This window comes from Pelodiscus sinensis, chromosome 16 (genome assembly GCF_052426305.1).
Source record: "Pelodiscus sinensis isolate ZL-2025 chromosome 16, ASM5242630v1, whole genome shotgun sequence".
NCBI lineage: Eukaryota > Metazoa > Chordata > Testudines > Trionychidae > Pelodiscus > Pelodiscus sinensis.
The window spans coordinates 26,347,580-26,491,758 of record NC_143067.1 but is presented as its reverse complement, the minus strand read 5'-3'; the positions used below and the strand labels follow the sequence as shown (position 1 = coordinate 26,491,758).

Genomic DNA, 144,179 nt, shown 5'->3' with positions numbered 1-144,179 from the left:
AGGCTCTGGTGCACAAAGGGAATGTGGGGAGTGTCTTTCTGCCTCTCAGTCAGGGGCTACATCAGGTTCACCAGATGAGTAGGGGACGGGGGAGGGGAGGAATTATCACTTTTGTGTGACCCCTGTCCCAGAAAAGGTTCCTTATTTAAGAAAAAGGAAAAGCTCATCTAAGAGCAGTTTGGTTTTATAATGGGTTCCTCTTGTAGCAGGAGTTTTCTGCGCCCAATAGTTAGCTGCTAAATGACTCTGTGGTTTGGGACTGCAAGAGGGCCTATCCCATACTTACCAGATGCTGGTAGCAATATGCTAGAGGGGCACCCTGAAACATACAGCAGCAGAACAAGTTCTAGTTTGTGCTTTAGATAAATGGCTATTTGTAGAGTCCTGAAAATCTGTTTATATCCATAAGTATCTGCATCCGTGGCTGTGGATGTGGATATCCGCAGCTCATTTTTGTGGATAAAGCTGCAGATACAGATTTTGTATCTGAGCAGGACTCTAGGTATTTGTATCTCAGTCAGGGGATCTGAGAACTCAAAGCCAGAGGAGCCAGTGTTTAGCTGTGAAAAGGACATCCTCCCTGACCCTTTAGGAACGAGTCAGCCTGTGGCACCTTAGAGATACAAAAATATATAGAATCATGAGCTTTTGTGGGTAAAGCCTACTTCATCAGATGATGAGTTGGAGTGAAAATAACAGAAATCAAGTTATTTATAATAGAAAAAATTGTAGGACCAGTGCTAATGAGGTTAATTTATGGAAAAGTCCCATACTTAGCTTTTTATGTTTAAAAATGAACAGGTGGATTGACCCCATCATTGGTGAACAGATGCTATTCCCAGGATGGAAACTGTAATCTAGAGCTGCCATCACGCTGCTGGCTTTTATTGAGGCATAGGGACCATCTATTAGCGTCAGGAGCTTTCAAGTTACATGCATAGCTCAGATCCCCTTGCTCACCTTGGGCAGGAATTTGCTCCTTGACAGTGTTTTTACATGGAGTCAGAGGCACACAGCTGTGCTGCCTCTGGAGCACGTCGGGGCGGGAGCAGGGATCTTCATAGTTCCACCTTGCCCCATGGGCAAGCAATCACCTGGTTATTTCTGTACCAGGGGCAGGTGACTTCCCCCTCAGCACTGACTCAGCTGGTCAGACAGGTGCATGGGGACTTAGGGAATCGAGTTGTCCTGTCCACCTTCACAGACAGGCAGGGGAGTAACTGCTCTCCCCTTGAGGTGTGATCTGTGAGGTGCACAGGAGAAGGGAATCACTTTCTTTGTATCCTGGACCCTTAACTCCATTCGTCTGAAGAAGCTCATGATACCAGCTACATGTTCTGTTAGTCTCTTTAAGGCAGGGGTCGCCAACCTTTTTAGCCACAAGATCGTTTTTTCAATTTAAGTGCAAGGTAAGATCTACGTCAAACCCAAAAACCCTTGCCCAGCTTCCTTCCCGCCCCTTCTTTGGGTATGTCTACACTACCACCCTAGTTCGAACTAGGGTGGTAGTGTAGACATACCCTTTGAGGCCCTGCCCCTGCTCCACCCCCATCGCTGAGGCCTCACCCTGCTCACTCCATTTCCCTTCCTCCCCAAATCTCGTTCACTTTCACCGGGCTGGGGTGAGGGTTGGGGTGCAGGCTCTGGTCTTGGGACAAGGGGTTTGAAGTGTAGAAGGGGAATCCCTGAAGGAAAGGAGCAAGGAGGGATTGGTTCTGGTGTGTCCTAGGAGATCAGGCATTTACCTGGGGAGTGCAGGGTTGGGGGATTGAGTCCTCCCACCACCACCACCACCCTGAGAGCAGCCAGACAGGCAACACCAGCTGCCCCAGGGATGCACCTGGCTCCTGCATTAGGAAGGCAAGATAAGGGACCCCCTGATGGTAGGGTGGATTCTGGAGTGGCCTATGGGCTCAGGCATTCCCCTGGGGAATGCAGCATGGTGGGTTCAAGTCCCACCAACCCTCAGAGCAGCAGGACAGCCAGCAGCAGAAGAGTTAAGGCAGATTCCCCATCACCTGCAAAAGCACCTGGTGTGTACCCCATCCACAACAGGCCCCAACCCCACAGCCTCCATTGGCCCCAGCACTCCACTACCCATAAACGAGAGCAGCAGGCAAGGACAGCCCATGAAGACCCCCTATACTGCAGGCAAGGACAGCCCATGAAGACCCCCTATACTGACCCTCACAGAGGCTGCAGGGACATACCAGCCACCTACAGGACCACAGCAACCATTCAGGACAATTACCCCAGACATGACAGGTTAGGCTTTTTAGAGCTCACGTCTCAAAGAATTAAATTTAAGCATAAGAGAAATGCAAGTTATGAAATACACACACTAAAAACTAAAAACAACCTACTTTGCAAGCAGTAAAAGTAGGACTAATTCCCTATGTACGTGTTGGGTCAGGACAGTGTGTGTTTGTGAGACTGACAGAGACACACACCGTGTGTGTGTGTGACAGAGATTTGCATTGCCAAGCTCCCGCCATGCCCTTCTCTCTGTGTGGAGACAGGGTACAGGAGTGGAGGGAGAAAGGACACCCTGACATAGATTCCTCCTATCCCACACCCTGCACTGTGAGCAAGGGGCAGCTCCAAGGCAGAAGGCAGGAGCAGCATGACAGTGGGTGGAAGAGCAACTGAAGTGCCAGCACTTGAGAGCTTCCTGGCCAAACCAGTCAGGATCCCCTGTCAGAGGCCCCAAGATCTACTGGTAGATCCCAATCTACTGCTCTAAGGTGCTGCAGGACTATTCATTGTTTTTCCAGTTACAGACTAACATGGCTACCCCTCTGAAATTTTGCACCTCGTTACTTTCCTGCCTAGGAATGTAAATGCAAACAGGGTCAGTACCCTGACTACTTAACCACATCTTAATTATGTCTTTAATTTTAAATACAGCCACTCCTTCTCAATCTTGATGCAACACCTGGTGGAAGCAGCCAAATTGCCATCACATCTCTCTCCACCCTATTAAAGATTTCAGTCAAAGATGAGGAAAACAACACTGTGAAAGGGGATGAGTGGAATGAGCATAAAGAATTAACGCAGCCACAGGAAATCAGAGCCATGAAATATCAAAATTCAACAAGCCATGAGCATCAGGAATGCACAGCTCACAGACCAATTCCTATCAGGTCTCACAGACAGAAAGCTCAGTTCACAAATATCTATCCAAACTTATTATAGTGTAGTGCACTCCTGGGTTGTAGAGTCAATAGCCAAGCAAACATTAAATTCTCATAGGATTGAATTCTCACTGGACTCAGGTATATTTCCTCATATCATTTTCATCCTTTCCCTCCTCCCCAAAGGCACAGCTTGGATACACTAGAAATAGGAGGAGTCTCAAACTCATATTTTCTCATTCTATAACAGACAAAATGTGACCTATGAATAAAACTGCAGCGTCAGCTCAGTATTCACATAATTATACAATAATGCCACAGTCTCTGCACATCGCTGCAGAGCAGGGACGATCATGTGTCCCCCTGTATGTTTATATGAAACATCATGGTTGTATTATCCGTACACACTGACACACACACGTAGGGCCAGAACACCTGACAACTGGTCTGATCACTCTTAGTTCTTTCACATTGATGCGAAGACTCATGTCCGTGGGTGACCACAGTCCTTGGGTTCTCAAGTTGCCTCGGTGGCAACCGATGCATCAGTCACCAGTGTTAGGGTGGGGCTCAGACTCTTTTACCCAGTGGGGGATGGATGCTACCATGTCCATACTGTGGTGGGTGGGTACATAGACCGAGGTGAGCCTGCCCTGAAGGCTTAGGTGTAGATGTGCGTATCTGATCACATGGCAGCACAATGCCATGTGCCTTAGAAGTCTGAGGCATGTCCTTGCCATTGTGACCGTGTACTGGGTGAGGGTGCCTATCAAGTCCTGAATGCTCTGGGACCTCATGTCTGGCAACGCTTTCCCTTGGGTTGAGTCTAGTGTTGCCCCTGTAAATTCTATTCTCTGCACTAGACTCAGGACTGATTTCTCCTTGTTGAGGAAGATGCCCAGGGTTCTGAACAGCTCTAACACGAGGTCTATGTGAGAAAGAAGCTGGTCTCTGGAGGTCGCTTTTAGCAGCCAGTCATCCAGATATGGAAAAACTTGGACCCCCTCTTGCTCAGGAAGGCCACTACCAATGCCATACATTCGGTAGACACTAATGAGGCAGAAGAAAGGCTAAACAGTAGCATCATAAATTGGTAGTGCTCACCTGCTATTGTGAATCTGAGGTAACGCCTGTGACATGGAAGGATCAAAATTTGGAAATATGCATCCTTCATGTCGAGGGCAGCGAACCAGTCTCCCGGATCCAAGCGAGGGATTATGATGGCCAGAGTGACCATCCTGAACTTTAGCTTCCGCATATAGCGGTTGAGGTTCCTTAGGTCCAAAATTGGTCTGAGACAGCCTTTTGCTTTTGATATGAGGAAATAGTGGGAATAGAAATACATACCCCTGACTCCCCAGGGGACCTCTTGTATTGTGCCTGCCTCAAGGAGTGACCGGACCTCCTTTTTCAGGAGATGCTCATGAGAGGAATCCCTGCACTGTTGTTCATGGTGCTGTCTAGGTGCAGATCTCTGCTGCTGAGGCTGAGGGTGGAACAGGCACTTTTGGGATGCCGGGGTATGCATCCCTAGGGATCTCATAGTCACACTGGAGTCTTTGAGGGCATGCAGCTTGGAGTCAGTCTGCGCTGAAAACAGACTATTGCCCCCAAAGAGGAGATCCTGTAGCGTGGACTGGACCTCCAGGGGGAGCCCCGAGGTCTGAAGCCATGCAGATCGGCACATAGCCACTCCAGTTGAGCATGTTTTTGCTGCTGAAACTGCCGAGTCCAGGGTCACTTGTAGGGATGTTCTGGATATGGTACTACCTTCCTCCAACAGGGCTCTGAATCCGGGTGGGCACTGTGGGTGTAACTCTGTATTTAGTGAGTGCTTCCCACACATATAAGTGTAGCAGCTAAGGATCACCTGCTGATTGGTGATCCTTAATTGTAGTCCTCCTGCAGAGTAGACTTTCCTGCCAAACAGGTCAGTTTTCTTGGCCTCCTTGGCGTTGGGGGCTGTGGCCTGCTAGCCTTGCTTCTCCCTCTCATTGACTGCTGAGACCACAATTGATGAGGGATTGGGGTGAGAGTATAAGAAGTCATACCCCTTGGAGGGAACAAAGTATCTCCTCTCCATGCCCTTGGCTGTCGGGGGAATGGAGGACAGGATCTGCCATAGGTTCATATAGTTCAACTATATGGTCTTTGTGACTGGCAGAACCACCCTGGAGGGCCCCTCCTGTGAGAGGGGTCCTCTGGTTCCTATATCTCCTCCAATGGGAGATTCATGTTCCAGGCAACCCTGCACAGTAGTTCCTGGTACACCTTATGGTCCACTGGTGTGGGGGGCAGACATGGAGGTGCCCACCACTCCCTCTGATGGCTGAGCCTGGAGTCCCTCCTCTGGCTCCACCTGATGTCCTTGCCTGGATGGTCAGTCTCAAGGCCTGGGGGGTGGGCTGTCCCCTCTTGGTGGGTGGGATACCATCACCAATGGTGCCCTCGAATGGCACCTATCCCGGGGGGAGTGGGATCTATGGCTTGTTGACACCATCGACCTTGCACCCTGAGGGTATGTCTATACTACCCTCCTAGTTCGAACTAGGAGGGTAATGTAGGCATACCGCACTTGCAAATGAAGCCCGGGATTTGAATTTCCCGGGCTTCATTTGCATAAGCGGGACGCCGCCATTTTTAAATCCCCGCTCGTTCGAACCCCGTGCCGCGCGGCTACACGCGCCACGAACTAGGTAGTTCGAACTAGGCTTCCTGGGGTAACGTGGAGTAACGGTAGTTCGAACTAGGAAGCCTAGTTCGAACTACCTAGTTCGTGCCGCGTGTAGCCGCGCGGCACGGGGTTTGAACGAGCGGGGATTTAAAAATGGCGGCGCCCCGCTTATGCAAATGAAGCCCGGGAAATTCAAATCCCGGGCTTCATTTGCAAGTGCGGTATGCCTACATTACCACCATAGTTCGAACTAGCGGGGTAGTGTAGACATACCCTGAGATTGATGATATGCAGAAGGTGTCCAGAAAAGCCATTGTGTAGGTGGTGCCACTGTTGCTGCCACTGTGCTGGCAGATCCCTTCTGCCATGACTGGAGCAGCTGTGTCAAGAACGGACTGACACCACGTCCGATTCCCACTCTGAATGAGATGAGCACGGTGGTGCTGATGATGGTGGTGCCGGCATCAGTGCCAGGACCCTCTTGGGGGATCTCAAACAGTACTGAGAGGGTCTGAAACAGGAGCAGTGCCTGAACCTGGATCTTGATCTCGACCTGGAGACTGATCTCAAGCCAAACATCAGTCGCTCAGTGCCGGCCTAGTGCTTAGCGCTGAGCTGTCGGGGGGAGCACCACGCTGGTGAAGATGGTAGGTCCAAGGAAGATGACCTGTCCTGGTACCGCTCTGTTTACTGTGGTTGACGCAGCATCACCAGCTTCCCCCTTGAACGGTGCATTTCCGGCGCTGCTGGTAGTTTTTCTGACACCCTGAACACTTCAACCTCTGAAATTTCTATAAGGTCCCTGGCCTCTTTGAAGGTGTCTGGTGTTGAGGAGGAGTTCAAGACCGGCTCATGACTCTCGGTGATGGGTCATGTGCTGAACTCAATGGTACCGGTACTGGGGCCGGACTCAACAGTATGCCTTGGGCCTCTAACGCTGGGGACTTCCTCTGTGCTTGGTCCTATCTTTGCTGAGGCTTATGGGGGGGATCTGCCCCTGTTCTTCGTCCTGCCTCACAATGCCGGTGAGGTGGAGCTGAGTCGGGCCCGCAGTTTTCGTCACCAGAGACCCTTGTCACCAGGAGTCTTTTGCCACTCTCAGCTTTTTCACGGCATCACCTATGGAGACTGGGGCAACTCCACACTGAACTGGCTCCCAGGGCCGATTTCTCAGTCAGGGGAGGGGGGGCCTTTTAGCACTGCTTCCATAAGGAGCTGCTGGAGCTTGTAATCCTGGTCCTGTCTGGTGTGGGGCTTAAAACTTCTACAGGTCTTGCACTTCTCAGTGCAGTGTTATTCCACCAGATAGTGGAGGCATGCAGTGTGTGGGTCGCTGTTGGGCATTAGGCGCTTACAGATTGCACACGGTTTACAGCCTGGGGCATTGGGCATGCCCCTGTGCACCAAGGGGCTAGAGTTCTTGGGCACTTGCCATCTATCCATTGATTCTGAAGACTCTGCTTTACACTAACGAAGATGACAATCAAAGAGCTACACTAGGGACTAGACACTTGCTAAGGCAAGAGCTAGATAGTTCCAACTTCGCCACAGATGGTAAGAAGGAACTGAGGGAGGGTAGGGCCGGCTGTGGTATAAATGCACTGATAAAGTTGCGCCACACTAGGGGTCTCCACAGCCAATGCTACGGGAGCTGTTAGGAGAAAAGTTTCTGACACTCGTGCACATGGTGCGCATATACCTGACTGGAAGCAACGAGAACAATCACTTGAAGAAGAACTTTCTAATCTTTTGGTTTAAACATGTAATCTCAGTTTAATTAAGAAAATTGCATTAGTGATTCAGAGAAATGCAGGATGACTGGAAAATCTGCAGCTTTGATTGCAACTGATCAATACGTTTCATGCCAAAGCGGTTACAAAACAAAGGCGGCTTCATGAAGTGGGCGTGAAAAATGACTGAAATCTCTCTTTAGAAATCTCTATTTACCTTTTTGAGCATGTGCTGCAAGGCATCACTCAGTTCATCCTCTTTCTGCATGATTGCATAGTCCCTGAATCCTAATTTAATGAGAATTGCACCAGGTTAACCTAAAGGCTGCAAACATTAGCCCTAGAAACTAAATTCTGGACAATATTTCATTGAAAATCCTGAGCAATATTTCCTCACAGTCTTGTTTTGGAGAGGTTTTTTAAAACCATTTTATTTTGTTTGCCAACATTTCATTTAGCAGGTTTTCAGAAGAAGAAATACCTAGTTGTGAGCCTGCTTACTGAATCTGAGCCATTACTGGGTAGCTACCTCTCAACTTTCTAAAGAATGTGGCCCATTGAGACCAGGCCAAGATGTGAACAGAGCTGACAGTGTCTGTGAATTCAGCTGTGGAAACAGGGAAGCATGGAAAAGAGCACAGGGTTCAAAACACTAAGGGCTTGTCTACACTGGCAAATTACTGTGCTGTAACTTTCTTGCTCAGGGGTGTGAAACTGCTCCCCCACTCCCCAAGGTGCAGCAAGTTACAGACTGTAAAGAACCACTGTAAACAGACTTCCAGCACTGTTAGTTCCTCTCCATGGAGAGGTGTTTAACCTAGCGTGCTATGAGAGAGCTCTCGTCCAGTACTTTTGCTGTAATCACACTGCCATGTTAAAGAGCTGGTATGACAGTGCTTTAAACTTGAACACGCAGACAAAGCCTATGTCTAGACCCGTGGTGTGCAACCCCAAGGGGGTTGGGGATGTCTTCCTGAGCGGTTGCTGCACCGCACCACGCCGCACAGCTGCCAACAATTGGGCCCAGCCTCAGCAACCTGGATCTAAGTGCCACACTGCGCAGCCGCCAATGGCCGGGCCCAGCTATGGGGGTCACGGTTGAAAAAAGGTTGCGCACCATTGGTCTAGACCACAATGTTTTATCAGAAAAAGGTAGGCAAATTGCGCTCCACAATTTGCATACTTTTTTCCAATAGTTTTGTCAGGAGAGGCTTTTCTAAAATTTGACCTGTCTATACTGGGCCAAATTTCAGAAAAACTTCCTGTTTTGGAAGAGCCCTCTTTCTTCGTGGAATGAGGAAGACAGGGCTTCCAAAAGAGCGTGTCTGCTCTTCTGCAAAAAAAAAAGCAGAAGAGCAGACACATTCCCTGGACGCGGCGGAGTTTTTCTGAGATACCTCTCTTTGAAAGGGAAGAGGTAAAAGTCTACAGGGCAGCAGAGATCAAAACACTGAGCTAAGCCCTCAGAGCAGGCAGTGTGGGATACTGGGGGAAGACAGTTCTGTTGACAAAACAAACAGCAGTGTCTATACTGGCTCTTTGTCCACAATAAAGGGAGGGGAAAAGAAAAAGTGTCTCTTAGGGGTGAAAGTTTTTTGTTATGGAACTAGGCATTTCTCCAGACACAAGTCACATTGCAGTGTGCACTGTTTTGTTGCCAAAAGGCAGTTTCTGTCTATGAAACTTGGTAGCGTGGGCATAGCCTGAATTGGCTCCAGACTGCATAAAGAGCACAGCAACCTATGTGACGTTCTTTCCCTGACTAATTCCACAGCAGCGTGCTGGGCCAATTCATGTCAGTGGAACTCGCAAGTAATGTGTCATGCACTAGCCTAGTCAAGAAGCAATGGAAGCCAGGACCTGATCTGAGGTCATGAAGCACCTCATCAGGCTTTATTTGATCACTAGCCAATAGCCCGTAATAAAATGGGATTTTCGGGTCTCTCCTCCACATCCATGTCTCTCTCTCTCTCTTCTCCTCCCCCCCCCCCCTGCCTCCTGCCTCTCTCTCCGTCTCTCTCTTTTTCTTCTCCTACCCCTCCTGCCTCTCACTTGGGGGGACTGCGGAGCCCAAACAGCCACTTGCTCCCGCGAGGCAGTCCGGCTGAGCAGCACAGAAGTCAACCGAGCGCCACCGCGGGATGCAAAGGGAGGCGGGGTGGTGACGTTCACGGCCGGGGGCGGGGCCTGGAGCTGCTGTCACGCTGCACGTCAATGCCCCGCCCCCTTTCGCCTCCCACCGTGACGCTCGGCTCACTTCTACACTACTCAGCTGGGCCAACGCGGGGGAGCAAGTGGCGCAAGTGGCCATTTGGGGTCCCTCGTGGTGGCCCGGCTGAGTGGCGCAGAAGTCAGCCTAGTGCCACGGCAGGAGGCGAAAGGGGGCGGGGCAGTGACATACACGACCAGGCCCTGTCCCCTGGCCATGTACATCACCACCCCGCCCCCCTTCGCCTCCCACCATGGCACTCGGCTGACTTCTGCGCCGCTCAGCCGGGCCGCCGTGGGGGAGCAAGTAGCACAAGTGGCCGTTTGGGCCCTGTGCTCCCCATGCAGCACTGGAATGCTGCTTGGGGACCGTGGTACCCAAACGGCAGCTTGCGCTGCTTGCTCCCCCGCGGTGGCCCAGCTTCGTGGCGCAGAAGTCAGCCGAGCACCACGGTGGGAGGCAAAGGACGTGACTGGGGCAACAGTGCCGCCGAGAGGCAACAGCCAGCATTTCAGCGTTACAGAGTCACAGACATTGGGCTACTATATATATGATATGGTAACACACTTGTGCCATGTGCTTCATAAGACAATGATTCAACTTGCTGCACTCTGTTGCACCTCAGCTGGCATGCACACATCTTAATCTGTTCCTTTATAATTCCTGCTCAATTGTCCTGAATTTTTACACAATTATTTGGTAACATCTCTCAATAGGTGGGCTACTTCTGGAACTCAGATAAACTCTGGAGCAGTGTCTGTAAAAATCAGCACAACTGGAGTCAACAGAAGTAGTAATCAACTTAATCAGAATAGGGCTTACCTGGAATTTAGATGAGGCATAGACCTTCTTGTGGCTGTCTGCACTGGGGGGAATTTCTCACTAGGTCAAGAGTGTCCAACCTGTGGTCTGGAGAGCATTTGTGGCTCTAAAATGTGGCCTTCCAAGGTGATGGTACAAGAATAAATGGTGTATTTGAGTATGAATTGAAACTCTGTCCCTGAACTGTGCACTGTGCATTCAGACACTGTTCTGTCTGACTTGGCCTCTAAACTAAAAGGCTGCATCTAGACTAGCTAGATTTTGTGCAAAAGTGGCCGCTTTTGCGCAAAATCTTGCCGCCTGTCTAGACTGGCCATGAGTATTTGTGCAAGAACACTGACCTTCTACTGTACAAAATCAGTGCTTCTTGTGCTCAGGGATAAGCCCTCTTGCGCAAGTATTCTTGTGCAAGAGGGCCAGTGTAGACAGCAACGTTAATTTCTTGCGCAAGAAAGCCCGATGGCTAAAATGGCCATTGGAGCTTTCTTGTGCAAGAGAGCATCTATACTGGCACGGATGCTTTTGTTGTGATGGCCAAATACGGAGGTGGACCTGGAAAAGCAGCAAAGGACTGTCACTAATGTCAGGTATACCAGCAGACCCCGGTGCTGGCAGCCCTGGGAATGGCTAGGTCACCTAGGCTTCCACTTACCTATAGACTTTGCAGGCCCATACATAGAAGAATGTTTCTAATCATGGTGAGTGTACAACCAAAATGGTTCAAAGTACACGCAAGGGCCTCAGTGATCCCCACTGCTCTCTGGGAGAAGCTCAAAGTACTGGCAATATTTGTCATGGACAATGGGCCAAGTTTTTTGAACATGGACTTTAAAGACTTTCAGAGCAAAAATGGGATTAGACCAGTGGTTCTCAGAGCATGGTCTATGGATAATCTTGCAAGTGGGCCACAGGCTTGAGGCTCGCCCCCTCTGCAGTGGGGATCCTGGGCTGCACTACCTGGCTTCCCCCTGCAGTGTGGGAGGCCAAGTCTCACAGGCTGGATCCGGCTCATGGGGGAGGAAGAAGCTCTGTGCGCTGCTGCTTCCCCTCCCTCCAGTTTGGGGGATCAGCAGCACAGGAAACAGCTCATCTGGAGGCTTTCCCCATCGCTCCCAGTGGTCAGAATCATGGCCAATGGGAACAGTGGGGGGTGGTGCTTGGGGGCATGGGAGGCATGGAGCCAAGTTAGTGCCCCCCATCCCCTTCATACCCAGACCTCCCCACCCCCATTCCCCTCACTCACACGTCTCTTGTTGAAAACCCAGATCCCACCCCACTTCTGCATCCTCTTTCCTTCCCAGACCTCCCACCCCACGCCTGCTCCCAACCCCCCACCCAGACCCTGCATCCCCACCTCCTCCTGCACCCATTTTGTCACCATGGGTAATGGTCCACAAAAAGGTTTGTGTTGAGCAGGATGGGCGATGGGCCAAAACATTTGACAACCACTAGATTAGACCAATGTTCCCGCTAATCTTTTCCATCCATATGCAGATTTTTTCCATCTATATGTGCAGAATAATTTTTTATGTGCACCAAGACATGTGTGAATGTACACTACAAATAGAACCAAAAAACCTAGCTGTAGGTGCTCTGCTAATCAGCTAAGTAGCATTTGAATTACTCCTGAGGGGCCGCACAAGTGCACAGTTTACAGAGAACACTGGATAAAACATAGTCAAACTTCCCTGTATTGTCCAGCTCCCAATGGTCTAGCAGAGAGAGTTCTCTGAGGCCTTTGAAAGAGGGGATGAAGATGGCTGATGGAAGCTTGGAAACTAAGCTACCTGCATTTCTTTCATTCAACTATAAGAGAGAAGAGCCTGGCCCAACTGTTAATGGGAAGGAAGATGAGGATTCATTTGGACTTAATCCAACCTCACATAGTGTTTCAGAAGGAAGATTTTGAAAAGCAAAGCCATGAAAGAGAGAGAGAGAGCTGGGCCCAAGGCCCTAGACTATAACAACACTTTCTGTACTGTCAGCTGAAGTGGATTTTGGGCACAAGCCTAGAGCAAACGGGACCCTTGGCTATTAAAGTCCACACATCATGATTATACCCAATTGTAGAGTAAAGTGCAAGCCCCAGAGTCTGCGTCCTTGGTGATGAACAAGGGCAGAAGATGAGGCCAAGAGTGGATACAGCTTTACCTGGAATGTGGGCAGGAGACTGGGGAGGAAACAGCTTGAGCCGCCATGGAAAGGTGCTATCTATGAGAGAGAGTAGAGCCCCTAGTTATTTAACAAACTATCTGGACAGCAAATTAAGCAGGGAGCGATGTAGTAGCATGGTCATCCAGGGGTTAACTGGGTAGAGCAGGGGTCTCCAACCTTTTTAATCACAAGATCACTTTTTCAATTCAAGTGCAACATAAGATCTACCTCCAACCCAAATACCCTTGCCCGACTTCCTTTCCCCCCTTCTCTGAGGTCCTGCCCCTGCTCCACCCCCACCCTGCTCATTCCATCACCCTTCCTCCCCAAATCTCATTCACTTTCACCAGGCTGGGGTAAGGGGTTGGGGCTCTGGTCTTGGGCCAAGGGGTCGGAGTGTGGAAAGGGATGCCCTGAAGGTAGGGAGGTGGGGTAGGTTCTGGAGTGGCATAGAGGCTAGGACATTTGCCTGGGGAGGGCAGGGTTGGGGAGCTTGAATCCCATCTGCACCCACCCTGGAAGCAGCCAGATAGCCAACATAGGCTGCGCCAGGGATGGAACTGGCCACTGCATTAGGAAGGCAGGATAAGGGACCTGCTGCAGGTAGGGAGGTGGAGTGCAATCTCCAGTGAACACGGGGTATCAGTCTCTGGAGCACAGGATGGTGAACTTGAGCACTCCCTGGCCCCCACTCAGGCAGGGGCCTGGATGCCAACACTAGTTGCCCCAGGGATGGAGCTGGCTCCTGGATTAGGAAGGCAGGATAAGGGACCCTCCAACAGTAGGGAGGTGGAGTGGCCTAGGGGATAGGGCCTTCACCTGGGGAGAGCTCAGGGTGGTGGGTTCAAGGAACACCCATCCTGGGAGCAAGAGGCACATCTCACCTGGCCCTAAGCTGCCGCAGTGAAAGGGAGCTGAGGTAGTTTTCCCTCCCTGGGGAAGTCTCCATACTGACCCCCCCATCTGAGAGCAATGAATCATGCACATTTTCATTTTATTAAAAAAAAAGAAAACCCTAAAAAATTACTTGAGTTAAGGAACCAAGCAATGCCAGGTAAATCTTCTAGTTTTCTATATTTTTATTTGCTATAGGATGTTTTTCTAGCAGGGACATTTGAAAAGTACTCAGAATTAATGGACTTTCTCATGTCTCTATTACTTCTGGGAATCCTTCACTTTACCGGCAACCATATTAGACACACCACCTCCTTTCTGTTTGTTGTCTGTTCTAGAAATACAGAAGATCAAGATGATTCACTTTATCACCCTCAATAATGAATTACATTTGTACTCATGTGTTAGCAAAATTTCTTAGGGCTATTTAGCATTTCATCTTTTCCAGTCAATGTTTTCTCCCGCTTTCTCATTTCAGTGAGCTTCTGGTTCTGTATGGAACATTTCATTTGACACTAACAGAAAACTTGTCTCATAAACAGACCTGCAGTATGAACACAAAGCCCTAAGGCTATCTTTAACACAGTTAATTAGATAAGACTATTGTGTTAAAATGCTCAGCTGATAAATAGAGGTGAGACAAGATAATGTCTCAGATAAATATGGCAAGCTGTTTTAAACACTTACTACTTACTATTACAGGCAGTCCCCGGGTTACGCCCGGGTTACGTACAAGATAGGGACTGTAGGTTTGTTCTTAAGTTGAATTTGTATGTAAGTCGGAACTGCTACATATTGTACCCCAGGTATCTCCGATTCAGCTGCTGCTGAAACTGACCAGCGGCTGACTACAAGAAGCCCGAGGCAGAGCTGCTTTGCCCCGGGCTTCCTGGAATCAGCCGCTGATCAGTTTCAGCAGCAGCTGACTTGGAGACATGTGGGGTAGAGCAGCTGGGGTACTGCCAGGTTGGTCCCCGCAGTGCCGAGGTGCGGCGCTGTGGGGACCAACCTGGCAGCGCCCCAGCTGCTCTGTCCCAGGCGTCCAGATTCAGCTGCTGTTGAAACTGAACAGCAGCGGCTGAATCGGACACGCCTGGGGCAGAGCAGCTGGAGTGCTGCTGGGTTGGTCTGGTAGCGCCGACCCTTGGCGCGGCAGGACCAATCCGGAAGCACCCCAGCTGCTCTACTCCAGGTGTCCCCAAGTCAGCCGCTGCTGAAACTGATCAGCAGCTGATTCCAGGAAGCCCGGGGCAGAGCAGCTCTGCCTCGGGCTTCCTGTAGTCAGCCCCTTGTCAGTTTCAGCAGCGGCTCATTTGGGGACGCCTGGGGCAGAGCAGCTGGGGTGCTGCCAGGTTGGTCCCGTCGCGCCAAGGGTCAGCGCTACCAGACCAACCCAGCAGCACTCCAGCTGCTCTACCCCAGGCATCCTGATTCAGCCGCTGCGAGAAAAGCCTGGTCTGCTGGGGGGGGGGGGCGCACTAGCTGTGCCCCCCCCCCCAGCAGACCAGGCTTTTCTTGCCGCGGAGGATGGGGGGCGGCGGGACTACAGAGCGTCTCAGCGGTCCTGCCACCCGCGTCTTCCGTGGCTTTGCTCCGCGTCTCCCTGGTCTGCTGGGGGGGCCCCCTATAGCCAGACACGAACCCCATCTTGTTTCCCTCCCCCAGAGAGCAAGAGAAAGGCAGTCAGCCTTTGATGCCCTGGGAACGCAGGTGTGCTGCCTGTCCCTGACTCTACCATAAACAGAAACCAGACAGTAAATGGGCTAGCTGACGACCCGGGGCCTCCCGTCGCCCTGATGGCTAGTACCAGTAATTGACACGCCTGCACTGTCCCAGGAGAGGAATCTTCGCCCATCACATACCAGAGGTGCCCATTGTCTGCATTTTCCCAGGTGTAAATTATGCTTTGCATCCTGCGTGGGAAACTTGGCATTCAAAGCCATTTTTCCTAATTGGCCACTTGAGACCAGGAAGAAGCCTACGTGACCCAAGGGGTATAAAGAGGGGTTTAGTAGCCCACCCCATTTGAGCTCCAATCATCTACACCTGCTGGCAGGTATTGATTGTCTCCCGAGGTCTGTGGGACGCCCAACCTCGCTCTACTTCTTCCCGAGGGATTGAGAGAAAGACGCTAGCCACACCAAGTCTGTAACGCAGGGATGAGAATATATACCTGCTATGTGTCTATTTGCATGCATTTAATAAGAGCTCAGAGAACCAAAGGAGTTTCATGGTACCTATAAGTGACTTCTTAGTGTAATTTCTGTCCTGTCCTTTGTAGTGGCTGTGTTATCTGTAACACAGCAGTAGCATTTAGCAACTAAGGGTATGTCTACACTACCCTCCTAGTTCGAACTAGGGAGGGTAATGTAGTCATACGGAGTTGCAAATGAAGCCCAGGATTTGAATTTCCTGGGCTTCATTTGCATAAAGCCGGCCGGCGCCATTTTTAAATGCCGGCTAGGTCGGACCCCGTGCCGCGCGGCTACACGCGGCACAGACTAGCTAGTTCGGATTAGGCTTCCTATCCGAACTAGCTGTACGCCTTGTGGCATAGAGGTGGGGAAGGGTAGATGTCTGTGAGTTAATAGTATTAGAGGTGATAATTGCGGAAGCTATCTTTGTAATGGCTAAGATAGTTGGAGTCTTTGTTAAGTCCCCTGCGGAGAGTGTCGAATTTTAGCATGAATGCCTGTTCAGAGGATTCCCTTTCAAGTGCAGATTTGAATGTCTTCTGAAGTAGGATGCAGGTTAGCAGGTCATTGAGACAGTGTCCTTTCTGGTTGAAATGACAAGCAACTGTTTTTTCTTTGTGATCCTGTCTAATGTCTGTTTTGTGGGCGTTGATTCTTTTATTTTTTTTAAATTGTATCCTTTGGTATATATGGTTGTGACTATTTTCTTCCACTATTTGATCTGAGGAAGTGGGTCTGGCCCACGAAAGCTCATCATCTAATAAACCATCTTGTTAGTCTTTAAAGTGCTACATAGTCCTGTATTTTGTTTCAGCTACACCAGACTAACACGGCTACATTTCTATCACTATTCTGTCTGAAAGATTTGAATGCACCACCTGGCAAAACAACCAAACCCAATCCTTTCAGGGAAATGTAATCACGCTGAGGATAAAATTAAGAACCCTTCACCCACTGATGAGCAGCTATCACACAGGAAGCCCCCTTTGAAATCAAATGTTACCAACATCCTGTTAAGTAGAACTGAATGAAATTATTCCTTAAGAAACAGGTTTTGGAGGAAAATGATCGCTCCCCACCCCCAATGAAAAATTTTGAGGAAAATGTTCATATCTTTTTTTTTTTTTAATGGTCTGGGGTGTCAGTGAAAAATTGTTGGAAAACTGAAAAGGCCCCAGAACTGGAAAACATCTGTAAAAATGTTTTTTGATATTTTTTTCACTATGTCCAACCAGCTGCATTGTTTGGGCACTGGGTTAGTAGCAAGGGAAAGAGAATGCTACAAGTCACCAACATAATTTCCTGCAACCCATAGGTTCCACTTGGAAGGCTCCCATCTAATAGGCTCAACCCTGCTAATCATTTGCATTCTGATGAAAATAACAGCCCAAGGTGGCACGGATGTAAGATCGGGGTGAAAGTTTGGCCTTGTTGACATCAATGGAAAAACTTCCATTGGTTTCACTGGGGCCAGCATATCACTTAGAGCTTTGTATGTTTAAATTATTATTTTTCTACTTAGCTTTTGTTTGGCTTTGACTTCTGTAAAAGAGAGGAGTCTATCTGACGTTACTTCTGTATTTTCTGAAGCATCTTCATAAACTATGTAGATAATGGTATAGAGAGTACTCTTATCAAGTTTGCAGCTAATACTACACTGGGAGGGTTGCCATAGAAAAACTGTCATGGCTTCTGGGCATATGAGAGACCCTATCGGAATATTTTGAAAAAATTCATTGCCTGGGTAAAAAAGGAAAACATATCTAGTGTAAGCAGCACAAGAAGGTGATGCAGGGCCTACTAGCAAGAATGAAATGTCATAAGGAAAACTGCTTTTTGGAAGAAAATTATATGGATGAAGATGTGGAAAAGGCTGAGTGGCTCAACTGGTTAGTAACTTAAATAATTTACTTTGCAATACATCATTCTTCAAGACTCTCTCCATGCTTTTTAGTAGAAGTATGATTTGACAAGTAAATTCCCAAGCTGATTACTATGTTGGATGTTGCTAGAAAAGAAGTTCACTTAGCTAATCCTTATGCCTTGTTTAATTAGTTAACTAGGTTTAAAATCTATCACTCATGTATTCACAGAATCATAGAATCACAGAATGCTAGAACTAGAAGGGACCTCGAGAGATTATCAAGTCATAAGAACATAAGAATGGCCATACTGGGTCAGACCAAAGGTCCATCTAGCCCAGTAGCCTGTCTGCCGACAGTGGCCAGCAACAAGTGCCTTAGAGGGGGTGGACCGAAGACAATGATCAAGCGATTTGTCTCGTGCCATCCATTTCCAGCCTCTGACAAACAGAGGCCAGGGACACCATTCCTACCCCCTGGCTAATAGCCTTTTGTGGACTTATCCATGAATTTATCTAGCTTCTCTTTAAACTCTTTTATAGTTCTAGCCTTCACAGCCTCCTCTGGCAAGGAGTTCCACAGGTTGACTATGCGCTGTGTGAAGAAGAACTTTTGCTTATTAGTTTTAAACCTGCTATCCATTAATTTCATTTGGGGTATGTCTAGACTACATGGCTCCATCTAAACATGTCTAGTTTATTAGACATAGGAAAATGATTGCCGCTTCATTTACATCAAAATGGCCGCCGCACTGTGCCAATCAGCTGTTTGGCGTCACAGTGCGGTAGTCTGGACGCTCTGCGGTTGACAATGGAAGCCCTTGTCGACTGATCCGTTATGCCTCGTGCCACCAAATTGCCGCTTCATTTTCCTATGTCTAGTAAACTCATTTACATGGCTCCGCCGACGGAGCCATGTAGTCTAGATATACCCTTGGTGTCCTCTAACCCTTGGTGTCCTCTAGTCCTTATATTATGGAATTAATTAATAACTTTTCTTTATTCACCCTCTCCACACCACTCATGATTTTATAGACCTCTATCATATCCCCCCTCAGTCTCCTCTGTTCCAAACTGAAACGTCCCAGTTGCTTTAGCCTTTTTTCATAAGGAACCTGTTCCAAATCCCTAATCATTTTAGTTGCCCTTTTCTGACCCTTTGCAAGGCCAAAATATCTTTTCTGAGGTGAGGAGACCATATCTGTACACAGTACTCAAGATGTGGGCGTACCATTGTTTTATACCGGGGCAGTAAGATATTCTGTGTCTTTTTTTCTATCCCTTTCTTAATAATTCCTAACATTCTATTTGCCTTTTTGACCGCCGCAGCACACTGTGTGGACATTTTAACTCCAAGATCTCTTTCCTGATTTTGTCGTAGCCAAATTAGCCCCCATCATACTATATGTATAGTTGGGATTATTTTTTCCAACGTGCATTTCTTGCCCAATCACTTAATTTTGTGAGATCTTTTTGAAGTTCTTCACAGTCTGCTTCTGTCTTGACTATCTTGAACAGTTTAGTACCATCCACAAACTTTACTACCTCACTGCTTGCCCCTTTCTCCAGATCATTTATGAATAAGTTGAATAGTATTGGTCCTAGGACTGACCCTTGGGGGACACCAATAATTATCCCTCTCCATTCTAAAAATTTACCATTTATTCCTACCCTTTGTTTCCTGTCTTTTAACCAGTTGTCAATCCATGAAAGGACCTTCCCTCTTATCCCATGGCCATGTACTTTATACAGGTCCAGTCCCCTGACCCCATGGCAGGACCAAGCACCATCTAGACCATCCCTGACAGGTGTCTGTCTAACCTGCTCTTAAATATCTCCAGTGATGGAGATTCCACAACCTCCCTACGCAATTTATTCCAGTGTTTAACCACCCTGACAGTTAGGAAGTTTTTCCTAATGTCCAACTAAAATGTCCCTTCCTGCAGTTTAAGCCCATTGCTTCTTGTCCTATCCTCAGAGGCCAAGGAGAACAATTTCCCCCCCTCCTTCCTGTGACACCCTTAAAACCACTATAATGTCCCCTCTTGGTCTTCACTTTTCCAAACTAAACAAAACCAATTCCTTCAGCTTTGCCTCACAGCTCATGTCTTCTAGACCTTTAATAATTTTTGTTGCTCTTCTCTGAACCTTCTTCAATTTCTCTACATCTTTCTTGAAATGTGGTGCCAAGAACTGGACACAATACTCCAACTGAGGCCTAATCAATGCAGAGTAGAGCATAAGAATGACTTCTTGTGTCTTGCTCACAACACTCCTGTTAATGCATCCCATTTTTTAGCAACAGTGTCACACTACTGACTCATATTTAGCTTGTGATCCACTATGACCCCTAAATCTCTTTCTGCAGTTCTCCTTCCTAGACAGTCGCTTCCCATTCTGTATGTGTGAAACTGATTGTTCCTTCCTAAGTGGAGCACTTTGCATTTCTCCTTATTAAACTTCATCCTATTTACCTCAGACCATTTCTCCAGTTTGTCTAGATCATTTAGAATTATGATCCTATCCTCCAAAACAATGGCAACCCCTCCCAACTTGGTATCATCTTCAGACTTAATAAGTGTTCTCTCTATACCATCATCTAAATTGTTGATGGAGATATTGAAGATAATCGGTCCCAAAACAGACCCCTGCAGAACACCACTTGTTATGCCCTTCCAGCATGACTGTGAACTGTTAATAACTACTCTCTGAGAACAGTTATCCAGCCAGTTATGCACCCGCCTTATAGTAGGCCCATCTAAGTTGTATTTCTGTAGTTTATTGATAAGGTCATGTAAGACCATATCAAATGCCTTACTAAAGTCTATGTATGTCATGTCCACCGCTTCTCCCTTATCCACAAGACTTGTTATCCTATCAAATAAAGCTATCAAATTGGCTATGTCTACACGTGCGGCTTCTTGCGCAAGAATGCCTGTTCTTGCGCAATAATACGCAGTGAATTCACACTGCCCACCCGCTCCTGTGCAAGATGTACAGGACCATATGGTAAGAGACAGCTTCTTGCGCAAGAGCTATGCTCTTTTCTTATAAGTGTAAGCTCTCTTGCGCAAGAGCTCTTGCCAAGACAGCTTCCATTTGTAAGAAAAGAGCGTAGCTCTTGCGCAAGAAGCACAAATGTGGATGCTCTCTTGCAGAAGAAAGCTATTTTAGCTATAGAGTTTTATTACGCAAGAATCCCTGCCGTGCATCCACACTGCCATGGGCACTCTTGTGCAAAAGCACATCTCACACATGGCAGTATGGACGTGTTCTTGCGCAGGACTCCTTGCACAAGAACCCTTGCACAAGAAGTTCTTGCGCAAGGAGCCACCAGTGTAGACATTGCCCTTGGTTTGACGTGATTTGTTCTTTATAAATCCATGCTGGCCATTATCTATCACCTTATTTTCTTCTAATCCTCTGCAGATGAATTCCTTAATTTCCTGCTCCATTATCTTTCCTGGCACAGAAGTTAAGCTGACTGGTTTGTAGTGTCCTGGGTTATTCTCATTTCCCTTTTTATAGATGGGCACTATATTTGCCCTTTTCCAATCTTCTGGAATCTCTCCCGATTTCCATGACTTTTCAAAGATGATAGCTAAAGGCTCAGATACTTCCTCTATCAGCTCCTTGAGTACTCTAGGACGAACTTCATCAGGCCCTAGTGACTTGCAGCCATCTCACTTTTCTAAGTAATTTTTAACTTGTTCTTTTTTTATTTCAACTTCTAAACCTACCCCATTCCCACTAGCATTCACTATATTAGGCATCCCGTCAGCATCAAACTTCTCGGTGAAGACTGAAACGAAGAATACAATTCAACGCAGAAAGCTGCAGTAAGAGAAATCTCCAGTTGCCAGTTGCCACTGTCATTTTCTTACTTTATATTACACTAGGGGGCGGTGCCGCTTGCTCGCTATGCTCATGAACCCCCCTGTCTCTGGGGGTAGAAAGGCTCAGCTCCCCCATCCTGGCTGCTGGAGAGGACCAGGGCCACACCAGACCCAGCCTCTCAGCTCCCCCCCAGCCTCTTGCCCCTGCTCCCCCGGTCGCAGCACCAGTCTTTTGCCCCCTCTCTGGCCACTGGAGCAGGGCTGGGGCTTAGCCAGGGTGAAGCAGGGGTGGCTACAGTGGCTCCTCACTGTGCTCTGGGGCCCCAATGCTCCAGGACCCTGCGGGGAAACCCGCCTCCACCTGGCCTGCACTCAGGCTGCCACCTGCCTGGCGCTCCAGCCTCGAACCCCCCCACCCACACAAGATTACACCGCCAATGCCGGCTTCCTGCGGGGGAGGGAGAAGAGAAGGAAACCCCAAGACTCTGCACTGGATTTGTCTTGTGGAGAAGTTCATGCACTGCTGTGGGGAGGGAGGAACGGGGTGCAGGGAAGAACCAGAGCCCAGAGCTCCATAGCTCACAGACCACCCCACTCCTTCCATCCCTACCCCCACCCCCACTCCCACCCCCTACCTCCATCCCTACACCCACCCCTCCTCCCTAATCTCTCCTTCTTCCCAACTGCCTATCCCTATCCCCTTTCCTTCCTCCATTCCTACACCCACCTATCCTTCCCTAACCCTTCCCCACACCCACACTGCCCATCGCTTCCATTCCTCTATCCACCTCGCCCTCATCATCCCCCTATCTCCACATACACTCTATCCCCCCCTCTCTCTATGCACATCCTGCCCCTTCCCGCTAATGGGCAACCTAACCAGCAAGGAAACAGCACCAGTGGGTTGGCAGATGCTCCGAATACTGCTGGACCTCCCCTTTGTGACACCTCAAGGGGCGGGAGGGATTAGCTCCCCAACTCGAGCCGTGCAGAGTTCATTGGGATGTGGGGCAGTGTTTGGGGGAAGGGGTTAACCGCTGGCCTTTGTGGCACAGAATCCGGAGGCAGGGAAGGGGGGGTTAAGGCCCAACGGGGGTGGTATCCAAAATTGCACTGTAGTGTAGATGTAGCCCAAGAGAACTCCATCTTGTGCATGTTTTCTCAAAAGACAGAAGTGCCAGGGTATGTCTACACTACAATGTTAGTTCGAACTAACAAAAGTTAGTTCGAACTAACATTCATAGGCGCTACACTAGCGCTCCGCTAGTTTGAATTTAAATCGAACTAGCTGAGCGCTTAGTTCGAACTAGGAAAACCTCATTTTACGAGGATTAACCCTAGTTCGAACTAGCTAGTTCGAATTAAGGGGTGTGTAGCCCCTTACTTCGAACTAGTGGGAGGCTAGCCCTCCCCAGCTTTCCCTGGTGGCCACTCTGGCCAACACCAGGGAAACTCGTATCCCCCCCTCCCGGCCCCGGACCTCTTAAAGGGGCACGGGCTGGCTACGGTGCCCGTGCCAGGTGCAAGCCTGCCAGCACCCAGCCAGCAGACCCTGCACCTGGCACGGCACAGAGCCACCCACCCGATGTCCCCCAGCCCACCCCCTCTTCCCGGGACCAGGCTGGCGGCTCCCGGGAGCTTGCCCGGGACCGCAAGAGGCGGGCACCTTCCTGTGCTAGTGCGGACATCGTGGACCTTGTCCACGTCCTCCGCACTAGGCACAGGAAAGTGGCCGTCTAGAGCAGGAGAGCTGCCAGCCTGGCCACCCAGGATCAGGTGTGCATGAAAATCAAGGGGGTCCACTGAGACCCCTGACCCTGAGCCCTGAGCTTACAATGGCCGTCCTGGGTCAGACCAAAGGTCCATCTAGCCCAGTAGCCTGTCTGCCGACAGCGGCCAACCCTAGGGACCCTGGAGAGGATGGACCGGAGACAGTGACCAAGCCATTTGTCTCGTGCTATCCCTCTCCAGCCTTCCACAATCCTTGGGCAGGGACACCACTCCTACCCCCTGGCTAATACCACTCCATGGACCCAACCTCCATGACTTGATCTCACTTCCCTTTAAACTCTGTTCTAGTTCTAGCCTTCACAGCCTCCTGCAGCAAGGAGTTCCACAGGTTAACTATTTGCTTTGTCAACAACAACTTGCTCTTACTAGTTTCAAGCCTGCTACCCATTCCTTTCCTTTGGTGTCCTCTAGTCCTTCTTTATGGGAACTCATGAAGAACTTTTCTGTATGCACCCTCTCCACCCAACCCCTGCTTTTAGAGACCTCTATCCTGTCCCCCCTCCGTCTCCTCTTTTCTAAGCTGAGAAGTCCCAGTCTCTGTAGCCTGTCTTCATCTGGGACCTGTTCCCAACCCCTGATCATGTTAGTTGCCCTCCCCTCTCCCAGCCTTTCTCTTCCCCTCTCCCACCTCCTTTTCCCAGTCTCCCCCAGTTTTGTTCAATAAAGACAGATTCCATTTTTGACCACAATTGTCCTTTATTTTGTACATCAAGAAAAGGGGCTAGGGAAGGGTAAGTGGAAGGAGGTGAGGGGGGAATGGGGTACGAGCCCCCGATGGGGAGGACTGGGCTGGCTCTGCGGGCTTCTGGGGGTGGAAGCTCTCCTGCAGCCCCCCAATTGCCCCGTCTCCCCAGATGGCAGCCTGCGGCAAGTGCAGCCGGGCTGATTGCCGAGTGGTGTGATGTGCCCAGTGTGGGCACTCCGGGCACTCCAAGCCAGGACTGGTTTTCAAGTGGGGCACCCCTGAGAACTGTCTGTCCGGGGTGGGGGTCGGGTCCCTTTAAGCGCAGCCCTCGGCTAGCCTGAGACAGCATCTCCACGCTCTAAGTCCTCCTCTGATGCCCTGCCGGCACAGCTTCCGGCCATCCTTAAGCCCTGTTCAGGGTCCACTCAATGTGGACATGCTAGTTCGAATTAGCAAAACGCTAATTCGAACTAGTTTTTAGTTCTAGACGCGTTAGTTCAAATTAGCTTAGTTCGAATTAACTAATTCGAACTAAGTTAGTTCGAATTAGCGCTGTAGTGTAGACGTACCCCCAGTGAGTTCAGGAGTGCTTACTCCAAAATCAAGTGCACTCTAAACATAGAGTAGCTTGATTTAAATCAATGGTTTCTTAGGGTAATTTAAATCAATCTACCCTCATCAGCAATGTGACACTGTTGAGAAAAAGCAAACATTCTGGGATGCATTAACAGGAGCATTATAAGCAAGCCATGAGAAGTATCAGAGGGGTAGCCGTGTTAGTCTGAATCTGCAAAAGCGGCGAGGAGTCCTGTGGCACATTATAGACTAACTGAAGTGTAGGAGCATAAGCTTTCGTGGGCAAAGACCCACTTCGTCAGATGCATGTCGTGCATCTGACGAAGTGGGTCTTTGCCCACGAAAGCTTATGCTCCTACACTTTAGTTAGTCTATAAGGTGCCACAAGCCATGAGAAGTTATTCTTTCACTATGCATTGATTAGGCCTCAGCTGGAGTATTGTATCTCGTTCTGGGTGAAACATTTCAGGAAAGATTTGGAGAAGGTTTAGGGAAGAGCAACAAAAATGAGTAAATGTCTAGAAAACATTGAGGGAAGACTGAAAGAACTGGGCTTGTTTAGTTTAGAAAAGGGGAGCTGAAGAGGGGACATGATAGCAGTTTTCAAGGATCTAAAAGGTTGTTACAAGGAGGAGAGAGAAAAATAGTTCTCTCAAGGGCCTTTCCAGTTCTAGTATTCTATGATTCTCTGGGAGTAGCTAAAGGATAGATGGCTGTGTCACACGGCCACATGGCTGGCTCTTAGCTGTGTAATGGGGAGGGAGGAGATATGCCTCAGCCACTGAGAAGTGCTCACTGAATGAGGGAAGATAGCAGCCCTGCCTCGTTCACTGCAGTAAAAACACTGAAGGAGACAAGGCACCTATAGTAATAATTTTGCACGTACAAATACATAGACACTTCTTGAAATCTGAGCCTATATTCTCACTCACATTATTATTTAGTGGCAATCTGGTAAGTAGGCCTGATTCTTACAGGCTTCATGCAATTCCTGTTATCATTGGTGGGAATCTGCATCGTGGGAGCTGGACTGAGCCCTGAAGCAGAAGGGGTCCTTCCATCAGACCTAAGGCCCAGGATCTCTCCTCTGTATTGTAGCAGATGCTACAGACTGTAGCAGGTGCCAGCCTGGCGCAGATTTCAAGGACCATCCTTTATATTTCCTCTGGCAGGAGGATCTCATGGAGTGGCACAATACAGAATGTCTGCATCCCATGCTATAAGATAATATGTGTGCAGTATTCTTTTGGGCCCATGATGTTAGAAATAAGGTGGGTGAGGAAATATCTTTCATTTGACCAACTTCTGTAGGTGAGAGAGACAAGTTTTGTACCTCTCACTAACAGAAGTTGGCCAAATGAATGATATTACCTCACCCACCTGGTCTCTCTAACAAGGTAATATGTAAGTTTTGCTCTATAACTGTAAAACTGCTTGCTCTGAACTTGTGAACTCAGGCAGGAGGAGTGGTTTTCCAACCTATCATGGAGGCTTATCAAATAATGATTCAAAGACTAGGCTAATAGCCCTCTCACACCCATAAAGGTGCTATGTGCAAGGAAGTTGGTCCCATCAACTTGAACTCTGGAACAAGGCAATAAAGATAACGGACATGAAAATTCTTCATCCCTTTGCTTTTTGGACTCACGGTGAAATAAAAGCAGAGATCCACAGGGTCAATCTGGCTTAGCCCTAAAAAGCATTGAGTGCTGACAGATGACTACAACTCTGCCACCTTTTTGAACCATAGACTACCTCATAATTGTGTAAATGATGCCTGCTTTAACCTGTAAATAATTCTCATTTCTTTTTCCTAATAAAGAAATTCTTAGTTAGTTACCTATCGGATTGGCTATAGGCTTTGTCTTTGGTGTGAGATCTGAGGTACAAATTTACCTGAGGGTGAATCACTGATCTCTTCTGGGAGAAGCCTGAATATTTTGTGATCTTTGGTGTAAGTGGCTATTTATCGCTTGACTATATGGCACTATAGACTGGACAACCCCATGGGACTCCAAGGTCATCTGTGACTCCATGGTAAGACTGTTATAGTGCTTCAGGAGTTCACATTTGTTACTGGGTTAGTGAAATCTAATTATAGTACATATAACCAGTGTAGGGTATCTGCCCTGCTTTATGTTAGTCTGCCCTAAAGTTGGTACTCCTAGGCATGAGACACTCCACACTAGGGGGCTACGTCTAGACTGGCATGATTTTCCGGAAATGCTTTTAACGGAAAAGTTTCTGTTAAAAGCATTTTCGGAAAAGAGCATCTAGGTTGGCACGGACGCTTTTCCGCAAAAAAGCTCCAATCGCCATTTTCGCAATAGGGGCTTTTTTACGGAAAACAAATCTGAGCTGTCTACACTGGCCCTTTTGCACAAAAGTTTTGCGCAAAAGGACTTTTGCCTGTACGGGAACAGCATAGTATTTCCGCAAGAAGCACTGATTTCTTACAGTAGGAAGTCAGTGCTTTTGTGGAAATTCAAGCGGCCAATGTAGACAGCTGGCAAGTTTTTCCGGAAAAGCGGCTGATTTTCCGGAAAAACTGGCCAGTCTAGACACAGCCGGGATGTAATAGTGTAGTTAATTAACCAATCAACTGATAAGCAAAAGACTATAGACTACATGCATTTCCCTCCCCACCCCATTTGCTAGTAAATTTTTTACCAGGCTGGCCAGCAACCTGGTTCAGTCCTGGCTTGAGTCAGGTGTAGGACCTACCCCTGCTGTGGATCTTCAATTAAATTTTGGCTACGTCTACACTGGCAGCTTCTTGCACAAGAACTGTTTTGCAGAAGAGTTCTTGCACAAAAAGTCTTCCACAAGAGCGCGTCTACACTAGCATGTGCTTTTGCACAAGAGATGTGCTTTTGCGCAAGAGCATTTATGGCAGTGTGGATGTTCTTTTGCGCAAGAAAGCTCTGATGGCCATGTTAGCCATAGGGGTTTCTTGCGCAAGAAATCCATGTTGCCTGTCTACACTGCCTTCTTGTGCAAGAGGGCTTATTCCTCGTGGGGAGAATAATAACTCTTCTGGAAGAAGCCCTGTTTTCTGACACTAGACTGTAAACTTACTTGCACAAGAATATGCGTGCAGTGCAGACACCCAGCAAGTTCTTGCGCAAGAAGCTGACAGTGTAGACGTAGCCAAAGTGTTTTAGGAGCTGGGTGGGCAGGCAGCCTGGCTCAGTTCTGGCTTGTGCTGGGTCCGGGAGCTCAGACCTCTGTCCCCAGACAGGGGCTGCTGCCACCCCACACTGCTGCCTCTTTATCAGGAAGGGGTCAGGGCTGGGTGAGGCTCAAGGTGGACCACTCGGGATTACCTGGGCAGCTCCCTACAAGGAGGGGCCTCTTTCCATCAGCCGTAGCAGCTCTGAGCTGGGGCCAGAGGTAAGGGGCTCCTCCCCACTATTCATGTGCAACAGGGAAATCTCTCCCCATTGCAGCCCTGAGTCCCTGTGCAGGGCTTAATGGGAAGCTGTGTGGTCACGTGGCCATGCAGCTTAGGGGCACTCGGGTCTTGGTCCCAGTATCAGAGGTAGATTTGAAGATAGGGTTTCAGTGGGCAAACGAATGGGGTGGTCCCCTAAGCTCTGATGAAGGGTGAGATTTGGAAAGCTGGGGCAGCTGGAACCTGGTTGAGGAGAGGGGCTGAGAGGACAGTGCACCATGGCAGATGACATCAATCAGGGAGTTGCTTCGCAATCCTTGATAAGAGGTAGCCATCATCCACTACAGACCAGTCCTACGCTGTCTGTTACCAGCTTGGGAAACTTACTTCCTGTGCACCACCAGCACAGTGAATCTAGGTTTGAGATGTACTACTGCGTTTACCTCCTCACATCTGTAAGTGCTGCCTGATCCAGCTGCTGTGCTAACACTTCCACGCTATCAGTGCTGAAACCCTGATTATTAATCCTAGCATACCCAGACAGTCATTTAATCAATGATCACCAATTAGGAATTATAAAGTTAGGCAGGCATGTAGTAATTAGCAGAGAATGTACAGAAAGGAGAGCACTTTGACGACATACTGAACACTTGTTTAATACTTTGTTACGATTGCTCTCACAGTTATTACTGGTAACATTATGGAGTATTATTGATAACCTCTGGGTGGAAACATTCATATTTTGAAACTGATGAAAAATAGGGCCACCTTTTCTGCAAACTTTACTAAATATTATTGTTACTAAGCTGTGTAATCACCACTGTGATGAATGAAAACATTAAACTGTTAACTTCCAGGTTAAACTTCGCAGGGCTAGATTTTGATTTTAGATACATCTGTGTAATATGAGCAGGCTGGGTGGGAGGTGAAGTGGCACTGTATGTGAAAGATAATGTAGAATCAAATGAAATAAAAATATTAAGTGAATAAACATGTTCAATAGAATCGCTATGGATAGTAATTCCATGCTCCAATAATAAGAAATTAGCAGTAGGGATATATTACCGACCTTCTGACCAGGACAGCGATACTGACATTGAAATGCTAAGGGAGATTAGAGAGGCTACCAAAATAAAGAATTCTATAATAATGGGGGATTTTAATTACCCCCATATTGACTGGATACATGTCACCTCAGGAAGAGAAGCGGAGGTAAAATTTCTCAATGGCTTAAATGACTGCTTCTTGGAGCAGCTGGTGCAGGAACCCACAGGGGGAGAGGCAATTCTCGATTTAGTCCTGAGTGGAGTGCAGGATCAGGTCCAGGATATAACCGTTACAGGACCGCTTGGGAATAGTGACCATAATATAATAACATTCAACATTCCTGTGGTGGGAAGACCACCTCAGCAGTCCAGCACCCTAGCATTTAATTTAAAAAAGGGGGTATGTCTACACTACAAAGTTAATTCGAACTAACAAAAGTTAGTTCGAATTAACTTTGATAGGCGCTACACATACAAACTGCTAGTTTGAATTTAATTCAAACTAGCGGAGCGCTTAATTCGAACTAGGTAAACCTCATTCTACGAGGACTAAGCCTAGTTCGAATTAAGCAGTTCGAATTAAAGGCTGTGTAGCCACTTAATTCGAACTAGTGGGAGCTAGCCCTCCCCAGCTTTCCCTGGTGGCCACTCTGGCCAACACCAGGGAAACTCGTCTGCCCCCCTCCCGGCCCCGGAGCCCTTAAAGGGGCACGGGCTGGCTACGGTGCCCGTGCCAGGTGCAAGCCTGCCAGCACCCAGCCAGCAGACCCTGCACCTGGCACGGCACAGCACGAGCCAGCCACCCGCTGCCACCCAGCCCTCCGCCTCTTCCCGGGACCAGGCTGGAGGCTCCCAGGAGCCTGCCCGGGTCCGCAAGAGGCGGGCACCCACCTAGTCTAGTGCGGACATCGTGGACCTCATCCACGACCTCCGCACTAGGCACAGGAAAGTGGCCGTCTAGGGCAGGAGAGCTGCCAGCCTGGCCACCCAGGAGCAGGTTTGCATGAAAATCAGGGTGGTCCAGTGAGACCCCAGACCCTGAGCCCTGAGCTTAGAATGTCCGTACTGGGTCAGACCAAAGGTCCATCTAGCCCAGTAGCTTGTCTGCCAACAGCGGCCAACACTAGGGACCCTGGAGGGGATGGACCAAAACAATGACCAAGCCATTTGTCTTGTGCCATCCATCTCCAGCCTTCCACAAACAGAGGCCAGGGACACCATTTCTACCCCCTGGCTAATACCACTCCATGGACCCAGCCTCCATGAATTTATCTAACTTCTCTTTAAACTCTGTTCTAGTTCTAGCCTTCACAGCCTCCTGCAGCAAGGAGTTCCACAGGTTGACTATTTGCTTTGTGAAGAAGAACTTTCTGTTATTAGTTTGAAGCCTGCTACCCATTCCTTTCATTTGGTGTCCTCTAGTCCTTCTATTATGGTGTCCTCTAGTCTTTCTATTATGTGGACAAAAGTCAACATAGTTTCTGTAAAGGGAAATCCTGTCTTACTAATCTGTTAGAGTTATTTGAAGGGGTTAACAAACAGGTGGACAAGGGGGAACCAGTAGATATAGTATACTTGGATCTTCAGAAAGCCTTTGACAAGGTCCCTCACCAATGGCTCTTGCGTAAATTACATGGCCATGGGATAAGAGGGAAGGTCCTTTCTTGGATTGAGAACTGGTTAAAAGACAGGAAACAAAGGGTAGGAATAAATGGTAAATTTTCAGATTGGAGAGGGGTAACTAGTAACTAGTGGTGTACCCGAAGGGTCAGTCCTGGGACCAATCCTTTTCAACTTATTCATAAATGATCTCGAGAAAGAGGTAAGCAGTAAGGTAGTAAAGTTTGCAGATGATACAAAACTGTTTAGGATAGTCCAGACAGAAGCAGACTGTGAGGGACTCCAAGAGGATCTTAACAAACTGAGTTATTGGGCAACAAAATGGCAAATGAAATTTAATGTGGATAAGTGTAAAGTAATGCACATCGGGAAAAATAACCCCAACTATACGTACAGTATGATGGGGGCTAATTTGGCTACGACAAATCAGGAAAGAGATCTTGGAGTTATCGTGGACAGTTCTCTGAAAACTTCCACACAGTGTGCAGCGGCGGTCAAAAAGGCAAATAGGATGCTAGGAATTATTAGGAAAAGGATAGAAAATAAGACCCAGAATATCTTACTGCCCCTGTATAAAGCTATGGTACGCCCACATCTTGAATACTGTGTACAGATGTGGTCTCCTCACCTCAAAAAAGATATTTTGGCCTTGGAAAGGGTTCAGAAAAGGGCAACTAAAATGATTAGGGATTTGGAATGGGTGCCATATGAGGAGAGGTTAAAGAGACTGGGACTTTTCAGTTTAGAAAAGAGGAGACTGAGGGGGGATATGATAGAGGTATATAAAATCATGAGCGGTGTGCAGAGGGCCGATAAAGAAAAGTTATTTATTAGTTCCCTAAATAGAAGAACTAGAGGACACCAAATGAAATTAATGGGGAGCAGGTTTAAAACTAATAAAAGAAAGTTCTTCTTCACAAAGCATGTAGTCAACCTGTGGAACTCCTTGCCAGAGGAGGCTGTGAAGGCTAGGACTATAATAGAGTTTAAAGAGAAGCTAGCTAATTTCATGGAGGTTAGGTCCATAAAAGGCTATTAGCCAGGGGATAAAATGGTGTCATTGGCCTCTGATTGTCCGAGGCTGGAGAGGGATGGCAGGAGACAAATCGCTTGATCATTGTCTTCGGTCCACCCTCTCTGGGGCACCTGGTGCTGGCCACTGTCAGTAGACAGGATACTGGGCTAGATGGACCTTTGGTCTGACCCAGTACGGCCGTTGTTATGTTCTTATGTAATATGAGGTGTGTAAGGTGCACTGTCCATGCAGAGCACTGTGACTCAGTGCTACAATTCATACCCTGTCAGGGCTTCTCTACTGACACAAGATGTACTGACACCACTGCATTGATATAATTGTGCTGTTATAGTTATGTTCTCCATTTAGATACTCTTATCCTGATATAAAAGCACCCTTTCTGGGATGGCTTTGGAAGTGGCATGAACAGAAAACAAAAAAGAAAAAAATTCAAGTCACAATCCTTACAAGGTGCAATGGTGCCATTTAAAATCTCAAAGCAATGTTAAAGTCAAATCATAATGTGACCCTCAAGGGGACTTTTGATCACCTCACGGCACCCCAAGAAGTCTGTGATCTCACTCCAGTGATTATTAGTTTTTTTGTACTTACAACCATAGCACATAGGTGTATCATTAAGAAACCCACTAACCACCTGTGCAACTTGCAACAGGAGGCATGAACAGCACTATTATGACCATCCTCAAGCAGAACTGGCAACCCAGCCAATGCTGGGAGAGTATTGAGACCCCAAACAGAGCCAAATGAGTCAAGTAACCCCAACTCAAAAGCATGCCGACACATTACACAAGGCTGCATGCACGTGACAAAGCATCACTTGAGTCCCTGTGCTCACCTCTGGAGAACTCAGTTATGAGTTAATAAGCTCCAGTGGCTGCCCTTAGAGGCTGTGTGTAGCAATTTGGCAAAGGAGCTGGGAGACAGACTGATAGGTTCTAGACCTGACTGGTTGTATGCTTTTGCCTAAGGCTGCTCTGTTCCTTAGTTAGTTCATTTGTAAAATGGGCATAAGTATAATAAAAATCAGCTAACTGACAGTGGGAGCTTTGTGAAAATTAATTATCGATTTCTTCAGTGGAACGACTTACATGAGTAAATTCATGAATGTGAATTAAGGTGACACATTCAGTCCCAGTGTATTCTGAGATCTGTGAGACAGACATGATGGAATGCAAACAAACATTCTGTTCCTCTGCCATTTTTCTACGCATTAATGATTGTTGTTTTTTAAGTTGCAGTCACATGACTGTTAGGGACTGTAGGGCCCCATACTGAGGTATTATTGCTACAGGTTTATTATTTATTATTATTCTGAACTCTTCACAGCTTGATCAGTCAGGAGGGATTGCTAGAGAACAGTGATCAGAGATGCCATCATTGTTTTCTTACAAGTCATCGACGAAAGATGCTTTGACTAACCCAGGGTCAAACCTGGAGCTGATTCTCACTCTCCTGAAGGTTTTAATCATGACACTTTTGTTTTCCTACATCAGTTTCACAGTTTGAGAGAGAACAACCTACTTAAAGGAAAAACAGCATTAAGATTATAACGGGAAAGTAACACTGATGCTTTCATAAGAGAAAGGCACTTTCATAGAGATAGTGAAATGAACAAGTGACTCTTTTATAGATCCTCTCTCACAGCATATGTGCACCCATTTGTTTCAAGTGAGTCATAGAATAAGTTGTGTGCTTCTTGCCTCCCACCAATCTTCCTTGTAAGATGTGAGGCCATGGATCAGTTGAAAAAATGGAAACATTCTTGGAATCCCAAGTCAGAACTAATTTTAATTTTACCACAGCTAGCTAGCTAGATAGATTAGATAATTTGTGTTATCAAAGCACGCAGGAGCCCTGCTTACAGACCACAACCCATTGTGCGAGGTGCGGTACAAACACAGAACAAATGGACAGTCCCATATTCATTAGGCAGGTTAAAAAGAGAAGTTGTACAAGTTTAGCTTATCAGTTAATACCTGATCCTGCAACCACTTGTGCATGTATGTAACTTCAGACGAACAGGCGAATATTTGCAGGATCCGAACATACGTAGCAATCATGGATATCTGTCTAAGAACCTATCTAAGAACTGATCTGCACTGCGAATTATGGCACAGCACACCAAGCTGTGAATCGACTCACACTAGACTGGCATGCAGCCATGTCCTGGAAGGCAGCTAAATGTACCACAGCTTCAATATTCAGTGTGCGTCACTGCAGGACTTTCCCTGCACTCCTGCAGTGTCCATGTGGGCCTGCAGTGGACTGTTCTATTTCTGATCTTTACAAATTGCTTGAACTGAAGTCTACCTCCTGCCTTTGAGTCTGACACAGCATTACAAAGGATCAATCAAGGGCAATCCCCACCCCTAGGATACTAGTTGTCTCACTTTTAGGCGTGAACACTGAGACCAGTTTATGAGTCACCACTCCTCTGAGACCTCCTGTCCTGAATGACCTAGCTCTGTAAGGGACAGTACAGAAAGATCCCCATTGGAATTGGTGCCCATAAAGCAGAGATGCAGAAAGCCCCCTACTAGCTCCTTGTCATACTCCTCCTTCAGGGTGATGATCGATGGCCCTTGTGGGAGCCTGTGGTAGAGCACATCATGTGGACTAAGACCAAGTCATCTTTGCAGCAGTGCTGTCTCCAGCAGCTCGCCATGCTTCCTCTCCTGCAGGGAGTTGTGGTCCCTGGGTTCTAACAGGATGTGGTTCTTCTGTACAGCCTTGGCATCATGTTTGTTCAGACACAGAGCGACCTCACAAGTCAGAAAGGTTTTTGCTGCTCTTTGAGGCTGCTCCAGGCAGCAATCACAGGGGATCATCTTCTCCTTCCCCTGCTTTCCCATGGAAGAGGTGGCCAGGAACCTCTCCCTTGTGCTGCTGAGCTGGAAGCTCTTATACAGCTTCAGAAAGGGCCCCAGATGGACTCTGCAGATAAGGCAGGAGTAGGTGGCCTTGGCTTGCTGCTGGGCACCCTGGGTTTTTTGAATGCACTCCTTGCAGAAGCTGTGATGGCAGCTCAGGGAGACAGAGTTACTGTAGAAGACCAGACAGATTGGGCATTTGAGCTCATCTGCCAGATCAGCAGGTGCTTGGGAATTCTTCCTCTGCCTCTGCCATGGCTTCAGAGACAGCACACTAGTCAGCCTGCAAGAATTGAAACTAATCAGGAAGCTTCTGGGTGTAGGGCCAAGTTACCAACTACAGACTCATGCAGACAGGAAGACAAGAGCAAAACCAGCCCAAAGTCTGTAAGGACCTCCCCTCTACCCTTACAGGCCATCCAAAGCAACCTGCCCTCTGAGCTCTGTGTTCTCTGGCTCCTGCTCCTCCCCCAAGCAAACACATTGGCCTTTTTCTTTATGTCAGTTGTGCTGTTTTATTGTCTCTCTCTGACACTGCTGAATGTGACTAACAGGGCTGATGGGACGTGGAGGTATAAGTGAGGTGTGTTTGAAAACACACACAGCAGAAGTCTTCATTGTGCAAAGAGAAAAGCAGACTAAAAATAACCTGCACTAGAGGAAGAGTAACTTTTCCCGAGCGAGGCCTGGCTGGCCTGAGCATGCAATGTTCTTTATTTCATTTAGCCCAAAGTTATAGTGGGAGAAGTTTAGGTTGGCTATTAGGAAAAACTATTTCACTAGGCAGGTGGGAAAGTACTGGGATGGGTTACCTATGGAGGTGGTGGAATCTCCATCCCTAGAGGTTTTTAAGTCTCAGCTTGACAAAGCTCTGGCTGGGATGATTTAGTTGGGATTGGTTGGTTTTACTTTGGGCAGGTGGCTGGACTTGATCTCCTCAGGTCTCTTTCAGCCCTATGATTCTTGTCTTTCTGCATGCAAGACTGCAGGGAAAATGAGAGGGCTGAGGAGATAAAAGAAGAGCTCCTTCACAAGTCTATTGAGGCAGCTCTCCAGTGCCCAGCCATGGGTCACATGTGGCCCTTCAGGATTCTATGTGTGGCCCACAATAATTTAAAATTAACCATTCTTCTACAAAGGAATTTTATCACTCAATTACAGATGGAGACTGCTAAACTGGAATTCGTTTACAAATTTGACACTCACAACTTGGGCTTGAACACAGATATTAACTGGTTAACATACTACAAAGACAATTTCCCCTGCCTTTGATATTCACATTTACACATCAAAAGCTATGAATGGGATATATCCAGCCTGACTCAGCATCATTAACATAGGTCCTACAATTAACAGGTAACTATTTTTTGCTGTTCTATATAGTCTGGATTCTGTAATTTCCACTCAAACTCATCTGGTTAAGTGGATTTTACCCACAAAAACTTATGCTATAATATTTGTAAGTCTTTAAGGTGCCACAGGATTGCTGGTGGTTTCTAAACAGTTGAGTTCACGCACTGTTGAAAAACCCAGAAAAGATGTGAGAAACCATGTAGAGATGGAAAAGCTTTTAGTATTGATCGGGGGCCAAACCAGGGGCCCTGCTAAACAGCTGATCGGTAGCCAACCCCCATGGACACACTGTGGCTGGAGGTGGTTGATCAATTCCTATTTTTCCCTTGGGATGCTTAAGTGTGTGCATATGATGCCAGCCCTCTTGGTCCAAAAGAACATCAGCTATCCAGAAGGTCCAGTTGCTTGCTCACACTGTTGCAGAGGAAGGCTTATGAGCAGGCCTGCCCTGAGAAGTTTTGGTGTCCTATACAGCCTCTTATGGGACAGGGGTTTTCTTCACAGAGATAACTGCATTGAAGGCAGCATGGGCAGGCCCAGTGCTGCAGGCCTGAAAGTAGAGCAACACCATACACTCATGGGAGTCAGGAAGACTCCACAGCATACATGCAGGCCAGGTGCTTATGTAACTGCCACTATATGGATTTGAACTTGGGACCCTGGGAGCTTAGTATAAGAGCATCTATACCTTGAGCTACTAAGCCAGCTAGCTCTCAGCTTAAGCTGTAGGGCTCTCTTGTTCTTATCTCTTGCTGTAAGTGGTCTAAGTGCCAGTGCATGGGACAGAGAACCACACTAGGAATGTGGGTTACACTTAGTCATAAAGGGTCTGATCCTGACCTCACACTGGTTCCAGCTGCATTGACTTCACGGGGCTACTCCTGGTTCACAGTGCTGTGAGTGTGTAGAAAATGAGGTTAATGTGAATATTAAATATTGCATAAGCTCCAGGTATTTCCCATTCTTATTGTGACATTTCCCTTTCCCCTCTATTAGTGCAAAAACACATGCACCGGCTGGAGTCTTTGTTGGGAGGGGGTTATTCTCTATCCTGTTACTGGCATGTTCAACTGTTTCTTACGAAATCATAGATAATCTCGTGGTAGTGAAATGTGTTCATGTGACATCCTGACCAATCAAAGCCCATGGAACAAGCAGCTGCAGGGCATCTGTGCTGTGAACGCTGCCAAGGTGTCTTAAACCAGTAAAAGGCCACACTCAGATCTAGCATGGCTTATTTTGATGTAGCTTAAAGCAGCAAATAAAATAGATTCAGCTAATCTGAAATAAGCAACTCTTACACAGTGGCTTGCCCTGGTTCATAACTAAATTAGTTTAAACTCCCACTTTAAAGGAGTGCAACAAAAGGTAATAAGCCACAAAAATCAGTCGACTCCACAAAGAACCACTCCTGGCAGAATATACAATTCCTTCCAATGGCAAAACCAAGTGAAAGGAATTATCTGTATCACTTACTTTAACTGCAAATACTCAAATCCTAAAATGAGTGGATGGCCATGGGAAAAACCTATTTGTGGAAGGACATATATTTTGCTTTGTACTCATTGAAAGCCTCAGAGTGGAGGAAAGCATTTCTTTGCCACAGAAGCTACCTACTTCCTAAACATGTATAAATGTGTTTGTACTAATAAATTGAAGCATTATCACCAAAGAGATTTTCTTTACTTTATAGTGTATTTGTTATAGTTTATTTATAGGCAGATCACTTCACTATTTACAGTACATGAGCGTAGAGATTCTACAGTCTTTGTGATGTAAACAAGTAACTCCACAGCAGGGGGAGTCTGGAAAAAGAAGCCAGTTCTGAAGTATTTACACAATTTAAAATAGAACTTTTATACCCACCAGATAGATATAGATAATACATTGAGCGATTTGGTTAAATTATCTATGAAACTATAGAATCTGACAATGTAAAAATACAAGAAAACGTTCTCTCGTTTAGACAGTTAAATCACACTAGAAATAAATCTCTTTTTAAAAACAATAATAAAGGAAAGGCATAAGAATTCATGCCATCTTTAAGGTTAAAGTATATTATATAAATAAGGACACAACGGAACATAACTGGGAGAGAAATTAAGTGAAATATAAAAAACCTCTACCAATTTAAAACAAAAAAAAATGCAGCCAACTAAAAATTTGATTCCTAATCACAAAGGGATCAATTCTGCTTTCTACTTACTCTAAGAGTAAGGCATTATTTACTCAGTATGAGCAAGGATGGCAGAACTGAACCCTTAGAGTTATTAGCAGTGTCCTTTAAAAAAAAAAGTAGAATTTAAGCTTTTATTATAAACAACAAAGGAGATGTGCCCCTTTTTAGGTGAAATTCTTACACCTTTCTCAAGAAATGCATCAATTTAATCTTTCTCTCGCTCACACATACACACACATACATCCACCCAATTATTAAATTAACTTTGTTCAGTTCTCGGATAAATAATGCCCCTTGCAGCACCACCTGGTGTATTACAAGTAGACTTTCTAAGCCACACCTGATTACAGAATCTACATAGGAAGAGCAATGGAAACCCAAAAGCTTTATTTGGTTCTGTATTACTCAAGATTGTCAAGGATGGACTATCATGTCAAGAACAAAGGGATTTAAAGGCTCAGCTACAGAGAATGATATATTAAGAATTCAACAGATTTCCAAAAAGAAAATTAATGCAGCCCTTCCCCCTCCACATACATACACACACACACACACACACACACACACACACACTCACACAAAAATAAAGCTGGTCCTGTAAATCATCTTTACGTGGGCCAGTACAGAAATCTAATGCTAACACTGCAACCTAAGGATCTGAGCTGTGGCTTTGTGCAGGTAATACAGCTCAAAGTTGCACTTAGAAGGAACTGGGGATAAATATTTTCCATGGGCACTATCAGCTCTAAAACCCTGCATTCCCCAGCTGTCCCTCACCAGTCCAGACATTCAGAAACAATCATCAGTTTGAGGACTCATGGGAATACATTAGATTTTGCCAGAGAACTGCATCCCATGCAAAACAATGAGATGTAATGGGTCAATGGATGAAGACAGGTGACATGGGCTTTATCATTTACTCTTCAAATCAGGTTTTGTGCCGTATAGCAAAAGGAAACCATCAAGGGATTTTTCTTTGTGTGTACATATATATACATCTATATGTATCTATAATTAAAAAAATAAATGCCCCTTGCTGATTACCTATTATAACACACCATTTTTACTCCCATCCTAATCCAGAAACTAAATTCTTTCCTTATATAAATCCCTGCTTGCCTCAGAGCTGCATGGCTTCTTCCGCTTGTTGGCAATATGGCTAGCATTATTGCTGGCACTGTAGTTATTACTGGGTTTGTGGGGAGAGATACATAGACCCTGAAACGTGGGTTAAAGTGGGAGAATATCCTTTTAAAATGCGGGACTGTGCCCAGAGCAGGTTGGGCACTGCCAGGGAGGAGTCCCTTCCTTGGCTGGTGTGCACTGTACCACTCTGTACAGGAGGAGGGGCACCGGTGAATGCGCCCTCACCTCCCTGCTATGACTCTGCTCAGGAGAATGTTGTCAGACCCCCAGGGACACTCTCCCTCTCCATTCAGAGCAGGCTCCATGGGACTTAAAGCTGTTCCCTTCTGACTGCCGTTTGCCTCCTCTCAAGGGGACAACACGTTCTCAGAATAACCCTTGCCCAAATGTAGGACCCAGTCCCTTCAAGCTAAAGAGGTTCCCTCAAATCTGGGTGACTTCAGCACCTCTCTGGACTGAGCCTGGATCTGCAGCATACTAGGAATCAAACTCCACTCTTCGACTGTGGCTGGGCTCTGCCCTCCCAAGGCCAGGAAAGGATCCACACTCCATTGGCAGTCATTCCCAGCCAGTGCTCTGTGCCATGTGACTCCTCCCCTAGAGTCTCCTGCTGCAGATTGTAGCACTGCAAGCCAAGGGGGACTTAAAAAATCCCCTAAGCTGAGAGGCTATAATTTTTGCACGAGATCTAGCATGAGTGACATAAACAAAGTGAATATTCATGGCTTTGCATCTCAGGATGAACACCCAGCCCCTGGCAGCTACTAAGAGAAGCCACAGGTACAGGTCTGAGTTAACCAGCATAAGCTGCATACATTCCAAACCACAGCCCCCTCCGGCTTTACATTCAGCATCACTGGATTCACTGTGTATGTGTACACTGTGTACAGTGGCACCAACAGGAGCTCATTGCCCAGCCTCGGTCTTAACCATAGGTGTGTGCGTTTGTGCACCTGAGTGCATATTGCATAAGTCCTGGAGATGTTTCTTGCAAAAATAGTTTATAGGCTTCAGGCAACATGAAGATCACTTATTGCATCTCTTCCTATCCTAGGATTGCAGTACTGATTGGCTCTGTGCATCATGGGAGCTTCCTTGCTCTTCAAGAGTATTATCTCACTTGATATGCTGAAATTCCGTAATTGTCATCGGCCAATGGCCAACACGGGAACTCCAGTCTCATCAAAGCAATATGAGGTTTAAAACTGGGTGTACTGAAATCAAAGTTTGTGAAACAAGCGAGGGCCCAGGAAGTTCTTAGAACATTCAACCCTTTCACATTCTTAACGTTTGATGCATTTTCCATCTCTGACCAAAGCCAGCATTGGGAGCTTTGATCCATCCTTGTTTTGAGCAAGGAGATGGAAGAATTACACTTACTGGTTTTGATTAATCATTTTCTGAAAAACATCAGCACAGCACAGGACAGTACTACCCACCCTAAATGTGTCGCTATATACAGTCTACAGTAAGCTCTATAGCAATCACATGTAAACATCATTGTTGTGAGGAAATACTAGGACAGAAAAAGGCAAAGCTACAATGAGGCGATTGCCAATAGCAGACGCTCAGTCTAGGCCAGAGTTACTTGTGTAATTTAGATTGGGATGAGGAGCAGAGGAGAAGCTCATGACCCTATTTTACAGTAGGGACACAATTAAGTAACTACTCTTGAACAAGATGAAATTGCGTAAGGAATATATCATGTAAGTGCTCAGCAATGTACCCATTAATGAAGGTTTTGGGAAGTGTAGTTCAATTCACTGGTAGCTCATAGGTAATTACCATGTAACTGAAAGTTTTTAGAACCCTGAGCTCCACATGAGAAAACAACTAATCAAATAATAGTCTGGTGACACAGAGCCAAATTCCAGCACCCTTCCCTCTTTGGATAGTTCCTCACATCACAAGTGGTACTGCTGATGTCTATGCAGCATGGTACAATTCATCATGAATTAGGATCTTAGAATCCAGTCCTGTGTGATGACTGAGTTTTTGGTTATGCATATCCTGTATAAGGAAGTAACACCATTACAATATGTTAGTGCCATGTACTAGGGGAGACCGTAAGGGAATCTAATTCTATTGGCAGAATTTAAGGCTATTATTCTATCTACAGGGGATGGCTCAATCCCTGTGGTCTCACCATGTGTGAAAAACAAACTGAAAACATGGGGGCAGTTTGTGACGTCAGCCGGGTTGTTTGGTCCCCACTGTTAAACACTGTCTCTTCACTGTTTTTTCCTCTGAGTGCCCAGTTTCTCCCCTGCCCAGACGTGGAATGGCTTTCAAGTTTGCAGGTCCATTCTATGGTGCTGCTGTTGGCCATACCAATTGTGCGCCTTAAACCCAGCACCTCTGACTGTCTTTGCAAGGAGCCTGTGTTTGGGGCTTTCTGGGGACCAGCACGAGACAGGCCAGAGTTAGTGCTGCTCAGCCAGCACTGAGGTGACAGCAACAGGCAATGCTCACAGCAGGGCTGCAGTGTCTCCACAGTGTCTCCAGGAGCTTGGCCTGCGGAAATGGAGAGAGACATTGATAGCCACAAGGGGCCAATAGGGAGATCGGGTTTGCTAACTACCTAGTGGGACTGGGTAGGTCTATGGCTTATCAGACACCACTCAAAGGCAGGGCGGCACACTGCATGGGGCACAGGTGTTCAATTTAGCTGCCAGTCTGAGTGAAAGGGGAATTTTCTCACCCAGTTCCCCTGCACATTGTGGAAGCAGCTATGCACGATGCACCTAGCAAGTGACTTTGCTCCAGCTGAGCCAGCCAGCGGAGGGAGAGCCTAGCAGTATCACACAGAAGTTAAGTGGAGATGTGACCCTCAGGTACTGCAGGACCAGTGTGCCCGATGTGTATCGGGACGAACCCTTGGCATGCTCCTTCGGAAGATGGCTCTTCTTGGTCTTTTAGCGCTCACTCTTCCAGGCTCTCAGGCTGGACAGTAGCTTCACTGAATGGTGCCTGATTCTACTGCCAACAGGGCCTGCAGAGATTAACTCCCACAGTGCCTAATTTGATAGTTTTCTAATGCTACACCCTTTCCCTGATCCCACAGTACTGCACCACTGTACCACAGTGCCATTTCCAAACCAGCCAGGGCCAAGCCATCACGTTCCAGCATGTTCAGCCTCAGGCAGCTCGAGATTGAGAGCTGAAGGCCCAGGACTTCCAGCCACACAAGCAGGAAGAATGGCTTTTACAAGTGCCAAACACTAACCCTGTCCTGTTCCAGTTCTTCTGGACTGGCTCACTTCACAGCTGAGGAGGCCAACTCTGGTGCAGTGCTTAATCCAAGGTGCCCCCTCAGACTGACCCCCATCTGCTGAGTGGCTAATGCCTCATTACAGTGCATAGTTAAAAATCAAGGAAGCGATACAATAAATCTGAATTACAGTACATCTGAGCCATAAATACATTTTAAGTATATACTTTTTTCTTCTATTAAAAATTAGTTTATAATCCTGATTCTATTCACAATTAACAGTTTTATCATCACGCACTACAGACAAAAAATGTTATGGTGAACACAGCTGCACCTCCACTACTGGAGCGTGGGTGGATGGTGGGGAACCCAGGGAAGGTGGAAGGAGGGAATTGAAGGCTTACAGGGTCACTCCAAAACAACCAGTCAGAAGCAAGGATACTAACGTGTGGCAGTGGAACATCAACACCATGGGGACTCACAGACAGAAGCAGCTTTGTTCAATGTAAACATCAATTTAAAGGGACAGCAGTCTATCTCTCTCGCGCTTTTTTCATATACTTAATCATTTCTTTGAAAACGTAAACATATTGGAAGTGCCTTGACTGAGGTATTGAGGTGTTCCTCCAAGGTTAAGGCTGTTATCGATGCAGGCTTCGCTGGGCCTCCTGCAGCAAGCTGTCAAAATCCATGGTCTCATACTTGCTTTTCAAGGGAGCCGGGGATGACTCCTCCGTATTGGAATCTGTTAAAGGCAGAGACAGAGTATGAGCTAGTCAGGGGTGCAGGACATCAGCTAGGACTGCAAAACACTGAATCCTGCTTCTCTTTGAAGAACTGTGTAGCCACTTAATAGTACTTAAAACTTACAAAGCACTTCACATAGGTGAATAATTAATCGGCACTCTCCCCTGTAAGGCAGGTACTTCCCCATTTAACAAATGGGGAAACTGAGGCATGGAGCAGCTAAGATAAGACTAATGGGGAGAAGCAACAGATGAGGCTGGAGCAGAGCTGTTCTGATGCACTGTCACTGGTGGCAAGAAAAGGAACTGAGGGTAGTGGGAGCACACAGCGCCCCTTATACCACATCAGAGAGGTGCCACTGCAAGGTCTGTGAAAGGCACTCCCCTATGGGTTCCCTAGGAGCACTCACACCTACTGTGGACTGGACATGAGCAAGCACTCGAAGAAATACCTCTGTCCCCCAGAACTCCTGCCTCACTTGGTACAGAAAGAAGGTGTGCAGTGAATGAGGTCGGGGACTGAAGGAAGAAACTGGATGTTTTTATGATTAAAGCAGATTAATGCTGACCTAGAACTGGATTGTATCCCTGCCTCTGCCACAGCAATCCTGTGTGACCTGAGCTAGTCACGCACATCCAGATTTTTACAAATAGCTACTCTGTTTTCCTCATTTTCTGGGGGCATTTCTGCGGAACCCAAGACCAGCTGGGGAGTCCCCAGCTGACCCTGGGTTCTGGGGAAATGCTGGTGGCACCTGCAGTCATCTAGGGAGTTCCCATCTGATCCCGGGCTCCGCACGGCATTTCAAACTAGCTGCACAACATGGAGCCCAAAGTCAGCTTTTGCTTTGAAATACACAAGAGCCCCTTCTTGTACATTTCAAAGATGGCACGCTCGCGTGCAGCCCGGAGCCAGCAGGACTTCCCGCTGCCCTGGGCTGCATGTGGTGTTCCACATTCCACCTTTGAAATGTACAAGAGACCCAGTGGGGGCTCTTGTACATTTCACAGGAGGAATGCAGATATGCCTATCAACTAGTCGAGTAGTCAATGGAAATTCCATCAACTACTCAACTAGTAAATTAACTGCAATTTAACATCCGTAGCCTGGAGCTCTGTAGCATTCGGCAGGAGCAGCTGGAGTGTGGATTGTGCAGAACCTTGTCTCCTCTGCTCTGAAGACTGAGCACATCCTACTGGCTAGCGCAGGAGAGGTGTGCTTGCAGCCCTGCACTTTCCTTGTTGCTCCCTGATGTTCAGTTATTACCCATTGCTGCTGCACCTCCCAGCTGTAGCAATTAAGCCACTCCCCTATGGCACATTATTAGAAGAAATTCCTGTTAAGGAGCAGCCTGACGGGGACAATGAATCCAGATCCAAGTGTTTCATGGACAAGGCAGGTGTCTCCTGGCTGACTTTACTGTGGGACACTGAGCTGACAAGCTACAATGCCCCATTTGAGAGGTCTGGGCCTCAGCATACACAGAGGGCCATAAAACTCTCTAGCTAGGTCCCCACAGTCCGAAATAACATAGTTCATGCCCATGCTACAGGAAGTTATTTCGACATGTCGAAATGTCAAGCTGGAGGGCTTCTTACTCTGACTCCTGTAATCCCCATTGGACGAGGAGTAAGGGAAGCCAGAGGAAGAGTGCTCTACCTCAGACTCGCTGCTGTGTAGACAGCGCCAAAAGCCGAAATGAGTTACTGAGATTTAAGCGATGCAATCGATGTAGCTCAAGTTGTGTAGCCTATTTCGGCTTTCGCCCTGCTGTGTAGACGTGCCCTCTCTGCCCTCAGGAAATGGGAGCCTGGCTCATCAGTGGGGCCTGCCTGTTCTCTCACCCAAGTCAGTGTATCTGGTCCACACGTTGCCACCATAGCTCAGCTGGAACGAGGGCTCATTCCTCTTCCTCAGTGAGGCGCCGTTCTTCAGCGATAAGGCGGCGTGCTCCGAACACTGGTAGGTGATGAAGCCGTATTTATCCCCCCTGGGCAGCCAAAGAGAAGAGTCAGAGGTGATTAAGCAGGGAGATGGACATGATGAGTCTTATCTCCTAAGGGGTACCTCAGTTCTACTGGCTCCACATCCCCACAGGGAATTTACAGACAGCTCTGCTTACCCCTGTGTGCACTGGGATGTGATGTATGCCCAGGGGATTGGGCTGTTTCGAGGCCATCCCCATTCTTCCCTCTCAAAGATGAGGATGAGTCAGCTGGACGAGCACCCTACATCTGAGAGGTTCGAAGAGCATTCCTGCTGCTTTGCCTGGCATAGGCCTGCAAGAAGCTAAACTACAAAGCTGGTTCTCAACACACCTGTTATTCCTGGTCAGAACCCGACACTCGACGATCTCCCCAAACACTTCAAAGCGTTTCTTCAGTTCGCTGGAGCTCATGCTGCTGGAAAGGTTTCTGATGTGCACCACCCGGCCTTCGCTCTGCACAAGCACAACCAACACAACTCAGATTCACCGCTTACCAGGCCACCCTGACGCTCCCTGGCCCTACTCCCAGGGACCCCCACATCTCTGAGTCCAGGTAAAGCTAAGACCTGACCCCTCTGCATAAAAAGCCCTTTGAGGAGCCTCAAACAGCTGATCTCTTTTCATCCACATTTTCTTTCTTTTTGCCTTCTACTGCATCCCTTTGCGGCTTTCTCCGTGGGGCAGTGTAACCGTGGGAACGTTACTGAGCATTCCTCTCTGTGGAACTCAGCTCGTGTTGAGGAAAAAATGCCAGAGATGTGTGTGAGTGACATGATGCGTGGGGGTGTCCAAGGCAATGCAGAAGAGCAACAAATTACCACCATTACAGGCACCTATGTGTAGCTGTGAGGCTCAGCTCATTCTCGTCGCAATTCTACGCTCCCAGCCCTAACTGCTAATTCTCAGGACACCGAAGCCCTGGACATAGGATGCCCTGAATTCCTCCAGTGCCAGGGCTACTGTATATTGCCAATGTCAACTGCTTCCTCTTTATCTGTGCCCCATGCCCTTGTTTAAAATTGGTCCCCTACCCAGCAATACTACAGCCAGGGCCAGAAAGGAGACAGTGGAGGAGTCTACTGGAGTGGGAGATTAATTGAGGGGCTATGAATTGCCCAAGACTTGAATGGCTTTCAGCATGAAGATGCTCCTCTCTCACGGAAAGCCCCGCTGCCTCCACCTTCCTCAGCACGGCACCCAGCCTGCCACTTACAATGGCCTTGTCCCGTCTCTTCTCAGTCTGGTCCCGGCTGGCGTCTCCCCCTTGGCACTGCTTGCTGTACTCGCATCTGTGTGTAAGCAAGCACCAGGCGTTTAGTGCCCAGCAGGGTTCCACCCTGCGGGGGGAGCTGTGCCAGTTCAAGGGGAACGGCGGCACAAGCAAGTTGACAGTGTCTGGCAAGTTTTTTTTTAAATCCCCTGCAGAGCTGACTCGGTGTGCAGACCCTCTAGAGAAGAGCCTGGTTCCCAGATCAAATCAAGCCTCCCTGGGCTTGGCTCGGGACGTAAGCTGCAAGGGAAATCACTCTGCACAGATACTTGATGTGGCTCACTAGCTCCTACTACCTCCGTGTAGCTCTCCCCTTGCCAAGGAGCTCCTGGCTCCTCCCCAATTCTGGCTGTGACCTTCCTTTTTGTACCACCCCAGAAACCCAGCATCAGCCAGGTCAAGCCTTGTCTGACTGACCCACATCAAGCATCCACTAGTGTATTATCACCATTGGTGCGTTATCATTTACTTTAAGGAACGAAAACAAACTGTGTTGGACTCAGAAATAAAGACGATTTCATCAGAACTCCCTGTTGGGCTGGACTGTGGGACGGGCCTCGGATCAGTACATGTGTGCCATGCGTGGACTAGGTGCTCTGCATGCTCGGGCTCTGTGGAAGTGTTCAGTCATAATTCTGCCCCGTAGGGTGGTCAGGGATGAAGCCAGAAGCTTAAGCCCTGTGTGATCTTTGGGGTTGAATGCTTGGATGTACCTTGGGGAGTAGGGGGAACCTCCTCAGCTTCACTTTGGGGTCCTTGTGTTTGGAACCCTGACAGGAGAATATTACCTGGCATGTCTAGTGCCTGCTCTTTGGTATCTCACAGTGCTTCTGAGAAGAAAACAAACGTATCCTCATGTGACAGATGGAGAAAATGAGGCACAGAGATGGAAAAGTGACTCGCTCAAGAGCACACAAGGAGCTGGTGGCAGAGCTAAGGCTTGTGCTCTATTCACCTGTCTCTCTTATACCCCTAGTATAAATCCCCAAGAACGTCTTTTGCTTGAGATGTGCTTGCAGGCTGGGACTCACAAGATCCACCCCTCCCCACCTGGCAGCCACTCTACTATACCTGAAAGTCCGTCTGTTTGCTGGAGACCTGGACCTGCAGCATGAAGACCCAGAGCTGGATCTACTCCGGGAACAGTGGTGCAAACTGGACCTGGCAAGTGGGTTCCTGCGCAAGCACAGCTTGGACTCCAACGGACTCTCGCAATGTTCTTCCTCTTCCTCCTCTTCCTCCTCCGCAGGGGAGCTGCTCTCACTGCAGCTGTCTTCAAAGACAATGTCGTATTCAGGGGTCTTGCAGAAGCCTGTGTCCTCATCTTCAAGGGTGCAGTCCAGGAAGCCGAAGTGCTTAGTTAAACTGGCTCTGATCTCCTGGTCTCTGAGCTGCTTGCTGCACTCCTTCCACGGAGCCTCACCCTTCCCCTCCTTAGTGGCCTGGCCCAACTCCTGATAGTGTGCGTCTGGCACTCTTCTCTTGTGCTCACCCTCCACATGGCTCTGGGGCTCCCAGGATTTCAGCACTTTCCCCTGGAGCATGGCCTCAGGTTTCAGCACCTGGCAGTAGTCATGGTCCCCAAAAGAGCGAGAAAAGGGCCGCTTCAGCACCCCCTGCTGCTCCGAGGGGGAAGGGCGCACGGTCGCTCGGCTCAAATGAGCGTAAAGCTCTGTTCGCTCTGGGTGCTTCTTCGTGAGTTTCCGGGAGGCAGTCACATCGACTGCCACTGCTAAGGTTCTTGGACCTGGAGTGGAAGGGGTGATGGTGGCTTCTTCCTTCACTGACCCATGGGGAATGTCCGGCTTATACAGGTCCTCCTCAGCAGGCTTGTATGGCGGAGTGGTAGGTGGTGTGAGACCTTGACCCCCCCCCAACAAACCACAAATGTGAAACTTTTTGAGAAGAGCTTTCCCCCTCAGGCAATACCATAACTGGCCATGGCACAAGGAGCTAAGTCTGGGTGACTCTCTCGGGAGACATTTACTCTGTAGCAAGGGGCTCCCTGCTAATTACTGCTAGCCTCCTGTCTTCAGAAGGGGGTCATTGCAACACCAAAGTGGTTGGCAGCTAGGGGAGTCTATGGGATCTCCCTCCTGCAACCTCCTCAAAACACAGTGGTGAGAAAGGCCTTTAACTGGATTGTCAGAGGAATTGGGCACTCGTGCCAAATGAGGTTAGCAGGCATTCTGCACCTCTGAAAATTAGCCCATGCATTTGTTCCAGTGTATGCATGGCCTGTACTGGTTGTGCATCAGTTCATTTAGATAACTAAGCAGATTTGGACCTGGACAATGCTTGGAAGGGAAAGCTCCCTTGCAAATGCCCGCAACAGCAGACAAGTTGTGAGTCTGGCTATTGCAGTTTTTGGAGCAATGATCTGAGGCCTGCTTAAGGCAGCTGCCCCCACTAAAGCCAATGGAAACACTCCTATTAACAGGAACTTTATCCTTGGGATTCTGACCACATTCAAGTGGAGGATGTAGAGTTTGGCACCTTGTATTTTCCTTCATTTCAGTTCAATACAGGATTCCTCCTCACTGCCTGGCTGAAATTGTTGCTGTGTGCCACTCCACAGCTACTATGTTCCACCCCAGAGATCTATGAATCAGTTGTATCTGAATTTTTACTGGTAAAATCCATTATATTTACTTTGTTTAAATAATTCCTCCAACAAGGAGGGCTACCACCACGTCTAGAAGCAGGTAGCACCAGACTATCCCACCCTGAATTTTTGTTATTTTTTCCCTCATCTCCCAATGTACCCTGAGAGAGTCGAGACAACAAAGGAAGGCTTACCTGCAGTCCCACATAGCTCCACAGTCAGCGCCTGCTCGAAGTTCCGCTTCCCAAATGGAGGATCACTGGAGAGAAGAAGAAAATTAGAGGAAGGGGGAGGTGTTTATATGAACATCAGAGACTGAGAAAGAGCAGCACAGAGACCCCAGCCAAAGGGGGAACAGGAAGAAGAGACCTAACCCATATGGGATGCCTGTTCTGTCCCTCTCCAACTCTTTGCGGCCTCAGGGTGAACACATAATGCAGCGGGGGAGGGCAAAATCCAAGCCTCTGAAGCATTTCCATTTTCCTTCCCAGCTGAGACAGAAGAACAGGTAGCTAGAGAGACACTCCAGCAAAAATGTTTCCCAACCAGCCAGAGCTACAAGTCCTTATATCAAAGAAAAGGACCCAGAGGGGAGATACCCCTTCTACGTTCGCTCCACCATATGGCACTTTTATGGCCTTCAGCAGAGAAATCCATTGGCATAACCTGCCCTGAATCTGAGGACCTGAAGCCATGCTATCGCTTGCACTTAGGAACCCAGTCCAGGACATTACATTTCAAACTCATCTTCTCCCTGCTGCACGTCCTCTTCACCTGATTGGTCAAAGCTCTGTAATTTAGTCTGGCTGGCTACAATTTTGAAATTTAAAATGCATGTCCATACAGGCAACGCTACAGGCCATTTTGCAGACATGCTGGCCCCGACTGTTACTGCTAGGAAGTATTTTGTTTTACACTTACGTTTGTGCCAAGGACAGTGTGAGACACGTGGGTGTTTCTGAAAGATACAGAGAGAAGCAGAATTACTGAACAGGCTGCATTCCCGTCACACTGATTGATTGTATCACACCCAGGAAAAGGAGGCAGCATGGGCTAGCAGATTAGGTAGGGGCTTGGATGCCAGGAGCTCTGAGCTCTAGACCTAGCATGGTTACCTGGACCTAGTGTGGCCTGAGGAAGTGACTTTGCCTCTCTGATTTGCATTCCTTATCTACCAAATGGGCAACGCATTGTGAGGGCTAATTACACAATGTTTATAAATCTCTTTCCCCATGCCCATGCTAAGATGCTGCTAATAACAGTGCTACAAGGGGCTCCAGGGGGAGGTCTGGCCTGCTCTGCTCCTGAGCTGAAGGGCTAGTATTCTATGGAAAGGGTGGCGGGGAGAAATCCTTCACCGATGGTTTTGCTGAGATTCACTCAGCAGAGAGCAGCTTTGGATGAACACATGCTGCCTGGCACTCATCTGGGCTTTCCATCCATAGAGCAAAAGGTACTTTGCAAAGGAAGATCTAGGTTCTTAACTCCATGTTAAAGATGGGGCAACTGAGGCACAAAGAAGGGCAGCAACTTCCCCAAGGTCACATTGATTCACTGACAGAGCTGGTCTCTAGCCCTGCCCAGTAGACTATGCACCCCACAAGCCACACAGAAAAGGCCCTACAGCACTGCAAAAATTTGGCATTTGCTTCATTGGCTATGGGGTCCGCAGTGCTCGGCCATTTACAGGCACATGCACAAAGGCTTCCTATGTCAGCCAGGCACTGCTACAAGTGACTCTCAGCCCAGCCAGTGCACAGGTCTGGCAGAAAGGGCTAGTGCCTAACACACAGCATGCCAGTTCAGCCTATGCTAAGCCCCCATGCACTGACAGCCTGAGAAGAACGGAGCCAGCAGCAGCTCCTTTGGACATTAGTTTTGTCACTTCCAGGTAAGTGCTGGCGTTAATTTGCCTCTAGTCCCCTGCAGCCCCTCCTCCCTTACCTGTTTCATGCAATGGGGTGTAGTGCCGGCTCTCATCCACCTCACATCCTCCCCCCTCATCTGGGCTCCCCAGCAAAGGGGTCTGGGTCTCTGTTGGGTGGTTCTGGCATCCGCTGTCCCTCTCGTCTGTGCCGCCCACCTCCACAACTGCTGCAGGCTCTTCTGTGTCAAAGTTCTCCAGGTCTGGGTACAACGCTGGCTCCCTGGAGGCGAGAGCATCCTTCACCGGGCTCTCTGCTGCCTCCCCTGGGGCAGACGGCTCTGGGGGAGGCTCGTCAAGAAAGGACAGCCAGTGGCTGAGCTCAGGGTTGAGTCTCTTGGAGCGCCGGACAGCATAAATAGCGCACTCCTGCTTCCGTCCCGCTTTTCCCACGGCTTGCTGAGCGGAGAGAGCTGCATGCTTCCCAGTGGCGTCCTCTGGGCTGCTGGTCTCTCTCTTGGCTTCAGACTCAGCCTTGGGGCTTTGCCTGAGCTCCGCTTTCTCCAGAGGCATATTGGCTCTGGCCTTACATCCCCCAGGAGAACTCTCAGCCTCCTGAGTAGATGCTCCTTGGGACTTGGAGCTATGAGGCCTAACCAAGGAAGCATACACGGGCTTGGCCAATCTGTACGGCTTGCTCACATCACACAGCAGGTCCCGGGCCAGTAGCTCCTTCAGGATGGAGAACTCGGGCCAAGTGGCTCTAGGCTTCTTGCCGCCAGCTGCTGTTTGCCAGGTGCAGGATGTCCGGCTCTCCAGGGGCAGTGTCTGTGAAGGATAGTCTGGCTTTGCTCTCTTGTATGGGCTGTTACAGTGCTGGTGCTTCACATCGGCAGGGTCTCTGAGAGGCAGCTTCCGTGGAGGAAGGCAGTAAGTATGCATGTAGCGGATGAGCTTCACCACTGTGTGCATGGCCTTCTCGCTGGCCAAATGATCACTGGTACCATCGTTGGAGGAGGAGGGAGGCGTGACTGGGGCCTCATTGGAGCTCAGTGAGTCTTCGCTCGAGTCGCTGTCATCTCCACTGTGTGCAGCGTGACTCAGAGGGGGGTGGCTGCTGCCGCTGACTTGGTGCCCGTCTGGGGGCCAGGTGGCTTTGGTCTGTGGGCAGCATGCAGTGGAGGTGAGGTGCTTGTGCAGCTCTGTGCAGCTCCGACTCTGAGCCTGGAGACAGCTCAGCTTTCTGTCCTGGGGACCCTCTGCCTTCAGAGACAGACAGAAGAGACACACCTCAGTAAGAACAGACTCAGGCCCCAAAATGAGCTTCACCAAGATTCCCCACCTGCCGAAATACACTGCAGGAGCAACAAACCCACCAGGGACACATGCACTAGGTCAGGTGATTTCACTGAACAATGCTACAGGGGAAACAGACCCTGGGCCCATTCCTCACCCAGGCAGTAAGGGAGTGGTCCTCTATGAGGAGCAGGGTCTGCTTCTGAGCCCTTGGTGTGATGAGGCACGTTGCACTGCCTGGTTGGATGGACAGAGCAGTTGCTTCACTGGACATTTTCAGAACCCGTCTAGCACAGCGAGACAGAAGGCCCTTGCTAACAGCCCAGGCAGCCAGCCTTGGCGCTCAGCAAAGTCTCCGCTGCACAGGCTGGAGCAAGTTCCCATGTTCCCAGTCTTAGAACGTATACAACATTTATTAGGACATTATGAACAATTATAAATATTTAACCTGCGGCGTCCCTATGATAATCCAAGGGCTGAGGCTCCCTGGCGCTCTGTGTATTATCCTTGCTCTAAATGCAGTTTGCAATGACTTCCCCTCCCCCTCCTCTGCACACACCCAGTCATGCCCTGCCATCAGGCAGGCTCCACTCTGCTGGATTCACAAAGCCACTTTGAAACAAGGCAGGCCCATATGCGAGGGGGTGTGTGTGCGCACGAAGGGTGCGAAAGCACCTCTTGGTCCCCCAAGTAAGCATGCTCCAGCTGGCATGGGGAAGGCAGGAGTGGCACTCGGTCCAAGCCTCCCTCTCCCGTGCTCTGACCAGCTGGGGGGAGGCTGGGGCTGATTTCCCCACTTACTTGGAGGACCATGGAGGGGTGCATTCACACTCTGTCAGTCCACATTTACAAAAAAAGCACTCCCCTCCCAAAATTCCTGTGTATGGGCCTGCAAGGGCTTAGGATTCGTTAAAACTTAAGATTTAGTGAGAACAACTTTCCAGGCCCCTCAGAGCATGGTACGTGCAAAGATACTAATGCAGGCTCAGTCGTCTCTGCGCTACCTAAAATCAGCAAAGAATGCAATGTTACACGGTTTGTTTGAGAGGAGTGAAGCAGTTTACTGAGATCTGTCCTAATGACCGCTATGCCCTAGAAATGTCCACTTCATCATAGCCAGCTGAGTGGGCCAAATCACAGCTCTGTACATCTCAATGCAGACATGCAAACTTTCAATAGCCGTGGTTCCTGCATCTACTGCCTGGATCTACCACAGCCAGGTCTGATCCCTGGGTGGGGCTAGGCAGCACACCCAGGGCCTTCTCCTAGTGCTGCTCTTTAGGGAGAACGGATGAAGACTGCTTTCCTTCTTCGAAACATACAGGGATGATGAGCAGACTCTGACTGATGCCTGAGGAATGAGGAGCACAGGCTGGAAACAGATGAAGAAACAGCCTTGGCCAATGAGGAGAAGTCTTAGCTACAGCGGGGAGGTGTGATTCTCAGCCCCAACATAGACTTACACTAGCTCTGCTCAAACTAGTGCACTACAAATAGCGGCACTGACATTGTGAGACCAGCGGCAGCAGATTAACTGCCTGAAACTTAACCTCGCCCCCTACCCCCCGATTCTGAGCTCCAGCAGCTAGCCTGAGCCACCCCTCACACTGCAATCCCCACACTGCTGCATGTACCATGCTAGCACAAGCCAAGCCAGTACAAGTCTGACTGCCCATATGGGGAACACACCTCCCAGCTGCCATGCTTTGATCTCAATTCATAATGCTCACTCACAGGGAGAGGGATAGCTCAGTGGTTTGAGCATTGGCCTACTAAACCCAAGATTGTGAGTTCAATCCTTGTGGAGGCCATTTAGGGATCTGGGGCAAAAGTTTGTCAGAGATGGTACTTGGTCCTGCTGTGAAGGCAGGGGACTGGACTCAACAACCTTTCAAGGTCCCTTCTATCTCTAGGAGACAGGCAATCACCATTAATTTATGAAGTCCTGCCCAGCCTGTACACTGCTGGCTTGTATTCAGCCAGAGAACTGGGGTGCTTTAATGCAATAGAATGCACCCCTATATTCACACCCTCAATGAATTCTGTCAGACACTACTGTAATGGTCTTTGTACAAAATATGTCTTGTACAAAGGTATCTAGGTATCATTTGAAAACTGGTAATTTGCTAGTCAGTAATATCAGGGTAAAATATGTGTAGCAAATATACGTGAAGTTACACGTTCTCCTGAACGGCACATATTCAAACCCATGGAGCCCTGATTAGGCAAAACTTGCCACGCAAGCCTATCTGAAACAAAGCAGTGTGCATGTATCTCAATTTACAAAGTCTCAGAAGGGTAGCTGCATTAGTCTGCATCTGCAAAAACAAGGAATCCTGTGGAACCTTACAGGCTAACAGATTTATTAGGGCATAAGCTTTCATGGGTAAAACCCACTTCATTGGGTGAACTGGAGTGGAAGTTACAGAAACAGAAGTGTGCGCATGCGTGCGTGCATATATACACACTTAAGCTTCCTTGTATCTTTCTCTCTATATACATTTTTTTCCTGTGAAATGACAAGAAATCACATCACTCTGCATTGCCCTGCCCCCAAGTCTCTGCAGAGTCAGAAGGGGTGGCCATGGCTGGGGTTTCCCCTGGCCCCTCCTGGGGGGCACCTTGGGCTCCCCACTGGCCCCAGCTCCCCTGCAAGAGGCCCGGGGGCAGTGGTGGCAGCCTGCCTACAGCCCTGCTTCTACCTCCTGAGCCCTGATGCTCCACGACCCAGTGGCCTTAGGCTGCCACCTGCCTGCCACTCTAACCTCATGCCCCACCCCCAAGATTATAGCACCTGCCCTGAGTGCCTGTGGGAGGCAGGTGGGCGGAGGAAAGCCCCCAGGCTCTGTGCCAGATCCAGCTTGTGAGGAAGCATGTGCACTACTCCTTCCCTTCCCCATAGCAGCACATGCGCTTTCCCACAAGCTGTATCAACAAGGAGCCTGGGGGCTTTCTCCTCCTCTTCCTGCAGGCAGCCAGTGCTGGTGCTATAATCTTGTGGGGGCAGGGGGCAAGGCTGGAACGGCAGGCAGGCAGCGGCCCAAGGCAGGCAGCGGTTCCCTGCTAGGTCACGGAGCAATGGGGCCCCGGACCTGGAGGTAGAAGCAGGGCTGGAAGCAGGTTCCCCATTGGAGCAACATGCAGCATGAAATAAAGCAAGTGCCCCCGTGCCTCTCATGGCCAGACCCTGCACTTCCAGTGCCTCACCCACTCCCTCCCCCGCCATACCCATAGCCTTCTCCTGGCCATCCCCGGCCGCTGGGAACAGAGCAGGACCTGGCAAGGCCTCAGCTGGGGGAGGGGGGGGGGTTGCCAGGTGTCTAGTTTTGAACCAGACAGTCCAGTATTTGAGCTTTCTGTTCAGGAAGCAAACTGATAAAATATAAATGTCCAGTATTTTCTAAATAAGATGTAATGTAGATTGTGATGTAATATCAAATACGTCTGGTATTTTTGTTGAAACCATCTGTCAACCCTGGGGGCGGGAGGCAGGGTTAGGCAGCGGTCCGGAGGGGGAGGGGGCGGGGAGGAGGAGGAGGAGCCCGGGCTGGCCTTTTAAGCTGGCTCCCCGCCGCACTAGCTCCTGCTTCCCCATCTACTTGCTGCCTGATACAGAGGCAGCAAGGAGGGGATGCAAGCAGTCAACAAGGTTAACTGATAAGCCTAAGCTTATTGGTTAATCTTCTCAACGACTGTTCATTGACATCCCTACTTCCGGTTAGTATGCCTCTCTATGACAAGGGGGCTCCATCTTCAGAGCCCTTCTGTGCTTGACTTTTCCATTTGTGCTTCCAACAGAGGTGCCCATCACTGTCACGGTGTCTCTGCGATCTTAACAGACTGAGTATCTGGCTTCAAAATTTGTTTATTCAAGCTGCCCAAGAGGCTGCAAAAGGAACTGCCTTTTGGTTGCAACAGACTTGGGCTCAATTTGCATCAGCTACCTACAGAGCCTATATCCCGAACCATTTAAGCTCTCCAGATTTCCCGTACCCTGCAGCAGGGGTAGGGTGGCAGCTGAATCCCAAAGGCTCCTGAGGGGTCTGTAGCATCTCTTATGACTGACTCAGCTCAACTGCAGGACAAGAGAGTGACTTAGCTCAACAAAGTCTTCAGTGGAGCTGCAGCTGTGTCAGTCTCAGGATGGGACACAAAGTGGGCGAGGTAGTATCTTCTAATGCAGAGGCAGAGCTCTGTGAGGCTCAAAAGCATCTCTCTCACCTACCGCTGTTGGTCTGATAAAAGTTTTTCCCCACTCCTCCTTGTCTCTCTGAGCCCCAGTAACATGTTCACATGTTGCTCTGGTTGGGCCTCTGAGTAGTCATTTCTTACCCTTCAATCGTGTCACAGGAAACAGTGTGGGTACTATGGAAATCTATTAGATAGGCCTGCTAGATAGGCAGGTTATATAGAGGCAGTTACATGGATTCCATCAGACACAGCTGATCTCTCTCTAGCCCATGTCTGTGGCAATATCAGTGCTTTCTTTTTAGAACAGCCTTTCCTCCATTGCAGCTGGTATGAAACCATGCTCCCCCGCTCCCATCCCCTGTCAGAATGTCGTGCCTTTCCCAGGCAATCTAAGTCTGCATATCTAATGCACTGCACAATTTCCATTATTCCCGTGGAAAATCTTTGATGGTGACTTGTGTTGGATTTCAGGGGATTAGCGTGAATGACTGGCTTGGGCTCTGCAATTTTGCACACAGCTCTCCCCAGGCTAAGTCAACTCAAGCAAGTTCTACTATAATTTATTGGGAAGGGGGACATTATAAATCCTAACTCCAAGGAACTGACTTCACCCTCAGCCCCCCTGAAGACAAACTGCTCCAAATGCACAGATAGGATAGTGAGAATCTCCCTAGGACTCCTTGGGGGTTTGACAGACTACCAAAGCAGCCTATTTCCCCATGCCACAGCACTTCCCCTTCCGATTATGTTAGGCCAAGTCTGTTTTCTGCCAGCTTCATCCCCAGAACTCATCCACCCCCAGTAGCTTCACTTAGTGGCTGTTTATGTCCCAATGGAACCATCATTTGGCTGGCTGTTTTTCTGAATGCTGTTCTTGAGGTTGGACACAAGGAAATGGGCAGGCAAGGGCCTCCTTAGCATTCCCTGCTGGGTTGGGGCCACGGCACCTAGGATGGGAAATACCTTTGTGTAGGGTCGCTGGGGTCTGGATTTTGGGGGCCCCTGGCGCCGTGCATTCCCTTCTCTCTGAGCCTCACAGCTTGGAGGCACAGGGGACGGAGAAAGAAGCAACTTCTTCAGCTAAAAAAGAGAAATGTTGAGAAAAAGAATGGGAATTCCAGTGTGAACAGTGACCTAGCACGTGCTAGCCTCTACTGCCCACCTGTGAGACGGGTTCACAGATCTCCCATCACTGAAGTCAAGAGCTACAAACTCTTGGCTCTGTCCTGGGCTGTCAGCTGTAAGGATCATGAATCAACCAGGGAAAAATTTCACTCCTCTCTGCAAGCTACTTGCCTGCAGATAAAGAATGTTCTAGCCTGTGGGTGGGGCAGTTATAATGCATCACTTAGCACTCCAGTGCTTCATGTCTTCGAAACACTTTACAAGCACTGACGTCACTCCTTGGAACACTCCTGTAGCTATGCAAGATGGGGAAAAGGATACCTAGAGATGAATTTGCTGCCCCACACCACACACCATGACATCTCCTATTAAAGTAACTAGGATTGCCACGGCATTAAAATAACCCCCCAAATCAGTTTTGTCCTTATCAGATGGCAATTTCAGTTCTACATATGCATGTGAGTTGAGCAGCTCACACCAGTCCCTGTGCAAGGATTATTTGGCAGGAAGGCTCCAAAGGGGCTTGGATTAATCAATTAGCTTGCAAAGTGTTTTGAAGATATAAAGCTCTGTGTAAGTGCCAAGTATTTACTGGGACTCCCACACACAAGGACCCTGTAATCCCATCAAGAAGGTCTGGTGACAACAGCTGGGCTGGAATTTCCATAGGTTACACAGTCTCAAGGCATATTCATCTCCAATCACAGGCTTAGTATATTTTTTAAAAAAATTAAACATGCCACAATCCATACGCATCACGCTGGTGCTGAAGCCTGGATCAATAGCAAGGCGACTGCTTAGGCGCTGTGGTAACATACAAAGTGCAATAGCTCAGGCTTGATCTTCAAAGATGGTAGCCTGCAAGTTGAGATACCCCCCTTTAAGTCCAGATCCACAACAATGGTTATTGAAGTGGGAAGTTCATATAACAGGGCTTCTGTGATCTCTGTGGGGTTCTGCAGTGAAATTTTAACAGGGGTGCCCAGTGGCTTAATTGTGCACTTCCCATTTATAATAAGTACAAGTGCTTTCCCCCTGCAACGTATACATCCGATATATTCACATACACATGGAGGGCATGTCTACACTCCTGTTATTTCGAAATAACAAGGTGAGCATCCACACAGCAAGCCTGTTATTTCAAAATAATTTAAAAATAATGCGCTTGTTATCTCAAAATAATTGATATTTCGAAACAGGGTTAGTGTGGATGCTCAGCTTCTGTTATTTCAAAATAACTACTCTCTCGAGTCATTCAAAGGAATTACTCCCCAGTGCTTCCTGGGGTTCTAAGCCTTGGTAGTGAGTCCACATTAAGGCAGCCTGCCTCGGACTAATTTCTAGGCTTCCCTGTAGTGTGGACACACTATTTTGAAATAGTTCTTTTGGGAGTTATTTGGAAATAACTTCTTTTGAAATAACCTGATATAGTGTAGACATAGCCTGTGTGTGATATATACACCCACACACATGCACTTTGTTGTGAAGTGGAAATGCACACTTTCACCACTAGATGCCGCAATGCACTTTTATAAACCATGCCTTTCAGTCTACAGGGCAGAGAGGTGGTAGTGGTGGGGTGTCGTCTCTCCTCATGGAAGGATCGATCTAGCTGGTGAATGAGCTACAGGTGCAGCTCCATTATAGGGATGCGCTTTAGCCCAGCAAACTTCGTACCACCTGGTAGGAATGCAGTGGCCCTACTGCTCGGGCAGGAGGCGGAGATAGAATTGGAACCCAGTACCTCACAAAGCCAAAGAGAGGCTTCACTCAGGGCAGGGACATCCAAGGGCTCACCTAATGGGCATGGGGTCTGTGGGCTATGTGGTTCCCAGGCCAAGCTCAGAACACATGCTGCTCTGGGTGGGAGAGAAAAGAGGAGTTGCTCTTTTTGTGGGGAGAACTGAAGGGGTGATAACAGCTACATGCCTCTTCCCCACTCTCTCGCAGGTAACTAACTAGGTGGAAGATTCTCCAACTGAGGCCACAGACGAGGGGCAAGGGCTAGGGTTACAACCAAGCTGGGTCTCCAGCACAAGACTAAAGGAAGCTGAGGAGCAGTGGCCCCTGAACTCACAGCCAGAAAATGAAAGAGAAAGGCCAATCCCCTGGGTGGAGATTAGGGCATCAGGGAAAACGGCTGTGTGTTGCCCCCAAGTGCTCTGATGAGAGGTAGCTGAATGATGGGAAGCTCTGGGGTAGGGAGAGAAAACAGAAATGGGCCACAACTTGAGACCCCCTTAGCCCAGCTGTGCTGGGGCTCAGATAAAGTGAAGCCCCAGGACAAATCCTCCCTGGGTTGAGGGGGCTGGAAAATAGGTTATGCCCCATCTCTGCTCACATCCAGTGCCCTCTGCTCAAGCAGCAATGAGCTTGTTCCCATGAGGATGGCGATGGAGGTGACAGCAATGGCATGGCACATGTATACGTATACAATACAGGTATATGCTTTGTATCGACCGGTAAGAGTTTTAAGCCTATAATGAAAAGATTCAGACCTTTGCTTCCTATCATACCCATGCAGTCGGCTTATCAGAGGTTCATCCAAATCCACCTTAAACAGTAGGAAGTGAGTTCTTACTAGAGACAGCTCATCAACCTCGGGGGCCAAAGGCGGCCCCCCCGGGGTGGGGGCGACTGGTTTGGGGGAGGGGGCTGGCGAGGCACAGATGTGGTTGGGCACGTCCCTTTCTTCCATAGCTCGGAAGGCAGCCAGGCCCATGTCATCTTCCTGTATTTCATCCAGTGTTTCGGTGAGGGCTGCCAGCAGCGCTTCATTCTCACTGTCTATTATCTGAAAAAGAGATTTGCACAGGGCAGTGAGAGCCAGACACATTCCCATCACAGGCTACCTCTGGGGGGCGTGACTGCAGCTCCCACAGGCTGTTCTGCCATATCATTTGAAAGGGCCTGATTCTTCCATCACCAATGCCAGTTTTGCATCTGTCCTACTCTACTGCTTTCAATGGGACAGTTCCCAATTTCCCAAGTCCCAAGAGCAGCTTCAATCTGGTCCATTTCATGCACATTTATTGTTCCCTTCCAATTCCCAGCAAGATCCCAAGATTGGTCGCGTAGGTCCCAATGTAGGGGCCTACAGTAGCCAGTTGGAGACAGCCTGATCTACTCAGTCATCCAGGAACAGATCTCCAAAAATGAAAGCTGTTTTATGAGTTTACTCGGGCTTGGTGCATGGAAAGCTCATTCCTTCAACAGACTGACTGCATTCTTTTTGGATTCACTGCCAAACATCTGTGAACAGACATCTCTCTCTACCATGGGTGGGGAGGGGGTGCGAGGCTTAAATTGCAAGGCCTTAGCTGCATCCTTCTGAATCACACTTGCACAACAGTGTCTTGAAAAAAACAAACTATACACCATCCAACCCAATCCCTCCTTTACATTAGCAGCTGCTGAAGTGGATTCTCAGCAGCAGCTTCCTCTCTAACTTCCATCCTTCCTGTTTTGGGCGTTATTTCAGACATATCGGAAAACAGGGAAGGACACCCAGTGATGTGTTCCTTTCCCCAACTTGTGGGCAGCTGGCATGAAACTGTGGCTGCAATTTCCACCTGACTCATTCTCTTGCCTCGTGAGACTCACTAGAGCTCAGAGGGGTAGGGAGGAGAAATGGGAATGTGCAGCAACGTGAGGGAAGGAGGATATACAGGGATTAGGCTTCAGGCTGTCGAACTGAAGGGAGTCTGTGGGGTCAGGCTCCAGGCTACCTGACACTAGGGATGTCAGCATGTAGATGACTACACGATTAACTGATAAGCCTGGGTTTATCGGTTAATCCTGTCAACTACATGCACTTCTCCCACCACTGGCTACCTCTGATCAGAGGCAGCAAGGGGGGTGGGGGGGAGAACCGGTGCCTTTGGGGAGGTGGCTTTTAAGCTGGCTCCCGATGGACACTGGATCCTGCAGAGCTGCACCTGCCAACCCCACCTCCACGTTGCTGCCTGTGATAGAGAGGCAGCAAGGCAGAGGGCAGGGGGGGAGGCAGTAGCTGGAACTTGTGGGAAGCCAGCTTTCATGCTCATACACGTATCAGCTAATGCAGTGCCTACTGCTTCCGCGCGTGGGGGGGGGGTATGCCGGAGTCGATACACGTGGAGAGCTGGCTTTTAAGGCTCCGCGGAGCCTTCTTACTCTCCGCCCCACCCCACCTCAACATTTTGCCATAGGCAGCAATTGGGGGAGGGGGTGTATAGGCAGGAGCCAGTGCTTGAGGGCAGTTGGCTTAAAATTCCCCTCCCATACCCCTCCAAGCACCAGCATCTGCCTGCATCCCCCAGAGGCAGCCCCGTGGGATGGGAGGACAGGGGAGGCTGCTCCATGGGATGCCAGTGCAGTCTCTGTCTGTGGGGAACATAAAAAAGTTTTTCCTGCCGGGCGACAGAATGACGTCATCACGCTCTCTCAGCAAGGCAAAGTAGCCAGAGAGAGGGAGTAGGCGAGTGCAGCAAGGAGAGGGCGCAGCCCTCTAGTTATTTTTTAAATTAATAATTTTTAAACCACTCGCATGCTTTTGGCTCTTGCTTCCTGATTTTTGATTGCCTGGGGGTGGCCATACGTGGGCTGAGTTGAGGTGGCACTGTCACATGTCATGATACTGTCACACTGCATGCTGCTGTTTTGAAGAAAGAGATGTCGTCACTGACTGTAGGAAAGCTAGGAGGAAAAGTCTATTAAATGCTGACCTGATCAGCATAGGAGACCTGAGAAGGTCGAAGGCTTTTCCATCACAGCTTTGCTGATACACCTCAGCCCTGATCTACAACACTCACCTGCTATCCCAGACCTGAACTCCCACACTCAGTTCTGCAGATACACCTCAATCCCAACCTACAGCCACTACCCTCTAATGATTCCCATCTGATCGTGCCCCTGCCGTGCTGTAACTACCAGCATTTTAATGTTATGCCAAAGGCCAAAATTGGGGCAAAACCTCATCCTGGTGGACTTAAGAAAAGGAATAACTGCAGTGCCCTGAATTCATTTCTTTGGGAAGATTCATTTCTATGGGATTATTTACCGTAGCATTCCTGACATAAGTCATTTGCAGTAATAAGTAGACGACTGCAGCCCTGCATGTAGCACAGAGAGAATGAGATCTAAAAAGAGGGCCAAATGCACGTTAGCACTTGCTAATGAAAATTAAAATAGTCTTCTTCAAGCCCCTAACCCTGTTAGATGTTTCTACAGCAAGGCCCAGGGAAAACGCATCCGGATGCTCCATTTTTGGCTTGATTTATTCTCCTCTCATTATTGGTCTGCAGCTGCTGTGCACAGGAGTCATTGGGATGCATTTCACCATGTCCTGCTCACTGCTAAAAGGCCTGTCTCTTATAATTTCTGTTCTGTTTATCTTTTCCCCAGGAAGTTCAGTGGAAAATATGCATCTTGTGATGAAGGTCTGTCAGCTGTACTGGAGCCTTTTCAAGCACAGCAGCAGCACAATGTAAAGGCCAGAACGTTAGTATTGTTATGGTTAAGTTAGAAAATATTGGGGCTTTTTAAAAGTCTCCAAAAACTGTAACCAGTGCCAAGATCCACAACTGGCTGGGAACGGGCAGCAGTGCGCTGGACTCCAACATAGGCCCTTCACAATAGGGGGAGAAGAAGGATCACAGTCTTCTCTCCATGTGCAACCATCACCTACTGGAAAGGGGACATTTCGTTCCTAGTCCAGAGGGGATGGGGCATGTCAAGGCCACAGATACAAGACAAGGATGGCCCAGTGATTAGGGCATTAGTCTGGGACTTGGAAACCCCAAGTTTATTCCCTGCTCAGTCACAGACTCCATGGTTGACCTTGGGCACATCCCTCAGTCTCTTTGTGCCTCAGTTCTTCCCCTGTACAATGGAGAGAATAGCTCTGCCCTAAATCACAGGGGCTTTGGGAGGCACCTCAGGCTCTTGGGTAATGGGGGCCATATGAGTATCTTAGCGATCTATCTGGACAGACAGAAGGAAGGAGACCTGCTGTCCACTTCTGCCTTTCCCCCACATTGCTTGTAACCTCCCATCGTGTTTCTCCTAGACTGCCTAAAGGTGCTGCTTGTTGTGAGGCCGGATGCTTCTCGGAGACACAGCCAGTGCGTCCAAAGAGCTCCCAATCCCTCTCCAGCTACACACCGGATCCAACCAATGGGCCAGCCGGTCTCTTGTCCCACCTCCAGCACTGGCTATCGCTGATGCTTCAGAGAAAGGGTCATTACTCCATGCAGTGCTGTGATTCCTTCGCACTCTAGTGTGGGTGACTTGAGTTTTGAGTTCCTTTTGTTACCACAGCACTGACTTAAAATGTCAGTGCTGATGCCAAAACAAGCCATTGTTTTTATCCAGCAATTAACTCTCTGGCTTTCTGAGACTCTCACGTGCAAACTCCCTGCTAGTTGAAGAGTTGGTGCTTTTAAAACTCACTTGTCTTAAAAGCATCAACTCTATTTTTTCTTATTACTACGCAAGCCAGTATGTACTAGAGATTTCAATGTATAGCTGACTATATGGTTATCCGATAATCCTAAGCTTATCGGTTAATCTTGTCGACTACACGCATTCTCTCCCCCTCCCCGCACCTGCTCCCCCAGAGGCAGCAAGAGCTAGTGCTTTGGGGAGCTGGTTTAAAAGCTGATTTCCCCCCAGCACCAGGCCCACAGTGCCAAATACCCTCCTCCCCACACAGCTGCCTCCATCAGAAGCAGCAGGCAGGGGGCAGGGAAGGCTTCCATGAAGCAGCCTCTTTCTACGGAGGCTCTGAGCTCCCTGCAGGCTGAGGGTGCTTGCCTCCTAGGAAGGAAGCACAATGCTAAAGCTGAGCACTAACACTACATTTCCTGACCACAGACATCAAAACCTTTTGGATGGGAAACCATCTTCATCATCCCCATGTTACAACTGGGGAGATGCTGCTGACCTGGGTCATGTAGGAAGCCAGCAGAAGAACTGGGCTGTACAGCCAAGTCTCCTGACTCCCAGTCCTGTGTCCCATCCATTCACTGCCACTTTGTCTCCTGATTGCACCATGGTGGCCTGGAGTCTGGACGGACGGGGGGTGAGGGGACCGAGGGGGAACTAACATTCAGTGTGTGACCCATGAATGGGCTGTGTGGATCCCCCCTTCCAATTTGCTCATCTGACATCCTGGAGCACTTCCTCCCAAATGCAGGCCAGCTATTAGCATGATGCTCGCATGTCTATTTAGAGCGCAATTCAATGAGAGGGAGTCTCTGCTATAAATAAACGTGTGCGCAGAGATGCAGAGGTGATGCTGAAGCTGGAGAGTCAGATAAAAGGGAAGCTGTTTTCTGCACGCTGGAAATTAGCATTCCTGTGCCACACTGCTCCATGCTGCTGCTGAGCCTCTTAGAAACCACAGCCGCCCCAGCACAATCTGTCAGACCTAAAATCAAACAGGATGCACTAGGCACTATCCTGTAATTTCCTTTTAATAATACATCACAGGATGAGCTCAGCAGCCCTCTTCTATTCTTCCACCTCCTCATTACAGCCTTACTCCACTTGCCCCATTTAGAAATGGAGCACAAATTAAGGGAGCACTAATCAGCTGGAGAAGAGATATTAATAGCCTGGACCCCACTCTCCCTCCTCAGCCCACCACCTCTCCTCTGCTTCCCCAGGCTGATCTAGGTGAAGGAAGGAGATGAGGTGAGGTTACTTGAGGAGAAGCCCACAGAAGGCCCCTGTCCTGAGGCTCAGCTGCAGAGCTGCCTTGGCTTCTGCTCCCGAGTGCCGGGCAGTGACTCTCTGTGTTTGTGTAAGGCAGTGTGTGCACATGGCTGTGTGCCCCACTCTTCCTGTGCTGGCTCCCCATGCGGCAGGTTGTGCGGGGTGCTGAAGTCCAGTACAGCAGTCTCCTGCTCTGCACTGTTCTTAACGTGCAGGGGCAGTCCAGGCAGCTCAGGAAGCAGGAAAGTTGTTTTCAGTGACCCTGCCCCTCAGCCCTCTGCAGCAAATGGGGGCTTCCGTAGATCATACAATCCTAGGGCTGGAAGAGACCTCAGGAGGTCATCGAGTCCAGCCCCCTGCTAAAAGCAGGACCAACCACAACTAAATCATCCCAGCCAGGGATTTGTCAAGCCGAGACTTAAAAAAAAGTTTCCACTGATGTTGGTGGGAACTGGATAAAGTCCATAACCAATGGTCAGGAGAGAGAAACCCCAGATTGCTCTGCAGTCTCTGCTGCACTTCTTTAGCTGGGGTTGGGGACAACATAGCATTCCCTCACCCTCCCCAGACACGGCTACTTTCTCATTCCATGGGCTGGAGGGACATCAGTGCCCTGTAGCTATAGGAAGAGTATGGGGGCGGGGGAGGAGGAGAAAGAGAGAAACCTGGGAAGGAAGATTTGCCCCAGAGTGATAATGCTGCTTGGTGGCCTTTGTCCTGGGCCAAGGAGCTGAGTGACAGATGGTACCTGAAGGAGCTCAGAGTCGTCTGTGCTGTACTGGCTAGACTCGGTCTCGGAGCGCTCAGCGCACCACTGCAGCTCACTGAAGCAGCTGGCAGAGTCAAAGTCACTGGCATCCAGTGGAGACAGGTCAATCTCAGGGAAATCGGAGTAGAAGTGCTCCTCGCTGCCACCGGACACCTCGTACTGTGAAGAGATGAGACAGGTTTAGCTGGGCATCTTCTTCTCTACCCACCAGCATCAGACGCGCCTGAAGCAGCCCTCATGTCATGGAACGCCTGTCTCTTACACAGGGGTCAGGCTGCATCCGACCCAGGGCGCCCAAACTTTGTCTGACCACGGTCTGCCTTTGCAACTGTCCACAAGCCCAAAGACCAAACCCTGTCTTCCTAAAATGAGATTTCAACAGACTTCAGCTTGGATGCAGAGATGTGGCCTGCAGAGATTTCACCTCCCAGCCTGCAATATTCCATCTCTATTCAAGTGGCTGGGATAAAGACTGAGCTGGGAGCTATAGTATTAATATGATACCCCCAATATTAAAGTTGAGAGCAGCAGAGGGAAGCATTACTGAATATCCTGGGTCAGATTGACCCCAGGGACAGCTTTCTGGCATATGGCCCAGTTTGAAGCAATTACACTGGAGTAAGATCTAAGAGGGGATTCTCTTCATTGTGAACTTTGCCAGTCAACTGGCTGTGCCCACATCATTTCAAGTTCACATGAGGAATGTCAGAAACACTCTTGCAGGGCAGCTAATTCAAAAACTGCCTCAAAACTGTGCTCCAATATTTACGCGCAGGTTGTGCCAGTGTCACAACAGGGTGCCTTTGCAAGGGAGTATCGTGGTCTCCTCTAGCAATCACAAGCTCAAAACCATATTGGGCGCTGGCAAAGCAGCAGTTTGTGTTCTTCAGAGTAACTTAAGCCACTGAAGCCCTTGGTGACATACCGCAGACATCCAGGTCTTATCCTACTGCCCTGATAAGTCAGCAACTAGGGAGGAGAGCAAAAGGCTTACAGGGCACATACAACAGCCCGGCACTGGGAAAGATTTGGGTGGACAGTTTCACAGTGAGACAAGCCTGCTTTTCCATATTCCTAGTCCATCTTCCTGCCTGCCCCTCTCCCTCCCCCCACTCGTCCTTGACTCAAACTCTGTAACCCCAGCCATCATCGTTTCACCCCCAAATTATTCAACCTTCAGTAACAATCCTGTAGACTCAATTTCACAGTCCCCCTGCAGTTAAGTCACTGAGGAAGGCAACATAGACTCTTAATTGCCTCTCTCTCTTTCCATTGTGTCCAACCCAGCGCGTGCACACTCTCTCAAAAAACCTAGTGCAGAGACGAATCAATTCCTGGCGCACACAGGCCAATCTAAGCTCTAGGAACAGAGCTAAAAATATCCATTTAATCATGAAAAGCAGCTGAGACCTGCCCCGTTTCCACCTCCTTCCCGATGGCTGCTTGCTGCAAAGCCACACGGCTTTCGGAGGGGCAGAACGTAGGACTGTTATAAACCAGCACAAGTGGCCAAGAGAACGGTCCCACTGACATTATGCCAGTGCCCTGCCAAGCAGAGATGGTGGGTATGTGGAAGGCATTCGCTGGGGGTTGGGAAAGAATGTTTAAAGCAAAAAGTGGCCCAGTCAAATGTTAACTTGAAAATATGCCATGTTGTATGGGTGTCTCAGTCAATGTGCCCCAGTTATTGAGGGGAAAGAGGAATCTTCTCACTACTGACCCTCTTCTGTTCCAGCTGCACCCCACTTCCCACCCTGCACCAGACAGGGTCTTATGCCCTGCACAGAAACCTGCCTGGCTAATGCAGGGTATTTGAAATTAGTACTTTGTTTGACAACCCTGAAAGCTGAAGGCCTCACCTCTGTACAAGGAGTAGGCACAGCCCCATAGAGGAAGCCTGAGCTTCCCACACACCAGTACTACCTATTGCAAATGGAGTCTCCCCCTGCACTTGGGTGAGTATCCATCAGACTCGAGGCCTATTCATACTATGATTCTGACTCTGCTTAAGTCAGTGGCCCATCTCCCAATGACTTCAATGGAGCAGGCTCTCAGTCCTTCCCTTCTGTGCTAGGGGCACCAGCTCCTGTCATGCTGTTTACCGCAAGTCATTAGTTGGTAATAATTTCTGCCTGCCTGTACCAATGGCCAAGGAAGAATTTAAACCTAGACATGAAAGGTAGGACACAATTCTTGCTGATATTGGTTAATCAGTGGGTGTTTACTGATGCAAAGTGAAGCAAGTTTGTTTATACAGTGAGTGAGTGCATTTCAGATCAGACAAATGTTTGAGCATCTGAGAAGCCGTGGAGAGAGAAAAACATCCCAGGCACTGCCTTGAAATGCCCTAAATAATCTTTTCATGATTCAGCAAATGGAAGCAAAATTGACTTCACAAGAAATGGGAGAGAGCGCGTCACTATTTTGTTAATTGGGATAATCTGGGTTTACTGATCCAGTTCCTGAGGCGGGGGAATGGGACTGTGTGTCCTGTCTGTATTTTCCAGCTTGGTTGAGGACACTGTGTTCCATAAGCACTGAAGGGTTAAGCCCTTCCAGCTTCCTTTTCTTTTTATCAATACCTCCCCAGGGGCTTGCAAGGTGGAGCAGCTACCAGGAGCATACTCAGTGGATTTCATGTAGTTGGGCACCAGGGCCATGAACAGACACAGACCCCAACTGCGCACTATAGCAAGGCTATAAGTACCTTCACACAGCAGCCCTTGTTCTGTTCAACACAGGGCAAAATTCTACCAAGCAACAGAGAAATCAGTTTCAAACAATCAATGCCTCTGAAAGTACTTTCCCCATCACCTGTCCTTCTGGCAAGACTGTCTCTGTATGGTAGGGAGCACCCTCGTGCCAAAGGATCCCGGGTTGTTGTTTTTTTACAGCTGCAGGGCCAAGCCCCCTTGCCTGGCTACCCCAATGGAGTCAATGAGCCAATGATTCAAACAAGTAAGGCAAACAGGATTGGGCCCATTGTGACACCTCTAGAATGCACCATCACATCAACAGAGTCCATCAAACGCCAGAAACAAACTGCCTAAGAGTGGAAAGGAGAAATGCTGACCAACCACACCAGAGCAAACCCATTCTGAGCTGCAGGATCTTTAAAGTTCATGCAGGCCGGCCAGAGCCTTGACTTTCAACTCCTTTCCCCACAGGCCTACCACACTAGAAACTGCCCACATTCATTTAGAAGGACAAAGGTCTAGGCCAGTAGTCACCAGCCGATCAGGATCTACGGGTAGATCTGACAGGTGATCCTGACTGGTTTGGCTGGGAGGCTCTCAAGTGCTGGCACTTCAGTTGCCCCTCCACCCCCTGTCATGCTGCTCCTGCCCAAAGCTTCAGAGCTGCCCCCTGGAGCCTCCTGCTTGTTGTGCAGGGCAAGGTTGTCACGCTGCCCCCCTCCTCTGTACCCCATCTTCAGAGTGAGGGGGCGGGGCCTCGGTAAAAGGGTACAGCAGGGGTATTTGGGTTTGAGGTAGAACCTGGACTGACAAATTCAAAAAGTGATCTTGTGCTTAAAAGGGTTGGAGACCACTGGTCTAGGCAAACCCCTGGGTCCAGGGAAGCAGAGGGTTTCAAACCAGAAGGAGCTTCAGATTTCCCTTAATCCAACCTCTTACCAGGGACACAGTTTCCTGCCTCTGCCCTCCCACTTCCTGCATCTGCTCTAGGATAGCTCTGGAGCAGTAGTGCCCTTTGGGCCTTCAGATTCCCCCCCATTACTAGTTATGGTGCAGGTTCCTTCTATGTTTCTTGTTTCTGCCCCCAGAAAATGTCTGTTTCCTAAAACTGCTGACTCCCTCCAACCCCCAAATCTTCCCATGGGAACAGAGGCAACCGTTTTTATTTTTAGAAACCCCCTTTTTGGATACATTATCCATTTAAAAAGCAAAACACTCAGATTCTCCTGTTCCCTTTGATATGCCACCAGGAAAAAAAACCCATGGTGTTGAGAACATAAGGAGCAGCTGACACCTGCACTTGGGACATCTTTTGATCATCTCTACAGATGCGACACGTACCCATCGCCAACAGAGCTGTGTAAAAATAAATTCCTGCAACCTGATGCCTCCTTGGAGTGCTGAGCTGCCTGGCTGGCAGTGGGTTGTGGGGCCAGGGAAGAGAATGCAAGCAGTGTCTCGGTACTGCCATGCTGCTTGACTTGAGTCCCATTCCAAGGGGCTGGCTAGCACAGAGTGATGGGAACCACAACTTCATAAGCAGCTCAGGCTGGAAGTGCCCAAAAGTCATCCTGGTGCGTAGAGGGCCCCATACATGACAAGTGGGAAGGGCCTTAATTCATTTCCTAGCAGACACAGGGCATAAACCACTACCACAGCCAGCTCCTTCACTGGCAACCTTAACAGGGGAGCCAAGGACTGAATGCACTCATTGCTGTGGCAACCTGTTATCCAGGTCCCCTTTGAGGTTTGGTAGAAAGAAGATGACACTGCCAGTGTGAGATCAGCTCCGACAATGGCGGATATGTCTCCAGGGGATGGATCAATCCCAGCACTCTTGCCTAGGACAAAGTTCACTTGAGCAATGAGAAAAGAATCCCATTTTGGCTGCTTGCCATGGAGAAACAGAACAGAGGCACTTAGCAGGAAGGCAGGTGATAGTATTTTCAATTCTTCCCTTCCCCTCACCCTAGTCAGGGGGAAGGGAAATGGAAGGTAGGACATGGCTATGCTGGGTCTGGTGCCCATGGGAGACTGGATCTGGGCTGGTCTAGCTTTCCCTTTTCCCACTCAGTGCCCTTCCCGCTGGCTTGGGGGAAGGAATAAACTCTGGTCTAATTTCACTCAGGAGTTTATAGGGAAAACAGCCGTTGGTTCTTGGCATGTCGCCAGCAAACACCAACAGGGAGAGACTTGAAAATTCTGAGCCATCCATCAGTCCAGACACATGGTTCACATGCATCAGAGCGCAGCAAAGTTCAGAGTCTTGGCCAAAGGATTTGAGAAACAACCAATCCCCCCTCTATATCCACAGAGGAAATCCATTTGATTTCAGTGGGACTGGGAATCAGGGCAGTGTCCCCACACCACAGTGGAATTCACTTCATTTTGGAAAGGACTCCAGATTCTCATAACCCACTGAGAATAGGTGTAACTTCTGGCAGGCTATTTGCAGCACTGTGTAGGAACCATGAGAGAAATAACCACATGACCACAAAGATAGGGAGGTGAAGGCATAAGCAAAACTTTGAGGGTAACTCAGAAATATCTATATTCATGTTTCTGTTTCTCACCTAATGGAGGGATTTTGAAGTGGGATGATGGGATTTGTGCTTGTCAAATTCAAAATCCTACATAATGACCCTAGCCATGACCGCCTGGCATGTGAGTAACAAGGCTACTGAAGAGCACCCACTAGCCTGTCCAGAATATCAGACACAATTTCAGTGGCTCACATGACAGTGACTTTAAGATGGCTTCCATAGTTTTCCTAAAATCGTGAGTTTCCTGCATGCTCCTTTCTGGGAGAAGAGATCTGAATTATTGACTGAAGTAGGACAAAAGCTGCCAATCGACGGATGTACGTTACGAAGAGCTTTAGGGTGGCTAGAGCACTGAAACTATTATTAATTCACTGTTAAGCACTGGGAGCAGCTCCCTGCTGTGAGGTGCTTATAACTGAAATAGAACACACTGGCAGACTCAGAGGCAGTCTCTGTCCTAGAGCATTTTGTATTTGTTTTTTAATTCTCATCCAGGGTTCAAATATTCACAGGGCAGGAAGTGTTTTCCCTAAGGTTCCACAGACTGAGGTGGGTTCTGGGGAAGGGTTTGAAAAGCAGGAGTGTCTCTTCTGTGCATGACCATGCAGAGTGCCCACACTTCCTTTGAGTCTGTGATGTACAAGCTGCCCAGGGCTTAGCCGGAATTACCTTTACAGAGAGATGAACAAGGCTCATGCATCAAAATCCAAGAGAGCCAGTTCTAGAACTAAAGAGGTGAAAGTTCAGTGCATTCTCAGAAGGGATTCTTTCCATCATTCACAAGGGCCAAATAAAGAACATGGGCTAGATTCCCAGCTGGTATAAACTGACAGCTCCACTCAAACCAAAGGAGGAGATGGCCCTTACTTTTACCTACTGTGTAATCTCTCTCTCTGCGTGATTCCCTCCTCCTCTCCTCTGCCACCCCAATATGCACTCGGTGCAGAGTCTGGTCAAGAGCTGTCTAAAAAACTAGGCGGTGCCAGCTGTCCTGTTGGCTTCCTCGATGCAAGACAGAAGGACAAGCTAGTGGTAAGGTTAGTGGCCTGCCTGACAGTGCTCACTAGCACAGCCTGCCAGCAATCTTGAGTGCTGTTGAAGAAAAAAAAACAATACTGGACGTAATTGCTGCGGGCTGTTCCAATGGAGATGGTAGGGCTGGTAAAGGCAGCCTGGGCTGCTCGGACATGCCAATTTCCTTGATTGCTGAATTCTTTGGTTTGTAGCAGAGATGCTCCATTTACCAGGGCTATGTCTCAAGAAGTCCCTGATGCAGCAGAGCTTTGACCAGAACTCTAATCTGGATGCATGGGGAAGAGAAAGTCTCAGTTCTCTTCACCAGCCTGGAAGGGAACACTTATCTGGAAAGATGATGTCTCTGAACATCCTTCTTCTAGAGCTCTCTAGCCCATGCAGGAGGCCTTCTCTCAAAAGCTACGTGAAATGTTTCCCTGAGACCAATTGCAATTCAAATATTGGATTAACAAGGCAGGGAATCTTTCCCCTTTTTTCAAAACTGCATGTGAACTTTGGCTGTACACATGAGACAGCTCCACAAAGGCCTCACTCTTACTCGGACTGTGGCAGGCTTCAGGCCTACATCCAGGGCATTGAATATATTGGCTCCTTCAAACCAGGTTGGATGAGCAAGAAAAATTGGTTCTGCAGCCTCCTCACAACAGCTCAGGAGGTATCCTCTCTTAGAAGCATGGAGCCTAACTCATTTCTACCCCACCAGCCAGCTCCAGGGAACAGTGCTCAGAGGGCACAAATGGGACTTCGCCTGCAAGGCTCAGGATTGGACCATGGGGGGAGGCAGCAGAGAGTTAAGCCATCTGGAAGCAAACCACACACACCCTGCAGACTTCAGGACAAGCCTTGTGGGCTGTGCTTTTTTGTCTTCCTAACGCAGGCTACAGAAGAAAAGCTTTTTTAACCCGGCATCTTTCCAAGATAATAGCTGCACTCAGGCCCACGTCTGTAATCTGTGCACTTTCTTGGAAAGAAACACAATTCCTGTACTATTTCTACATGGTCTCTGAAGAATTGTAACTCTGTTACCACGTGGGCAGCTAAAATAGTGCCGGCCAGCATTTCAGGAGCACCAAGCCAGCTTCTCTACCTGCCACTGGAACCCACTGGGCAATCAAAGTTAATGCTTACCTGAGCTTTTAGTCTCTGAAAATGCTTACTACCAGGAAAAATGCCTTCCTCTCAGGGTGAGATATACAGAACATCCATGAGGAAAGCTGAATCTAGTGGATTATTATCTACACTGCACTGAAGAACCCAGTGGAACGAGGCACATGTAGATCCTGTCTACACTGGGATTTTCTGCTCCCATGTAGCTAGTCCAGTGTCAATACACTGCATAAGTCACACTGCACACTAGTGTAGTGGGTCTGTTATTCTCAATATCATTAGAATTACCCTGGTGTGAATTTTTCTAGCCCAGTAACTCCTAGTTCCAGCACCTTAAGTCAGGGCAAAGTACTTTGCAGTGAAGCTCAAAGTACCCTGGATAAGCACATGCAAATTGCATCATGTTTAGCGAGGCTGCAAAAGTTTAAGCTTCTAAAGTCTGCTGCTGCTAAAATGCTGCTGGACTGACTGTAACAGCTTCTCAATAACTTAATCCTGTTTAAGCCTCGAAGGTCAGATTTACATTGTCATTTGCATAAATGTCCCCAGGATGCTTTGCAATAGGCTTGTCATTCAAATGCTGCTTTACGGCTCTCTAGGCTGAACAAGAAAGAAAAGTGACAATACCCCCAGAGAAGCCAGAGGAAACAGCAACTCTAGCCAGAAACAAGCAACCATTTAGTCATAAAGAGCCACAGCTTCTGCAGTGACTCATCCATCCCCATACAGAGCAGTCCTCTCACAACTAAGCGCCTACTCAAAGCATTAAAAGAGAAATATATATTAGCACTGAGGAGAGCACCCCATATTAGCCAGTAATATTTTTGGTTGGGTCCCAAACCAACACAGGGTAAGAAAATCCACTGACCATGCAGGGTTCCTTCCAGAGAAGCACTCTGAGCTCAAGAGCTGGAGATAGCATGGAAAAGGTAGCACATGTAGGTCCAGGTGAATGTCTGTGTGAACGGCAGAGGAGCATTGCCCCCCGCTCTGGGTTGGTTCTAAAACTGACTGAAAATCCTTGCGTGGGGGTTTTGGTGAGCGCCGTCTGGGCTTACCAGGAAAATCCGTAATTACTGACAGTTTGAAATGCGGATTACGGACATCCAGGGAGACAGACACAGAGATTGTTTCGCTCTGGTGAACTTCTGACCTAGCTGTCGGGATGAGCTCTTGTGCAGTGTTTCTGGCCCACATACCTGATTCCAAGAGGTGCTGCTTAGCAGCCCGCTGGCCGAGACCTTCCAAGGGGCTGCTCTGCTGAAGGGTCTTGCTTTCTAGAACTAGCTGTGTAGCCCTGGTGAAGCATGTAAGGGGTGACTGGAGTGTGGGGCTAGTACCTATGTAGGTCTGATTTGTGCGTGCAGCTGCAGAAGGTTGTGTACACGAGGAGTGTGCTGAATCTGGAAACGGGGTACTTCTATAGACACCAGGTGCCAATCTCAGCTCTGGAGCAAGCATACCCAGTTTCCACTCCAGTAAAAGTGAGTCTACATTCCACCAGGGCTGAACTTGGCCCAATTAGCCTGTACTCCAGAGAGGTTATATTTGAAGCTCAAGTTCCCTGGGCCAGCAGGGACTGGAAGCTGTGCAGAACTAGCCAGCACAGCCCAGCATCTTGTGTCACTCCCGAGCAGCCACCTCTTCCTGGTGCTCAGAGCAGCATTCCCAGAGTAATGTCAGAGCTGCATCTGTCCTCTTCTCAGCCACTGCAGCTTAAGTCCAGGAGTGTCAGGGAAAGGCTAACGGCACCTGAAACAGCCCCACCACTTCAGAGCTGAACCAAGAGGTGCTGACGGAGCCTATGGCTTTTGCACCTCTGAAATGTGCAGCATCCCAAGCTAGGAACTGAATAGGCCAGGTCTCATTGCAGCCGTGTTATAAAAGATCAAAGAGAGGAAGAAATCATGCCACACCCCTACAGATTAGGGATATTAAATATTGGTTAATTGAATAGTCGAGTAACCTCATGAATTTTTATCAATTACTCAACTATTCTCTAGTCCCCGGGGGCGGGGCTGACAGCCAGTGCAATCCGGCCCCACTCCCAAGGAGTTCCCTGACACTCCGCACTGCAGCCTCTGTATTATCAGAGGCAGCAGCGTGGCATACCAGGCAGGAGCTGGTCCACAAGGGGGGCCAGTTTAAAAACCAGCTACCCTCATGGACCAGCTACCTGTAGTCCCAGTGCTGCTGCCTCTCATACAGGGGTGGCAAAAGCCTCTGTGCAGGGGGAGGAGGGCAGGGTTTGAGCTCCGGGACCCAGCATGAGTGAGAACTGAGACAGGCTGCCTGCCTGACTACCTCCTAATAACACTTTAAATGCAGAGCCGCAGCAGGGGTAGGTCCCTTACCTGTCATGAGCCATGACTGAGACATGCTGCTAGCCAGCCTACTAAAAAATGTACCGGTGGGGGGGCAGAATGCATGGAGTCTATAGCATTAACCTATAAGCCATAGCTTATCAGTTAATCGGTTAGCAGACTACACTATTACATCCCTACTACAGACAGAAGAGCAATCATTACTATCCTTTTCTGTCTGAGGCTTTCCCACCCTGATGGCTGGTGCGTTCACAAGAAGAAAGTTTGCAAACCCCTCCTAATCCAGGGGAGTTCCTCTGAGAGAAGCAACCTCAGCTTTATCTAACTGAAGGCCCCTTGCACACATCCTACACTTGCCAGCCCCCATCATCCACTCCAAGGAAAAGTTGCTGTCAGCAGAACCTTGCCGAGCTCCCGTGTACTACGGGAACCTTCAGCCAGCCTGTTATCAGCCTCCCCAAATGGGATTCAGGTCCCGGGCTATCACTTGGCCAAGGACACAGCTGTTCCACCTGTGCCCACCCCCTACTTGAGTCAAAATAGGCAGTGGGGGAGAGCAGTGACTGGTGCAGGGCAGCCCTGGAGATTGAAAAGTTATAAATACATGTAAATACAGAGAGAAGGCACCCAGCCAGGGCCATGAAGGTCACTGTGGCATGTGGCAGCAGAGAAGCCCTACAATGGCATTTGACAAAATGTCACTCCAAATAGGTAGCCGTGGTGTTGGATTGTGTCTTTTGTCAGGCTGCCCCTCTAGACGGCGGGTTATTTTTAGCCAAAGCCTCAAACACCAACAGCAGCCTGGGGAGGTGGCAAGAGGAGCTGGAGACCCAGCCTGTGCCACTTGTAAATTTAAATATCTGACTCCGGAGAAGGAGGCTGCAGGAATGCTGCCCTACTGGGCTCCAGAAAGGAGAGAGCGTGGAGAGAGCCCCCTACTAAGGGCTTCTGCTGTGCTCCTCTCCTGGCAGAATGCAAACCTGCCAACCAGAGACTGGGCCAGGAACCCCCAGAGGGTTTTGATCTATAAATGTGAGCGGCCAGTAAGCAGGAAGCTCTCTCATTAGACCTGCACTATGTTCCCCATTCCCCTTTCCCACCCCCCCCCCCCCACCCCCCGCCCAGGCAGGGACATGAAAGGAGAGGCTAAAAGCAATCCAACTAGTGGTGCAGGAAGCATAGTGTGAAACAGGATGCTGTCTCCCACACACGCCTGGATCTTCTTGTCCTTAAGCTAATAAGGAAAGAGCAGCCAGAATTCCCAGCTTCCTGCATCTGAATAAAGGGATGTCCATGATCTGATTCAGGGGAGGGATGGGGCCTTTGTACTTGTACTGTGCTTTTAATTAAATAATAACTTTTAAAGATTCAACATTGCTTGCCAAGAAAAATATAACAGCATTGTGTAGGACCTACACAAATAAATGTTAATGCTTTACCCTTCTTAGTGCTTTCCTTCTGAGAATCTCAAATGTCATTGCTCTTATTTGAGCTATCATAGCAGCCAGGAGCCTAAACATGGACCAGCCCCCTCTGTACAGAAGCAGAACATAGACCTCCTACCTGTTGTTCCTCCTGCAAGTTCGAATTAGGGCTTTAATTCGAACTACCAGGTCCCTGCCGCGTGTAGCCGTGGGCAGTTAGTCCGGACTAGTGAAATTTCAAAGTGGCGGCCGGACGGGAACATGCAAATAAAGCCTGGGATATTTAAATCCTGGGCTTCATTTGCAACTTCGAATGCCTACATTAGCCTCTCTAGTTCGAACTAGGGGGCTAGTGTACACATACCCTAAGATTATCTGTGTTTTACAGGTGGGGAAAATGAGGCTACGGTTGCCAGGTGTCTGGTTTTCGCCCGGACAGTCTGGTAATTACGTCTTTTGTCCGGTAAAAAACAAAAACAAAAAACCCCAGAAGATACCGGACATGTAAAGTGTCTTGTATTTTCTGTTTCTCTCAGACAGAATGCCAGCAAGGACATTTTTCCCTGCTGTGTCTGGCAGGGGAATTTAAAGGCACAGCGACCTTCTTTTTTCTCAACAAGTTTGGTCCCCCTGTTTTTGCTCAACTAATTTTTTTCCCTGCCAGTTTCAGGATTTTTTGTGAAAGTATCTGGCAACCCTAAATGAGGCACAGAATGACCTGATGTCTCAAAATGGATCAGTGTCAAAGGTGGGAACAGATGTCAGATTTCCTGACTCCCAGCCCTGTGCTGTAGCCCATAGTACAACTCCCATAAACACATACAATATCCTTGTGTCCTTTGCCTTATAGAGAAAAGGACAGCACTGAAAAGTACCACAAGATATGAGCAATGGAAAATATTAAACATTAACTTAACCTGCAAAGTACTTTTTTATAGTTTTATCTTTGATCTGAAGGAAGATGGAAGTAATTGCACTAAAGCATCCCCGAGTCACACCATACATCTCAGAATGAAAAAAAAAAAGTGGCTTAAAATACTGGTAAAACATGCTGATAAACAAGGGTGAAGCAGATCATTTCTAAACAAAGGTGTGCTGAGTTTGAGAAGGGTTGAAGGAAAGTATATTGTCATAGTCCAATTTTATTACTATATACATTTCAACTTCCATTTATTCATATTTTTCCAAGCAATACCATCCATTGTTTCGCTGTGTTAATAATGAAATGCACTGTCAATGAGATGAGGTATATTAAGGGGTGTTAATGGATAACTGTTTAAATCAAGAGTGAGGAACCTTTTTTGGGTTGGTGGCTACTGACCCACAGGAAAAAAAAAATCCGTCAGAGGCTGTACACAAGTGAGACGCAAAAAAACCCATTTCCCTCATTACCCTTGCACATCAAAGCCTTGGGGGTTCCTGGCTAGTAGATTTTGTGTGCTCCAGCTCTGCGGGGGGATGGCGGGGAGGCTGGATCACCAGCACAGGTACCTCAATGCTGAGGGAGTAGGGGGAGCCCTGATCCTCGAGGGCCAGATTCCAGGTGAGCCAGGGGCCACAAGTTCCCACCCCTGTTTAAATTAGGATTGCTAGATGGTTGAAACAAAAATACCAAACACCGCCCCCACAAAAGACAAAACAAAAACACCACCAGGAAAAAATTCTGTCGAAGGGGAAAAAACGGGGGGGGGGGGGGGGAAGGGAGACCAAAGTTGTTAAGGGGGAAAAAAAAAAAAGGACAAAAAAGGACTCCAAGGACTTAAGACAAAAAAAATAAAAATAAAACAGCATTAAAACAGCATGTCCCCTTTAAGAGTGAGTGCAGGGAACAGGGGAGCGATTGAGCACTAAGACCCAGGGGAAGCATTGCTTCCCCTGGGTCTTTTGGCTAGCAGCCATTTTGTGCCGGCAGCCTTGGGGAACCAGGTAAGCATGGGGGCTGGGGGTGCTGGGAGCCTAGGGGGGCAGAGCTTGGGGCGGGGAGGTGTCCAGTATTCTCATTTTTTTTACCAGACAGGAGCAGAAAATACCGGACTGTCCGGGTGACACCTGGCAACCCTAGCAACTTTAAATGGTTATCTGCTGAGCATCACCCTTAATATGTGATGCTTATTGGGTGATGGTTAACGGGTACCTGAGGAGCAGCCCCTTCCTGTGGCCCTGCCATGGGAAGAGGGTTGCTCCAGCCCTGCCAGGCTCCCCTCCCCCCGTGGGGCTGCCAGCTCCCAGACCACACAGGCTGGGAGCTGGCAGTCCCCGTGCGGGGTCCAGGAGCCATGGCAGCAGTGGCAGCCCCCACAGGAGGGAGAGGGAGAGAAGCTGCAGCAGCAGCCCCCTGTGAGGGGGCCGGGAACCACCACAGCAGCCCCCCGTGGGAGGGGGAGACTGGGAGCAACAGAACTGGAGCAGCCCTTGCCTGAGCTCTAGTCCGACGCTAGCAGGTGGGCCCCCCCCCACACACCGCTTTAATTGGTTAAATGCAGTGCCAACTGCATTTAATATCCCTAATATTTATTGAGCACCTTTCATTCCCTATTGCTTTACAAACTTAAACCAATATACCAATTAGACTATGTATGGGGCTTCATTCACCCAGTTCTGAAGTGCAGCCACTTCTCCAGTGGAACGTGGCAGCTGCTTAACAGCACGTGGCAACGCTGCACAACATGTTTAGACAGAGAAAAGAGGATCCTTCACCCGCTGAAGTTGCAGGAGTGAGTCAGGCAACACACAACTGTAAAAAGGACACTTCCTAAGCAGGAGATATAGAAAGTGGACCTCTTGCTTTTGCTGGCCAACTTGCCGTTGGCTCTGCCCTGATTTCCCTGGGATGCACAGCACTGAGGGAACAGGCTGTACAGGAGAGTGAGCACATTCAAATAAATACAATGCACTAACAAAGCCGGGGCAAGTATACCAGGAAGACAAAAGACCAACAGCTTTCCCCTGAGGTCCTGGGCCTTCCACTAGGAACGAGCTTGGCTTAAAAAGTCATCCTGTGTAGCCAGTGTATCTAGCCTATGTGGGCAAACACAACAACAATAGTCTGCCACAGGGGTGGGCAATAATTTTGGGACCACGTCACAAATTTCAGAAGTGGCTGCAGGCCAACCCAGAAGGGGCGGAGTTGAGAACTTCTCTGGTGGGTACGGTGACCTTATTTTCTGAACCAGCTGCAGCTAGTAAGAACAGTATAATTTAAATTATAAAATCGATTAAGCATTTTAACTCTCTCATGTTAGTTTATCAAACTTCATTTTAAATCAAGTAAAATATTATGTCCAACAAAATGTTTCAATTATTTTTTTTTATTTATGGCAGGGGTGGGGAATCCTTTTTGGGTCCTGGGTCACTGACCCACAAAAAAATAATCTGGAGACCACACAAGTGAGAAGCAAAAAAAAAACTCCTCTAAACCCCCAACGCTCACTGATGCGGTGAGGAGAAGGGCAGGGGGAAACTGAAGTTCAGGACTTCCCAGATTTACTTCTCTGGGGTTCTGGAATTAGTGCATTTTATGGACCTCCTTAAGCTCTGGGGTAGGGACAAAAATTAGGGGTACAGTGTGCAAGACAGGGCTCCCAGTAGGTAGGATAGAGATGGGGTGTAGGATCTGGGAGGTAGCTGGGGTTCAGTCTGGGAGTAGGGTATCTGGCCACATGGAGAGAGCAGGAACATGGGAGGGTTCAGTGTGTGGCCAGGAGAGAGGGTACAAAAACAAGGAAGGTGTCGGAGCAAGCTGGGGGTGCTTGGTCTTGGGGGGAGGGAAGTGACGGAATTGGGGTGGTGGGTCTGGACATGAGGGAGAACCTTACCTGGCTTCGTGCTCCCTTGCAGCAATGGCTGCAGCCACGCTGTCCTGGCCGCCATGGAGGGAGGCCCCACTTCCTCAGCCACGTGGTCCCGGAGGCCAGAGACATCGCTGCTGTGGCCACGCGATCCAGTGCTGGCCCCGAGGAGCACAGCCACAGGCTGCCTCGGAGGTGCAGCTACCGTGGCCACATGGCCCAGGACCAGCCCCGGAGACACCACTGCTGTGGCTATGCATCTCGGGGCCACCTCAGAGGCACCACAGCTTGTGGCCACCCCAGAGGTGCCACTGCTGTGGCTATGTGGCTTGGGGCTGCTCCTAGAGGCACCGTGGCAGCAGCGCTTCCAGCCTCTGGGGCCAGCCCCAGACTGCGTGGCCACAGAAGCGGCACCTCCCAGGCCGGCCCTGTTGAAGAGCCTCAGCCCCAGCACTGCCTCCAATCCAGGGGCAACGTAGAGCATGGAGGGGTGGGGCTGAGCCCCTTCTCATCCTCCTCCCCTGGTCCTGTAATTAGAAGGTGGGGCCTGTAATTGCCTCCTGGGCCAGATCAAAGCTGGCCGGATCTCACTCACTGAGAGGCTTTTGCCCATCCCGGCCTAGCACCACAGAAAAACAGCAACACGTTCAGTCCTAGGTGCAACAAGAGTGATAAAGACAGAGAGGGGTCTCTGTCACACACACACACATACACACACACCCTATTCCTCAGGCAGGATGCAACCTGTGATTGCAATCCCACCACAGCTGGCACAGCTCCACTGGTCAGAGAGCCCATCTCACCCATACTGACAAAAATGCAAAGCAAAGGGGGCCAATCCTGAAATCAAATTGCTGAGATTCTCAGACATGCCTCTGAGCCCTACTGGTATTTTCTAATAAATCCCTTGCTATCAGCCACACAGACGAAAGCAGGATAAATACACAGCAATAACAGGAACTATGTGCTGGGCAAGGCACAAAAATGTGAGTGGGAATTGGAATCTCAAAGAGGAGCAAGTTGGCTCAGGCAGCTGTAGCAACAACAGCTTGTGGGTGTGAGAGAGTAAGGAGAGATGATGTGGGTAGGGCTGGAAAATAACCAGGGGTGGTCAGGGGAATCTGTCCCACACAGGAGCTCTTTCCTACCCACTAGGCTTGACTGTCACCAGGATAAATTTTCAGGAGCTAAGGACAGAGATCTCAGCCACGAGCCCACAGCTGCAGAATCTAGCCCTGGAAACAGAGCTGAGATGGAGAGCCAACTCTTCAGTTCCAGTGCAAGATGCGTGCCTTGCATAGCCTTTTACCAGTAAGAATGCAGAGACTGTCCAAGGCTGAGACACGCCGGGGAGAAAGGAGGGATGGAAGAAGTCACCTGCACATATTGGGCTTTGTGTTTTGGTACACAGAAGCTCTGAATGAATGATTTCTGTAGAGTCCTGAGAATAAGGCAAAACCCAATTAATGCCAACCAGTATCTAGCTGGAGTCAAGTTTGCATAAACACAGAGGAAGGCCCTTGGAATCCAGCCTATTTTGACCTGGATCTTTTAACTGAAGACACATCTGATGCCATTGCTGCTGCTGCCCTGTGCCATGAGGGGCGTGAACAGCCTAGCAAGGCTTTCCACCCTTACAGCTTCCTCACAGTGACTCAGGAGCAGGGCTTCCTGCTCCATGGGTGAGCCTATTGGGTAGGCAAATCCCCTTGTGACCACCCCAGAGGCTGGAAGCCAGGAATCCCATGCTACAGAGCCAGATTAAGACCAATGAGCCAAAGCTTCTGCCCATCCCTTGCCTATAACTTTCACAACTGGCCCTCCCGTGATGGGCCAGAGGACAGTCCTCTGTATTCTTGAGGCATCTAGGAGGTTCCACAGCCCTTGTAAAATCAGCAGCTCCTCTCTGAGCAGGAACTGTCCACCTGATCCTTTTGGCTAACAGCACCATTCCTGCAATCGGTTCTCTGAGAGGAATAAGCCAGAGATGTCACCATGCTGGGGTGTCAGGCCCCAGCACCCTCTCATGCTGGGCCCCCCCTTCTGCTCCAAAGATGGGAGGATGCTGGGCCTATTTTCTCAAGACAGCTCCTTCCCAGGCAGCAGCCTGAGTTCTTTCCTGCACCTGCGTGAGTCATGGACGATTCCACCTCAATTCACTGATCCAGCCCGCACATCTGGAAAGCTGCAGGGAAAGCTCTGGCTGGAGCTAAGGATGTTATAACTAGCGGTTAATTGTCTAGTTGAGTAGTCGATGGAATTTCCATCGACTGCTCAACTAGTCGATAGGCACGTCCGCATTCCTTCTTTGAAATGTACAAGAGCCCCCACAGGGACTCTTGCATTTTTCAAAGGAGGACTGTGGAACTCCACGTGCAGCCTGGGGCCAGTGGGACGTCCCACTGACTCTGGACTACACACAGGCGTGCCAGCCCCAGGGGGACTCTTGTGCATTTCAAAGCAGCAGCACAGCATGGAACCCAGGGTCAGTGGCGAACTCAGAGTCCCCCGCTGTCCCTGGGCTCCATGCTGCGCTGCCACTTTGAAATGCCACACAGAGCTGGGGACTCCCCAGCTGATCCCAGGCTCCAGCGCAGCATTTCAGCAGAACCTGGATCAGCTGGGGAGTCCCCAGCTGACCCCAAGTTCCATTCCCCAGAACCTGGGGTCAGCTGGGGACTCCCCAGTTGATCCCGGGCTCCATGCGCGCAGCACCGCACAGCGGATCCTGGGCTCAGCTGTGTGGCACTACCCCCTTTGAATGCCACCTCGGTATTTCAAAGCAGCAGCGCCTCACAGCTAATCTCGAGCTCAGCTGTGCAGAGCTGCCACTTTCAAGTACCCCCTCTTCCCGCACCTTTGCTGCCTTTATCTGCCTCTGACTATCCAATGAGCATTTGCTTGTTGGACAGTCAACTAGTCTTTAACATCCCTAGCTGGAGCAGCACCAGACTGGAGGGGAATAAAACCAAACAAGGCAATGAAGCATGAGTCCTCAGCCAGAGCTGGGAGAGCTACATCTCTGCAGCACTGCCGAAAGCAGGGAGCGGAGTCTGACTAGCTCCACAGATGAGGGGGGCAAATATCTGACTCATTCAGAAGCTGACTATTAGCCAGGCCGGTTGGTCACAGAAATTCCCCCACTCGGGTACCTCCCTTGTTCTGAAAGGAACAAATGACTGAGAAATATTTTAAGATCTTCCTCATCTGACTATCTTGGAGCAAATGGCCATATGATGTAGTGGGTGGAGAAGGGCGACTGGGCGCAGTGCAAGGAGAAATCTGCAGCATCACTCTAGCTCAGGGCTGGGCAAAATACAGCCTGTGGGCCCTTCCAAGCCACCAGACTCAAGCCATGGATGCAGTGGGGAGTCTCAGGCAGGCTACTTGCCTGACCTGCCCCCTTTCCTCCCCACCACTCAGAAAAGAGGCTGCGGGACTGTTTGTCTTTGAACAACTGTTGTGAGCCTAGGAGGGCGGAGAGGCTTTGTATGCTGCCCCCACCCCCAGCACAAAGCCATTGGCTGCTTTCTGGCCAATAGGAGCTGCCTGTTAAACAGGCAGCAAAGCACTCCTCCTTTCAGGGTCCCAGATATTCACCGACCCACATGGCCACCACAGCTGGTGTGGGGGTGGGGTAGGGAGGAAGCCTTCCTGAGAAATCTGCTGGGCTGCTGGCCAGGAGTCGCCTAGGTAAGTCTCCTGGCCACAGCTGGGCTCTGGCACCCCAGTACCTCCCTCTCACAATGCTCTGCCCCTCCCACTCCTGCTCCCTACCCCACATAATCCAAACCCTCTGCCTCCCCTCAAGACCTTGCACTCCAATTCCCAACCCCAGGTCACAACCTCCTCCTACCTAGATCACAACTCAAACTCCTGCACCTCCTCCTGCACCCTAGTCCCCTACCTCAGGTCAGAACTGCCTCCTTCACCAAAATTCCCTCCCAGACCCCATATCCCCTCCTCCATCCCAATCCCTTACCATAAGCTCCTTTCTGCACTCAACCTCCATCCCAGATCCCGCACCTCTTCCATGAAGATCATGGAAGAGTGCAACCCTTGACCACTTTCCAAATTCTTGGAGTGACCCCCATGATCGAAAATTACTGCCCACTTTCTGCTTCCATAGTGGGCTTTGGTCATTGGATCCCTGCTTTCAAACAATCTTCTCCCACGTGGCACTGGGGCTCGCTGTCCTGCCAGCAGTCTGCAGGCCCCTCAGTGACTGTGGAGATCCTGAGAGCAGCTGTATTGTCACCCAGGGCCCTGTCTACCATGAGGAAGTTTAGCAAAAAATCTCTCTCCTCTTCCCCCCACACTGCTCATACCAGTTCAGCGGCAGTGTTGAGAGCTCTAGAATACAGGTCTCTGACACTGTAACCCTGTAATGCTGCTCCCAGCTGACCTAAGCAATGGTGTATAAAATGATGACAGAAGGCAGCGGACCCTCCACACTATGGCACCTAACACCACTACCCGAGGAAGAGCTGAATCAGAGCGAGTGTTTGTGGAAAATGGGTGAAGTTTCCCTACAGTGTGTGGTTAGAAGACACCACTTATTGCACCCGCAGATTTTCAGTGAGGCTCCCCCTGTCCCACCAGTGAGTGAACATAGCCTCTCACCCCAAGGACGTTGCAGTAACAAGGAGGGATGAGTGGAGGGTGATCTTTCCCCCCATTATTGGTGTGGTTGGGCAATTCCTCTGACTTTGAAGAAATGCCTAAGGTCCTGGGTGAGGAGCCAGGAAATACCGAAATGTGAATGTCACGGGGATTCAGATTCCCAAGTATACAACATGTGTGTGTGTCTCTGCCAGGATCATAATCATGTCTTATCACGCCATATGAATTCCCTATAAATCCCATGCCAAAGAGAGTCTGAGAAGGCTGTGCATGCAATGCCAGTTGTTTTGTATCCTGTCCAGCTTCTCACTCCAGCAGGTGTTCTAGAAAAAAAGGGGAGGGGGGAGAACTAGAGATGTGGGATTCCTGACATCTCCACCTTTGACTGAGATATGAAAGGAGAGTGCAGAAAAGCCAGCACCCCTTACATGTTATTTATATACAGGGCTCCTCTGGTTTGGGAAATGTAACACAGGACTTTGTGGGTAACATCCCAATCACGGGGCATACCGGTTCAGCACACAACCCTAATACTCTGTTCATTACAACCATAGGGAAAGGTTAACATTTTCCATTGCATTTTCTTGGATTTTTTCCATATATAGAACAGTTTCTATATTGGCAGACCAGCAGCACATATGGGGAGACTAGGTTGAGAACAGTTTGCAAACCCAGACCCTTTCCATGTGTCTGATGTAGTGGCAGATAAGCCACCTGCAGCTGTACAACAAAAGCTGTACTATCACTTTGTTTGGTCTATGGTTCATAATCTCTTGGATTCCATTAACTTCCCAAAGCAGCCTGCACCTTCTCAAATGTTGACTTCCCTTAAACCCAACCAGGACATTTAAACTGTGCTCTCCCCTAGCCTGCTTCCCTCCGGAAGCACTTGCAGTACATGTACTGGGAAGTTTGATGATAGCTAAGGCAGAGAAGAGAATCTCTCCTGGTTGCCTGTGTCATCCTTAGGTTTCTAAAGTCCCCTCATTGCGCTGAAGAAAATACAGAACCCTGTATTCACAGGGGCCTTGTCTACACCCCCAAGTTTTGTCCACAAACTTATGCTGACACCCAAATATTGACAAAACAAAACTCACCCGAGGGTGTTCACACTTGCTCTCTGTCAACAGATCATATCCACACTAGGGGCACCATCAGCGACGATGCAAGCAAAGCATTGTGGGAAGGCAGAGCTGATCCCTGCACATCTTGGGCTCCTAAAGGACCTGCAGCAAGGGATCGAGCCCCCCTGCACTCACCAGGGACAGAGGGAGACCTGGCCCCAGTCCGCTCCACTCCACCAGCTCCCAGCTGCATCACTCAGCTTCTTGCCACCAGTGTGTGGTGGGGGGCGGGATCCCTTACCCCCAATCCCTTTCTCTGAGCGACACAGCTGGGAGCCTGCTGAGCAGAGCAGCCTGGGGCTGGGTCGCTCCGCTTCCCAACTGTAACTAGTGAGTGCAGGGGTGGCCCTGATCCCTATCACTTGCTCTAGGAATCCAGTTAGTCCCTCGATCCATGTCGCTCAGGGGAAGAGGGCTTGGTGGAAAGGGTGGAACCGTCCCCTGCACTCAATGGTGGCAGTGGAGGAGGGAAGTGGAGCAATGCAGCTGGGAGCCGGGGGAGTGGAGTGGGCTGGGTCCAGGCTGCTCCGTTTCCTGCTGCTGCCACTGGTGAGTGCAGGAGAGCACCAGGTGCCATGCTAATCCCCATGCCATGTCACTAAGGGGAGGAGGAAGGAGGGGTAGGGGAAGAGGCGGAAACAGGGTAGAGCTGGGGCAGGGAGTTGGGGAAAGGGACAGGATGGGAGTGGGGAAAGATGACGCAGGGTGAAGTCTGGGGAGGAGTGGGGAGGTTGTGCTGGGTCCTGAAGCTCACTCAGCTGCCCAATACTTTCCAGAGCTTTGACAGGGGAGGGGCACATGTATGCAGGGCTGCAGAGATCAAACACTGAGCAGAGCAATCAGGGCAGGCACTGTGACAACAAGCAGCAGTGTCTACCCTGGCTCTTTGTCTGCAGTGAAGGGAGAGGAAAAGAAAAGTACCTGTCATTGGGATGGAAGTTCAAACTGGGCGTTTTTCCGAACAAAAGTCGCATTTCAGTGTGTGGGCTCTCACGCTTTTGTTTTCAAAAGGCAGCTTTGGTGACAAAACTTGGTAGTGCATACAAGGGTGTCATGGCCCGCGACGTGAGGAGATGGAGCGCCGTCTCCTTCGTGCTCATTGGGACAAGCACAGAGATGGGAGAAGGTTCACACTCAAGAAAGCACAAAGAAGATCTTAGCATCTTTTGTCCTTGGTAGCATTAGTGTGACCTCCAACGGGATGAAAACCCGAATGCACCTGGTGATAAGTACACACAGGCCCATTTGGTGTTCCTTGCAGCTGCAGTGCAAAGCAGTGAGTGCAAAGTTCAGAGAGGAATTCCTAGCGTATTTGCAGTTGAATGTGATCCTCTCTGGGGGATGGGCAATCTGGCCAGGTTCTGGCTAGCTGCACCAGGCACCAGCCCTGACAGACCTAAATCCAGCCAATTTCTAACTTTGTCTTCTCTTCTCCCCTTTCTCCAAGGGTAGGAGGGAGCTGGAATCTGGCCACACCCCCCAGGAAAAAATATACAAATGCCAAAACCTGGAAACAGAAACTTTTGGAAGTGAGGAAAGAGAAAAATTGTGAGCAGCTGAATGAACCCGAGCAACAAAGCTCCCAATTGCCCCACTGCTCCCTCCAAGCTCCATTCCCTGGATCAGCCCTGCTGGGCAGCACTACAGAAACCAACCCACCCCCCTTCAGGGCAGCCCTGCCTGCAATGTGCCAGTGTCCCTGCTCCCTCATCTCCCCTGGTACTTAAGTCCACTGTTTCATTTTTGTCTTTCCCATCCTAGAGTGAGGCCTGGCTTCATACCCTGGAAGGGGAAAGGCCACAGGCAGAGAGGGGCTGGTGGCAGCCAGCCCTCAGACTTGCAAAGAGCACCAGCAGCAATTTAAAGGGCCCAGGACTCTGGCTACTGCCACTGCTGCAGTAGCAGCAGCCTGAAGCCCAACACCCCAATGAATTACTTGGTCCTGGGGCAATTGCTCCCTTTGCCCCTTCCTCCCATCAGTGGTCTGACCCCTGCTATTACATCGATAGAATGAGGCAGAAAGGAAATGGAAGAAAGAGACGTTTTCCCCTTATTCTCTGTACACGCAAGACCCCTTTATTAGGCTACTGAACGACATTCGCTGCAATCAGCATTGCAGGCTCCAGTACTGCTCCACATAGCCCCAGCCAACTCCACGAGGGGCTGCAGCCTTTGAGCAGGAGCCCACCCACCAAGGCTGAGAAGACGCAGTTGCACAAGGTAGGCGGCCGGGAGAAGGAGCCACGTGGTGACACCTTTGCTGAGAGTATAATGCAGAGAACACACTGTCTCTGAGCTGGCTTGTTCTTCCAGCTGCACAATGGGAGCGCTCGGTTCCACCCACGCTGCACAGGCACAGGTCCCCTGGGGGCTTGTCCGTCACTGCCACGGGAGAACAGAGCGCTTGTCCAGGAAGGGCTGAGCCAGCCTCTCCAACACACATGCCAGGGCCCAGAAGCTGGCAGTGCTTTCTACTCTCATGCTCTGAAACACGCTCCACTCCGCTCGCTGTTCCCCTCCCCATGTTCCTCCTGATCAGCTCTCGGGCAGTGCAACAAGTAAAGCCGGTATTGTTCAAAGACAAATGACAAAGGCAGGCCAGCGTGCCAGAACTCCTGAGAAGGCACTGCACCCACCCCCACTGCCAGGTATGTGGCTCTGGAGAACCCTCTGCTGTGCAGAGCTCCCATGTTAAAGGGTATCATTAGGGACAGAGTCACAAGATGTCTCGCAATTAAAGGCTACTACACTAATACAAGTGAGGGCTAAGCGGCAAGGGGAACACACTGGCATCTTTTTGTACACTTCCACTCCCCATCCCATCTCTCCCTGCAGATAGAGCCTGTGTGGATACAGCATTTTGTATCTGCACCCGCATCTCCATCCACAAAAATGAGCCACGGATGTCCACATCCACAGATGTGGATACCCCTAGATATAACGCAGTTATCCGTAAATGTGCAGAGTTCTATATACAAAATTTGTATCCGCACCCACATCTGTATCCGTAAAATGAGCTGCGGATATCCGCATCCATATCTATAGATGCAGATATCCACCTTATATCTGTGGGTATCCATGGATTTGCAGGGCTCTTTCTGAAGGGCATTCCTATAGAGGCCTATTCATTAGTAGGGACCTAAATAAAGCCCTGCCCATGCCACCCCCATTTTTTACTGAGATATACTTAGGCAGTATTTCCTGGATGACCAACTGCTAAGGACAACACTGCCCCAGTGAAAACATGGTACCATACTGGGAGCTGCCTGCTGTCAGCTCCAGCGCTCTACTCCATGTAAGGCCAGGGGCAAACTCCTCTCTCTGAGCTAACAGCTCAGGTGACTTTCCCCTGCAAGGAGCCTCTGCCTTGGCAGCAGTCTTACACTAAGGTATCAATACACAACATCCTGAGGGCAGACAGTGCGACTGTTGCTTCGCTCTGCAGCTCCCAGTGCAAGGAATCTGGGTATCAGACACTCTTTCAATCAAAGCTGCAGCCTCCCTTGTTTCTCCCTTTGGTTTCCCTCATTAGCTCGGCACTGCAGTCTTTCTTATTAAATTAGTGTCCATCTTCTGCAAAGCCCCTGAAGATGTTGTGGCACAAGCAGATGTGTGACCAGCCACAGCCAGAGCACTTACTGCTCCACTCTGCTCCAGCATGAATACACAGAATCTCTGGGAAACAGGACCAAGGGGTGCTGTAAGCAACAGACAATGCCAAGATCAGAGTCTTTTCTAAGCCCTGACCAAGAAGTGGGAGTACACTAGAATTAGCTACTGAGACTAGGGAGGTTAAATATCGGTTAATTGAGTAGTTGATTAACCTCACATTCTTATCGGTTACTCAACTATTCCATAGTCCTCCGGGGTAGGGCCAGCAGCCAGTGTGTCCGGCCTCACTCCTGAAGAGTCCCCTGCCATTCTGCGCTGCTGCTTCTGTATCAGAGGCAGCAGCATGGAGCAACAGGCAGCCGGTCTGCTGGGGGGGCAGGTTTTTAAACTGGCTCCCCTTATGGACCTGCTCCCACTTGGCACCCTGTGCTGCTGCCTCTGATATGGTAGCAGCAAACCCTGTCCGGCATGAGCAGGACCTGAGCCAGGCTGCCTGCCTGCCCAGCTCCTAATACACTTTAAATGCAGATCCGCAGCAGGAGTAGGTCCCAGAGCCAGCGCAAGCTGGGACTGAGCTGGGCTGCTGGCCGGCTGCTAAATAATTTACTGGCAAGGTGGGGGAAATGCGTGTAGTCTGTAGCATTAACCGATAAGCTTTTCCTTATCAGTTAATCCACTATACTATTACATCCCTAACTGTGACGCAGCCACTGAGATTCATAGCACCTATTCCTAGGCCCCTTAAGTTTGAGTCTACACCATTCTCCGTGGTAGCTACGTAGCAGTGCCACTATCTTCTACTGTCCCCATTCACACCTGTCCACACTGCATAGCTCTGGCTACAGAGCAAAGGGAACAACACATGCTGTGGTTAGAATTTTTTTACTATTAAAAGCAGTGCAGTGACATGATAGGGCCAATCAAAAGTCAGGGAATCAGCAGCTCACCTTAGGGGTCAAGCCAGAAGTATGCCCATCCTGCTACACACCCAGCACAAAGGCCTATGCTGAAGGCAGAAGACCAGGCATTAACTTTCCTCTACTGTGGCAAGTGGCAAGTTCCCAAACCAATGATCATGTCTGGCTGGGCTCCAAAGGTGCTGGAGGAATGAAAGGGTAGATTTAGCTAGGAGTTTAAGGAGATTCTTCTGGTCTGTTTACATATCAACATTCTTCTCATTCCCTCCATTTACCTGGATGATTATATGTGGTAAAACCTTTTATTTGCCCTTTAATTCCCAGGACTTCAGTGACTAGCACCACAGGCAGGATAACAAATGCACAGTGCTAGGAAGGCAGTGGGGAAAGCAAATGTTGGCTAGAACTCTGCAGCTACGTATTCTGGGCCAAGCCTTGGGAGAAGTAGTCTGCACAACACCTAAAGCGGCGAGGAGTCCTGTGGCACCTTATAGACTAACCGAAGTGTTGGAGCATAAGCTTTCGTGGGCAAAGACCCACTTTATCAGATGCATGTCATGCATCTGACGAAGTGGGTCTTTGCCCACAAAAGCTTATGCTCCAACACTTCAGTTAGTCTATAAGGTGCCACAGGACTCCTCGCCGCTTTTGCAGATTCAGACCAACACGGCTACCCCTCTGATACTTTCATAACACCTAGGGATCGGTGGCTTTGGCCATTAGTCCAGCTGCTCGTGCTACCGGTACGGTTACAGGACTAATCCTTGGAGGGGGATCCAGGAATCTCTGAATGCTCTGGGATCCTGTACTCTTCCTACCCCACTGACACCAACTCACAGATGGAAAATCACTATCAGGATCAAATGTTCATTCATGTATTATTATTCTATGTAAAATGAGACACACGTGCCCACAGACCTCTTCTCCATTCAAAATTACTTTCCTGCAGCAATCCTTGTAACCCTGAAAGCAAACACATGCCCCAAGCCCTAAGATCCCAAAAGGGAAGAAATCTAAGATGAAGACCTGCTAGTTGTGTTCAAGGCTGTTTGTTTTTGTTGCAACTCCCCAGATGAGGTATACTGGCAACAGGCAAGAGCATAGTACAGAAATGTGTCATTTAAAGAGGCACGTGGTTCTGGGGAGTGACAAGACCCTCCTTCCTAGAGGTTGCTACAAGATGGGAGGTATACAGTCAGTAACTACTACTGAGTTAGACTCTACAAAACATAAGAATGGCCATACTGGGTCAGACCAAAGGTCCATCTAGCCCAGTATCCTGTCTTCCCACATCGCTAATATCAGATCCTTCAGAGAGAATGAACAGAACAGGTAATCACTGAGTGATCCATCCGTGCCAGTAGTGTACAACACTTCCAGAAAACACAAAATGGGGTGAGCCATAGTCGTACTGAACTGTGTTTCTATGCACTGAGTGCAAACATACTTTGCAAAGTAGAAATCCTGTGGGAAATGAGCCTGGAACACAGTACATGTGACTTAAAGCACTAACACAGCTGGATGTTAACTAACAGGTAAATATGTAACAGCTGGAATTTTACACTCTTACATGGGGGGGGGGGGGAGAGGCAGAAGCCGGTACTCATGGGGAACTGGCTCCCCGTGAGCACCAGCTCCCGCCTTGCCCCTCCCTTCTTGTCTCTGATAAAGAGACAGCAGCACACGGGGCAGGTGGCTCCACAAAAGCCGGCATGCACAGAGAGCCAGCTTAAAAGCCGTACTGGCTCCCTGCCTGCCCCCCCACACCCGCCCAGGCTGCTGCCTCTTTGGGAGGCAGCAAGGGGAGGGAGGAAGGAGGGTGGCTAGGTGGGAGCCAATATGCGTGGGGAGCTTATTTAAAGCCGGCTTCTTGTGCGTACCGTCTCCTGCCTGTTTCCTTCATCCTCGGCGCTGCTTCCTCTCTACCAGAGGCAGCAGCGCGGTTTGGGGGGGGGGGGGGGGGAGGGAAGTGGCTCTGACTCCCCATGAGTACTGGCTTCTACCTGCCTCCTGGCTCGCCACAAGCACTGACTCCCTCGGAGCCACTCCCCTCCCCCCTTCCGCACACACACTGCTGCCTCTTGGCTCCTTTATCCATACTGGCACAAACCTAAAACCTGTCCTGGAGCCACGGACTCCAAAGAAGCTTCAATCCAGATCCAGTCTTTGCAGCATGGGCACATACATCTCTGGTTCCAGTGAACTGGAAGTGAAGCCCCAGCCCAGTGTAAAGGCCAGGCAGCAGGGCCTGCACTGGAGGAATACAGTTCCTGGCAGACCTGAGCATCTCGGCCTGCACTAGAAGAGGTTAAGGTGGCTGTTCAGCTTGCCACCTTCAAGAACTTTGAAAGGCATCAGGGAAAGCTGGCTGCGTCACGTGAGCAGCTCCGGTTACCCAGGACCCAATCGTGCAGCCTTGCTTTTATCAGCTCCATCTCCTGGCTCAAAGGAAGCCATCAGTCTCTCTCCACTACCTCCGCGTTCTGTGTCAGGGGGCGGCTGGACGCCGAAGGCAGCTGGGTGCCCTTGAACAGGCAGTTTCACTTCCAATGTCACCTTGGAGAGAAATGCTGCAGTGCAAACTTTGGAGGGGGGAGGGAGAGGGAGTAAGGAGGAGAGAAAGGGAGCTCTGTGCTCTGCTCCCAGCTTTGCTCAGAGAAAGCAAGAGTGACAGGAACATTGATCAGGCCCGGCCACCATTCAGGGACATGCTGGCAGGACCATCTGTGGCTCCCCCCTCTCCCATTCCCCGCCTCCAGGCGAGCAATGCAGGTGGAGAACATATTGAACTCAGAGGCTGTGGATTCAAGTGCCAAACCATATAAGGCATGTGCCCAGTGGTGACCCAGCCAGCAGCCAAATCTGGGGCCATACATTCTGATCTTGGATGCACAGCCCCGTCCATCGGAAAACTCCCACTGCAGCATGTGGGAAGCCAGCACATTTCTCCAGTGATGTAGCAGCACCTACCCCAGACACCTGGGCTTAGGATCAGGGCCCAAAGTTCTGAAATTCTGTTTCAAATCACAGACAACCTGGAGGATCTGCACTCTCACTATTACTAGGAGCTGGAGAAATTATACTGTATTTACTGTGAACAGAGGCCAGTGCAACTGTGCACATTTGTTAGCTTCCGCCTTTCCCTGAGTTACTTCCCTGAGTTACAATCCTCTCCTGAATTGGTCACTCCTCAGATAACCAGGCTCTTCCTCTTCCCACCCCTGGATGCTGCTGTCCTGAATGCTGAACAGTCCCTGCAGATCCTCCTCCCGTATCATTGCCCGGGCTTCCCTACTTTCCCAGAAAAAACTGGTCTGGTAGCACCTTATAGACTAACAAAACATACAGATGGTATCATGAGCTTTCATGGGCACAGCCCACTTCTTCAGATGACCGGAGTTTTGCGTTTAGGATGCGCAGACCCAAAATAAATAGGGGAAAAGGGAAGGGAAGCAGGAAACAAGGAGCAGAGGTTATGAAAATATCAAAGGGAAAAACAGGAAGGCAGAACAGGCAATCAGTAAGCACCTGAAGCAGGGGCGGCCCATGCATACAGGCAGACTTGGCAGTCGCCTAGGGCACCACATTAAATGGGGCACCCAATGATGACACACTGCCGTTGAAGGCTTTGGATGCAGGGGCGCCGATCATGCATTCTGCCTAGGGCACCAGTTGCCAGCAGCTTGTCTCAGGCTGCCCTTGACCTGAAGATTGGATAGTTAAAACAAAGCAGATAAGGATCAAAGGCAATAGATAGGAAGGGTACTAACCCAAGAATCTACACAAAGAGCTGTTTGCACCTTCATTGAATGTTAGGTTGGTAATGTCCCTCATCCCTGATACATCTTTATGCTTGGACAGAGCCATGTGGCATGTATTGGCTGGAAACCACGGTTCCACAGTTTCTCTCCATTAAGAATGTTAAGAGGAGGGGTATCTGGCTAGTTGCATAGTCGATACGATTTGTATAAATTACACCATTAGTTGATAAGGGAAGGCGCTCAGTCCCAGTTTGTCCTGGGCCCAGGAGCTACCCCTACTGGAGCTCTGCAGTTTAACTGTAGTAAGAGCAAGCCCGGCTCTTACTACATTTAAAATGCAGAGCCGTAGCGGGTGTAGCTTCTGGACCCACCATGAGCCAGGTATGCTCAGTCCTGGTTCATGTCGGGTCCAGCAGCCCGTCTGCGGGGGATTCCAGCTCCCTGCAGGGACCCCTGTGGACAGGGGCAGCTCTGCGAGATGCAGATAGAGGCAGCAGCACGGGGGGAGGTGGGGAGGCGGCACCATGGAGACGCTGATAGAGGCAGCAAAGGGAGGAGGGAAATGCAAGTAGTTGGCTCGACTACCTGATAAGCCTGGGCTTATCGGGCAGTCAACTACTTGCTTACATCCCTACTCTCCAGAGCTATGAAGATGCTCTCTCTGCAACACTCATTGTGATGTCAGTAGCAGCTTGGTGCTCCATGACAGCACTCTGCTTTCTGCAAGGTATTACGAAAGGTAGGAGACACCGAGTGAGGCAACTGAAAACCAGCCCTGTCAGCAGGTTTCTCAGACCTTGAGGTGTCCTCAAGCATTACGGTATTGATGATGCCAGCAATGTGCCACCAAGGGTGATTGGAGGAAAGACCGTGCTGCTGTGCATGAACAGCTGATAGTGAAGTGGCCCTCACACTGCTGCTAGCTGCGGACACAGATTCATGTGCCATAGAAATAGGGAGGAGCATTAAGGGGCCTTTTAGCTCCTGAGAGGACAGATGGCTGCATTGGGATGTTCACTCCACAACACCACAAGACAGCAGCACCCAAAACAACTGCTCTGCAAGGTGCAGGGGTTCTCAACTCACTGACTGCATTGCTGAGGACCCAGTTCACGTCTGTGTTTAGATTGCTAGCAAAACATGTGCAGTGAACTAGTCAAAGACCATAGAGAACTCTTGGGTACATCACCAAATGGCTGGGAAATTAACTATTGGATAGCTGCTCTGGAGAGGTTCAAGCCCAGAATAATGGAACATGGTGCATTCGTAGAGCGGAGGTGAGGATGAAAACAAATAGCAAGAAGTGCTGTTGCTCCACACTGAGGGACCTCAGCAGAGCTGTGTGGGAGAAGCACAGAACTGGACTAGTCATGAGTACCTCGCATCAGGACTAAGCCCCACTGGCAGAGCTTTATGAGAACATCCGCTTTATAAGGACATTGCAGTAAGGCAATGCTGTTGTGTTGAGATTTCCAAAGGAGTGCACAGGCCAACTGGAAAAACCTCTGCACTGCTTCGAAAAATCTCAGGGCTAGTCTACATTATGAAGGCTTTGCTGGTACAACTTCACCATCAAAGCTCCCTCCAGGAGAAGCAGTGTATAACAGCAAAAGATGTTTTTTGGTACACTCTTAACAGATAGAGCTATGCTGGCAAAACACCATAATTTAGACCCAGACTCAAGCTTGGCCTTTAAAAGCTGATGCAGATTGTTAACAGAATGATGATGTGGGGAGAAGAGAAACGGGTTTATATCTGGACACTGTGTGTTCTAAATGACCCAGGTCAGGATGCAAAGTAGTAATTGGACATTAAAGGAGGGTCCACCCATTGTGCATCCCTAGGAACATCTAACAGCACGACCCTAGAATCTTGTGCCACCAGAGCCTCTGAGGAGAGCTGGCAATATTTTAAAGAAACCCTATTGAAGGCACAGTAACAAACCATCCCAATACACAGCAAGAAAAGCAAATATGGTAGGAGACCAGCACACACTACAGAAAGGATATGGACATATTGGAGAGGGTCCAGAGGAGGGCATCCATAATGATGAGGGGGCTGGAACACACGACCTCCAAGGAGAGGCTGAGGGATTTGGGCTTATTTAGTTTGCAGAAGAGAAGAGTCAGGGAGGATTTGATAGCAGCCTTCAACTTCCTGAAGGGAGGTTCCAGAGAGGATGGAGAGAGGTTGTTCTCAGTAGTGACGGATGGCAGAACAAGGAGCAATGGTCTCAAGTTACAATGGGGGAGGTCTAAGTTGGATATTAGGAAAAACTAGTTCACTAGCAGAGTGGGGAAGCACTGGAATGAGTTGCTTAGGGAGGAGGTGGAATCTCCATCCACAGAGGTTTTTAAGTCCCATCCTGACAAAGTCCTGGCTGGGATGATTTAGTTGGGATTAGTCCTGCTTTGGTCAAGGGGGTGCACTCGATGACCTTCTGAGGTCTCTTCCAGCCTTGGGACTGTTCTAATTGTAACCGGAATGACTCAATTGGAGAAGACCTGCAGTGCTGGCTGTAAACAGGAGACATGGGGGTTCACAGCTGAGTGCTCCTTGCCATGAATTACCCCTCTCCAACCTCTATCTGCCTGGTAGCACAGACTGCAGGGCAGTTTGCAAGAAGTGCCTGGGTTAGCAGAACCCTCTATGGTCCTGGCTACACAAAGGACATTTTGCCAAAACATCCCCTTGTTACTTACCGCAGTTTATTGTTAGCCACTCAGGGGATGTGGGCTGCTGCCAGCATTGTAAGCTCCCTATGGAATAAATAAAGCCCTATGCTGTTACTTGACACAGTGCAGAAATGGCAACAGAAGCCCACGGTAGCAAGAGGTGCTGCACCCATGGTAGTAATGGAGGGAAATGGCTTTTTGTCTACTGTAGAATTTCCCCAATGCTGAACTCACAGAGCGTGCTCAAGGCTCTGGGTGGCAGCAATGTAGGCATTCATGCAGCCTTTTGTAAGAGGAATAGAAATCAATCGGCAAGGGCGGTGGTGGAGGGAGGGGAGGAGGATTCCCGCCTGGCTGAGTTACTGAACGTGCCAGGAAAGCAGGATGACCACCAGGCGAGTGTGACACAGAAGATGGATCTGTCCCAGGAACATGTTTCTTTGCTACTCAACTTCCTTGCAAGTAAATGAGGCCTTTGCCAAACCAAATGGGCTCCTGGCCACCTCACCCGTACCCTCCCAGAGCTCCTTGGAGCTCATCCTGTTCTGACTGTCCTTGACTGAACAATAAACCCTAGATGTTGTATTTTTTTTCCAGCTGGTGCTGGATCTCCCATAAAAGCCTTCAACAAAGGTGGTACTGAGAGAGAGAGAGAGAGAGAGAGAGGCATCAGCAGGAAGCCAAGGAAACCTGCTTGTGTGGTGTAGTAAATCTGCTGGCAACAATGTGACGCTCCTCCAGACTGCACCTCTAAATATAGCATCCTCATTTATTACTGAATCTCCTGCTCTATTCAATACAAGCAGAGCCAGGGTGCCTGTGACAACACCTTCCCTGCCCTCCGCCAGCCCTTGGCCAGTGGGAGCAACGAGCCACGTGCACAGGGACAGGCGCTGACACGCTGCATTACTCTCTGGCAGTCTCACTGAGGACAGAGCTGCTACTTCAGGAATACAAAACCCACCAAAAGAAGGCAGTGGTGTGTGTCTGGCCCCAGCATCCTGCTTCGGCTACAGCATTACAGCACAGTGCTGCCCGCACAAATCAAAGGCCCCAGTCTCAAAGAGCCACTAACTACACACCAACAATTTTCATTTACACATCCAACTGTAAGACAGTCCTCTTCAGATTGGAGGTCTCTGCAGAGGGCTCAGATACTCTGTGCACAGTATGCAATCAGCCAGGCAGACTGGTGTGTGCAAACTTGTGCTGGGCCTTAAAAGTATCTGTAAGCCTGTATATTTGGAGGCACATCAAAAATGGGTCCCGGCAAAGAAAAAAAAAATCAATGTGTGTAGCTATGGAGAGATCTGATTGGTTTCTCGCTTTCATTTAATATGTCAGAATGGTATGAAAAGCCATGCAAGCACCAGGGCTTTCTGAGATTTGCAGTCTGTATTTAACACCACCCAAATCTGTGCATGGTTAGAACCTGCTGTATGTTAACCACCGGACAATTGTTAACTGATCTAAACTAACTGGAAATAGCAAGGAACAAGTGTTTCAGCAGCAGTGTGTACTAGCGGCTAGACGGGCAGGCAGTCCAGCTCAGTTCTGGCTCACACTGGGTCCGGGAGCCCGACCCCGCGGACAGTGGCTACTGCCAACCCCCGCTGCTGCCTGCGTATCAGAGGCAGCAGCATGGAGTGACATGTGGACCAGCTCAGAGGCAGCAGCGCAGAGTGGTTGAGGGCTCCTCAGGAGTGGGACATTGGCACTTTGGCTACCGGCCCCACCCATGGGTACTATAGAATAGTCAAGTAACCAATAAGAATTCATGAGATTACTCTACCATTCAATTAACCAATATTTAACATCTCTAATTCATCAGTATAAAAGTAAACAGTGGGCAGCATTGGGATTAGTCATAGCCAAATGGGGAAAATACCATCTATTGGTTCTGCATTCTGGGGTCCTCACTGCTCTGAGCAAGCAACACAAAGCATAAAATCTTAAATATGATCCCACTTATGACAGATTAAGGCAATAAAAAAACCGTACTGGGGGAACACAGCTGTGCTCCCATCCTCTCCCCCCCCCCGGTGACAAATGAGGTTTTACCAGTGTAGATGGAAACACCAGATTCATAGCGTAGACTAAAAGCTCACTCTGGGATAAAACTTTCTTTGGCCCTGCCCAGAACTGCAGTTATGATCCACTTTTGGCCACAAGTGAATTAAATTGCCATGCTTACACCCAGGTACTAAACACGGTTGTTTGGACTTGCAGCATTCTAAAGAGGGCCCCAGAATTGCAGATTTAACCCTAATCCTTCTGCGTAGTCTCTCTTCCAACAGAACGAACCCCATCTCCATATCAGATCAGCACTTGGCTATTTACCACGTAAGAGGCACTGGAATTAGCAAGGAAAGGGGTTTTCCTCTACAGTTTGTGAGAACAGAGCAGCTACAGACCAAGAGAGACAGTTTTATGTTGTTTTCTGATGATGAGGTTTGGCACGTTGGTACATTTCACAATCCAAAAAGCCAGGATGCCAGGGGTCAATCTGGTGGAATTAACTGTCTCTCTGGGATGCAGGGCTAGGAATAGTTTGTGCCAAATGCCGAGGATTGCTCAGGTCACACAATAATTTTGTTACTACATCACAGATTCCACAGTGGTAGAGAAAATTATAACTGAATTTTTAAAGGGAATCCCTTCCTGGGTTTCCTTTCATCGTGACACTCACAATCTCTGAGTTTATTTTTGCCTACTGGATGCCCAAGACCCAAGGCAAGTGCTGAGGGGAAGGCAGAAGGATGAAATTCTGGAATTTGACAGTGAGCTGTACGTACACACACACACACACAGACACACACACTGCCAGACCTGTGCTGCTGCTGAAGGAAAAGAGGAAAAGAGTGGTCTGAGGCACTCATGCTATAGACATGGGATCTGGAGGGTGTGGGAGACCCAGGCCTGGGAACAGAAAAAGATGTCCTGCACTGGGCTAGGAATGAGCTTCACTATTGATTTGTAAACTAACACATAGAAGATTGGAAATAAATACAGATGGGTAATTACACTAATCATTCGTTCCAGTGAGACCCCCCTGGAGCATACCATGTGGCTCAATCACACCTGGTAAAGGAGCAAAGCTGCCTCCCTGACATCCACAGGTATATCTATGCTGCAAAAAACAGTGCGTCTTAACTCTGCTTAGCTAACTTAGGTTAAAATAGGAGTGGAGATGGAGCAACTCAGCTTCTAACTAGGGATGCTAGTGGCTACCCAGTTAACTGATAAGCAGTCACTTATCGGTTAACGGTCCCAGTTAACCACAACAACCCCCGTCCCCACTCATGCACGCTCTGCATTTAAAACTCAGACCAACAGTTTGGCTTAGTCCCAGCCTCCTGGTCCAAGTTTTAAATGAAAAGCACCCACCTGCCACTCCACGCTGCTGTGTCTGCAGAGCAGCCTTTGTTCGCGGGAAGCTCGGGACCCCGTGAACAGGGGCCACTGCCATCCCGTGCTGATGCCTCTGATAGGCAACAGTGCGCGGTAGCAGGGGACTCCCCAAGAGTGGGGCTGGAAGCACACTGGCTGCTAGCCCTGGCCAGGTGCAGCAGGCACCAAGTAACCATGTAACTGCTAAGAATTGTAGTGGTTACATGATTATTAAAATATCTGATTTCTAACATTCCTACTTCTAACCCAGGTTAGCAGCTCAAGATCAAACTTATAGGACAGCCTAGGGGTTTAACTGGAGACAGAAACTAACCTGAATTAAAGCCAAGCTGTCTTCACTTCTGTTTTAAGTGTGTTTTTTTTCCCTGTGTTAACAATACCCTAAAGTGCCAAACCCATCTGACTCACACACTCCCCCTGCCCTGCCCTGCCCTGCTCCATTCCCCCCTCCTTCCAGACATGAAAAGCCCATTTGGGCACACTGGAAATGGGCAGTGTCCTCCCAAGCACCAATCAGGAAACAGAAGGATTCCTGCTCAGACTCACTGCAAGCAAGTTCAAAGCAGCAGAAACCACTACCCTGCTGCACTGCAGAGGTTCATGATACTCAGAACACCTAAAACCCAGCAACAGCAGGTGAGACAAGTTATTGCTGCATCCCACACTTAACAGCAAGCAAGCCAAACACACGGAAAGGTCGTGCCTTCCACCCCTGGGAAGACACAGCCCTGAAAGAGGAAACAGACAGCAATCTGCCATCCTCCTGGGAGCCACAAATGAGATGGCACAAAGCCAGGTTACAGGAGTTCACCGCGACAGCAAACAAGAGTCAGGTGGGTTCTGCAGAGCCCATCCAGGTGGGGTTGCCAGCAGTGGGCACAATGGGTTAACGCAAATATCATCCTCTAAACATGCTGCATAAAGGCCTTTCCCATCAAATATGCTCTGGTGTAGAGTCCTTTCCTGCTGAAGTGGGTGCCCGTTAGCTCAGCTGGAGGCACATTCCACATTACAGCCAGTCCCAAACCCTGGGAGGGAGGGAGGCTGTTCCATGCGCACTCTCCTCCCCCAAGAGCAACAAGCCAGGAAGGAGAAACAATGTACTGAAGAAGAGTCCAATCTCTGCGCTTGGGCAACATCATCTTTACAACAGCTCAGGTTGCTAGGGAGAGGAGCCTCCCTCAAGTAACCTGGGGGAATTCCCAGGCCAGGAATGTGCTTGTCTGACTCCAGAAGTGATGAGCCTGTGGAGGAAGGAGGAGGGTGGGGAAATTTGCATATAACTGGCTTGCCCTCAAGAGGCAGGCTCTTTGCCAACTGCCCACGCACCTCTCCCTGGGGAACAGATCTGCAGCACCCAAGGCTCTCCTCATACAGCTCTGCCAATGCCCCTCACTCCTGACCTGTGGCACCCCTCCTAATACATGATTCTTCTCACCCCCACCTCTGCCACTCTGCCTGGCTCCTAACCTGCACCATGTCCTGCTGTTCAATCCCTAGCCTCCAGCTCTGCTTGTGTGTCTTAGTCACAACCCATGATCCAGATCCCAATGCTGCTCTGCTGATTAACAGAGCACCTACAGCTAGGTTTTTTGTTTCTACTGGCGGTGCACAGTCACACATGCCACAGAGCACATAGAAAAACGTATTCCACACATGGATGGAAAAGATTAGAGGGAACATCAGTCACGACTCACAGCCCCCTCCTACCTCTCTTCTAGCGTCTTGCAGGTGAATGTACGCATCTCCCCTGCTGAGGGCAGCGGAGGGGTGGTCTCACATCACTTACTGACATTCTGGAAGAGGCTGCATTGAAATCACGCCCTTTGGAGACAAAGACAGCAAGAATACATGGAGGTGGCGACTGAACATCCCCTGGAAACTTCCAATAGGGATCACATCTGAGAATCTAAGGTGACCCTGCCCCGTGTGGGCCCAGGGCCAGGCTGTACTTGTCTACACCTGCCTCTCAGCAATGGCAGGTTGTCTGATGGGGCCTTTACCAGAGGGTCCCTCAGCTCTCTGTGTTTGAGAGGGAAAGGAGGAAAAGACAGGGAGTTTTCTTGCTATCACTGACCAAATCTGTTCTAACACTAAAAGGGGCTGCTCTGCCTCTCGCTGTGGGTAAAATTAAAGGCAGCTCCTAGTCCCAAGTGTAATTCTAGCCCTGCCCTCTCCTGTAGCCACAGAAGGGTCTCTAGATCAGTGGTTCCCAGTCTTTTCCAGATGGAGACCAATTTTGACAATTCAGGAAGACTTGGAGACCCAGGGCAATTCAAAAACTGTGTGAATGGCTCCTTAAGAGCCACAGTCCAGACCCATAGGTTGGGAAACCCTGCTCTAGATTTTATCAGCCCAGTCACTGTCTCTCTTCTAAGGTAGCTGAGCCAGAAAGGAGCCCCACTGTCACCTGAGTGACTAGAAGAAAGGCAGAGGAGAGCATTGTGGAGAAGCAAACCAGGGGCCATTTTACACCTCACTTCTAATCCAGCAGGATACCACAGTGACACCCTTTATCCTGGGGGTCCTTCCTCAGCTAGCTGTAGTGGTGCCTGAGACTCCAGGCCTGAGGGCATAAGTTACGTGCCATTGTCAGTCACACAATCACCACTAGGCCTCAGCAGCTTGGGTGGAGCTTTAGGCAGTACCGTCCTGCCTATACAACCAGGAAGTCAAGAGAGTAAAGTCCTAGCAGCTGCAGTGTGAGCCCATCACACAGACAGAGCCAAAGCTGTGGAAAGCAGTGGGCTGTGATGATGGGAGGTGCTGCTGAGCGGAGCAGGAGGATCTAGGTTGCAGGTGCTGAGCTGTATATCTGGAACCCTGTCAAAGCACAGGGGATCATTCGGGCATCCCCGGGATCATGAGAAATACAACTGACTACAGATCATGCCATGAAACTGCTCTCACCCACAACTGCTTCCAGCCAGTTCCTAGTGTAAGCAGGTAATCCTTGGTGGAGAGAGCGCACTGAAAACCAGGGCATGGCAGCTCTCCTCAGAAGTAAGAGAAATGCAAGGTGGTGGGTTTGAGTCCCGTTCCCACCCCCCTGCTGCCAACACCAGGTCCACAGGGATTAGGAAGGCAGGATAAGGGATACCCAGAAGTTAGGGTGGTGGGATGGGTTCTGGAGTGGCCTAGTGAATAGGACATTTGCCTGTGGAGCACAGAATGGTCAGTTTAAGTCCCCTGATTGAATGCTATGGCCTTGACCATCCCAGCATCCCATGCACCCACCTACACCAATCTACACCAATAGGAGATCTCAGTACTCTGAGGGAGACACCCAGCATCCCACAGGGTGGGCCCACAGAGGGACTGTATACTCTGAACCCTGCCCAAGCCCCACAACCTGTTCCCCTTGCAGTGCTGTCTATTGATCATCACCACAATGTGCATGGAGAGTGCGAAGGAAATTCTCCATTTTGGTCACAATGTGACTGAATGTCATTACGGTTCTACCTTGCCCGTAGCCCTCTGTGCTAGCACTCACCAAGTTCTCACCCTCTAGGTGTCCATAATTTGGCTTCTCACATATGGTTTGTCCTTCATAGTTTCCCATAGGATAATTTAGGACTCTTTGCCAGATACCCTACAACATGGAGTGACATTCTTAAAAATCTTCAGGAGGTAGCCAGGTTAATCTGTACAGGATAAACTTAAAAAACAACAAATAGTCTGGTAGCACTTTAAAGACTAACCAAACATGTAGATGGTATCATGAGCTTTCGTGGGCACAGCCCACTTCTTCAGATAACCCACGAAAGCTCATGATTTATTCTTGAAAAAGTTTATTCTTAAAAATGGCCTTCGTGCCACATGTGATCTGGGAGAAGATGATCTGGGCCTTTGTGCTCACAGAGTAAAGGACCCTGGGTTCACATTCTTCCTGAGCCATGTAGCACCTTGGCCAGGTTAGCTGAACCATTTCCAGCTTGGTCACTTCAACTGATGGGTGAAAACAAGGAACATGCCTCTGGGCTACAGCTCAGCTTTGGAAGCCTGGATAGAAGAGGCTCTGTTGGATGTTTAAAATAAGCATTCCCTTTGCTCTTGGCATGCAGTCCCATTGACTCAGGGCCTTGGAGGATTGGAATGCCAGACACCCTGCCTCCTAATGCCAGTGCTTTGAGAATGTTGGTTCACTTTGGGGCACCTGCTATATGGGAGGTCCAAGTGACCCTGGGCTCCAACTGGCTGGTAGACTCCAGCAGTGCTGCTATTCCATAGTAACATCTCTACTCAGAATATTCCTGCTTTGTGACTGTCAGGCCAGCCAAGAGGAATGTCCCCCCAATCGTTGCATCCAACCAATGGGTCAAAGCCAAAGGTGCACAGGAGAAGGTGATAAACAATTCATCACCTGCACTAAAATATCTAGTCCCAAAACACATTCACCTGCAAAAAACAACACACCTGTCCAATGTTTTGGAATATTAACATTCCATACACACACCTGATCTATTAAAAACAGGGAGAGATTTTACTCCAATTATTAAACCACTAGAAACAATATATTACAGGTGTTGGAATGATGCTCACATTGTAATAGGGTAACACCCTGTTAAGTGGAAACCTCTGATGTGTATATGTCTAGATAAACAAAAACTCACTGTTGCAATAATTATTTTATTTGTGATATATTACATGGCATGGATTTGTAAGCTTGTTAAGACTTCCTACATATATAAACAAACATTTAGAAGATGATATATCCGAGTCCAGAGATATACATTGAAGAGCAATTCCTACACCACTGAGACGCCCTGAATCCCAACACCTACACTAAAGCTGCAAACCAGCTGGCAAGCCCTTGTTGTTTGTAAAATGCCAATAACAACTTCAGTGCTGCACAAGGCAGTAACAAAGAAGCTGACAGTCAGGCACAGTACTGTTCTCTCAGAGGTAAGGTTTAGCACGTCACTGGTACTATGGAAGTAGCCCAATGCCATGGGAGGGCTTGGCAAGCATTATTTTCCATGGTGAGAAACAGCTCCACAGCAGTGCCTCAGAGCCTGTCCGGACAGCGATCCCCCCTTCTAAGCTTTATATCAAGCATTCTTCTGTTATTCATTGTGCCAATAAATGCAGTCTCAGGGGTCTGTAGCAATGTCTGTGCTGCAGCACAGGAGGGACAATGAAGCTACCTGATGCAGAGTGTTCTCTCTCTACAATGCACTAGTGCAGGGGCCATGTTCCAGCCACGCAGGGGGCAAAGGTAACTGCACCCACAAGAAGTCTGACTCACAGTGTCTCCTCCAGGGGTTAAGTCAATTAACTGCAATGCCCAGGGCTGTGAATTTCACACCTCATGTGTCCCTTAGGTCACTCAAAGCTAAAGAGAGTGGGAGAAAAGGTGGCTCTAAGCCAGCTGTGCGCAACCGTGGGTCGTGAACCCCTTGGAGGTCGCGGCTGTCTTCCGGCACGGGGCAGGGGGAGGCGGGAGGGGGTGTCACAGTGCTGGACCAGCCACTGTTTTTTTCCCAGCTCGGCGTACACTCAGTGGGGGGAGCAACATTTAAAAGGCCTGTACTTTTGGGGGGGGGCGCTCTACCAAAATTTTCCCTGGGGTCCTCCCACTGGGAAAAAGGTTGCGCACCATTGCTCTAAGCTACATTCTGTCCACTGATCAGAGATGGGAGCCATTCAGGCCCTTGGATAATGTCTGCAGTTGTACCCTAAGAGCTATTGTACCAACCAAGGATAGTCTGTCCTGCCCCCTCTAGCACGCCCTACCCCAAGGATTCCCCTCATCTCAGTCCTAGGGAAACCCTTAGCTGGGCCTCCGTAGGCCAGTTCCTGGCTGCTTTGCAGCTCTCCTTCAGTGTTCAGGCTGAAGTGATGCCCCTCTCTGCTCTGTGTCTGTCAGCATCCAGGGCTGTGCAACCAGTCCCTAGGACCCCACACATATATGATGCCAGTCTGCTCCCAACAGTCTCCTTGGAGGTCAACTGGATGCAGAATTCTGCTTCCCTTTCTGGCCTATACTGTTGCGTAGTGTTGCTATTCACTGTTTTACAGATGCCACACCACCACTGAGGCGGCTGTATTTCAGTGGTGATAGAAGGAGAGCCCTTTGGGTATCTGGTTTCCCTTCTTCTGTACATCTACCTGTTACACTGCCAGTGTCTAGGGGAGGAGACTGTCTGTGCATCGCACAAAGCTCAACATGCCATCAGCACTTACAAACAACAGTCATATCTCAGCTCAGACAAGCCCCGCACAGCAAGGAGACTACATAGATGAGTGACAATTTTCCAGTTTTGGAATTCTGATAAAGTCTAAAGTTTAAAATGTTAAGAGGCAAAAGAGTTGAAGGGTAATTTTATTTTCATTAATTCCCCCCCCCCCCCCATTTCGACCAACCACCTAGATCTCCATTTTTCAGCTCCTGATGAAATTTCAAAACACTACAATTCTTTTTTAAAATATGGGGGCTAGGGAGAGTGGATTTAAAAAAAAAAAAGGCTACAAAAATTCCTTCCCCATTTCCCAGCCAGCTCTGGATGGCAGTGTCCTCGTGGTTCTAGTGGGGGACACTGAGGCACAAAGCAGTGTCTGGCCCAAGACTTCCAAAGGAATCACTAACACAGGCACTGCAATGTCTCAGGAGATTTTCTACTTCTCCTTCCCATGCTCAGGCCACCAGACAATGCCCCTCTCACTAGCCTACGCCTCCTCCCTTGTAAAGCCCCTTGGAATCCTTCAGGGCAAAGCTGCTGTCACACACATCTGTGGTCCTTGCAGAAAAATCACACATGGACAGACACATGCACATGGACACATGATCACAACAGCACATGCCAGTCAAGACAAAAAAAAAAGCCTTCTCTGAGCCCAGCTCCATGGCCAGGGCAGCCAGAGGCCCCTCACACAGACTCTTAACACACCTCGCCTCACAGGCAACTCTTAGGTCTCACAGCTGAATGGTGCTGGGATAACAATAAGGGTATAGGGAGGATCAGCACACAGGAGCCAGGCACTGCAACTGGGCATATGGCCAGCATGTCTTCCCACCACTACCAAAGAGGCCTTTGCCCCAATTTCTTCTTGTGGCAGTGTGGGTAACAGCCCACTGAGACACCAGCCAGGGCCAGTTGAGAAACAAAATAAGAGTTGGCAGGAGCTGAGCCAAGCCAGGCTCGACAGTGATTAAGGGAGATGATCAGAGCAGATGGGGATAAGAGAGGGAGATTTGGCTTCCTTAAAAGAGACAGGCATGGCTGGAGCCATGGGCTTGCCTTCCTTTGCTCACCCTATAACCACTTCCCTCATGCCCACTCTGTAGGGTCCTAACTCCCCCTACTTACTCTTAGGCTCCCTTCTTTCCTGCTCATGACCCTCACTGCATACTGATTTGTCCAGGAAAAGGCTCAGAAATGGACAGCACACTCTGGAGCTGGCCAGCAAGGCCAAGATGGGAACAGGGCTGGAATCAAAGTGCAGCTGCATGCACACCACCCATCTGACATCTCCACTCCTCCTACGAAAGAAAGCCCAAGCAGCGCATGCTCTAGAAACTCTCCCACGGTCGGTCAGCAAGTAAACATCCTGGGGAGGCTCAGGGCTCCAGATGTCTGGGGAGGGGTGGAAGAGTTCTGGGGAAGGAGCAGGGGGGGCAAGGGGAGAGAGGGGAAGGTTGAGAGGATGCAACTCCAAGCATGTGGTGCAGTCCCAGAAAGGGTTTGTAATTCTGATCTTCCTGTGCTGAGACACCTCAGTCTTGGCACTAATTCCCCTAGGCAGGGTTGTAAAGGGCTTAGGCCCCACCCACAGGAACTGTTTTCACCCCAAGAGATCATCTTGACCTTTGTTTATTTCAGACTGTGACATTTGTAGGCTGAAGCCTGAGCTCTGCTTCATCCCAGCTCAAAGGACACCCTGCCCCCTTCTCCCCACACTGCCCAGAGGCTTGCTCTAGGCTTCGACTAACCCCTGCACAGTGACTCAGGCTTTGCTCTTCCTTGTTATATTGGTTTCACCTCCCTATCAGAGCCATGCTGGCCAGCCCAGGGCCAGGCACTCCAGGGTGATTCTCTGCAATCTGTTGCAGGCAGAGCAGGCTGGAAATGTTTCATCAAAATATTTTTTAATGCAAAACCATTTTGCACAAACTAAAAAGTTTGGGAAATGTCTTGATTTCTACAAACATTCCTGCAGAAAGATATTTTAACATTAATAAAAACCAAAAGAGTTATTTTGGGAAATATTAGTTTGGGGAAATCCTACAATTTTATTTTTTATGTTTATATTATTTTCATTATTTATACATTGCTTTATAATGCACCAAGCTACAGTTGTAATAATAGGACACAATATAATAGTTGAAATATTCTATTATTTTTATTTTTAAAATAAAGGCAGTTGTTACATAGTACTTTTGAAAAAGTGTCTCATTTTGTGTTGTAATGAAGCAGTCTGATACTTGGATTTAAAGCGTCCAATTCAGTTACATTTCAAAAACACATTTCAACATGTCGAAATTTCCCCATGAATCAGAAACTCTGAGTTGGAACTGGCTCTAGATGTCAGTCCAAGGACTCAGACTGTGCACAACTCTGATCAGCTCCATTCCACCGCCTTATGAGATCCTGTGACCAAAAGGACTAATGCAATCCTTAGCTGCATAACTGGGCATCTCGAGTAGAAGTAGAGAGGTTAATTAACTTCTGTATTTGGCTGCTGAAATTCTGTGTCCATTTCTGGTGTCCACAGCTCAAGACAGATGTCGATAAATTGGAGGAGGTTCAAAAAAAGAGTTGAGAAGGACTAAAAGATTTCATTTAACAAAGAAAAAGTTAAGGGTCACTTGGTTACAGACAAATACTCTTCCATCTTGCTGACAAAAGCTTAACACAATCCAATGGCTGGAAGCTGAAGCTAGATAAATTCAAACTGGAAATAGTGTAAATTTTTAACAGTGAGAGTAATGACCATTGGAGCAATTTACCAAGGGTTGTGGTGGATTCTTCATCGCTGGCAAGATGTGACTTCCGTCTCAGAATCTGCTCAAGGAATTATTTTGGGGAAATCAATGGCCTGTGAGATACAGAGGGGTCAGACTACAAGATCCCAGTGATCCCTTCTGGTCTTGGAACTAAGGTGCTGGGGGAGTGGCAGCACCCCCTGGCTTGAAGTGGTTTCCATCACATACAAGGTTTGCAACTTGGTTCAATGGCTCTCAGCACCCTTACTAATAGACATTGTTCCAGCCCCCGATTGCCAGATTCAAGTAATATATCCTCTCAGTTCAAGGAGAGTTGCCAGGTAACATCTGAAGATCCCCTGCAGGAAATGCCCAGCCAAGACAGCCAACGTGAGTGGACAAGGAATGGGAGTGGGAACCATAATGCTTGAGTTCTGATCCTATGCCACAAGTGTTGAATGTGTCACTTCCATTTGCCGTGCCTCAGTTTCCTTAGTCATACCATGAGGCTAATGAACCTGACTTCTCCCCTCCCCCCAGAAGGAGAAATGTGTGAAGGCTTTCTACATAAGCATTATAAGCCTGGAAAGTCAGCTGGCATCCATCTTGAATTCTGGCAGAGACTGACTAAGATGGATACACAAGAAACTTCTGCAAAACTGCTCCCATATGGGTCATAATCCACTTGAGGGGACTCACTGGGCATCACTGTAGACAAACAGCTGTCAGGGACCTTTTCTACTTTTGCTATTTTTCTGCCTGCTTCACTGTGAAGCAATAGCCATAGATATGGCTCGGAAACAACAAGGGAGGGAGCGGGTGATGGTGCACAGAGCAGGGAGGACGACCAAAGAAGGAAAGGAGCAGAACAGAGACGATTATGGGGCTTCCTTTGCCAGTCAGCCCATACTGTAAAAGGAGTGGGAACAGGGACGGACTGGCCAAGGCTCCAGCTGTGAAGAGATGGCTGTGAAGCTGTAACAGAGGAATTAACCCTGCAGGGTTCACGCTGTTCCTGGGTCACCCCGAAAGAATGTATATCAGGCTCTGCCAAACCTTAACTGACAGTATCATGATTACTCCCTGAAAAGCCACCTGGCTCCTTTAAATTGCACCGGAAAGGACCCCTAACAACATTCATTCTGTCAGCATCAACATCTGGAGCCTTCCTGGGTGAACAGCCATGGGCCCTTTCCACACCCAGCAGCTCAAAAGCTGCAGAAAGTTCCCTAAGGCAGACTGGATGGGCACACATAGGGGATGAGCAGGGCAAAGAGTAACAGTGCAGCCATGCATTAGGCTGCTTCAGGGGTGCGGGAACAGTCTGTACAGTGGGGGTGCTGAGAGCCATTCAACCAAACTGTAAATGCAGTGTATACAATAAACCACTTCAAGCCAGGGGTGTGCTTTGAACACAACACACTCTATATAAATGCTACTAGTAACAGGCACAACAAGACATTGGTCCCAGGGAAAACAACATGGCTTTAGGAGCAGAGCTCTGCCCTCAGCATCAGACCAAGATACCTGGACTCACATTCAATACTCTTGGTAGCACTAGTAGCCCCACTGAAGCCAGAGGCACTGCTGGGGGTGGAGTGAGGTGCTGAGTCATGGGAGCAGGACACCACAACCTTGCCTTAAGAACCCAGCTCTAATGAAGCCTATAAATATGACAGGGTGGGCTGAGAAGTGCGATTGGGCCAGAGTAACCGCTGGGCAGCTGCAGACTGGTGGATTCCAGAGCCAGATGAAGATTCCACTGAGCTTGACTGTCCCATTCTAACCATTGGAGGGAGCCTATTGACTCCCACCACAGCCCTCACCTTGGGGCCATGCTCACTGCTATAACTGAAGACTACAAATTAGGACTGGGGATGCACAGGGGGCCAGAACCATCTTGGAGCAGGGATGTTAAATATCGGTTAACTGAATAGTCAAGTAACCTCCTGAATTCTTATCAGTTAGTCGACTATTCTGAAGTCTCCAGGAGGCGGGGCTGGCAGCCAGTGCACTTCAGCTTCACTCCCGAGGCGCCCCCTGCAATTATGTTGAATCTTTAATGGAGATGTCCTGTCTCCCACTCTTGGTTGGGCATCAGAATTAAAGAGGTGTGACCAAAAAAGCATTTTAAAATGGCATCTTAAAACCATACAAATTTGGTCAGCACAACCCCGATGTATTATGGTCCTTTATGTTGCCCTTTTCATGAAGAAAAGCTCCCACAACTATTCTCTCTTCCACAAAAAGGGCTGCCCTCTTCCTAGCCCTTAAGACCCCTTTGGCCACACAGATGGCGAAGGGGGCCAAAAATGCTTCAAGCAAGGCATGGAAAACTGGCAACTAGAATGTGTGTCGCAGCTGGTAAATACAGATTACTAAGGCTACTTGATCACTTTGTGCAGGAACCCCAAATATATGTACAAGGGAGTGTTGTGGGGGAAAGGAAGCCACTGGAGTAAATTCTGCCATCATAACAGAGTCATTCCACTGGCCTCAACACAGCAAGTCTAGATAGAACCAATGTCTCCTGTCAGAATCTGGTCTGGTGTTTCCACATCATTTCCCTAGTTCCACCGCCTCTGAAATAAACTATTCTGTTTTCTGACATTCTGTTACAGGAGTGACAGAATATAGGTCAACAACGGTGGTCAGCCAATGCCCCCAAAGCCATGCCTTTTCCTTGTCTTTCAACTGTTGCTCCACTGTAAGGTCCTGCCGTGGGTTAATTGAGTGACTAGGTCTGGGTGAGAGTACAGGCATTTGGTGTTGTAATGAACATTACCAAAGGGCTAGTCGGTTGTAACAAGATTGCAAGTGGCCTCACATGACTAGCAATTCAGTGCCTGCCTGACCTTGTCCCCACCTGCCTTCACAAACACACCCCCTTCAGTGCTGCCAGCCAAAGCGGGGGGGGGGGGGGGAAGAGAAGAGAGAGCGGGAGTGTGTGTAATTGTGCAATCACCTGCTACAATGCCAGCACCACTCCCTCTGATACTGCATGTGCTAACTGCCAGTCTGCACTGTGGCAGGGCCATCACTACACGCAGGCCAGCCCTAGCGTCCTAGCCCTGTCCCAACAGATTCTGTTGCACTCTGAGTACTCAGCACAGGGCCCTGGGAAAGTCATCTGCCATATCCCTACTGAACAGTCCAGAGCATGCCCTGTGAAAAGAGGCAGCATTCAGACAGCATGGAGGAACCCCAGCAAGTCCTGAATGTCCCAGCTTTCAAACAGATCTGGGCCGTCTCCTTTCCTTATATTACAAGGTCACTGATTCCAATGTAGGTCAATGTGCATCAAAATTGGGCTTCTTCCAATTCTCATGCTCCTAGCCTAGATCTCCCCACTGGCACCACTAGACCCTATCTCCTTTCCATCACCTGCCAAACTATAGCAGATCAGCATTCCATTCAACCTGGATTGGAGCCAATCAGTGCCCTGTCCACTATCAAGAACAAGGACTCCTGTGGTGTCTTAAACACTAACACATTTATTAGGGCATAAGATTATGAAGATTTTGTCATGGCGAAAAACTCAAAACTACCCCCTCTTCCACAAAAAGGATGGCCCTCTACCTGGCCTTGATCCCCCTTTGGCCAGCTGTGCCAACCAAAGCAGCTCCCAACATGGAGGCTGAAGGGGGCCAAAACATGCCTCAAGATAGGCATGGGAAATTGGCAACTATGTGTTTCATGCGCTAATAGATTTGTTAGTCTTTAAGGTGCCACAGGACTCCGTGTTGTTTTTGCTGAAATAGATGAATGGGGCTACCTCTCTGAAACCTGTCCACTACACTAGCCCACCTCCTGACTCTTAAACTTGCCTTAACAGAGCAGGCCAATGACCCACACAGTTCCCCATCTTTTGTCATGCAGACCCAAGAAAACAGTTCATCAAGTCCACACCAGTACAAACCATTGGTCCTTCTAGTCTGATATCCATCCAACAGGGGCCAGGACTGAAGTGTAACACACTCCTCCCCACCTCATGTGTCTCAACGTGCAATATTCTGTCAGGGGGCATGCCTTGTGATTTCAGCCTAGCTGGCACTATTGCCAACATTGTTCTTATCCACGTGCGTTTCTAATCTTTTTGAACCTCAGTAAAATATAAGCCTCAAAATACACTGTGACAGTGAATTCCACAGCTAAATTAATTGAACCCTCTTTTAACTCTAGGAAAATGGTTACCTTCCAGGTGTACGTCACCAGGAGGGCAATTGTTTCCAAAGACCTGCCCATCTGGTAGGACTCACCTCCACTGCACCATCCTCTGTGATTTCCAACCCTCCCCTCAAGCAGGAAACCAAGAGGAGACAGAGACTGGAAGCTTCCTGCTGGGAAGGCTCAGCCAGCAGACAGAAGAAAAGGAGCACAATCCATCAGGCAGCTGGTAATGAAGAGGTGAGCAACTGGGTGACTGATCTAGCAAGGTGGACAGAGACTGGAAAAGTCCACTCTGCTTGGGGGAAGGATCAACAGCTGGGGAGGGGAGGAGAAGGTGGAGAGAATAACTTAGCCCTTAGTGTGCTCAGGGTTACATGTATCAGTGTATTGTGGCTCCCTTATTTCTGTCTCCCTACGACCTAGGGTAAACATGAGCCCTATGGATTGGCTCCCATCTCACCTTTTAGATTACAGGCCACTCTCCCATCTCCAAACACTCTGCTGGTCCTCATCTTAGTAATGTATCCCCAGTGGGAATCCAACCCCTGGATTCCACCATTCTGTGCAGTTGCCCTTCCCTGGGCTGTGCCCTTGAGATAGGTGAGCTGCACTGATCAGAGCAACGTGCCAGGGTCTGAGCATGATAGCCAGAGAACTCACACCTCAGACTGAAAGAGGATGTCAGAGACTGAACAGTGATCATATCTCCCCCCGAAGTGGGCAAGGCTCCCTGCTGTGGAACTGCCTGAGGAACCACTCCAGGACTCAAATGCATGGAGAGCAGAGAGGGGACAACATCTGCTGCATCACTTCTAGGAAAATCCTTCACCTGGAAATGGGCAATGCAGAATGCTTTGTATGTTACAGCATGTTCAGGAGGAGGACACCAGTACTGTATTTAATTACGCAAACAGGACCTGCATGCAATGTGGCCCGTCACCACACAGCCAGGACAGAGCTTAGTATACTGGTTCCCCTATTCTTGCCTCCTCCCTACCCCCGCACACATACACTTTGAGAACAAGAGGTCGCAAGCTCCGTGACCAGCTGCCTAACTGGAGCCTGGATTGCTCCTATAGTATCAGTTTCATGACCCCATTCCTCAGAGCCAGAACCTCCTGCATAGTTTGAGGGGAGGTGGCAAGACCGAAACACAGCTTAACCCCTTAGGGCTGGAGCAGCTGAGGCACCACAAGCTTCGAAGTGAATCTACACTGCTGCTGGCTCTATGGCAACCTAGAAGCTTTCTGAGTGATGAGGGACAGTCAGATAGAGCCACAGGACACCAGGAGCCTCCTCATCCTAGCATCATCTCCAGAGGATGACTGTTGGTTTCCTCCCTCTCACCTAGCACGCCAACTTCTCCCACACAGAACCTCCAGCAATAAACGTATCTTGGTCACGCTCTCCTGGCATCGAGCCTCATGTGGAGGTGGCACTGTGGTATCTGCCCCTACCCACATGCTGCCTTGGAACAATGCCCCAGGTTCACTCCATAGCTTCTGTGTCCGAAGCCTGTGTAGCATTAGCCTCCACACCACAGTCAAACTGAACTTTCCTTCCACAACAGGGACATTAGTGCAAGGTGCTCCCTGCTACTGTGGTTTGGGGCATCTCATCTCCGTATAAGGGCTGAGCACTGCATGGCCAAATCTGAGTGTATAACTGATGGAGCTGTCATCTCCCACAGGGATGGGGAGCAGGATCCCAACACAAACTATACACACACAACTCTAACCTAAAATGGAGCGAGATGGTGGACTCTGGGGAAGTAGAATTCGTACCTTCTCCTGGGCAGCTGTTTTTCCCATGCGAGTAAGCCCTATGCTCCAAGACTTGATTCCATTGCCCTTCCACATTTAAGTGCCTGGTGCACCTTAGTGCTCCAATTCCTATGCTTTGCTTGGATCTAGTGCAAACCCTGGAGGGTTCAGTCCCTGCTCAGTCTATCTGCCTGGGCTACCGGGCCTTTCTCTCACCAAGAAGCCAAGGCAAGGGTTTGTCAGGATGGCAGGTCAGCTGCAGAGCTCTGTGGGAGGGAAATAGGCAGCACATATGCAGTCTTGGAAGGGAAAGTTCCCTGAACCATCCAATAAATTAGGCTGCAAACTAACCCTCACACATTCCCCAACACCCCCCTACACACATATATTCACCTCTATGCACATGCCTGCTGGGACTCAAGCACACACACACTCACAGATGTATAAGCACCTCTACGTGTAAATGCAACTCTCGGTTTTAGAGGCTACAGGCACATGACCTTTGGGAAGAACGTGGCCTGCAGAGAAAGTTTGGGATACTGATGGGATACACAACCCATTTGAACATACCCGCAACTCCCATCTTTCCAGGGGGTTGAACTGCTGGATGCAATGGGGTTTCTTCAAATGCCAGTAGGCAAAGGGGAAGAAGAGCCCTCAGTTCAGTTTGTAAGGAAGGAAGGAAACGATGCTGGAGAAAGGGTGTTCAGAGGGGAGGCTGGAAGACCCCGACTGCTGTAGGGAAGAGGGGCATGAAAGGAAGAAGTATCCTCAAGGAGGTGCCCCTCTAGGATAAGCACTCAGCTCTCTGCCCTGGCTGTCAAAATCTCCCCTACTGCCTTAAAAAGTCTGTACAGCTGCTAACACTCACACACAGATACAGACCACCCTGCGCTTCAGGCCTTGAATGTTTTTAAACCACAATCACCAGTTTCCCAAGCTGATCCATGTTAGATCCATGGGTCAGAACCAAGAAAAGGAAAAGGGGTGGGGGCGAGGATAGCAGTGCTCTATGCACCAATGGGGCCAAAGAGATAGGAAATGTCACATGCTTTGGTCATAAATTGTCCCACTTCCTACAGCAAAAGGTGCTGCTACATCAGATCCACCTACCCAGAATCAGGGCACCACCCAACCAGTTGCCTGCACCATTTATACCATGTGATCATGAAAATGATGGGGCATCAAGTCAGAATGCAACACTCCTGTCTGTCATGTGGCTACGCAGGTCAGTACAGTGGGGTCAGGGTGGGAACAGCCCTGCCCAGGAACAGACAGAAGAAACAAGCCTGCACTGCATGCATTCCTTCAATTTTCATTTAAACCACTCTAAACGCATATAGGCTTTCCTGATATTCATCTCCCAAGATCTTTACAGATCAGCACTGCCAAGGAATCATCCACCTCTGGGGGAAGGGCTGGAGGGAGTGTCCACATCCATCACACAGGTCTTCTACTGTTTTCAAGCATGGGGCCCACAAGTCATGCAGTATGGGTATTTCCATGTGGCTAGGCATACCAAGAAAGCAACGCATGCTGTCTTGTCTTAAAACCAGCTAATGGACTGACACTCCAACAGGCAGAAATACAAATGAACATCACAGCTCAGAACTTGTCACTATGGTCTGATACTTGAAATCAGCCACTGACGTGCACGCAAAATCATGCTTAATACACAAAAGCAAATTCAAAATAGTTATTAAGGTGCTAAGAGAACTGCAGGGAGAGGCTGTGACCCTGTGTGACTAAGCAGCAGCTTATGAAATGAAAAGAAGTTCTATCCTCAGAGTTTACTTTTCTCCTGGGATGCACAGCTCTTCCCATTCAGTACGCTTCCCCTAGTTTCTCTCCCACCCCACCACTGTCTCTTCCCCCTGCCACTGCATACTCTCAGTCTGCTGGGGCTTGTACAGTCTGGCACTAGTTCTACTGTGCTTTGGGGGAGTGAGACTGGCAGTCTCTCAGAGGACCAGCTCCATTGCCTCACTAGTTCTTTGTGATCTCACTGCAGAGTCCAGCAAAAAGGGAAACCAAGATTTTGCCCAGTTGAAAACTGCAGCAATTTAGGGGCCGTGCGCATACAAGGGAGTGTACTGCAATTACCTGCTCTTCTACAATGGAAGTGCAGCTAGCAGAGATGCTAAGTGCTGCACAATAATGATCTATCTTCATCCGACAGGCAGGAAACACCGTCTCTGTTCATCAAGCTACACCCGAACCATGTTGCAGCATCCACAGCCTACACTATGGCTGCCCTAGAATGAGAGTCCTCAAGGCAGACAGTCTGGGGAGGGGCCAGCCATGGGCTGAACCCTAACATTGAAATAAAGATGCAGAAGGCTTACTCCAGGCCAGCCAATCAAATCTGCCAGACCGTTTCCAGCAGTTCAGACACTGCTCCCTCCTTTGATCAAGCTAACAGGCTAGACTTCCTCAGAGACTTCCGAGGAGGAAGTTCTTAGCAGTTTCTCTCCACTGGGTCTGAGAGGGCAGAGGTGGTGTGGGAGGCGAAGAAAAGGGAGGGGAAAGAAGTTCAAAGACAGTCAAGAGGTTAATGGTCAGCAGGTAAAACAACCCAAAAAAATCAGTCTATTCCCACCCAAGGAAAGAATATTTGTCAGAACTTTTATGTAAGTATCAAAATATGCTGGCAAGATGCTGAAGTGTGAACTCTGTCTGGCGAACAGGTGGGAGAGAAGATCTCGCCCACACCAAAGCAAATCCCATTGATTTCAGTGGAGTTACTCCAGATTTGCACCAGTATAAAGCATCAGGCTCATCTCACTGCTCTTATGAATGAAGGTGGGAACAGGGTTGCTAAAGATAACTTTGCAAAAAAGCTATTAATAGTAATACTTTGCATTTCTATAGCAGCTCTCTTGCTGCTCGGCAAACTCTAATCTAGGCCTCACTACGGGTCTCTGGGTGGGTGGGAGTGGGTGTTATTACTTGGCACATGAAAGGTTAACCAGTTACCCACTTAACCAGCAAGCATCGCCCTTAATGGATAATGCTTACTGGTTCTGGTTAATCGGTAACTGATGGCGGGGGGCCCTGCTATGGGCAGCGGGCTGCTCCAGCCCCACAAGAAGGCTGCCTTGGAAAAGGGCTGCTCCAAAGGAGAGTGGGAGCCAGGGGCCCGTGGCATCCCCAACCCCCGCATGAGATTTAGGAGCCCGCCAAGCCAGTCCCAGCAAGGGGGCTGGGAGCTGGTGACAGCAGCAGCCCCAGCATAGATCCTGCTTAGTCAGTTAACCTGTAAGATGTTAGATCAACCTAATGTTTAACTAGGGATGTAAGGGAATAGTCAACTAGTCAGCTACCTGGTAAGCATATGCTTACTGGGTAGTCAACTAGTCGCTTGCTCCCACCCCGACGCCTCTTTGTCAGAGGCAGCAAGTGGGGGAGGAGGAGAAGGAGCCAGTCTGGGGGGGATCCAGCTTAAAAGCCTGCACCATCTGTGATGCAGAGGGGGCCAGGGGCAGAGCCGCAGCATCCCAGAGCCAGCACGAGCCAGGACTATTCAGTCCCGGCTCACTGACCCTGGGAGTTAACCCTGCTGTGGCTCTGCATTTTACGCCTAGTAAGATCCTGGCAGACTCTTACTATATTGAAAATGCAAAGCCACAGTGGGGGCAGTTTCCAGGGCTGGCACAAGCCAGGACTAAGCAGTCCCAGTTTACATGGGCTCCGGGACACTGTGGCTCTGCATTTTAAATGCAGAGCCACAGCAGGGGTAGTGAGCACCTCCCCCTTATCGACTAATCAGTGAAAATTCCATCAACAACTCAATTAGCTAACCGCAAATTAACATCCCTGTTTTTAACTGGTTAACTGATTAACCAAGATTTTACATCCCTAACCGTTACTGGAAATTTTAGACTAAAAATGAGAAAATAAGGCACAAAATTTTAAGTGAAGATAATTAGCCATTGGAACAACTTAAGGGTTGCAATGGATTCTCCATCACTGGCAAGCTTATATCGAATTGGATGTTATTCTAATAGATCTGTTCTAGTTCAAATAGCAATTCATCCAGGGCAGTTCAATGGCTGGTGTTACACAGGTGGTCAAGGAAGATTGTCACAGCGGTCCTTTCTGGCATTATAATCTGTTTGTTATCCTTGTGGCAGAGATGGGGACACTGAGGCACGGGTAGATGAAACTATTTACCCCAGGCTACAGACCACATCACAAACAAAGATGGGAATAGAACCCAAGCGCTCTAATTTCCAGTCGAAGCACTACACAAGGCTGCTTCCTGACTTACAAATGGGTGATTGCAGTAGCTGCTGGAAGGCTCTGATTAGCTCCTCTCCAACAAGCAGTTCTCCGTTACAATATTTCTAGAGTACTGGTCTATCATGCACAGGAGCTGCACAAGACTGCAACCCTGTTAGTTACCATGACTACATCACCGTTCCTGCTCAAGATGGAGATGACAGGATCAGCAAGTAAAGTAACTGAAAGGAGCTGGCGTTACCCTTCATCCTGAAAGAAAGAGATGGAACTAACCCCAGGCTGCACTCAGTTGGCTGCATGCTATGCTAGCTTCACAGAGCTACTTACTGCCATCAGTTGCCCTCTTCAGGGAACTGCTCAGATGGATACAATTTTCAGAAAGAGTGAGGCTGCTCCAACAACTCTGCTGGCAGGCAGCTCCCCTGAGAGCAAGGGACCCTGCTGTACCAGTCCCCCCAACCTCATCTGCTAATGAAGAGAAGTGCTGCTGCCGAAGTATAGGTTGCATAGGCGATCCCCAGCACGAAACACTCCAAACAGCCTTGCTGCACTGCATGCTGGGAACTGCACTATCCATGGATGGTACCTTCTTAAGAGAGTCCCAGAGTGGCTACCATTTGTCCCAATTTATGCTGACGAGGTATAGCCCACCAACTCTAGGCAAGTAGGTGACATAACAAAATGTGGACACCATCCAGTGTAATAAACATACTCAACAGGCAGCTCTGCTTTGCTACTGGCCTTTATACAGACAGGCTCAGCAGGGAAGCCTAGGAACTGAATGGGCTATGGTGAATCTAGAGAAACACATCTGGGTAGGGCTGAGGGACATTCATGAGATGCCTTCACAGCCCAGGCTGGGCCTCTTCCCTAGATCAGTGTTTCTCAAACTGTGCTCCATGGAGCACAACTCCAGGGGCTCTGCAAGGTTGACAAACTGGAAACATCAATAGGTACAACATATACAATCAGTGGACCGCTGGGGCTCCACATACATTTTTATGCATGTAAAGGGCTCCGGAGCCCAAAAAGTTTGAGAACCGCTGCCCTAGATGAATGCAGGCCTTCAGTCCTTAGGCTGCCCAACCAGCACCTCTTCCAGCACAAAGGATGCAGGATACATGACTGAGTGGAACAAAAAGTCTCTGTATGTTTCGGTGATGTAGGGAATCTCAATGAAACCCTGCTTTTTGCTGTCATCAACCTCATGAAGAGCTCCTTAGAAGGCATTCAGGTTCTCCTGGAAACCCACGTCGCCTGCTAACCTAAGGTCAAGAATCCCAGCAATGCTGTAGCCAATTGATATTCAGAAATCATGCTGGAAGACAAGGAAAATCAAATGCATTACATTCAGCTCTCAGCACATGACTCGGGAAGTTGGCACAGGCCCCCAGAGTCACCTGAACCCAGCTGAGCAGCAATTTTGAGAGGCCCTCTCTCTCCCATGCAACCCTCTCCACTGTTTTCCCAAAACACTGGTAACAGAATGTCCTGGCGCCTGTTTGTTTGGAAGATCACACAGCCAGTTAGCACCGCAGCTGGGTCCCTCCAGCATGGCCTTCATTAAATCCTTTCACCAGAGCGGTTTATTCACAGGTGCAATATTCTGCAGTCTTCCCTTTTACTACAACATTGCAATTAGCCCTGCTGACCTCTGAAATCCTCAGCCTCTCTAAGCAGCCATGCATTAAATCCTGGATTCAAGAGTGGAAATAGACTTCGTAAAAGGCTTATGGCCCTATTTATTACATTATCCGCATGACAGATCCCAACACTATAGCATAATACCTCATTTAATACATTGCAGTCATTGCTTGCTCTGCCTCTGTGCCAAGACAGACAGACAGGTAGATAGCAGAGAAAATAGCAGAGCCCTGGCAGATGTCTATTGCAGTCCATAAACTTGCACTGCTAAAGGGATGCAAACACAAGCAGAGATGTGCCTCTAAACAAAAGATAACACACTGCACTTCTGCCACACATATATATATATATACACACACACACACACACACACACACACACACACACACACACACACACACACTCTTTAGACAAGGTCACAACACAAACTGACCACCTGGGACATCACACGGACTCCAAAGTTTTTGCTCTGGATGGGTCTCTACCTTGGACAGTGCATTTAACAGGCAGGAAGCTCAGTGGCACAGCAGCTCTTCATTCTTACTCCTCTGGGAACAGGCTGGTGCCTGGGATTGCGTGAAAGTACCACAGGCAGCCTTTCCCATGATAGATCTCCAGAGAAGCATTCACTCCAACCCTTCCGCCATTCTGTACACTCACATGCATGACAGCAGCTGTCAGCACCATTCCTGGGTCCAGCAACATAGGGCTAACTGGCACGGCTGACTCTAAATAAACAAAACATGGGGATGTCTAATGTAAATCACTTGCTAACAACAAAAACCAGTGAGACTGGACACAAACAGCAGAAGCCCAATGCATGGGAAGCTTGTGCTGCAGGTAATGCCATGCATGCACTGCAGCTCCTCAGAGGTCAGCAAGCTCCCAGCAGCATATTTTGGGCATATTTCTCCTTTTGTAAAGCATGCCTTTAACAAGGAAACAATAAGACATTCACTGAGCTTAACAGTTAAGTAGCGAAGGGAACGTCCACATCCCCGTGGAAAAGATACACAGCCACATCCTATGCATGTTCCAGTCAGAGACCGGATCACAAGTCAGATCAGTTAGCACTTCAAACAGCACAGCTGAGCAACAAAGCCTAAGTCAGAGTAACCTGGGTTTGAATATCATCTCTGAAAAGGAGGAGACGTCTGTGGGTGTCTCCATCTATACAGTTATAAATAGACGGGTACAGAGACTCGTGAAGCACAGAGTGTTCAACATATCCTGTATTCTTAGGACAGCAACACAGATATACACAAATGAAGGATCCCACTGGATCAAGGGTCAGGCCAGATAGGCTGGGCATCATGATTAGTCATAAATCAGATCAGAGAGCTCACAGGTTAAATTAGGGATTGTACTACACATCTGTGGGGAGTGATCTTTCCACTGACACTGGGATCACGCTTCAAAAGGATTTTATTTCTGAATGTTGCTACGGCAGAATCCCCAGATAACATGAGAGACAACTGCATATTGCAGTACCATTGGGGAGATGACTGTACAACACTGACTACACATGGAGACTAATCCTGTGTTCAGGTTCTTGTTTGAGGCTCCCATTGAAAACAACAGGAGTTCTCCAGCTGTATCTGAGCGCAGAATTGGGCCCAAGTGTGCATCTCAGGAGCTGCGTGTGGAGTGTGTATAAACTTGTTAACCTGAAATAGGAATGGTACTTGCAGGCCACACTGATGGTCCAGCTGGAAGAAGAGACCAGAGTTCAATCTACTTCCTCAGGAAAGTCCAGCTCATAGGCTGCATCCGCTTGACGCTCTCCTTTCCAGATGGAGTGATGACACTCAAGGAACAGGAGTGCCAACCTGTATTCCGCAGGGTGACAGTGTGTCAGATAGGACTGGAACTCCAGATGCTCCGATAGACCTGTGTGTCTGGTATTTTTCAGGGTGGATTGCAGTTTCTTGCGCTAGCCACTCAACTCATTCAGCCAAGCAGTGCAGTAAAGCAAGGGACAAACAAGATGTTCTGTAGCCACTCCTGACATAGGAATCAGACACACTGAGACTCTTTCCAACCCATAGTTTTAAAGGGCAAACTGCACATTTTTTCATTAAATGAGCTAAATGCATTTTTAATGTGCTCAGTGCCACAAATACCAGGGCAACAAAGGGCATTCGCCTTGACTATTGTTTCCCTTTCCACCCCCAAATGTCACTCCTGCTGGCTCCGCTCTGATGCCCTGGAATTCATCATCCTGAGATGTCGCAGCCACAGTTCCCATTAGAGCCCTGCTGAAGCAAAGAACTTGCAGAGGTGCAGGGAAGTGAAGTTATTTAATCCTACAGCACAGTTTTGCCTCGTGCATTTCTGAAAATGATTATTTCATTCCCACTGACGTATAAAATTTTAATAAAAACATTTGGCCAAACTTGCACTCTTGCCTCTGATTATATTTAGATATTGGAAAAATATATCTGAGATTTATCTTTAAACAGTTTTTTATCTGCTGCCTCCACATAGGATGCTGGTTGTTGCTGGTAACAGCAATGAGAATAATCCCAAAGCGTGAAAATTACAAAGGACCCAATTTTTTAGGCGCCCAGCTGCCCTTTACATATCTCAGTGAACTGCTGAGAAATTACAGACCAGTCAGCTTAACTTCAGTACCCAGAAAGATAATGGAGCAAATAATTAAGCAATCAATTTGCAAACATTTAAAAGATAATAAGATGATAAATAAGAGTTAGCATGGATTTGTCAAGAACAAATCATATCAAACCAACATACTTTTTTTACAGGGAAACAAGACTTCTGAATGAGGGGAAGCAGTAGCTGCGGTATATCTTGGCTTTGGTAAGGCTTTTGATACTGTCTTGCATGACCTTCTCATCAACAAACTAGGGAAATGTAACCTAGATCAGGAGTAGGCAATAATTTTCACAATTCCAAGAATTTTGTAGATGGTCATGGGCTGCACTTTTCTACTATATTAATGGAGCAGGTGAGGGATCTGAGATGGAGTTTAGGTGCCAGATGTATCTCCAGGTGGGGATAGGGAGGAGGGTGTGCAGGATTGTGATCTTGGCCAGGAGTGTAAGGCGGGGGCAGAGTCTGGAAAGGGGGTTGGATGCAGGAGGGGACTGTAATCTGTAGTGGAAATTTGGGTGCAGGATGGAAAACCAGGTGCCTGCTATGTGGGTGGAAGGTGCTTACCATAGGCAGCTCCTAGCCAACAACCCAGTGGGAAGCTCAGTAAGGCTGCCTCCTGCCATGGACCCACACACCTCTCAAAGCAGCTGGCTGGTGGGGCAAGCATGTCTCTGCACACCCCTTATGGGGAAGGGGACAGATCAGACCTCCACACGCTGCCCACGCCCACAGACACTACCCCTGCAGCTCTCATTGGCTGGCTTCTGACCAATGGGAGAATGGCGCGGGGGGGAGGGCAGGGCAGCACTCAAAGACCTGCTGCCCCTTCCCAAAAAGGGGTGTGCTCACAGAGACATGGTTGCCCCAGCAACCTGCCATTTTGAGCAGCATATGGAGCCAGGGCAGAGAAGTAGCCTGCATGAAGGGCCCCACTGGGCCACAAGACATACAACCCACAGGCAGTATTTTGCCCACTCAGATCTAGATGGAGCTGCTATAAGGCAGGTACATTCCTAGACAATAGTTATGAGAGGTTCATAGTCAAGCTGGAAAGGCATAACGAGTTCTGGATCTGGTTCTGTTCTGTAATTTCATCAGTGATTTAGATAATGGCATACAGAGTACACTTATAAAGTTTGCAGATGATACCAAATTGGGATGGATTGCAAACACTTTGGATGGTAAGATTCAAATTCAAAATGATCTGGACAAATTGGAGAAATGGGCTGAAGTAAATACGAGGAAGTTCAATAAGGGTGAAGAAACAACCAGTTCCATATTTACAAAATGGGAAATGATGGCTCAGAAAGGAACTTAAACAACAATGGTCCTGGAGCACCTTAGAGACCATAGTTCCCGCTAAGGTGAACAAATTCTTCCCCCATCCACCTCCTCTGGTGGGTGGGGCCAGCTGAGACAGTATGGTGAGGGAGCTGCTGGGGCAGGAGACCAAGTCCTGCTGCAGCCACATGACGGGCAGGGGGAGGCCTGCTCTGGTGGCCAGGGCTGCCACGTGGCATCCTGTTTTGGTGGCTGGGTCCAGGAACGGGACCTTCCGCATGGCTGGAGGGAGGGGGTGTCTGCTCTGGCAGCTGGGAACAAGATATGCCACGTGGCCGGGGGCGTCTGCTTCAGTGGCTGGGGCTGCCATATGGCGGGGGTGTCTGTTCTGGCGCGGGGCCCGGGAACAGGACCTGTCGCATGAGGGAGGTGGTGCTCCAGCAGCTGGGAACGTGTATGTGTTAATAAATTGGGTGCCACGGTAGCACACATCCAATCCAGCACACATTACCTCAATATTGATGAAGAAGCCAAAACTCACTCCATTCATGGTTGGAAAATCTTAGAGGGAGCACTGTTAGAGATTAACAAGTCAGAGATAGTATCATGAGCTTTCATGGGCACAATCCTCTTCATCTGAAGAAGTGGGTTGTGCCCATGAAAAGCTCATGATACTATTTATATATTTTTGTTAGTCTCTAAGGTGGTCCAAAACGATTGTTGTTTTTTAAAGTTTTTTTTTTTTTAGTTACAGACTAATATGGCTACCCCTCTGAGACAGCTTAGAAAGGAGTATTGTGAAAAGGTATATGGGGGGGCTCATAGTGAATTATGAGTTAAATATGAGTCAACAGTATATCACTGTTGCAAAACAAGCAAACATCATTCTGGGATACATTAACAGGAGTGTTGTAAGAAAGATATGAGAAGTAAGTTTTCTACTCAACTCCACACCGATACAGCCTCAACTGGAGTATTGTGTCCAGTTCTGGGCACCACGTTTCAGGAAAGATGTAGACAATTTGGGAAAAGTTCAGAAAAGAGCAACAAAAATGATTAAAAGTCTAGAAAACATGATCTATGAGGGAAGATTGAAAATACTGGATGTTTTGTTTGGAGAAGAGAAGATTGAAAGGGGACAAAATAGTTTTCAAGTATATAAAAGGTTGTTACAAGGAGGAGGGGGAAAAAATTTCTTAACATCTGAGGATAGGACAAGAAAAATAGGGGTTTGAATTGAAGCAAGGACAGTTTAGGTTGGGCATTAGAAAAAACTTCTTAACTGTCAGGGTAGCTAAGCACTGGAATAAATTGCCTGACGGAGGTTGTGAAATCTCCATCACTGGAGATTTTTAAGAGCAGCTTAGACAAGCACCTAGATGGTCTAGATCAGGGCTACCTATGCGGCCCATGGAGCAGTTTGGGTTTACACGGGGCTCAACAGGTGGCCTGTGGGTGGGATCTTTGAACATGGCCTCCACTGGGAACACGCTCCACAACGGCGAGGCGTCTCCCCAGTAGAGTGAGCACTGAAAGACGAAAGCGGATGGGCTTGTTGGAACAAATGGGTACAGGGTATTGGCATTTCTAGCCCCGAGGGAGGAGGTGCCAGGAGCGCTGGGGCATTGTAGGAAGTACTGGCCATGTAGCCTTGTAGATAGAGCCTGAGAGGTGCTGACTGGCTTACATTGGCCACGTTTGGGTCCAGCACCATGGCTTAAGGCTTAATCTTTGTATCCATGCCCACCAGTGTGAAAGAAGCTATTTGCATGTATATACAAATCACACGCAAGTTGCAGCCCTCAGCATGTGCTGTGAGTATCATTGTGGCCCGCCCAGGGCTTCCAAAGTTGAGTAGCCCTGGTCTAGATAGTACTTGGTCCTGCAAGGGGCTGGATTAGATGCAGGGGACAGAACCAGACAACTCAGAGAGGTCCCTCCCAGTCCTGCAATTCTGTATTTCTTTGATTCTATGATTTTCAAAAGCACTTAGTACTCAGACTCTGGATACGGAGTACCTGTGAATATCTTCCCATTTCATTTAGGTGCCAATGGGAAAGACAGGCTCTTTGAAAGTATGACCAATATCCTCCAAAAAAGTAAATACAAATGTGTGTTTTCAGACAATCTGTCATTTGATCACAAGCTAAGTAGCATAGAGGGGAACAGGATGTATCCCTTTTGCTCTAGTCACTAGGGATGTGAACAGCTAGTTGACTATCTGATAAGCAAGTGCTTATCGGATAGTTGACACTAGTCGACTAGTCGCTTCTGCCCCTCTTGCTGTCTCTATCAGGAAGAGGCAGGGGGCAAAAGGAGGGGGTGCTCCCTGGGCTCCACACGGCGCTGCTGCTTTGAAATGCCGCATGCAGTCCAGGGCCACCTGGGGAGTCCCGTGCTGGCCCCGTGCTCCCTGTGACATTTCAAAGTGGCAGGGTTGCATGGAGCCTAGGGTCAGTGGGGAAGTCCAGGGGCCAGCGGGGAACTGCCTGAGTCACCCACTGGTCCAGTGCTCCCCGCAGCACTTTCACTTTTGAAGTGTAGCAACAGCCCTGTGGTTGTTGCTACACTTCAAAGGCGGAGGCACCCTTATCGACTAATTTGCATTAATCTAATTTAACATCCCAACTAGTCACTAGACATGCTGTCTTCTATGTTTGGTGGGTTTCAGTCTAGGACCTCATACACAGAGAGCAAATCCCAAAATTGGCAGTTTGAGGACTGAAAACAACGTGACTGGACTCCTCTTTGAGCCCTAGATGAGATTCCTCCAGGTCAGGATGATGCTGATCATTCCTTAATTAACTATGTATTTAACACCCATAGCGTACTTAGTACTAGGTACCCTACAGACAAATAGGGAACTAAGGTCTCTGGGCAAAAGAGCTTATAGTTGAATTGGTGACACCATGTAGGAAGATTTCACTGGTACTGTCTGTACAATACCTGCTTTGATAAAGACATGTCTTCAGTCTCCAGGTCTATTCATGCAGCACCTTTCCCCAGAATTAATTAATTACTCTCACACTCACACTAACACTCACAAAACCAAATGCTGAGCAGATAATGGCTCGCACACAGAGAGAAGCCACATGGAAAACCAGCAAAGAACAACCAGGCCAGTGGTTGCATATTTGGGCCTTAAACACTGTAAAACTAGAATGGATGAAGAAAAGTAACAAGAATCAATAATCGGCAATAACAGACAAACAAACAGAATCTGAGAAAAGAGGAGGGGGAAATAGGATCATTAAGGCATTCAGAACCCCAGGGAAGACTTAACAGCATATAAACTCTCCAGCTGGGACCCTCCCAGCTCATACTCACCCCATAGCTTCCCCTCAAAGCACTCACAGTTTGGTGATAAACACTGCAGCTTCTTTCCCCACATCTCTAGTTTCACTCAGCTGCCCCTGCAGTATGAATGCAAGGGGGGAAGAGAGTAAACACATTAGTTTCTCTCATACACCTATTGCTTCTTGTCACTAACTTCAATTGTAAGCTCTGTAGTGCAGAGCAGCTGCTTCACTTCAAACCTGTAAAGCACAAAGCACTCTGCAGCCTCAATCCCTGTCTGGGCCAAATGAAACAATACTAGGCAGTTCTGGCTCTTCACTGTCATGAAAGAACCAAGTGGAGGGTTTAAAAATGCCATGAAAAAGTCGTCCATGAGATTTTAGTAAAAGAAAATTATGGGAACATTTATTTATAATTTATAAAACTACAGTCTAGATGTTTGGCCTAATTTGGACTAAGTCAGACATGGGCAACTTGCAACCTGCAGACCTCCTGTCCGTCCCACTCCCCCACGTGCCTCTCGCATACTGGGGCACTGGAGTCTCGGACTTCCTACTAAGGATGTTAAGTAGAGGTTAATTAGCTAATTGACTAAATTTCCATTGACTACTCAATTAGTCATGGGGGAGAGGGGGGCTCTTGCTACCCTCACACTGCAGCTCTGCAGTTTAAATGTAGGAGGAGCTAGATGCACAGGCAGCCCAGCTCCTACTACATTTAAATTGCAGAGCCGCAGCGGGGTTAGCTCCTGGGGCGGCACGAGCCAGGACTGAGCAGACCCGGTTCAGGCCAGCTCCAGGACCACTGCGGTTCTGCATTTTTGCACAGCTGCAGCAGGGGTAGCTCCTGGGGCCAGTATGAGCTGGGACTAAGCAGTCTTGGCTCACGTCAACTCTGGGACCGCTGTGGCTCTGAATTTCAATGTAGTAAGAGCCTAAGCTTATCAGGTAGTCAATTACTCGAGTAGTTGTTTACATCCCTACTCCCTCCTAGCACTTTCAGGGCACCATGAATCTGGTGATTTGTGCTCCATCCCTGCTCCCACCTCTCCTTCCCAGAGCTTGAACAGCAGTGAACAGCTGATTCGCAGTGCTCAAGCTCTGGGAGGGAGGGAGAGGAGCAGAGATGGAGCACGAATCAAGTGATTTGCGGCACTTCGAAAGTGCTGGGAGGGTGTGAGGGAGGGAGGGAGGAGGCATAGTAAGTGCCAGACTCCAGCGCCCCAATGCATGAGAGGCACTTGGTGGAGGGGGCCAGACAGGGAAGTGAAACCCCAGTAGGCCACAGGCTGTTGCAGCTCACTGAAATGAAGGAGGGCCATTCATGTGGCCTACTCGCTATTCTTGGTTGCCCATCTCTGCTGTAAGCCATTTCATTACATCCCTCTTGCATGACACAAAGGGAATCGTTAAAGTGGTCCCTTGATCAGCTCTAGGGTGGATGGGAAACGAAGACAGCCAACTAGTTATTGCTCATGAGTGGCCAATACATTTTTTAAATAAACGTAACAGGAAATTCAATGAAAAGCTTAATTAGCTTAAACCAAAGGGTTCTGAAAGTCATAGCCACCCTCTTTAAACAAGGGGAACCCAGCACATTGTGTCCAGCCTGTTCGATTCCCTAGAATTCATGGAACAGGGAGAACATACTGGAACAAAGTTCACCACAGCCTCACTGGATGCCAGAGCAAGAGCATTCATGCAGCTGGAAAGATCTCTGTCAGCTGGCACAAATCTCTATGCAATCCCTCTCGGCTGATCTATGGCCTGAGTGTCCCCTGAGGAAGTGGCGAGGGGTACCAGGATGACCATACAGGGCACAGAGACTGAAATGATTAACCATGGTTAAAGATAACAAGCAGTGCTGTGGAACTTTAGAGATGAATCAATGTATTAGGTCATGTAAAACCCACTTCGTCAGATGAGTTGGAGTGGAAATTACAGAATCCAGGGTATATTTAACCGCAAAAGCAGTTACCTGACAATTGTGGGACCAGTGTTAATTACACTAATTGAGTCAGGCTGGATGAGTCCCATTCATAGTTTTTGATGTGTAAATACAAATATCACAGATAGGAGAAATTGCCTTTGTAGTACGTTAACCAGTTAATATCTTTATTCAAGCCCAAGCTGGTGGTGTCAAATTGTAAATGGCTAAAGATGTTGCTTTCAGAAGTGGGATTCACAGTTGAAGGGTTAGCAAGTGATAAGTGTTGCCTTAAGGAGATGGCACATTTTCCCTTGCCAATGTACATACACAGGACTCTCAAACTGTTGGAGTGAGGGTTGCACTGGCCATTTGTCCAAATCCAAAGGACCACATTTCCTTTGCACAACAAGGAGCAAACTGCACGGTTATCTTCAATAAAGAGGCAGTCCACTGACTCTGTACGGTTCACCTTGAAATGCTCTTTCTTGATCCTTAGAGAAGTGCTTTCTTTCAGGGGAAATATAAAACTAAGGCTCCCTTAGCACTTGCCTTCAGTGGAAGTCACATAACTGATACAGTAGTAACCAGGCTAACACCAATACTAGATGAAATCCTAATCACTGTATGCTCTTCTAAAGCAATCCGGACAATTATTTAGTCCTAGATAGTCTCCCCTGTGCATGCAGAAAGTGCAGTCACTGTTGCATCCTGCTTCTGCAATATATCTATTGCAACATTTCAGTGCTATGTTTTCACTTTCAATAACAGCTAATTTCTACCACCAAGCACTCATCTAGGTTAAAAACAGCCCAACAGCAGAGACTGGAGACAGTAAGCAACACTTCCTTTTCCCCAGCATCAACCCATGGAGCAAGGGTGGACAAAAGGGCCTCCGCGGGCCAGATCCGGCCCACCAAGTGGGTGGATCCAGCCCACAGAGGCCCTGCTGCTCTCCCACCCCCAGGCCAATTAGGGCCCGGGAGCGTGAGAAGCCTTTTCCGCTCTGCCTAGCATTTCAAAGCACCGTGTGCTCCTGGCAGGGCAGGAGGAGGCTTCATGCGCTCCCCAGGCCCTAATTGGCCTCCTCCCACCATGCCAGGAGCACATGGCAGCTTTGAAGCACTGCACTCTGCTTGCTGGAGGGGTGGGGGGGGGCGGCAGAGAGAGACCGGAGGAGGCTTCGTGCGCTCCCCGCCCCCAGGCCAGAATTGACCTTGGGGCAGGAGAGCGAGGGAAGTCTCCTCCCACCCTTAGGGGAATGTGGGGTGGGGGCAAAGGCACTCCCTCGCCCCCAGACCAATCATTGTCTGGGGGTGGGGAACCCAGAAATATCATGGCCACGCCCCTTCTGCTCGATGACCCACCCCTTCCTGTGCAGCCCAGGGCCACTTCAAAAATTTCTGAAGTGGTCCCGGACAAAAAATTATTGCTCACCCCTGCCATGGAGAGTCTGATCCTGAGCTCACTTAACCCATATAGCTCCACTGAGGTTAGTGGATTTACACCTCATTTATGCCAAAAGAAGTGAAAACAGAAACAGACCCAGAAGCTGTGCTCAGGCAACTTGCAAATGCACCACACAGGGATCGAAAAGAAACCTGATTAGATGGTGATGGGCTTTCTGGTGCATGCATGTATTTTAGCTATGCACAGCAAAATGTTCCTCTGCACACTGCTCTGACCACACCTGCCTCACACACACAGGAACCTCAGATCTTGCAACTTGGTACAAATATTCTGGTCCCCTGGACAGTCTTGTATGTAAGGATTTCCTTGCACGTGAACTGTAGAGGAATTAGGGCTCTTCAGGGGAGGTGAAGGTGGCTCTTAACCTGGTGACTGTACGGCCACACTGGCTGGGATTAATAGGTTACTGGCCACTTTTCTGAATAACAAATGTGGAAGCTGCAGCGGCAATGAACTCCACGAACTGAAACAGGAACTGAGCTGTCTGACCAGCAAAGACTCTCTCACCGGAAAGGAGCTTTTTCTTCCAGCATGCTCAGTGCTGCTGCTAGGCGCAAGTTCACAGCTTAGGAGCAAGACAGAGAATTTAACAAGTCCATCTAATCAAAATATAATTCCCAACGATGATTTTATTGCATGAGCTGGAGGCATTGCTTTCATCCTAAGCTGCCTTTTATTGCTCCCTTCAGCAGCAAAGGAAAACAGCTGCGTAAAGAACGGTCCCAGGAGGAACAAAGGGGAAACATCACATCAGTGTTTCGAATGCCCTAGTCTTTTGCTCTTACAATATAATCAGAGATGAGAAGCCACAGTCATCTGGGACTCCTCAACCTCTGTGCTGCTACACACAGCAATAGCAAGGGGGGCTCTTGTTCCACAACACGTGAAGGGAAATTTGCATCATGTTTAACTACTCTAGCTTCCCTCTAGAAAGCCAGGAAAGCTTCTGGGTGGAGAATATGGAGGAGACACAGAAAAGAGCTGCTGAGATGCACCAGCAGTCCCTGTCTCTTACTGCTGCATCATTCACTCCATACTTCAGGCATTGACTCCACTCCCCCACACACACACCCCTCCACCCCCACACAAAGTATTTGCCACTTGGGTTATAATTCTGAAGCATTTTGAAGTGGAAAACACAAAAGTGCTAATGACAAACTTCTGCCTTGTCCTGTCTTGGGGGCACAAGGAGAGAATAAATGAAACATGGCCAAGCCGCCCTATCAACCAGGACAGGAGCCAGATTAAATGCTAAGAGTTCACCCAGCACACCCAAGTGCATGCTTCCCTAGCTAGTCACATACATGTTGGTGTCCTGAAGTAAGCACTTGTGGAAAGAAGCCGTGACCTTGTTCAGCTTCTCCAAAAACTAAGGCCAATGGGGATGTTTACAGGGTTTGATTTCAGATTTTTTTTTTAATTATTGTATCTATTGCATGAAACCCTGAAAGTAAAATGGACTAAGAGCAAGAGCGGAACCAACAAAACCATTACTACTTGCAGGCCAAGGAGAAGTAGTGTGTAAGTAAAATGCCTGCCACACCCTGGATGCTACTGCAAGACAAACAACAAACAAATAGTAATTTGTGTCCTTTCATAGTCTAGGCCAGTGGTCCCCAATGTGGTGCCCATGGGCACACCATGGCGCCCGCCGGGGCATTTATGTGCACCCGCTGCATGATCTGGGTTGGTGTCTCCCCCAGCGCGTGGCACATGAGCAGGGCCGGCCCCAGGCAAGTGGTGCATGGGCAGCCCCTGCCCCAGGTGCGTGGCACATGCGCAGTGCCGGCCCCGGGTGCGCGGTGCATGGGCAGCCTCTGCCCGAGCGCACGGCGCATGCATGGCCCTGCCCCTGGGCACGCGGCGCGTGAGCAGCCCCGCCCCCTAGCATCTGGCATTCCCAAAAGGTTGGGGACCACTGATCTAGGCTGAGAGAAAGGTGGAAAAGCAAACCAGTGTACAAGCTCAGGAACCCTCTGGCGTCACATCTGCAAGTGCTGCTAATGAAGACAGCTTCAATGAAACAATGCCAATTTACACCAACTGATTCTTTGGCCCATTAACTTTAGCATGTCAGCACTCTTTATTACTACAACTTCAGCAATTTTTTTAAACTCTCTTTCTAAGTCTCCACAACCTGGTATTTGTGTAGTAGGCAGTTTGGACGAGGCAATAGGGAATGTCCTCCCAATTCATTTAGACTTGCAAGGAAAATGTGGTGACTATAACACCATTTGCAATATGGTTGCTGAGCCAACACAACCTGGTTCACCAGGTCCCATTTTAGGGACCTTCTGCTCAATACATGCAGCAGTGCACCATCCCAAACGCAGCCCTGTGGAGCAGACGCCATGCATTCCATTGAGTACTGTGGCCAAGGAGAAGAGAAATGTGTTATGTTGCCAGGGCTGTGTGCCACAGACAGCTATGCTGTTCAAAAAGCCAGCTCCAAGGCTGGCTCACTGACAGTTTGCTGTTTGCAAGGTTTAGAAACCAACTCTCTCTGTTAAATTATTTTAGCCTGCCAAACCACCACGAGAAACATAAGCCTCTGACAACGTTGCCATGGAGTGCAGCTACGCCATGGAACTGGAAGCTGAGAAGTGGGTTCTCCCGACCAAAAGCAGCCTGTTCTGTGCAGCATATGAAAGGAGTCTGGTGCATTTCTGTAGACAAGCATCCATATCTCATCACATTCAGCTTCACGGTTGGCAGGGTCAGCGAGAAGCCAAGAACTAAATGGGCTATAGCCTCAACCATAAAGGCCGTTCTTCCAGGGAATGCAGGCCTTGGAGCTGTACCTGCTCTGTGGTGAACAGAGGGATTTGACCTCTAGGACTCGCTGTCAATCTGGCACTATATTTGCACCCTGAAAGTGGCACATTGGAAGGACAGTGCAGAGTGCCCTCTGCACAAGAAGAGTATCAGTGTGTAAAGTGCCACTGTAGTGAAATGTGTTTTCACCAAAGGACCATGAGACTAAGTTCATGTCAGTTATTTATGTTCACTGAGGACTCATCCAATAGCAGAGGGGAAACCTGAACAAACATCTATTTTAGTTTCCCAAGAGGAGCAAAAACAAAATACTACAGAACTCTTGCTGAAGATCAGGAGCTTCTTTAATTTCCCCATTTTGCCTACACAAGTCATAATGTATCCCTCACGTCTGAGCCACCCTCCTTCCAACCAAGATGGTGTGAATCAAGTCCTGCCCACTGGTGAGCCCATTAATCCTAATCAGTGTGTTGGCTAGAAGGTCATTGTTAAGTGTCATGTAATGTTCCTTCCCTGCTGTCTGTCTCTGCTAGCCTGAACAAGAATGCCAAACTGCCACATGACTGAATGCTGCTGGGCCAGTCCCTAATTTAACTGAAGGAGGCCAAAGGACATGGTATGAAACCTCAGTGTCTTCCATTGTGAGCTGGATATCTGCTAGACATAGAACATTAAACCCACAGCAACCTGCTCCCAGCCTAATCCTCCAGTTTGCTCAAAATAAGAGTCAACCATTGGGCCATGGAAAAGGGAACATGTGCATGGCAGGACTATGCTCTGCTACTGAGTTGCATGACAGCACTTTATAACAAAGTCAGGTTCAAGGCTCAGCCGTTTAAAGCCAGTCTCCTTAAGGAGAAGAGATTCCTTTGGAAATGAGTTGTGACAGTCGGGAATTCAGGAGGGAGGGGCGCAGAGCATATCTGTGGTACTTTTAAGCCCTGTTGGGTGCCATTAACCCTCTTTAAAAAAAAAAAAAAAGTCAGGGGCCGTACACAAGTGAGAAGAAAAAAAAAAAAAAAAAAACCACCACCTCACTGACGTGGCCGCTGACTGAGAAGGAGAAAGATACAAGAGACTCCCCACGTTCCCCTGGCACACCAGAGCCTAGAGTCTAGTACGGCCCAGACTAGTAGCTTGTGTGCTAGAATCACACAGTAGAGGCTGGCTCCCCAGTGCTGGGGGGGGGGGGGGGGGGGTGAAGAGCTGTGAGCCTTGAGGACCAGATTCAGGCAAGCCAGGGGACACATTCAGCTCCCAGGCCTAAGGTTCCCTACCCCTGCCCTAGAGGGAGTAGAATTTCTTACTGTAAAGAGGCTTTTGACACTGGAAAAGTTAATGTGGGCAGGCATGCTACAACAATTTCTATAGTGGGGGGTGCTGAGAACCATTGAACTAAACTGAAAACCCTATCATGGTAATCACTTCAAGCAAGGAGATGCTGCAGCACCCCAACACTCCTAATTCCAAAGCCTATGATGTGGAATAGCAGCTCCCTTTGCCACAGACAGCAGGTTAGGACCTTAATTATTCACCAGGGGGTAGATTTCTTTGAATCACAGCATGAAGAAACGAAAGGAATGTGCTGGTACACAGACAAATCCCCCAACCCACACCAGGGTACAACCAGTGAATTCCTACTATGGATAGTAAAAACACGGGCAAATTGCCAGAAATGCAAGGCTTGAAAATGGGCTGATCCATCTGAGCATCAGTTTTGAAAAGGGACCAGTCTCTCCAGCATGCCCACCATGGCTGCCAAAGGGAATTCTCTGCCTCTGCTCCTACCAGTCAATATCTTGTCACTGAAAATGACAAAATCGGCAGCAAGCTGTACTCTGGAATTTTTGCATTCAGTACTGTGATCTAAGCTGCTGGTGCAATTCTAAGCAGTGGCCACCTCAACAAAATGTTTGTACTTTGCTTTGGATGTATCAATCTGTTCTGTGACCAACTCAGATTTAGTAATAACTGCAACACTTCTCTAGACTTGTACCCAGCTACTATTCTCAGACCCTCCTTCCAACTTCTTTTCACTGACTCACTCTACAAGGGAACCTACCTGCATGCAGTCCAACAAAAGGTATGCTTGGCACAGGTGCAAAGAAGGGGCATCTTTGGCTTGGCATAATTACTCCAGGCCTCAAGACTAAAAGCTATGATAAACAGCTATTGAACCCGAGGAGCACACAAGAAGTAGAACATGGGTTCCAGCTATGACAAATCGCTCAAGTGACGCAGGGCTCTAGAGGAGAACAAACTGCTTCATGATTAACAGTAATAATTAACCTGCCATACTGCTTTTCAACTGAGAACCTCAAAGTGCTTTTGCGCCTATTAATGAATTAAGCTGTTCACAAGGTGCAGAGAAGCTAAACAGGGAATAATATATTTCAGTCCCTGTGATCTTTAAAGGACTCCAAGCAGCAGCCTGTGTTATTTTTTCCTATGCTAATTTTTAAACAAGCCAAAAATGGAAAAGTCAGACTGAGTCTCATTATTCCAGAGAATCAGAAGATTCCATAATCCTACTGATATCACTGGTAGCATCCATTATGCCTGGCCGCTTCCAATGCCTAGTACCATTGACAAAGACAATTGCAGCTAATCTTTCTTTAAGATGAAATGAGCAGCACGGAATGTATTAAATTGGCCATCAGGTCACTGAAAAATAAGACCATTTTGGTAAGAAAAGTGAAACATAAAAAGAAAGCCCTTTTTTCCTCTTTCTGTTGCAATGCAGTTATCATGAGAACCACAGTTGCCTTTGATATGTAATTAGAGTTTAGCATGCACCCTCAGTACAATCCTGACATTAAGAGGCTGATGCAAATAACCATCTTAAACTTGCACCGCACCTCTCAGGGATTTTGTGTTTAGGTATGCTGGACCACTAATCACTTACTGCTTTTAAACACCTTGCTGTGAATTTCTACAATACTGCTTGAAAAAGAAAGGAAAGGGGGGGATGATGAGGGAGAACTGGAGTCCTTCAGAATTTCCATGAAGGGGAAATGAATAATATTCATGATCTCATGGCCTCTGGACATTGTAGCCTCTTTTCATAATCTGATCCTGTGCTAGAACACTGGAGACTTTGCAAGAGCAGCTTTCAGGCTTCATTGAGAACTCAGTAAGCCAGTTGTAAGCTCAGGCTAGTACAGTAGTAATGGGGAGAGACGTCAGAGGCAAGCCTGGAAACCGCCTCCCGTTTATAGTTCTAAGTAAAGCATGTGACTGGAGCCTTCACTGCAGTTTCATCAGAGGTTAAGGTACAAGCATAGCACACACAATTTAAATCATTTCTCAAACAAATGCATACAAATCACATGCTGGGACTTTCACCCTTCCATATATGCGGAGGGGAAAGTGAAATTAAGTTAACAAAAGCACTTTCCATACAGACTTCAAACATTTCTGAGGAAACCTGTGCAATCTGCAAAGATCTGTTTGCTACAGTTAACATTATACATATAACAGAAGACAGATTAGCAATAACACTATGTATGTACACAGTGCTATTACCAAACTACTGTATATGTGAGCATATATACACAAATACAGATATAGATATGAGATGCAAACTCAGTAAATATGATTTCAAGAAACATCATGGAAAACGCACTCTTATTTCATCACAATCCATTTCCCACTTCCAAACTTTGCAGAAAATGTTCACCGTATAGTGGTGTTGCAGCAAACTTACAAATTCTCAGAAATGTCTGCATTGGGGTATAAAAAAGAAGGGCAAAAAGAGCCTCCTTCTCGGAATAACATTTTTAGATTGGAATTTAAAATGCAAAAACTACATCTGGCAAAGTGCATGCCCAGCAGATAATTAATTATTTCATGTTAAACAGAGATAAAAGATACATTACTGGGTATTATACCCAAGAACTTTCACCTGCATAGATAGATTTTTACACATTGTAAAATTTCTGAAATACTTTGTTTTTGTAGACTGACAGCTATACAATCTTATATTCTCCACTGTTTCCTCATCACTAATTCCTCTGGTAATAATAAATCCTTCCAAGCAGAAAAAAACCCCTCAGTTTATAAAATATTCTCTCCTTATTTCTCACCCTTTATCTGCACTCAAACTGTCAGCAGCTCACAGTTAATAAAGAAAGTTGCCACATATGTCCCCACAGTCAATGTCCCATGCCAAACTGGAAATCTCCAGTGCTAGTGTTTGCTTCGGGAGCCACAGGGTGCACATCAATCTAGCTTGTGGCAAGACCTGCCTAGTTCTGTCTGGCACATGCACCAGGGGCAAATGAGATTGACTAAGTCTTCAACTATTATTTGTTATGAACCCAAACAACAGTTTTTCCCCAGCTCCCTGCAGTCAAATAAACCAGTGAGAGAAAGGCACAATCAAAGCTGTTTTGTAATCTGTGGTTATGAGACTGAGGGTGTGTGGGGGTAGGGAGGGGGAGGGCATAAGTAACTACAGAAAACTCTTTACACTTGCAACAGGCTCTGGGCACATAAATCTGGCTACAGACTGCATGGTTGTGCTCCGGATCAGTCACGGTACCAGCTACTGCGGAGTTTATTGTTTAGCCCTCTCCACTACCCCCCAAAATGGAAAAGCATGCAGCCCTCTGACATATCTAGCACGCTCCCTCTCGTGATCATGCAGAAGCTGCCAAGGAGACTTAATCTGATTTTAATACACGGCTCCGTCCAAAAAGGAGCTGATCCAAAATTTTAAATTGCTTATGCAATAAACAGTAAGACCCCCCCACCTCCACTCTATCCCCCAGATCTCAGCCTGCATGCATGTAATGGACACACCACATGACTCATCCGCACAGCCCAATTCTTATATGGCCTCACACCACACAACCCCATCACTGCCATATCTCTGAAATAAGGAGCAGGGGCAACACAATCCTTAATCCAACACTACTGAATCCCAGCCCCAGCATTCGAGACGGGTTTTTTGTTGGGATGGAGAAATCAACCCAAGAGACATCAAAAACTCGCCTTTTGCCCCCTCCCCCACCTTCTTTCACCCACTTGTCTGAAGGGAAAAAAAGAAAACACACTTGGGATGATGGGGGAGGGGCGAGCAGGAATGAGTATGTTAACCTGACAACTTTAAGGAAGTCTGCACCCCCAGGATTCTCAAACTGAGGGTCCTGAGCTCCCAGGAGGTTGTTATATGAGGGCCACAGGCTGTCAACCTCCAACCCCAAAACCCACTTTGCCTCCAGCATTTATAATAATGTTATATATTTTTAAAATGTGTTTTTAATTTGGGGGGTGCACTCAGAGGCCTGCTGTGTGAAAGGGGTCACCAGTACAAGTTTGAGAACCACTGAGACTAGACTACTCCTTTCCAGCGTTCCCCCCACCCTATCGCCCCCTCCCATACCCGGACCCGCCCCCGCTGCCACCCCTTTTCCCCACCAATTGCATTTCCCCAGACTTCCCCACAGAATAACCCTGCAAAGACGGACTGAGCCCTGGCGCCTTAGCGCCCACCCCCACCCCGTGTGTGTGTGTGTGTGTGTGTGTGTGTGTGTCCGTCCAGCCCGGCATGGCAAAGGCGTCTGCATCTGAGGCAGCAGCAGCACACAGGAGTCCACGTGCGAGTGGTGCTGAAAGTGCCCGGGCGTCACGAGCTTTCCCCCAACCCAGGGCTCAAGCCTCCACGGGTTTCTCCCTGCGAGCGCAGCAGCAGCCTCCCGGGTGCCATATCCCCCACTGCTGCGTGGGGGGCTTTGCTCACGCACCCCCCTCCATCAGGACTGCCGGCTGCAGCCTCCCATGCTTCTCCTATGGGGACTGCAGCAGCAGCGTGCAGCCCCCTTGATAACCCTCTGCCTGTCTGCTGCATGGAGGAATCACGAGTCCCTGCACCCCAAGCCTCCCTCCCTGCTGCAGAGCGGGAGACAGGGCTTCCTGCCCCCACAGACTTCTCTCGCCCTCTCCGCTGCAGGCGAGAGACCAGGACTGCCCCTGCCTTGGTGCATGGAGACACCGGAGTTGCTGCACCCCAGACTGCCCGGCGCTTAGAGCATGAGGGGGGAGCAGGGGTTGCTGCGCCCCGGATTTCCCACTGTCTGGTGCATGAGGATCCGGGCTCGCTGCCTCGTGCACGGAGGATCCGAGACCCCTGCCCCTCGCAACTCTCCTCTTCACGGTGCATGGGGTGCAGTGCAGGGCACCCCCGTGCCCGGGGGATCCCGGCTCCCTGCCCGCGGTGCACGGGTGCAGGGCTCGCTGCGCCTGGCCGGGCCCCCTGCCCCGGTACCTGGCTGTCGGTGAGATAGCTGAACACGAAGGAGGAGAGCTCTTCGTCCAGCAGCGCGCTGCAGTCTGGCGCCGGCTCCGCCATCTTCCAGCTCCGGCCGGCAGCGGCGGCACCAAGCATGCGGCGAGCCTAGAGCAGCGCCGAGCCGGGAAGCCGGCGGGGCGGGGCGGAGCCGGGCAAGCTCCGCGGGGTGGAGCCTGGAGCCGGCCTGGTAGGGGCGGGGAGCTGAGCCCGCCAGCCGGTGAGAACGGCTCCCTCCCCCCCACGCCGCCGCAGAGCCCGGGAAGGGGCCGGTCCTGCCCTCTGGGGGTTGCTGTTCGAGTTCCGGCCCTTTTCTCTGCGTCCCCAGGGGGGCAGGACCCGCCAAGCCTGACCCAGGAAGCACCCCCCCCCCCCGAGCTTCCCCCACGGCTACCAGTTGTGGTTGAAGTACTCTGGTGCTTTCATCACACGGTATCACAGTGAATTAAACATCCATCACTATTGGAGGCTCCAGGATAATCCTGGAGAGTTGGCAGTTGTTCACCCCTCCCCTCTAGGGGTTAGGAGTCCCTGAAAGCTCCTGGGGGGCTTCGAGCCCTTCGCTGAAAACCTTTCCCAAAGCCGGGGGCAGGACTCGCCCAGCTTTCTCATTAAGGGACTTAGCCTGCAGCTCCTCCCATCTGCCCCTTCCTTAACGGCGCCTGCCTCAGCTCACTCCCTCTTTGCCCCGTGCAACACCCCTCCATTCTGCTCTGGGCCAGAGTCAAAGCCAAGCCCTGTGTAGAAGCCAGGCAGCAGAACATTTCTCATTGCAGGTAGCAGAGCACTTCCCTCTGGGCTGCAGGACACTGAGAGCTCAGACCCTTTCTGGGCAGGTGGATCCCCAGCACAGCTCTCTCTGAGCAGCCGGCAGGGGACAGAACACTTCCCATGGGAGGGCAAAGTGCAGTCCAAAAAAACAAACCATCTGGGCAGAACACTGTTAGCTGGGAATAGTGTTTTCCTGGGCCCCTATTCCCAGGTGCCAAGCTTGTGTCATTTCCAACTCCCCATAGAACTGCTGTTTCTTTCTGTGACAATCACCTGACATTGGGGCCTGTGTCACAGCTTTGGGCCACACCTTTTGGCCAGGATATGAATAGCATTGATAGCCCCCCAGTAACTTAGGGTATGTCTACACTACAAAGTTAATTCGAACTAACGGACGTTAGTTCGAATTAACTTTGATAGGCGCTACGCTAGCGCTACGCTTGTTCGAACTTAATTCGAACTAGCGGAGGGCTTAGTTCGAACTAAGTAAACCTCATTCCACGAGGACTAAGCCTAGTTCGAACTTACTAGTTCGAATTAAGGGGTGTGTAGCCACTTAATTCGAACTAGTGGGAGGCTAGCCCTCCCCAGCTTTCCCTGGTGGCCACTCTGGCCAACACCAGGGAAACTCTATTGCCCCCATCCCAGACCCGGATCCCTTAAAGGGGCACGGGCTGGCTACGGTGCCCATGCCAGGTGCAAGCCTGCCAGCACCCAGCCAGCAGACCCTGCACCTCGAGCCAGCCACCCAATGCCCCCCATCCCTCCCCCTCTTCCCAGGACCAGGCTGGCGGCTCCTGGGAGCTTGCCCGGGACCGCAAGAGGCAGGCACCCGCCTGGTCTAGTGCAGACATCGTGGACCTCATCCACGACCTCCGCACTAGGCACAGGAAAGCGGCCGTCTAGGGCAGGAGAGCTGCCACCCAGGAGCAGGTGTGCATGAAAATCAAGGTGGTCCACTGAGACCCCCGACCCTGAGCCCTGAGCTTAGAATGGCCGTACTGGGTCAGACCAAAGGTCCATCTAGCCTAGTAGCCTGTCTGCCGACAGCGGCCAACCCTAGGGACCCTGGAGGGGATGGACCAAAGACAGTGACTGAGCCATTTGTCTCGTGCCATCCCTCTCCAGCCTTCCACAAACTTCAGGCAGGGACACCACTCCTACCCCCTGGCTAATACCACTCCATGGACCCAACCTCCATGAATTGATCTCACTTCTCTTTAAACTCTGTTCTAGTTCTAGCCTTCACAGCCTCCTGCAGCAAGGAGTTCCGCAGGTTGACTATTTGCTTTGTGAAGAAGAACTGTCTGTTATTAGTTTGAAGCCTGCTACCCATTCCTTTCCTTTGGTGTCCTCTAGTCCTTCTATTATGGGAACTAATGAAGAAATTTTCTTTATGCACCCTCTCCACCCCACTCGTGCTTTTATAGACCTCTATCCTGTCCCCCCTCCGTCTCTTCTTTTCTAAGCTGAAAAGTCCCAGTCTCTTTAGCCTCTCTTCATATGGGACCTTTTCCAAACCCCTCATCATTGTAGTTGCCCTCCCCTCTCCCACCCTCTCTCTTCCCCTCTCCCACCTCCTTTTCCCAGTCTCCCCCAGTTTTGTTCAATAAAGAGATTCTATTTTTGAACACAATTGTCCTTTATTTTGTACATCAGGAAGGGGGGCTAGGGAGGGTTAAGTGGAAGGAGGTGAGGGAGGAATGGGGTACGAGCCCCCGATGGGGAGGACTGGGCTGGCTCTGCGGGCTTCTGGGGGTGGAACCTCTCCTGCAGCCCCCCAATTGCCTCCTCTCCCCAGATGGCAGCCTGCGGCAAGTGCAGCCAGGCTGATGGCCGAGTGCTGTGATGTGCCCAGTGTGGGTACTCCGGGCAATCCAAGCCAGGACTGCTTTGCAAGCGGGGCACCCCTGAGAACTGTCTGTCCAGGGTGGGGGTCGGGTCCCTTTAAGCACAGCCCTCGGCTAGCCTGAGACAGCAGCTCCACACTCTAAGTCCTCA

General features: G+C 49.0%; 1 protein-coding gene, 1 long non-coding RNA gene and 1 pseudogene across 3 annotated transcripts; 1 reads left to right on the top strand and 2 right to left on the bottom strand.

Moving 5' to 3' along the window:
• Nucleotides 1–25,981: 25,981 nt before the first annotated feature.
• LOC142818774 (E3 ubiquitin-protein ligase TRIM8-like) lies at nt 25,982–37,434 on the bottom strand (annotated as a pseudogene).
• Nucleotides 37,435–38,159: 725 nt separating this feature from the next.
• On the bottom strand, nt 38,160–141,786 carry PPARGC1B (PPARG coactivator 1 beta). 2 transcript variants are annotated; one of them, XM_006138100.5, is made up of 12 exons: nt 141,387–141,785; nt 65,948–66,127; nt 60,083–60,295; nt 57,340–57,456; nt 50,970–52,152; nt 49,947–49,983; nt 49,220–49,284; nt 47,492–48,281; nt 46,364–46,439; nt 45,482–45,603; nt 45,008–45,153; nt 38,160–43,161 (listed from the first exon to the last, which is right to left on the bottom strand). In XM_006138100.5, the coding sequence occupies exons 1-12, from the start codon at nt 141,504–141,506 to the stop codon at nt 43,058–43,060; spliced, it is 3,153 nt and encodes a 1,050-aa protein (XP_006138162.3). In that variant the 5' UTR covers nt 141,507–141,785; the 3' UTR covers nt 38,160–43,057. The 2 variants fall into 2 exon arrangements, with proteins under 2 accessions (XP_006138162.3, XP_025034753.3); XM_025178968.3 differs by lacking the exon at nt 57,340–57,456 and having other exon boundaries at nt 141,387–141,786.
• Nucleotides 59,317–63,689, top strand: LOC112543851 (uncharacterized). The gene is made up of 3 exons (XR_012896311.2): nt 59,317–59,451; nt 62,887–62,982; nt 63,551–63,689. It is a non-coding gene; the product is annotated as an uncharacterized LOC112543851 (long non-coding RNA).
• Nucleotides 141,787–144,179: the final 2,393 nt, after the last annotated feature.

Excerpts from the sequence above, each read along its gene's own strand:
- PPARGC1B (XM_006138100.5), bottom strand. The coding sequence starts at position 141,506 with ATGCTTGGTGCCGCCGCTGCCGGCCGGAGCTGGAAGATGGCGGAGCCG. Across the intron at positions 48,282-49,219 it reads GGAGCTATGTGGGACTGCAG|GTCTCACACCACCTACCACT; the intron begins GTAAGCCTTCCT and ends GGGGGGGTCAAG. Across the intron at positions 46,440-47,491 it reads GCAAACAGACGGACTTTCAG|ATGCGAGTACAGCAAGCAGT; the intron begins GTATAGTAGAGT and ends GCTTACACACAG.